General features: G+C 36.0%; 1 protein-coding gene and 1 non-coding gene across 5 annotated transcripts; one reads left to right on the top strand and one right to left on the bottom strand.

Moving 5' to 3' along the window:
- The first annotated feature begins 30,997 nt into the window (after positions 1 to 30,997).
- CNOT2 (CCR4-NOT transcription complex subunit 2) lies at positions 30,998 to 143,727 on the top strand. 4 transcript variants are annotated; one of them, XM_053582858.1, is made up of 16 exons: positions 31,000 to 31,031; positions 69,573 to 69,645; positions 94,400 to 94,522; positions 107,077 to 107,143; positions 118,251 to 118,398; positions 119,121 to 119,303; positions 121,563 to 121,642; positions 124,718 to 124,843; positions 126,987 to 127,111; positions 128,032 to 128,152; positions 128,259 to 128,415; positions 131,899 to 131,960; positions 132,050 to 132,099; positions 133,829 to 133,929; positions 135,520 to 135,664; positions 142,586 to 143,727. In XM_053582858.1, exons 1-16 carry the CDS (start codon positions 31,027 to 31,029, stop codon positions 142,670 to 142,672), a joined length of 1,653 nt encoding a protein of 550 aa, XP_053438833.1. In that variant the 5' UTR covers positions 31,000 to 31,026; the 3' UTR covers positions 142,673 to 143,727. The 4 variants fall into 4 exon arrangements, with proteins under 4 accessions (XP_053438835.1, XP_053438833.1, XP_053438834.1 ...); XM_053582859.1 differs by lacking the exon at positions 31,000 to 31,031 and adding an exon at positions 31,312 to 31,807 and having other exon boundaries at positions 69,503 to 69,645; XM_053582860.1 differs by lacking the exon at positions 69,573 to 69,645 and having other exon boundaries at positions 30,998 to 31,031.
- On the bottom strand, positions 103,728 to 103,848 carry LOC128582887 (small nucleolar RNA SNORA32). The gene has a single exon (XR_008379308.1). It is a non-coding gene; the product is annotated as a small nucleolar RNA SNORA32 (small nucleolar RNA).
- Positions 143,728 to 144,179: the final 452 nt, after the last annotated feature.

Below are 144,179 nucleotides of genomic sequence, written 5' to 3'. Positions count from 1 at the left end.
TGCATACAGTTTTCACAACATCATTGGTTAAACAGAGTGTCCTTTCCCCAGTGTGTTTCCTTGGCACCTTTGTTGAAACAGTTGACTGTAAATGCATTTCTGGGTTCTTCTGTTCCACTGGTTCATGTGTACGTTTTAATGCCAGTACCATGCTGTTTGGGTTATTATAGCTTTGTATTGTATTTTGAAATCAGGTAGTATGATGCCTCCAGGTTTATTCGTACTTAAGATTTCTTTGGTTATTCAAGATCTTTCATAGTTATGAATTTTATGGATTTTTCTGTTTTTGTGAAAACACCATTTGAATTTTCATAGGAATTGCATTGAATCTGTAGATTTTTTGAATAGTATGGATAGTTAACATTATTAATTTTTCCTCCTAAACATGTGTTATCTTTCCATTTGTGTCTTCTTTAATTTCTTTTATCAATGTTTTTTATTTTACAGTGCACAGAAATTTTGCCTCTTTTTTTAAAATTGTTACTAAGTATTTTTCAAGGCTATTACAAATGGGATTGTTTTCTTTTTTAGAAGTATCTCTTTTTCTTTTCTTTCTTTTTTTTTTTTTTTGTAGAGACAGAGTTTCACTTTATCGCCCTGGGTAGAGTGCCTTGGCGTCACACAGCTCAGAGCAACCTCCAACTCCTGGGCCTAGGGGATTCTCCTGCCTCAGCCTCCCGAGTAGCTGGGACTACAGGCGCCCACCACAACGCCCGGCTATTTTTTTGTTGCAGTTTGGCCGGGGCCGGGTTTGAACCCGCCACCCTTGGCTTGTGGGGCCGGTGCCCTGCTCACTGAGCCACAGGCGCCGCCCTCGAAGTATCTCTTTTTTAAAATTTTCCAGATGAATATGAGGGTACAAATGATTAGGTTACAATGTTTGTGTTTATTAGGTAAGGTCCCTGTTGTAGTTGTGTGCCTCTCCCAGGAGGTGTGCCATATGCTCTCACATTGTGTCCATTAGGTGGGAGCACAGGAAAACTCCTCCCTTCTCTCTCCTCTCCCCTCCCCTAACTTGAATTAAATTGAGTTTTTCTCTTGTGTGGGCATGTGTTATTTTTTCTACTAGCTTCATATTAATATTTTTTTCTTTCTTTTTTTTTTTATTATTAAATCATAGCTGTGTACATTAATGTGATCATGGGTCACCATACACTGGTTTTATAGACCGTTAGACACATTTTCATCACACTGGTTAACATAGCCTTCCTGGCATTTTCTTAATTGTTAATTGTTTTAAGTTAATTGTTTTAAGACATTTATATTCTACATTTACTAAGTTTCATATGTACCCTTGTCAGATGTTCTTTTTTTTATTAAGTCATTTGTACATGGATCATAAATACATTTATGCCATTAGCTTCATATTAATGTTAAATACATTAAATACTTACTTTTTCATTTTTGTGATACTTTACTAAAGAGAATGTTCTCTAACTCTTTCCAGGTTAATACAAAAGATATAAAGTCTCCATCTTTTTTATGGCTGATTACTAACATATACCACAGTTTATTAACTTATTCATGGGTTGGTGGGTACTTGGGTTGATTTGACATCTTGGTGATTATAAATTGAGCTGTGATAAATAATCTAGTGCAAATGTCCTTATGATAAAATTATTGTTTTTCTTCTGGGTAGATACCTAGTAATGGGATTGCATGATTAAATGGAAGGTCTACTTTGAGTTCTTTGGGCATTCTTCATACGTCTTTCCAAAGAAATATGGCTATATTAGTTTACAGTCCCACCAATAGTGTAAAAGTTTTCCCTTCTCTCCACAACCATGCCAGCATCTGCAGCCTTGGGACTTTGTGATGCAGGCTATTCTCACTGAGATAAGGTGATATCTGAGGGTAGGTTTGATGTGCATTCTCTGATGATTAGGGACAATGAGCATTTTTTCATATGTTTAGCCATGTGTCTATCTTCCTCAGAGAAGGTTCTGTTCATGTCTCTTGCCCAGTGATAGATGGGATTATTAGTTCAACTGTTTTTCATTGATTGAGTTCTTTGTACAGTCTAGTTATCAACTTTTTGTCAGATTCATAACATGCAAATGTCTTTTCCCATTCTGTATTAAATACGGATTTATTGAATAGGGATTCTTTTTCCCAGTGTATGCTTTTGTTTGGTTTATTGAGGATTAAATGGTGCCAGATGTTGTGGCTCATGCCTGTAATCCTAGCACTTGGGAGGCCGAGGCAGGTGGATTGCCTGAGCTTACGGGTTTAAGACCAGCGCGAGCCAGAGCAAGACCTTGTCTCTAAAAATAGCTGGGCATTCTGACGGGTACTTGTAGTCCCAGCTTCTTGGGAGGCTGAAGCAAGAGAATCACTTGAGCCCAAGAGTTTGAGGTTGCTGTGAGCTATGATGCCATGGTACTCTATCAAGAGTGACAAAGTGATAATCTTCCTCAAAAAAAAAAAAAAAAAGAAAAGATTAGATGGTGATAAAAGGCTGGTTTCATCTCTAAGCTTTCTATTCTGTTCCATACATCTATGTCTCTATTTTTGTGCCAATCCCATGTCGTTTTGATCACTGTGGACTTATAATATAACCTTAAGTCTGGTAAAGTGATGCCTCTAGATTTGTTTTTATTACTAAGAACTGCCTTGGCTATATGGGTTTTTGCTGGTTCCATACCAAAAAAAGGACTATTTTTTCCCAGCTCTTCAAAGTATGATGTTGCTTTTTAAATGGGGGATTGCATTAAATCTGTAGATTGCTTTGGGTAGTATAGAAATTTTTACAATGTTGATTTTTCCCAGACAAATGCATGGTATATTCTTCAATTTGTTAATGTCTTCTACTATTTCTTTTCTTAGCATTTCATAACTCTCTCTCTAGAGATCCTCACCTTCTTTGTTAGGCACACTACCAGGTATATCATTTCATTCAAAGCTACTGTGAAGGGTATTATGTCCTTGATTTGTTTCTCAACTTGACTGTTATTGGCATATACAAAGGCTACTGATTTGTAGACATCGATTTTATACCCTGAGATGTTACTGTATATCTTGATTACTTCCAGGAGTTCTGTGGCTAAGTCTCTGGGGTTTTCTGAATAGAAGATTTTACCATTGGCAAAAAGGGAGAATTTGACCTTCTTTGCCCCCATTTGGATGCCCTTAAAATCCTTCTCTTGCCTGATTGCATTGGTTAGAACTTCCAGGACTATGTTGTTGGAATAGTAGTGACAATGGTGGACATCCTTATCTGGTTCCATTTCTAAGTGGAAATGCTTTCGGTTTTACTCCATTCAGTAGGATATTGATTTGGGGTTTGTCACAGATAGATGGCTTCTATCAGTTTCAGAAATGTGCCACCTATGCCTATTTTCTTAAGCATTCTTGCGAGGAAAAGAAACTGAATTTCGTCAAATGCTTTTTCTGCATCTATTGAGAGGATCATATGGTCTTTGTTTTTGCTTTTGTTTATGTGGTGAATTATATTTATGGATTTGTGTATGTTAAAACAACCTTGCATCCCTGGAATAAAGCCTACTTGATCATGCTGTCTAATTTTTTAAATGTGTAACTGTATTCTATTTGCTAGAATTTTATTGAGTTTTTTTTTTTTTAATTGAGACAGTGTCACTTTGTCACCCTCGATAGAGTGCCATGGCATCATGTGCTCAAGTGATCTCTTGCTTCAGCCTCCCCAGTGGCTGAGACAACAGGTGCCTGCCAAAAAAACACCTGGCTGATTTTTGTTTGTTTGTTTATTTTGTTTTGTTTAGCAGGTCCTGGGCCAGGTTTGAACCCACCAGACCTAAAGCATGTGGATGGTGCCCGAAACACTGAGCTATGGGCGCCCCCTATTAAGTATTTTTGCATTGATATTCATTAGTAAAATTGGTCTATAGTTCTCCTTTTTTGTTGTGTCCTTTCCTTCCTGGTTTTGGCATCAGGGTGATGTTTACTTTATAGAATGTGTTGGGGAGAGTGGAATTGTTTTCTTAATTTTCTTCTCAGATAGGTCATTGTTAGTGTATAGAAACACAACTGTTTTTTGTATGCTTTTTATCATGCAGCTTACTTGTTTTTGTCTTCAAGAAATCCATTTTTAATATGAAGATAGATACAAATTAAAAGTAAATGACAGAACAAAATACACCTTGCTAAAAACTAGGAGAATGTAACTGCTGTCCTAGGGTTCCATTCCCAGTCAAAGAATCATTTAATTAGGAAGCTGAAATAGACATGTAGGTGGACTGCTTAAAATCCCCTTCAAGGCCAGACTTGCTACTGTGGCTGCTGGGACAGCAGTCAACTGTCATTCATCAGTCATCAGTGTCTTCAGGTACAAGCTGAGCTTCAGGAGATGTCTTGTCCAGGGTCATACATTTCTGAGATGGACCACATTCAGAAATGAGTCCAGGAGGGAATATAAAGGTCTGGCTTATTCTGGTCAAGGTGGAATAACTCTGACAGACACTTTTACCTTCAGAGATCACCTTGGTTTCAGAAGAGGGTTTTGTTGGTCCTGCAAGAAAGATGTACTTCTTTTCCTGCTGAGTATTGCCTCCCCTGCCCCTTCAGGGGAAGGGACCCTGATCAAATGTCCCACTCACTAAATTCCATTTCGGAGTCAGCTGCTGTAGAACACGTTCCCTAAATAAAGGTATTTTAATCAGAAAAAATATATATACATACATATATTTACCTTGCTAATACCAATCATAAAAAGGAAGAATATCTTTGTTACTTCCAGACAGAGCCAACATGAAATCAGAAAACGTTATCAGGCATAAAGAACGGCATTACATTCCAAATCTCGAAGAACATATAAAGATCCTTAAAGTTCAGGCACCTAACAATACAGCATCACACTTTGTAAGACAGAAATGTTGTGCAGCTTATTTGTTTATTAGAACTAACAGATTTTGGTGGAATCTTTAGGGCTTTTTATGTATAAGATCACGTCATCTGTAAACAGACCCAATTTACTATTTACTTTCAAATTTGAATGCCACTTATTTCTTTTCCTTGCCTAATTGCTCTGGCTAGGATTTCCAGTAGAACATTGAAAAAAGTGGTAAGAATGGTCATTCTTGTCTTGTCCTGATTTTAGAAGAAAGCCTTTCAGGTTTCTACCATTGAATATGACATTGGCTATGGGCTCCTGATATATGGCCTTTACATGCTGAGGCATATTCCTTCCATAACTAATTCAATGAGTTTTTACCATAAAAGAATGTTAAATTGTGCAAGTGCTTTTTCTGCCTCTATTTAACTGAACATATAATTATTGTCCTTCATTTGGCTAATGTTGACGTATTACATGTATTGATTTGAATGTTGAACATATCTTGCATCCAGAGATAAATCCTATTTGGCCATAGTGTATGATCCTTTTAATATGCAGTTGAATTCAGCTTGCTAATATTTCTTGAGGACTTTATCATCTATATTCATAAGGGATATTGGCCTATAATTTTCTTTCCTTGCAGCATACAACTGTCTGGTGTCAGTGGCGGGGTAATTTTGGCCTCATAAAAGAAGTTTATTCATTCATTTATTTGTTTTAGAGGTGGGGTCTTGCTCTGTCACACAAGCTTGAATTCAGTGGTACAATTATAGCTCACTGCAGCCTCAAATTCCTGGGTTCTTCCAATCCTCCTGCCTCAGCCTTCCTGAGTAAGCTGGCCCTACAGGCAGGTGCCACCAGACCCAGGTAATTTTTAAACTTTTTTTTTTTTTTTTTTTTTTTTTTAGAAAAAATGAGGTCTTGTTATGTTGCCCAGGCTGGTCATAAACCCCTGACCTAAAGCGATCTTCCCACCTCAGCTTCTCAAGTTGCTGAGCCAGCACTCTACCAAGGGTGATAAAGTAAGACGCTGTCTCCCCCCTCAAAAATAGTGTCATTCTGTTTCAAATTCAAGAACCCCCTTTACATTTTTTGTAGGCATGTCTAGTAGTGATAGATCTCAACACCTAACACCATTTGTTTGGGGAAGTCTTTATCTCTCCTTCATGTCTCAAAGACAGATTTGCCAGGAATAGTATTCTTAATTGTCAGGATTTGTTACTTTCAGCACTTTGACTATATCATTTCACTCTCTCAAAATCTGTAACGTTCTGCAAACAAACTCTCTTATCATCTTTTGTAAATTTCACTGTCTGTGACAAGTCTTTTTCTCTTATTGCTTTCAAAATAATCTCTTTATTTATTACTTTTAATTTTTCAAATTTGATTATCAAGTGTCTTGATGTAGATCTCTTTGTAGTTAATATATTTGGGTTCTTTGGGCTTCATAAATCTGTACATTCATTTTGCTCTCTCCAGACTGGGAAGTTTTCTGTCACTGTTTTTTTCAAATAGGCTTTCTTCCCCTTTCTTTTTCTGCTGCTTCTATAATGCAGACGTTGGTCTACTTGATGGAGTTCCATAAGTCTTATGGGTTCCTTCACTCCTTTCCTTCCTTCCTTCCTTCTTTCCTTCCTTCCTTCCTTTCTTTCTTTTCAGAATAATTTTAAATTACCTGTTGTCAGTCTCACTGATTCTTTCTTCTAATTGGTCAAGTCTACTGTTGAAGCTGTGTATGCAATTTTTTAGTTCAGGGATTGTGTTCTTCAGCTCTAGAAGTTTTTAAATGGTTTCTATCTTTTTGTTGAACTTATTGTATCATTTATGTATTGTTTTCTTGATATTTAGTTGTCTACCTGTGTTCTGAGCTTGATGAAGAGGATTATTTTGAATTCTTTCTCATACAGTTCACAGAGCTCCATTTCTATAGGGTTGGTTACTGGTACTTTATTTGGTTCATTTGGAGATGTCTTTCTTAGATTATTTAAGATCTTGTCTTGACAACAACTTCAATGCTGATGACTGTGAACTCTTTTTCAAGCCTTTTCATGAAGGGTAGCAAATGTAAGAGTTGAAAACTTCCCAAAGAACATTTCACAGTTCTGGTTTGCACTAGCTCAGCTAGAGAGAAACTAAAACCTTTGATGATTGGCTTTTTTTAAATCACCAAAGCCACATGCATTGAAGAATCTGAAGCCTAAAGGCCTTCCCATCAAACAAAGGGGAAGATCAAACAAATACACATTGATGACTGGTGCCCTAAGGGTATCAACTGAGAAATAAAGAAGAAATGGTCTAATCTGACAATGAACAACTGTTCTGTCCACCCACAAGATATTATCAAAACATTTAAAATGCACCAGTAAGCCCAGCTTCTGCAGTGGGTCATCACTAAACACAAACCTGTGGCCTATGAAAGCAGCTTCATCTGCTGTATCAGTTAACCCTCTGGATGCTGTCTTCTGGATCAGTTCTGCTTGGAATAAAGTTCAGCCAGAAATGATACAGGAGTGTTTCAAAAAAGCTGGATTTGTCACACCCCAAGAGCGTGATGTTTTGGCCCCATCAGACAGTCCATTCCCATGGCAGAATTCAAAGAAGTAGATTTTGAAGTTTTTGTTGAAATGGATAATGAGGTGGCAACCTGTAATGAACCTGACCCGGATGCGGTTTTCCAGGAATATTGAATGAAGTATAGACCAGCTGATGAAATAGAATAAGCAATTGTACCCTCAATGAATCCCCAATAATAAAAAAAAAAAAGAAAGAAATAGAATAAGCAAGTGAAGATGACACAGAAATTGCAGAGACTCCTAAAGAAGAGGCAGGCAGGCATTTGATAATGCAATTGAAGTCATTTGCTGTGGGAAAATTCCCAGGTATGCTGAATGCAGCCAGCAATGAGAATGCTTTCAGCAATAAGATTAAGAAACAGAACAAGGTCATGTCTTCTCTCAGAAAGAATGATTAAATCATGAGAAAATAGTAAATTTATTGATTTTGAATGATACTGTATGTATGATTTTACTGTTTTGATTATGATTTTATATGATGCTCTCTAATAAAAGCTTTTCAAGAAAGTACATGTATGTATCAGTACAGGAGGCCTGGTTCCTTATGTTGACCACCTCTATATGTTGACCAGTTTGTTACAGTCCCTTGGGTGGTCAACTTACAGAGGTTCTACTGTGTATCAAATATTATATTTATTGCTTTATGAAAGTGCTACATAAAATTTCATATATGAACTTTATAAAGCACATTAATATACATTAGATTATTTTATATTTCATCTTTACACCAACCCTGTTGTGCATAGCAGATGTTTTCTGCTCATAGTAAAGTTGATTTAAGATTAGGTGATTTAAGTGAGGCAATTCACTGGTAAACCACAGAGCAGGGAATAGAATCGATTACTTTTGACAACTTCAGTGGTCATTTTTCTACATTACATTAATCTTTTTCTTTATACATCTAACATTTCTTCTATAATATTTCAATTATCTAGATATAGCATTTATATTTTAGAAATAAATTTTATGTTATTTATTTATTTTTGAGACAGAGTCTCACTATGTCACCGTTAGTAGAGTGCCATGGTGTCACAGCTCATAGCAACCTCAAACTCTTAAGCTTAAGCAATTCTCTTGCCTCAGCCTCCCAAGTAGCTGGGGTTACAGGCACCTGCCACAATACCTGACTATTTTTTTTGTTGCAGTTGTCATTGTTGTTTACCTGGCCCGGGGCTAGGTTCAAACCCGCCAGCTTGGTGTGTGGCTGGTGCCCTACCCACTGAGCTACAGGTGCCGCCCTAGAAATAAACTTCAGAGGTACACCATTAGTGTACTAGTGCTACGATTTGAATATTTGTGTCCCCTTCATAATTTATGTTGAAACTCAATCCTCAATGTGGCTGTACTAAGAGGGGGGCCACTGGGAGGTGATTAAGTCATGAGTGTTCTGCCCTCATGAATGGGATTAGCACCCTTATAATAATTTGATTGGTTGCTTTTTTTCAATTTTAACTTCTATATGCCACTTTCAATCAAATTACAGATTTGTCCCTTTGTCCCAATATTTGGGTTCCAACTACTCAAACAGCAATTAAAAGATCATAGGCTTTGAGTCAGATAGAAATGGACTCAAAGTAGGCTTGGTTGTTTCCTATGGGTAATATTGGGTAAATCACTTCTCTTAGTTTCTGTATCTGCAGAGTCTATAAATGACAACTATTTCATAAGATTACTATGAGACTCACATGCATAAATCACATAAAAGCACCTTAAACATAGCAGGTACCAAATAAATGTTAGCTTCAAAATTTTTCTCAAGGATATGTTACAGCACTTTTCCCAATTTCAACTTTCTTATACTGAATCTATATTCTATTTATTACTTAGTAAGGTTTAAATTTTGCTGGTAATTTTGATTTCTATATATGCCTAGTTATAAGTTATTTCAAATCAGTAAATGGCTAAAGTTCTTTCTAAAATCTAATTCAGAGAGATTAAGTAATAAGTGATTAGTACCTTGAAGAGTATACATTGCCCCATCTTAATTTACACATGACTTTTTGAACCTGGCTGGAACCTCACGTGTGGGCATAATGCCCTAAAAGCAGATGGATGTGAAAGCTCAAGTGCCAGAAATCCACATTTCATGTAGAATGTTATACAGCAACAGTTCTTGCAATTGGTCTTTTCATAGTAATTACTAAGTTCATCAGAAATAGAAAATAAATTCTGAAATATAAGAATGTTTACTCAGTCTTCAGCAGAGATTTATAAGTATTTCATGTCAAAATATTTTTGGTACCCTATAAAATCTATCAGTATGCATCTGAAGTAGATAATCTATCCTTCCAATGGTTATAGCTAAAAAAAAAAACTAAGTTCTCAGTTTGCAGTTGCCCTCTGTTTTCTCTGTTCTAGTTCAAAGTCAGCACAGTCATTCCTAAAATTGATAGGCAGGGATTTCTAAGTTATATAGTAATTATATTTTCAAAGATACAGCAATGAGGATGTCCATTTTAGTGACATTTATAATAGATAAAAAGTGGAAGATGTGTATATGGTCAACAACAGAGGAATGATCACATAAATTGCTCTATCTATGCAATCGCTGAATTATGCTACATTCAAAGTATGCTATTTAGCCACTAATACTGTGTTGCAGGAGACTGAAGAAATGGAAAATGATCATACTATATAAGTAAAGATATGGGTAACAAAATGTTTGTATGATCACATCTAAATATATATATGTAAATATATACAAATATATATAAAATATACATACACATTTAGAAGACATGAAAGACTATCAAATGTTAAGAGGTTTAAGTGATTTTTTACTCTGATTTTTCACTTATTTATATTTTTCAAACATTTTCCCAGGAAAGTATATATTACACATAATTCTAAAAACAATATTTCAATCAATGATAAATAGATTTAGGGACTCTTTATTCTGTTTTCAGAAGCTTTGTTCTACGTCCTTATCTCCTTCCACCTAAAATATTGCTGTGCATCCTACCTGGTCTTCCAGCTTCTGCTCCCCACTTCAGTCACATCTTCTTAATAAAACAGATCATGTCACTCCACTAGTCCAAATCCTCCAATGGTTTGTTATCTTGCTTACAGTAAAAATCAAAGTTACCAAAATAGCCTGTAGCCTATATGATTGAGATCCATGCCCTTCTCCATAGGACTTCCTCCACTTCCACCTTGTTACCTCCCTGAGTGAGCTCCTGCCCGTTTACTCCTTTGCAGCCTTACTGGCCCTTCATGCAGGACCTCAAACACACCAGGGCTTTCCATCTGCAGTTCCCTTTGCCTGGAATGCTCTCACCCAGATGTTCAATGGCTTATCACGCTTTCTTTCTACAGATTTCTATTAAGCATCTTTCCAGAAAGGACTTTCCTTTCATCCTATTTAGTATTGTGATCCTCCATACCCGACCTCAGCTCAGACTTTGCAGATCCTTCCCAGTTTTGTCTTCCTTCCCAGCGCTTTACACATCTAACAGCAAAATTTTATTTATGATCTTTTTTCTTTTTTTTTTCTGTTGGCTTTACTTTCTCTAGAGTTTAAGCTCCATGTGAAAGGGATTAGAGTCTGTTTTGCTCCCTGTTCAATAATAAATTGCTAGAGAGAAGGTAGAGTAAGAAGAGGTTTCATTCTGGGATCTGGTTTCTCAAGGCAACAGCAGAGCAATTATGAGGATTGAAACTTACGTTCTGTATTTATAATTTGTTTTACAAAGAAATGTCACAGTGAGAATCATAATGTTTTATTTATCGATTTCATCCACTAATTAGGTAGCCACCCTAAAAATCCAAACCAGAGGCTTGAAAGAATTAAATTAGTTTGGCTCCTTTAACTGTTGTAAAGTTTTTAAGGAGAAAAGAGCTATAAAATCTGTTGTAAGGGATTGGGTTGAAAGGTTGTTAATCAAATTCCATTTTTCCATAACACAAGAATATGCAAACTAAATAAGCTTGTGCTTAAACATTGCAGTTTAACTGCTATACTTGGCAGGCTTTAAAGTCATAAGCTTGTCTGACAAATATAAAATGTGGTGGTTTTTCCCCTAGTTATTAGTCTAATGATTATTAGTGATTAGGCCAATGAAGCAATTATTTGCCACAACACTAGGGTTCTTTCAGTAAAACCTAATTTTTTATTAATGAAGACCAAAGAATGCTCTACTAAAATTACAATAACTTCAAATGAGACCTAAGATGCTTATTAAAATCTCATCATTTTATCAAAACTGAAAAATAACTTTTTATTCTAAGGAAGTCTAAATTTTTATCTAATATTTAGAAAAATAACAAAAATGATCATTTAACTTATCTCTGAATGTTTAACATGGCTATATGTTTTAATTTAGATTTTGAGAAAATAGCTAATAACTCTATAATTACAGCATCAAATAATTTTCCAAATAAAATCTTACTAAACATAGATACCTAAAGAAATCTTAAAGAATCCAAAACTAGAAGTTCTGTTAGTGGGAGTGACGCCTGTCAGACCCTATCACATCCTTGCTCTTCTTATTGGGACGGCCCGCATCTCAGGCCTGCATCGCCACAGCTGCGCAGGGCCTCATGCCTGGCTGTATCATCAGATTAACTACTTGGCATCCTTTTCAAAGTGGGGATCCCTGGACTTTAAAAAGATGGTGTACAGAACAAGGAAATTTCCATGGAGAATATATGTAGGTAGCGGGAAGAGTGAGAAGCTGGAAATCAGTATGGACTGCTCAGTTTCTTTACTACCTAGTGTGAACTGAAAGTCCACATGAAGCTTCAGTTCTGCTCAAGGGTAAAAGTCCATTGTCAGGAAAAAATTGGAGAGGCACAATAAAAATTGACTACAGAATTTTTCAGGCAACATAACCCCAAGCACCACAAGGAAGGAGGAATGGTGGAAGAGAAAAGGGTGTGTCTACCTGTAGGTGTGCAAGTACGTGTCATTGGGGGCTGTTGTTCTTCATATGAAAGAATGATTCAATTGTTTGCTTCCAGATCTGAAGTTGGAAAGCAATCACTTGTATTATTTTCTCACCAATGAAATAAAAGCAAAAAACAGTTCTTTATGCTTCATAGCATAGCAAGTGAGATGATTAAAAGGTTTGGCTAAATGTAGAGGGTGCCAAAAGATGTTCACACATTTCAAAAAAGGAAAAAAGTATATTAACATTGTAATACTCAATATATACCAATAACAAAAGATGACTACAAGTTACACTGAGCGTCTCTTATGATTACAGAAATCAAACAGGACTTGAGTATTACAAATTTAATAGTTTTTTCCTTTCTTTAAAGAGTATATACAGTTCCTTGGCCCCTTTTGTATATGCTAGATATTATTGCACCAAATATTAAAGAAAGTCAATATTCACCTGCAAGAATAAATCTTAGATCATATTAAATAACAATTTTAGTGTTCTTCTTTGCTTTTTTCTGAGTGAAACTGTATTAATTTTACTGAATTAGAGATAAAGACACCAATCTAAAATTCTATGAAATTGTTTCATTAAAAATCTTAAGTAAGGCCAGTGTTAAAAGCAAAGTGGTAATTCAGATTCCTTTGCTCTTTTAATTCTACTTGTCTGTTTAAAAACCGGGCTAGGTGACCATGTCTAGATTGAATAACATTGTTGCCTGTGGGTGACAATATGCTGGGAATGACATAGCTGCCAGTCTTTTAAGATTTTTAAAAATACCATTCTGTAAAGGATGTTACTTACATGGGTTTTTCTGTTACCAGACAAAGAGGGTCCAGCCGCCTGTCACTGTCAACCAATGTGCAGAGACGGGGATAGAAGGTCCACCAAACTTTATTATCAGAAGGCCAGCATTCTGGAGAGGAGCGAGAGTAGCCTCTCCAAGACTGTTCTGTTTTTCTATTCCCAAAATTACAGTTTTATATGTAATGGTTCACAGTAAAGATCACAATAACCCCTATTTTAAATAATATACAACTCAGTGACAATCTGTTACAACATTTCCAGTTCAAAAATTAATTCCTAAACTATTTTGCTGTGGGAGCTAAATTTACAAAATGGTAAGAATGAGAGACAGAAGGTGCCCGGCCCAGCTGTGTTGCGTCTGCCCCAGCCTGACAGACTCCACCTCATTTTCACTACATGTGCTTTCAGTTCGGTTTGGGCCCCATGATCTTCACCAAAATTGTCAGTTATAGATACACCTTTAAAATGCTTGCAAACATGTTTTAAATTGCAAAAAGTTCACAAAATAAATTGATGAAAAATGATCAAAAGCATATTTTGAAATGAACAGTGTAACTTAATCATGCACGTTTTAAAGCAGGTGTCCTCAAACTGCGGCCCGTGGGCCACATAAAGCAGTGTGAATTGTATTTGTTCCCGTTTTGTTTTTTACTTCAAAATAAGATACGTGCAGTGTGCATAGGAATTTGTTCAGTTTTTTTTTTAAAAACTATAGTCTGGCCCTCCAACTGTCTAAGGGACAGTGAATTGGCCCCCTGTTGAAAAAGTTTGAGGATGCCTGTTTTGAAGTATTTGTCTAGTTTACCTAAAAATCCTGCTTGTTTTTGCATTTGCCACTCATTACAAAGACAGACAGCTATGTCATTCAATCCTGATATTGTTACCCACAGGCAGCAACATTATTCAATTTCGATATTGTCACCCAGTCCAGATTTTAAATAGAAAAGTAGGAATGAAGAAAAAAGGAGTCTGTCTACCACTTTACTTTTAGTATTGACCTTGCTTTATTTTTTAAATCAAGCAGAAAAAGGGAGTGATGGCTCCTTTAATGCTATTGGAAAATCACAATCTAAGATTAAAGAATCCTTCTGTTAACTTTAAAGCCTCAATCTTCAGCTCAATTCAAAGCTCTTCTCACCCTTTTCTCCAGCCCCCCTGCATCCCAGCCTGGGAGAGAGGGAGGGACTCAGAAGCTGTGGGGAGAAACCTGGCTCTCAGATAGCTGCTTTTCTTACCTCTTTTAGGCTTACTGCTCTTGATTTGTGGCCGAAGGAAGGGAGAAAGAAAAGGGCAGTGCGTTCTTACTTTACTGGGTGAAGTAAGAAATGCAATCTTCATTAATTGGATATTAATAACCTTGGTGTGTTTGTGTCCAGATGCTAGATATCCAGTGAGGCTTCTTTGAGGGAGCCTGCAGGGGATTTTCATTACTCACTTTCTTGATGGTGGTTGTCTGGAACCAGCTTACTGAACCACTTTCATTCCTTTTTGCCATAGGTTCCCTATTGCTGTGGTCAACCTTCGTACTTATATGAACACTCCCTGGTGTTCATGCCACCCATGGAAATCTCCATTATTCCTTTTTTTTGAAATAGTCTCACTTTGTTGCCCTCCGTAGAGTGCTGTGGCATCATAGTTCACAGCAAAACTCTTGGGCTCAAGTGATTCTCTTGTCTTAGCCTCCCAAGTAGCTGGGACTACAGGCATCCGCCACAATGCCCAGCTATTTTCAGAGATGGGGTCTCCCTCTTGCCAGGTTGTTCTTGAACTGGTGGGTTCAGGCAGTCAACCCACCTGGGCCTCCCCTAGTGCTAGAATTTAGGCGTGAGTCACCGCGCCTGGCCTGATGCCTGGCCCTAGAATCTCTATTATTCTTGCCACACTAAATGATGGGCATAAAGGCCACTTTCCTGCTGTCCAGGCCTCTTTCAGTCTATCATTGCTTTCAAATTCTCTTTCCTACTAGGAAAGCTCCAGGAGTTGGCAAGTTCCCCCACCAACCAAACATCCGACAAAGAAATGTGCCTTCTCTTCTTTTAGTAATCCCAATATTGATTTCATTTTATTTTTTTTGAAATACTTTCTCTGTTTTTATTTTATTTTATTTTTTGCAGTTTTTGGTCAGGGCCGGGTTTGAACCTACCACCTCTGGTATATGGGGCTGGCGCCCTACTCCTTGAGCCACAGGTGCCACCAATTCCAATCTTTAATTCACTTCAAGCTCCCTCCTCCCCAACTCCAACTACAAACTTGGAAGAACCTTTGTCTACAAATATTGCTTCTCCAAAAGTTTCCTTCTTATCTTTCAATCTTACCATTTTTTGACCTAAGGGTGGGTAGAAGTGGTAGGGGTAGGGGTTATAGAGCTGGTTGTGACACTATTCATCTAATACCATGGAGTTATTCAAGGTTATTTTAACTATAAATCATTTAAAACATTTTATTCTCAGATTTGGGGCACAATCACAGGTTTAGGGCAATGGGAAAACTCCTTCTCCGTATCATATTATAAATGTATCTGTAAAAAGATTCAGCTACAACTATAGTATTTTTGTGATATCATTAGCCAGTCCTTGCTTAAGGTATTGGTAAAATCCTAGTCCTCAGAGAATTAGAGAAATATCTATTTGGTCCTGTGTGAAATATCTTCTGTGATATACAATTCACATCCCGTGTTAATTCCTTTAACAAAGTTGATGGTAGAGAACACCCAGTCTTTATGTACAGGAACCCAAAATTCAGCCTTCCAAGTATAGCATCTTCATCACATATAGTTAGATAGCTGGTGGTTTTGTGAGATATAATTGAAATCTTCAATGAAAAAGAACTAAAGGCTTAGGACACATATATTAACATATTAAAAATACCAACAAATGGGTGGCACCTGTGGCTCAAAGGTGTAGGGCGTTGGCCCCATATGCCGGAGGTGGCGGGTTCAAGCCTGGCCCCAGCCAAAAACTGCAAAAAAATAAAATAAAATAAAAACAGAGAAAGTATTTTGAAAAAAATAAAATGAAATAAATATTGGGATTACTAAAAAAAAAAAAAAAACCCAACAAATCATGTAACCTAAATTACATAGGCTATGGTAAAGAATAAATACAAATGAATTATGTAGTCATGCTGGGTAAAGGACAAATATTGTGATTGATTGCTTCTGGAAAGAGGTTTCAACAAAATTATAATACAGAATATTGGTGGGAAAATTGAGTTATCACATAGTAATATAAGTATCCCAAATTCAAATAAACGTTTGCTATATTAACTTCCAGTGATGATTTAGGCTCAGCAGAACAATATTGTCACATTAAAATTGTTATCAATATTAAATATTTTAGTTTCCATTTCTAATTTTTCCAGAATAGTTTACAAAGAGCTAAAAGCATTAAGTTAACACCTAGTTTTCTTTTTTTTTTTAATTATTTATTTTTATTAAACCATAGCTGTGTACATTAGTATGATCGTGGGGCACCATACACTTGGTTCATAGATTGTTTGACACATTTTCATCACATTAGTTAACATACCTTTTGTAACATTTTCTTAGTTATTTTGCTAAGACCTTTACATTCCAACACCTACTTTTCTATTTGCACTTACTAGGGTACTTTATAATAATCACACTGGGTATTCACAATTGTTATAAGGTGTTCCCATATTATTTGAGAAACAGTATAATCTCCAAGGCTGAAGGATAATAGGAACTCAACAGTTAATTGAATTGTAATTTTTATCATCTACCTAGGTTCTTCATATTTATTCATTCAATTGACTGTTAACATTTAAAATATATTTTGTGGCCAAACTATCTCAGAGTTACTTTCTTCCCCCTCTAAATGTACTAAACTTACAGTAGAGAGTTTATGTGATTCTTAGCCTTTTTTCTCTTTTCACTGGGGACCCCTTTGAGAATCTTAAGAAATCTATGGACTCTCTCACCAGAAAAATGTATATGCAAAAATATTATATACCATATAAAAGAAATTAGATACTTTTGAAAAAGAAAGAAAAGAAGGAAAAAGGTAAGAAAGGAGGAAGGGGAGAAAAGAAACTAAAGAAGGGTCTGGGCTTTAGTTAGAAGATCTGGATTCCAAAATGCAGAAATGGCCTAAATGCCCACCAACCCAGGACTGGGTTCACAAGCTGTGGTATCTGTATACCACGGAATACTATTCAGCCACTAAAAAAAGATGGTGACTAATATGAAGGCAGCAGACGACCTAATACAAGGGGTGGGGGTAGGGGAATGAGCAAGTGGGGAGAGGGCAGGAGGGAGGGGAATGGGGGGTTGCCGGGTGTGGCACACCTCTTGGGGATGGGACACAATTACAAGAGAGCGTTTATCTAAGAAAACCAATAATTGTAACATAATACTTTGTACCTTCAATGAATTCCAAATAATAGAAAAAAATCAGGATTCCAATTCTATCTCTTTAATCAATGTCATCTAAAGGCAATCTTAAAGCCTCGATTTATTTATTTATAAAATGCCAATACCACTTACTTCATAGAAATGTTATAAATTGAGTGAAATCATGGAATTATGGTGCTTGTAATTCAGTAGATGCCAAATTAAGCAGTGACTGTAATTATTTTCAGGCCAATATTGACATTTTATCTCTAATTGCTGTTGGAAGTTTTCTCGTGTTGGTTTGTCACTGCCACTTTCTAGAGTCCAGGGATTTTACATTCTTTTCACAAGTTACCTCGTTTATTTCGCTTGTGCTTTTAGGCTAACTTCATAGGTCTTCATGACCCATGAAAACGCTGAAGAGTAGTATCTTTAATGTTCAGTTCATAATATTAAGTGGCTTTAATATTACTGTGATTAGTTCTGAAGGTGTTGAGTAATAGAGAACACATGAAGGGGAAATTGTGGCTGTTAAGTTTAACCTGGGTGTAGCATATGAGGCAAGGGGGGAAAAGTCACATAGTTTTACACCTCTGTCACATAGTTTTCTTGAGAACTAATGACACTTTGTCTTTGAGGTCTTTTCTGTGGTCTGTGGCACTTTTCTACATAGGGGTGCTAGGAGAATCTTTGGTTCTATTTTGTCTTTGACACGTGGTTCCTAACACAAAGCTCCTGAAACCCTTGAAACTTCCTGCATGTTAGGAGAGTCTGTAACGTGGGCTCCTGATAGCCTCGAGATGGAGGCTGGTTGCCAGGGGAACCAAACATATGATTGGAAGGATGAACTTTCAGGCCCCCCTGTACCTCCAGCAAAGAGAGGGGGCTGGAGGTCAGTGACTGCCAGTGGCCAGTGATGTTATCAGTCATGCCTACATAATGAAATCTTTACAAAACCCCAGAGTACAGGTTTGGAGAGCTTCCAGGTAGCTGAACACGTGGAGGTTCCTGGAAGGTGGCCTGCCTGTAGAGCTGTGGTCCCTAACCCTCAGGTAACAGACTGGTACTGGTCCATGGGCTGTTAGGAACAGGGCTGCACAGGAGGTGAGCAGCAGACAAGTGAGGGAGTGAAACTTCATCTGTCTTTACAGCCACTCCCCATCACTCCCATCAGGGCCTCAGCTCTGCCTCCCTCAGATCAGCAGAGGCATGACATTCTCATAGGAGCAAGAGCCCTGCTGTAAACTACACATGGAAAAGATCTGGGCTGTGCACTCCCTACGAGAATCTAATGTCCCATGATCAGAGGTGGAACGACACTTTGGCGTCACTGTCTTCCACCACCCTCAGATGGGCCTGTCTTGCTGCAGGAAACAAGCTCAAGGATCTCACTGACTCTGCATGATGGTGAATTATATAATTATTTCTTTATATATTACAATGTGATAATGATAGAAATAAAGTGCAAAATAAATGTAATGCTCTTGAATCATCCTAAAACAATCTCCTCACCCCCAATTTGTGGAAAACTGTTTTCTATGAAACTGGTCCTTGGTGCCATAAAGGCTGGAGCCCACTGCTGTAGAGGGTGTGGCGCCTCGTGCTCTTTCCTGTACAGTGCCACACGCATGCCTTCCATCCACCTGTCCACAGGGATCCTCTGTGATAAACGGGTAAACCCAAGCAAAGCGTTTCTCTGAGTTCTGTGAGCCACTCTAGTGAACTTAACCAAACCTAGGGAAGTGTCATGGGAATCCTTATCTATGGCCCCTTGGTCAGAAGTATAGGTGACAGCCTACCACTTGATTCAGAAGTGGGGGAGCAGTCTTATGGAACTGAGCTCTCAGCCTCTGGGGTCTGATGGCATCTCCAGATAGTCTGTGTCAGAATTGAATTAGAGACACCCAGCTGATGTTCCTTAGAGAATTGATTGCTTGATGTGTGTGTCTCTGAGATGGGGGGGAAAAGAGACATATTGCATTTGAATAATGAATGACAAATGAACAGTCAGAACAAGACACAGTATTAAGGTGATGAGGCATTTATTCTGTTATCTTCAAAACTAGTTATATTAAAAACATACTTTCATGTTTATATTTGGAATACAATTCAAAAATATTGATAAAAATATAAATACAGATATAGAAAATTTAGAGTTCAGAAAGAAGGCATGAAAATAATGCAAAGCTTGGAAACTTGCAATTATAGGAAATAAACAACAAACTCTAGGGAATTGTCCAAATTCTTTTATTTTACTTTATTTTCATTGTCACTTTGGTATTTGAAGCATCAAACGTTGCTGAAATGCTTGGGCATATTCTGGTTATCTGTTTGATACAGAGTCTCACTACGTTGCCTGTGGTAGAGTATCATGGCATCACAGCTCACAGCAAACTGCAACTCTTGGGCTTAAGTTATTCTCTTGCCTCAGCCTCCCAAGTAGCTGGGATTACAGGCACCTGCCACAATGCCCGGCTATTTTTTTGGTTGTAGTTGTCATTGTTGTTTGGCAGGCCAGGGCTGGATTTGAACCCCCCAGCTCTGGTGTATGTGGCTGGCACCCTTAGCCACTGAGCTTTAGGCGCTGAGCCAGTGGATTCCATCTATATGAAAGATTTAGACCCACAAGGTGTTCTCGAAAGAATGTGTACTATGGAACATGCCCCCCTCCTTGAAATGACAGTATTAGAGATGCTGGCCATTTACTGTCATAAGGACTTTCATTTTAGAATGTCAATGCATAAGGTAATATATGTATTTTAGGTTTTTAGATTTTTTGCTTTCATGATCCTATGCAATTTCTAAAAGTATGCATAGAAGCTAAGCCTAAGCCTATGTTACAGTAAGTTTTTATTAGTTGTACTGAATTTGTTACATAGATTGGGAAGGGAAGCCCTTCATATTTAGAATGATTTCAGAGATGACACTAATGTATTTAACCTGTTGCTGCCTTTAGTGACTTAAAATATCCTGGTATTTCATGAAATATTTGCCACTCTTGTGGATACAGACTTGTGGTTATAACATTCTTTTTTAATGAAACTAGTATCATCTGTGTCCTCACAGAAAATTTCTAATGCAATTTTAGAGAACTAATCTAACTATTCATGCTTATATGAAAGCAGAAATAAGCATAAGTTATTGACAGAACAAGTCTAAGATAAGGAAAAGGGCTAGTGGGATTTATGTACACTAGGATAGCAGGATTTTAGTGCCTCAAATAGATAACCAGGTAATCCATAGCGGATTCCTTTTGGAAACAAAATGATCTACAATTACTAACCAAGTTACTTACTTTTGATTTCAAAAGTCACTACGTTTCTAGCCTACTGAACAAGTGTAATTTTCTGTGCCAGATTTTACTTTTGTTTTCAAGCACTGTTAACGTGCAATGGACGGTTAGAAACAATAAAACGTGTATATTAAGGTTTCTATTTATCTCTTTCAGGACTGAACTCTATTTCCTTTTATTAATTTTTTTCTTCACAGGTCATAATGTTTGCAAGCATTCAGAACTGTGGATGGAGGTTTTCATATGCACATTCTCAGCTTATTTCTTGCACACTGCAGCGCATTCTGCATATTTAGTCCTTAAGGGATTTCTTTTACAAACTGTGCTGTAAGGTTTATTAGCAATAGAAAACTGAGTAAACTTTGACCTCATAGTGGGCAGTGCTAAAAAAAGAAAATTGGGTAAACATATACCATAATTTTGTAGAAAAAAATTGCTCAGTTCTGTATTTCATCCATGAAAAATCTGTAATATGAACAGTTTCAACAAATAAAAACAAAGTAATGTGAAAATTTTAGGTTAAACATAACAGTTTAACAGAATTATAGAATGGAATCAGCCTGAAGTAGGGGTTTTCGGACTGCCTCTTCCAGGCCCAAGATTTTCTTAGGATCTATATACTTCATAATCATCTTATTTCATTTTACGAATATATTTTCACTGTAAGTTCTTCACTTACAAAACAAGTTAATATAAAGTATTTGAATGACTGTAACTATGGCCACTACTATTTAAGAGGCACTACTGTTGATGTATTTTCATTCTTGGTATCTTTTTAGTATTTAATCCATTTCTTTTTTAAAAAAATTTCAGTTAAATTTTGATTGTTAGCAAAAATGTATTCGCTGATTACATGTGCATTTTAAGTTGACTTACTATGATAATGAGGGCTGCCTGGAAAGTATTCAGTCATGTACTGTGAAGGAGACATACATGCCAGTCAAATGCTTTCTGGACAGCACTCATAAATTTATCTGGTAACTTTGGGTGAGAGTATTTTACTTTTTTTTTAAGTGGAAAATGCCTTTATAATTTATAATAGGATAAAATAATTTGTGCTTTACAACAACATCTTAGCCGTGTGTTTAAACATTCAACAAAGTGGATATGAGTCCGAAGGCAGAGGAAAAAGTATTTTGTTGATCCTTCCGCATGATATGGGGAAAAAATAACTTATTTTATTATTGATTTAAATGGGTAAAAACATTAATTTTGAGATGATTTGTAGACAAATAGTTTTGGCAAGAGGAGAAAAGCAATGTTAGGTTATAAAAGCAGATATAACACATGTACTACAAATCATTCTATTAATATATTTAACATGTGATCCCCCTCTAATTTTTTGGCGCTAACTAAACCTTGGGAATAGACTGATAAGCAATGATTTATCTACAGCTATGCCTGGCATTTTAGACACTCTAAAATCCTGCCATCCTAGTGTACATAAATCCCACCAGCCCCTTCTGCTTATCTTAGACTTGTTCTAGTCACTAGCTCATGCTTATTTCTGCTTTTATCTATGTTACAGGTTAAACTGTGTTCCCTCAAAATTCACATGCTGAATTTGAGAATGTGACTGTACTTGGAGATAGAGCTTTCATAGAGGTAATCAAGGTAAGATGCAGGCAGGTGTGTGAGCCCTCATCTGACGGCTGGTATCCTTAGACAAGGAGAGGACGCAGAGGGAAGACTGTGAGGACCCTAGAAGACGACCGCCGTCTGCAAGCCAAGGAGGAGCTGCAGAGAAACCCATCCTGCCAACATGGTGAGCTGTGACCCCGTCTGTGGTACTCTGTATGGCAGCCCCAGCAAACTGGCCTTTGCTCACATTACTCCCTTCATTGAAAATGTCCACTAATTAACATCTATACAAACTGTATGCTGTTCAACATGAAACTTAAATTAGCCACTTGGTGACACTATGCCTGATACACCAGGCCTCTCTCAACTTCCATCTTCTGAAGTAGCAGAGAATTTAGTCTATGACACAGACGTTAGCCTTTCCTACCACACAGAGTAAATGTAAGAAGTTCATGAGTTAATACAAGTAAAATGCTTAAAACCATGCCTGTCCTGTAATGGGTCCCTAACATAAAGTAACTGTGTTGCTGCTGTTGCTATTTCCTAATTACGTTTTCTCTAATCAAATCCTGATACTACTCTTTCTAGTAATGATGGGCATGTATGTGCTAACAACACCTGTTAACACATAAAACACTTAAGTTTAGACTTATCACACAGATACTTTTGGAGTATATTTAGCTGCTTTCTGATATTGTACTGAGAAGAATAAAATGATGTCTTAAAATACATGGTCTCTATCCTCAGGTTGCTTACAAATGACCAAAGAATTTTTCATTTTATTCTGGAAAAATATTTTGAGGACTTATCATTAGTACCATGCTAGAAAGTAAGAAAAAAAGATATATGAGACATAGTCTTTGCCTTTAAAAAGGTCACTGTGAAGTAGAGCAAAACCTAATTCTACAGGAAGGTGAAGGAAAGAGTTAAAAAAATGTTTAGGGAAGGTGAGTCCTGAAGAATGATTAGTTATCTATGCTGTAAAACAAATAAACAAAACCTTAATGGCTTTAAAAAAACAAATATTTATCATCTCAGGTCCAAGAGGGGCCAAACTGGGTTGTAAAGGTTCAGGGTCAGGGTTTCTTATAAGGTTACAGTTAAGCTGCGCGCCAGGGCTGGAGTCATCTGAGGGGTGCCGAGGGATTCGCTTCTTAGCTCACGTGTGTGACTGTTGGCAGGCTTCAGTTCCTCATTTGCTGTTGGAGTTTTCATGTCCTTGCTACACAGGCTTCTCCACAGGCTGCCTGAATGTCCTTATGGTCTGGCAACCAGCTTCCCTGAGTGAGTGATCCAAGGAAGTAAGCCCAAATGCCTTTTACGACCTAGTCTCTTGAGTCACGTATTGCCATTTCCACTATATTCTACCCATTAGAAGAGAGTCACAAAGTGCAATCCATACTTGACATTTGAAGCTTAAGCTCTAACTCTGGAAGAAGAAATAAAACCACTATACATTACACAGAACTTGTGTTAAGACATTTTGTAGTCATTCAAGACAAAGACGACTGCAAAAGATAAAAGCACAAAGTAGCATGAAGTCCTGGGATACAGCCCCAAGTAGTATCTGTGGCTGCATGTGGAGGAAGCTGCTACAGCCTGAGGGGCTTTATACCTCATGGGAGAAAGTGTGCACTTTCATCCTGCAGATAAGGAGGCATCTTATAAAGATTGTATGCAGTGGAATCTCTTAATAGGTGCACTACTGAGAGCCAAATCTGGTAATAATTTGGAAGACTGGAGAGAGGTAAAATTTAATGCAGAAAAGACTATAAAATCTTTTTCAATAGTTTAGATGAAAGATTATGTGATTATGATTAAGAGAATGACTGTAAAAATGAGGTAAGGATAGATCTTAGATGTATTTAGAAGGGAAAATACAAAGGAATTGGTGAATAATTATTGGGTACAGAGGAAGGATAAAAGGTTTCAGGTCTAGCAACTAAGTGGTACTACTCCCTAGTATTATATACCCTTGTTTCTTTAGTCTTTTAATTAATAGTATTAAAATTATATTTTAGGAAAATTTTAAAAACCATGAAATAAAAATGAAAAAACCTATACTAATTATTTCTGCAAGGCTGACTTAACACCTGGTGCATATCATCCTATTAGTTTTTGAGAGACAAATGTTTACAAAATTCGATTTATATTTTAAAAGGCTTTTTTTGCACTTTAACATATCAAATCAATAAAACTCTTGCATATCATTTTTAACAGCTGAATACTATTCATTGTATGGATGTTGCTTAATTTATTTAACCAATTTCCTAATAAACAATGCAGTCTAGAACATTCCTACAATCAAATTGTTATGTCATTTTCCCTTTATGATACATTTCTAGAAAGGGAGTTGCTGGGTCAAAGGTACATGCTCTAGGTTTTTTTGACACATATTGTCAACCTATGCTCTAGAAATGTGCTGCCAATTTATATTCTCAGTAGTGTAAGCAGCCCTGTTTATCTGAACCCTTGCCAGTATTGCCTAGAAATAATCACTTGCTAAAATAACACCTGCAGGCTGAAGTGTAACAGGTTTTGTTACTCATAAGTCAAACTATTATACTTTTATAATATTACCACTCAAAAGCTCAACGTTCTTATATGTACTTTAGATGAAGAAACTAAGGTCCAGAAGTTACAAAATAAATCAGACTCCTATTTAGTAGGAATTGCTACTGGATATAGTACAGTGATTTGGCAGTCTGCTCCACCAACTAAGTTTTTCTTTTTTTTTGTAATAACCCTGCACATTTCCCAGAAAAAGGTATATATATCTTCATTACCAAGGGCCAGAAGCGAGGGACATCCCATTAGTTTAATACTGTTTTACTTAGCTATTTTATATCTTGGATTTTACAAATTATGTGTTGAAAGAAATCATTCAAAACATTTATTCATTTACCATGGAAAAGCCTACTTAATCTTAGGTAAGAATTTTGTTCATTGAATGGCTCATTCATTCACGCATTCATTCCTTCAGTAGCACTTACCTAATCCCTGTGTGTGGAGGATAAAGCAGTGAACAAAACAGATGTAGTCAAGATTTCAGGGAATTTTCATTTAATGGGATGAAGGGAGGCAGATAATAAACAGTAAAGAAGATAATGATAAATTATAAATTCTGTTAAGAAAATAGAGGGTCCTAATACAAAGAAATGATCAATGTTTGAGATAATGGATATGTTAATTACCCTGATCTGATCACTGTACATTATGTGTATCAAAACATCACTATGTACCCCATGAATACATATAATTAATAAGTTAAAAAAGGAAATGGCATGGTAGCTCTCACCTGTAATCCTAGCACTCTGGGAGGCTAAGGTGGGTGGAACTCTTGAGCTCAGGAGTTCAAGACCAGCCTGAGCAAGAGCAAGACTCCATCTTCACTAAAAGGAGAAAAATTAGCCAGGCCTTGTGGCAGGCACCCGTAGTCCCAGCTACTCAGGCGGCTAAGACAGGAGGATTGCTTGAACCCAAGATTTTGAAGATGTTCTGGGGTAGGCTAGTCATGACATGCTAACCTGGGGCAACAGAGACTCTGTCTCAAAATAAATAACATAAAAAAAAAAAAGAAGAGAGTTACGTGACAGAGAAGAAATGGGAAGAAGCACTACTTTAGAGTAGTCAGGGAGGGCTTGTCAGAGACAGTATCTGAAGGATGAGTATGAGTCAGCTATATTAAAAAAAAAATCACTTCCCATATTAAAAAAAATTAAAAAATGGATTCAAATCCTAGCTAGGTAAAACATAAATAAATCATCTCCCAAGCAGGAAAACAGTATCAAGTACAAAGGCCCTGAGGCAGAATTCAATTTTAAGTTCAATTGAAAACAAGAGACCCAAAATAGCGGCTTTAATGAGACAGACACTTAACTTTTTTTTCACATCAAAATCTGAAGGTGCAGGGCTGGCATGGTGTGCTGATCCACAAAGTGCTCAAGGATTCTCATTTCTACCATCTTAAGGTTTTGCCACCTCTAGGATGAGAGAACTTACATATGTATGGCCCAAACTGGTAGCTACAGTTCCAAACCATCACATCTTCCTTCACGGGTACAGGATATAGACAGAGGAAAAGCAGCGAAGGACTTAAAAGTGTATACCCATTGTCTTTTAAGGAAACTTCAGAAAGGGCGCCACATGATGTATCTGTCTACATCCCATCAGCCTACGACATGGCTACAAGGAAGGCTGAAAAACACAGTCTTTATTCTGGGTAGCCAAGTGTCCACATCTATTTACCATGAAAAAATGGAGAAATTTTTTTGAGACAACTAAAGTTTCTGCTATGCACTAGAAAGAATTTGGTAAATGACAGAAACACAAAGGAGGCAATTAGAAGGGTGAGAAAAAGATGAAACTGGAGACAGGCGGGAGCCAGCTTATGAGTTGGGAAGGCCATGGTAAAGGACTTGAATTTTATTCTGTCTGCACAGGGAAGCTATTGGAAGGTTTTAAACAAGGTAGTGGCATAAACCAATGCAGTTTTAAAAAAGATCACTCTGGCTGGTATAGAGAATGGTTTGAATGGGAAAATATTCATGTATGTAGGGAAAAGTGAAAGCCAATTGTGTGGCTATTACTCTAGTCCAGCAAGGGATGATGGTGGCCCAGACAGGATAGCATTGGAAATTATGAGAAGTAGCTGAATTCAGAATATATCTGTGAGGAAAAATTGATGGTACTGGCTGATGAGCTGGATGCAGAGTGTGAGGAAGTGAATAGGGAGATCAGGAAGACTAGAAGAGAAACAGGTTAGGGAATAAACAAAGGGATTCAAATGTTGTTTCAGACAGGTTAGAGATACCCTTTCAACAGCAAAATTTTCAACATTGTCCATTTATACCTTTGTAAAAATGGAAAGTCTCCCTCTTCTGTAAGTTACACATAAATTCATTTTTCATTTTTTTCTCAATCCAAGTCTATAATTTTTCTATAGAATGTATAGGAAATTTACCTTAATACACATATTTTGAAAACACATATCTAGTATGGACTGTTTTTCCAAGTTAAAGAAAGTCTATCAAAGTGGATAGTTAAAAAAAAAAAAAACAAAACAAAAAAACCCCCAAACTACCAAATGGGCAAATCTGATCAACATTAGCAATAAAGATGAACTTTTTGATGCAACAGGACAATTTAAAAAATGTACCACTTATTGACTGCACACCACAAACCCATAAATATAAGCCCTTAACAACTGCTAGTTCATTTAATATTTAGACACTATGGTAGATACTAAATTTTACATATTTATAATATTGATTTGGCACAACAGAAAATAAAAAGCTTGTTCCTGAATAGGCTTAAAGTGAATATATTCTAAATAGTCCTTAGCAATAGTGAAAGTATTATCAAATAGTATTAGTGTATTTTTTCCTAACCTACCTACTTTACATTTATTCTGAAAATGTTATCTCTTCCACTAAACTACCCACACTAATAGAACTCTCAATTCGGACCTCTCTCCTTTGGAAGTGATTTTTCCAATTTTACCAGTGATATTTTATTTAAAACATGCTTTTTTGAGTAAATATAAGGAGAATGTAGTTAATCTTTTGGCCTTAACAAAGTCTTGTATGTAAATTATAGTACTAGATTAGAAAGGTAAAGTGATCCTTGATGTATGTATGTACACGTATATCCCATTTTTATAAATGTCTTATGGCCCCAAATTATTAATAAACTTTTAAATTATTAACAGCTTGATTAAGGTGCTCAGTAATACACATGTATGACATATACATAGAGGCATATCCAGCCTCTTAACACACCAATTTATGGCTGTTGCCATTAACATGAGAAAGCAGAAGAGGCAGAAAGGAACTGGCTAGGAAATGGGAGGAGAAAGGGAAGGAAGGACATAAAGGTATATATTTGTTGTTCTTTGGATTTTCCTGCAGTAAAAATAAACAACACAGTGAAGCAGAATGTTTAATGAAATGAATAATAAGGCCAAATATTTTCTATGAGCCACACCAACAACATTTGGGGTTTAAATAAATTCGCTGATATCTGCTGATAAATCAAAACACATTTTACATTAAAACGTGAGTTACCTTTTATTTTATACTCATTTTTCTTGCTATTTCTTGCTTTTGGCCTTCAATGATAAATTGGAGTCACAATGATAAATTGGAGTGCAGTGATTTGGGAGGGGGGAGGAAAATAAACAACCAAGGGAAGTAGAAATTTTATTTAATTCAAATTAATTTTACCTTAATTAATCAATGTTATCAGATAGAAATGAAAATTTTCATATTATGAAACAATTTTAAAACGTACATGCAGAGAGAGAGGCTCTTTAGGTTCAAGATACTGAATACAAAACAAGTGAAGAGTTTATGGATATACAAAGGAATAAAGAAGAAACAAGTTTAATTTCACTTTGAATGACTTTAGGTTATTGAATATGAAATGTCCGATTTCAAATCAAAAGTTTAGTTTATCTCCAACAAGAAGCTGTACAATTAATCAAAGTACGTGCCTAAACTATCAACTATCAACACAGGTGTACCACTGTAATGGTAGCTTGTTTATGCCGGTAGCAAAGAAGCCCAGAGGGTAACGGCAACAGTTGCAAAAGGTGTTTTCCACAGCTTGAGAAGTGAAATTTACAGGAAAAAGCGTCCAAAGCCTGAAAGAAGTGGTAGCCACTCAGGGCAAGAAATGAAGAATACAGGAGATGACAGAGAGTTTCCAAGTCCAGCTTCTATAGTTTGGGCAGCATTGTTTGTGCTACATGTCATCTAGCTTTGCCTGTAAGAAGTGTGGCCTATCTCTATCTACTGGGGCTGCTTCATTGCAAGCATCCTCACCATTTCATCCAATTGGTTGCAGGAGATCCTCCGTGTAACTGACTGACCAGGTTTCCTGAAGCTGTAGGGGATAATATCAATGCTGGATCACCAGACACCATTAGCTTTTTTTGATGAATATTGGGTTTGGTACTGTTTTGGCATTATGTCATCTTTATCCAAATGTTGTGCCCAACGCTTGTGACTGTAAAAATATAATCTATTTTTCATCACACTAACAATATGGTATAGAAATGGTTCACTTTTATGTCTCAACAGCAAAGAAAGGCAACCTTCGAGAAGATTTCTCTTCTGACACACATTTAATTTCATGTAGAACCAGCTACCCAGCTTCTTTTACCTTTATGATTTATTTGTAAATGTTCAATACATTGAAAAAGTTGAAAAAGTAACATCAAACGTTACTGCTAATTCATGAGTTTGACATGGATTCACTTCCACTACAGCTTTCAGCTAACCATGATCCCCCCTGGTCTCAGGTAGCCATAGTGGCTCATTTTCAAGATGAAAATCAACAGAATAGAACTTCTCAAATCATCTACATACTGTGTTCATCAGCCACATCCTTCCCACACATTTCCTTGGTATTTCCTGCTATCTGTGCCGCATTATTTCGCGACAAAACTCATATTAAATAATGACTCTAATTCTTAAGTTATCCAGGCTTCACAAAAAATTGCTATTAAAAAATTTAAAAGATAATTACAAGCCAAAGCGTGCACTTGAAAGAATGAGGGGATACCTTGCCAATAAAAATAAACAAGACGTGTGTACAGTGAAATATAAGAAATACTGTCAAACTTAGTACCTAAGGAAATCGGACATTTCATACTTAATAACTTAAATATTGTTCTAGAAAGCAGAGACCATCACTCCTTCGGGTTTCCACCGAAGCCATTACAATTTCAAAAGGTCTCACAGATGGCCAAGTTGGTCACTCAAGCGTACATGGTCCACTACAAAGTGGGAGCTGGAGAAAGTGCTGTAAAGCTAGGTTGGCTAGTCCAAGTTCACACAATAGTACTTTAAAAACCATTATTTACTTCCTCCCATCAGCTTAAAAAAGAGAAAAGGGGTTAGTAGAAAACACCAACGGTTTCAGCAGAGGGGAACTCACTCAGGAGGTGGAGGTGACGCGCTGACGGTCCGGGAAGCGCTCGCACGAGTGCCAGAGTTTGCAGGGGTCCGATTTGCTGGAGCCCCGGAGTTTGCAGGGTTCCGATTTGTTGGAGCCCGGGAGTTTGCAGGGGTCCGATTTGCTGGAGCCCCGGAGTTTGCAGGGGTCCGATTTGCTGGAACCCCGGAGTTTGCAGGGGTCCGATTTGCTGGAGCCCCGGAGTTTGCAGGGTTCCGATTTGCTGGAGCCCGGGAGTTTGCAGGGTTCCGATTTGCTCCAGGTGGTGGGAGCCAGGAGGGGAGGAGGGGAAGAGGGAAGGAGGGAGACCGGGAAAGGGAGGCGGCGACGTGCGAGAGCCGAGTGTCCAACACAAACACGAACACGCTCTGCGTCCCGGGTCAGGGTAGACCGACGCCACCTCACTGTTCCTCGCCCTAGGCCCCCATGGTCCCCCTCGGACCCAGGGCCCGAGCCCTGCACGAAGCAACCTGGCCCCTGGAAACGGCGTCGGCCCCAGAGGCCCCATTCGCCGTAACGGCCGCGGAGAAGGCCCGAGCTTCCCTGTAAGTCGGTAAGAGACACGTGGAGCCGTAGAGACGGAGGTGAGGAGCGAGCCTACCCACCTCTACCCTGCCTGCCAGACAATCGCCGCTCCCACCTTCCGCCGCCGCCGTCTTGAGGGAAGCCGGAGCGACGGGGGTCACGGCGGGGGTCAGAGGGTAAAGGTCTTGCTCCCAGCAGCCTCCGCGGTGGATACGTCGCCATCTTGGATCCGCGGAACGAGAAAATTCATGCGGTGAGTTTTTGGCAAATTTTCGGAAGTCTGGCAGCGGGGCGCGCGGCGAGGGCGGCGGATTCGGAGTCCCCGCAAGGCGAGGGAATGCCTTGGGGCCGGTCCGGTGGCTCCCGAGGTCCGCGGGCAGCGTCCCGGCCCGCCGCTTCCCGTTGCTTTTGTCTCGGCTCCAATCGAGAGAGCGGAGCGGGCGGGGAGGGGGGGTGGCGGCGGTGGAGGAGGGAGGGAGGGGGTGTGTATGGGGGTGGTGGTGGACGGGACGTAAAGCGTCGCTGTACTTGGGCCGCTGCAGCGGCAGCTCTAGGTGGTAGGCCGGCTCCCATCAGCGGGCGGCAGAGCTTTCCCCAGGCTCTGCTTCGCCAGGCTCCCGCCAGCGCGGAGGAGCCGCTGCCGCCGCGCTGTTTCCTGGGGAAGAAGAGCAGGCGGCGGCGGCGGCGGCGGCGGTGGCCGAAGATCCCAGGCCCGCTTTAGAGGCTCTGCCGCCTTCCCAGCTGCTGCTGCGGTCTCTTGCTTTTCACATTCTCCACTACACGCACATTGTCTTCCACTTGTGTGTTTCTGTTTGTGTGTGTAAGTGTAATATCGGGGACACTGGACTGGCTAACGGGCCTCAGGAGCCTCCAGGCCCTGGGATACCGAAGGTGGAGGGAGAAGGAGTGCAACTATGATGCTGCCTCTGCTATCGCACCTGGAGGGTGAAGCTTCCGTGTTGTCCTAGACTTGAGTCCAGATGGTCTTGGGGCGGCAGAGGAACCAGAGACGCTTCTCCCTGTGAAGTTGTAAGTCCTAGGTTTCTACTTCCGCCGAGGCCTCCACCTTTTGCTGTCTTAGGTCTCGCTTAAAAGTTTCACAGAAGAAATAAGTCGGTTAGAAGAGGCCCCCGTAGTTATTAAATTGAGGCACTGTTGTCTTTACAGGAAAAAGCCTCTAAATCTTGGTAACTGTTTAGGTCCTTAGCGAAAGCGGGTTTTTTTCCCCGTTCATTTTTATAAAATCATTTTCAAGGTTTTAGAATTAGCATTTATTCCAGGCCCATGGGTACGGTCTTGACCAAAGTCTTACATACGGGTACTACCTTCTGGAAAGGAACCCAGACATCAACTTCCTTCGAGTACTAGGAGACATCTTCACTTTTCAAAATCGAGAGACTGCTCCGTATTTTTTTTCATTTTAATAAAATTCGTGGTGAAATCATCTGGACAGTTCCTAATAATTAGGCACACTGATAGTGAAAAGTTCTCGGTTAAGAAAATCTGTTAACGGGGAGGCCATACTTGAATTTAATGTTTAAAGTTAAACACATTGTTGTCATGCTTGATATTAGGGATTTTTAGAGCTCTGGAATCGTTAAGTGTAATTCTAAATTTGGCTTTCAATGCATCGTAAGTGGAAATAATAAAATACGGGGTAGAGGGGTGGGATAGAAATTTGAAAGTGTCTATTAACTTACCAGGTTAATGTTGGGTTTGGGAATGCTTGGTATATTTGACTACAGTTCTTTCCCAAACGTCAATAAATACATCTCTTTGCAGTTTTGGAAGGTAACTTTATCCCAGATTGAAAGGATTAAAAATCAACTGGGTCTGAAATGGTTAAATGGCTACATTCAAATGGTTAGTCTTTAAACTTTAATTGAAATGTTTCTAATAGGCCAATTTCATTGATTGGTAAGCACTGTATGTTGGACTTGTGCTTAGTTTGTAGTTTTTGTAATAGTAAATCTGAAGGAAAACAAATACAAAATAAGTAAATAAAACATTGTCCACTCCATCCCATCCACTTTCTTGATATTGGAAGATCCTCATTTAATTTTAAACAGGCAATTTCTTCTCATTTTTTCTGAGGGCTTGAATTGTGATTTCTGTGAATACTTTCTGTTTTATTTAGGAAGTGAGAAAATACTTTACTTTTTTTTTTTGCATCTTAATTAGCACTTCTTCAATGCAAATAATGTAAACATAATTAGTTGGCAGAATCATTTTTTTTTTTGTAGAGACAGAGTCTCACTGTACCGCCCTCGGGTAGAGTGCCGTGGTGTCACACGGCTCACAGCAACCTCTAACTCTTGGGCTTACGCGATTCTCTTGCCTCAGCCTCCCGAGCAGCTGGGACTACAGGCGCCCGCCACAGCGCCCGGCTATTTTTTTGTTGCAGTTTTGGCCGGGGCTGGGCTTGAACCCACCACCCTCGGCATATGGGGCCGGCGCCCTACTCACTGAGCCACAGGTTCTATATGGTCTAGAGATATTTGTAACTTAATCTGATCTCTGTTAGTTTAACCAAGCAACAAAATACTGCTTTTAAAAACTTTTAGTTTCTATAATACATCAGTTTAAATTTGTATGGTGGAAGAATGAGGGCAAAATGCATGTGTGAGTGATTTATACTGCCTGCCTTTGAGAAAGTATATCATCCTGAAAAAGTAAAATTCAGGATGATATACTTCCCTAAAGGAACTAATTACCTTCATTTTTGTTTTATAACTTTGAATGTTTCGTTTTTGATTTTTTCAGATATGCTTTACGATTAGTTATAACCTGAAAATTCTTTGTTTAAAAGTAAATGAATACTTCAGTTTATGAGGTTCTGACTCAGTTCTGGTTTTTATATCTTTAGTATAATTAGTATTAAAAGTACTTGTATTTTAAAAGATCATTACAAATTTTTCCACAATCTGTAAGAAGTGAAAGTTTTACCTTTTTAGTAACAAATTTGCTGTATAAGATTTTCTTACAATACAGAGAAAAAAAATCTATACTTCACACATATAAGGAGGTGACATTAATTAGTTAAAAAATAAAGTTTTTTTTCTCTTTAAAAGCAATGTAAAATGATAATGGTATTTTTTAATTGTCTTGAACATTTTATCCGTAGAAAAAAATTCATTATGTTATGGTCATATGTTTAAAAGCAAACTCTAAGGATCCCATGTGCTTGCTTGAATGATGTTTAAGGACTACCTACGCAAATAGTGATAAAGTCTTAGGAAAGGATACTCTAAATATTTAAGATTTTATTCATTACTTGAATCTTTAGTGGATTTTAAAACACAAGGAATCAAAAGATCTTAGTTTCTAGCTAGAGTAGGGCAGTTTTAGAGGGCAGAGTTAATGTGAGTTGTACTGTAATATTTGAATGGAATTGTATACAGTATAAGCAAGGAAGCAAGTGCTATGATAGGAGCTATTCTGATTGATGATACATACAGGTGACTGATCTTATTAAGGATGATTTTGAAAAGAGCTGTACTGAAATACTATCTATTGCAGAAAGTTTGCCTTTGAAAAGAAATAGAATGAAAAGTAGGGTTTTAAGTTTTTAAAATTATAATTTTTACTCTGGTTCTGTTATTGAATCCTTCAGTTTAAATGACATTTATTTTTGTTCTTTAGTTTTTCTGTGTGGCATCCTTTGATTTCTATTTTAAAATTCAACTCATGCTGATACAGCTTGTTCATTTATTTACCTTGTCTATTAATCTATTAGGTCTGACCTGGACATAGAATTCTTACTGTGTTTTCTGACAGCTTGTTTTCTGAAATCCAGGCGCAAATGTCTTGGTATAATCACTTGGGGGTGTGCTGCATCATGAAGTAATAAGATGGTTTATAGTGTTTATTTTTTGGCAAGAACTCATGGCTTATATGACATGGAAATACAACAAAGTGAATTATCTAGAAAAAATAGAAATTTTTCCTTTTCTGGACACTTTTATATTGTATATACTTAGACTTGTGATCTAAATCCATTGAGATATAGTCAGATATCTAAGGCCAGGTGCAATGGCTCATGGCTGTAATCCTAGCACTCTGGAAGGCCCAGGCAGGTTGATCGCCTGAGCTCATGGGTTCCAGACCAGCCCAAGCCAGAGCGAGACCCCACCTCTAAAAATAGCCGGGCATTGTGGTGGGTGTCTCAAGTCCCAGCTACTTGGGAGGTTGAGGCAAGAGAATCGCTCGAGCCCAAGAGTGTGAGGTTGCTGTGAGCTGTGAGGCGAGAACTCTTTACAGAGGGCAACAAAGTGAGACTCTGTCTCAAAAAAAAAAAAAAAAAAAAGAGAGAGAGAGAGAGGTATACTTAGATATCTGGGGCATATTTGCCACTTACCCTGAAAGTTTTCCTTTTCTTCTTGTGTGTTGTGTACGTGTGGGTGTGTGTGTTTGTGTGAGGGAGGATTTATTGTAACTATCACTTTCTGTTGCTTGATATACTTCTTATTCGTCAAAACTCTTCTCTGGTGTCACTTTCTTCATGAAACATTTCCTCACTCCCCAAATCCTTCTGCTCTATGGTTTTTATTCTTTAAACTTCTGTTATTGAACATGTCCCACTGTATTGTAAATTTCAAGCCTGAGAGGTAGGGCTCTGTCTTGTTTTTATGTGCGTTTTTGGTGCCTTCTGTAGTGCATAATACTTAATAATATGTATTAAACTGTCATTTGACACTTAGTGCTGTGACAATGCTCTGCTTCCCAATCTACAGATCAGAAACAAACTGGAAAAGGTGTGAGAAGGGCATCCTGAATTCTCTCATTTCCCTAATCCTTTCTTATAGTTTTGTGTTTTAATTACTTATGGGAAAATAGGTAACTAGTTTCTTAGAGACTTGGATGTGGCATTAGTATGGAATTAAGGGAAAAATGTTAGTGTAATAGAGTGATTTATACCCTGTTCTGCTTTTGACAGAAAATGTAGGTTTATATTTCTTGCTGTATTTTGCATGCTGTGGTCATTAGTTGAAGCAGATATTTTGAATTTGTGTTTATAAGCTAATGTACCAATACTTAACCATGAGCTCCTATTAGATTTGTGCCTTTTGAAGTTAAATTCTGTGTTTGGGGTTTTTGTTTTGTTTTTTTTCTCTTTACTTCATAGTGTCTGGCCCAAAGGTTAGTGTAAAGTAGGAGTTCTCTAGTTTGGATACTGTTGTTTTTATGGAAATTAAAGGAAGTGATTTAATGTCTTTATTGGAGGTTCCAAATCCCTAACTCTGAAACTGATTTTTTTTTTTTAAGTAAGTGAGGTGGAAAATGCCAGCTCAAATTATTCCTCTTAAACTATGATTGTTATTCCTATCCCTCTTCACCTAATTTTCCAACATTTTTATATAGAAATGTTAACGAGTTTGATTACAGGTATTGCCATGGACCACTCTAGTGGGTGTTATGTCATATGTGGTATATACGTACACTATTTTGCCTTTCTGAAAAACTCTAAATTTGAGACATGTTATGGTTATTAAAGTCCCAGCTTTATCTTTAAAGGTTTGGCTAAGAGATTGTGATTCAGTTTATGACCATTTTAGAGATGTAAAAATCAAAATGCAGTAAATGACTCCCAGAATTGCATTTAATAGACATCCTAATGTTTGAATTTAGAAATCTTATGTCTTAGTTGCCTATGTATTTTCTGGAGACTTTTAATAGCTAAGAGGTACTAAAGATACAGAGACTGTGTATTTTTAAAAAGGCAATTTGATCCAATATTCAGGACACCAATCCCTTCTCTGCTTTTACTGAATGAAAATGTTTCTTATGTGAGAGTAGATTAAAAATGCACACTTAGTAAATTTTTACTATGCCAAGAAATGTTAAAATAAGTAAGAGGAAATTATGTGTCCTGGTAATTTAGGTAACAATGAGTAGATGTGCTTTTTTCTGAACATATCAGCATACCAGTTTTCCATTTATATTCAGATGTTGAAGCATAACTCCATTTTGTATCAGCATCTGGACAAAATGTAATGACTGATTATGTAATACAATGTGTTTGGGAGAAAAATGTTTGGTTTTGTGTCCTTATGTAGAAGGTACTATTGTGTTCTTTTTACATTGTGAATGATAGGGTTTACTCTGTACACAAATTTTGTATTTGGTTTTCTACTTGTAAGAGTTTTTCGTAGATGAGTGGCATAGTGATATTAAGTTTACTGTACAATTCAAAGGAATCTAAGTTTTTGGCATAGGTTTTTTAAAATACTTTACAGCTTGCAAAGAACACTTATTTATAAACATTATTTCAATTTTATATGGTTGCCATTTTGATGTTAACTTTTAAAATAAGTTTAAATTTAATATTTACATTTATAAACCAGAATAATCAAGCTGTTTTATTCAATATGAACATTAGAAGTTGGGAATCATGAAGGACATTTTCATTCTTAGAGTGGACTTGGAGTCTGATTTTTTTCTCATTAATTTTTGTGCTACTCTATAAAGAAAATCTTGATTTATCAAATTAAATGGTATATATGGAAGATTTGCTTCTGTTTTCATCTGGTCATTTTGCCCATCAGGATATTTAAATAGAGAAGTTTGAAAGACAAGCAGTGGTAGGAAATTTTTGTTTCACGCTTGACTTTCTGGTAGTATCCAGCAGCTACTCGAATTTTATGAAATTATCAATACTCATTAGAAACACTAAAAACTTACATGAGAGTAGGTCACAATATATCATAACTATATTTTACTTGCATATGCACAGCTATTCTGTGAAGATCATATACTGGGCAGGTATGCCTTTAGCTTTGCCTTGATTTAGTAGTGCACAAAGCAGTGTGTTAGGGATATGGTTTTTGTGATTTTATGTGAGTGACCGTGTTTAGCTTGAAATTAGAAAAAAAGTAATAGTTACAGCCTTTCTAATCTGTGCACATTTATGAGAAATTACAGGTATATTCATAGGTAATGTTAGGCCAAACTTTGACGTCCACAGCAAAACTAGTTAATTTGGCAGCTGAGATAGTCTCTAAAGTGTTTTTGTTTGGTATATGATGCATTGTGTGCGTGTGTGTGTGTATGTGTGTGTATCACCCATCCTAAAAAAGATGTATATATGTAAAACAAGTATAATGCACCTTTGGGGAATTTGTAAGGCATAAATTGGTGAATACTAAAGTATTTCAGAGCATAGTTTGAAAACTCTGGAAACTTGGATATTAAAGTCACTTCTAACCCTAAATTTTTTTGTATTTAAAAAGTTAAGACTTCTCTCTGTAGATGCAAAATCCATAGAATTTACTTGTTTCTGAGGGGTATTTGGATAGAAATCATTTAAATTAAATTTAAAAATTTAGGCTATATGGGTCGGATATTAGCACTCTAGATGTTTTCAACTAAATCCTTTAGTAATTTGAGTGTTTCGTCTCTGCTAGACATTGTTATAGGTACTGGGTATATATGATGGTGATCAAGACACATCTCCACCTTCATCAACCTAACTTTATGGAGGAAGAGAAAGACAGTAAACAAGAAAACAACTAAACGTACTTTCAGACAGTGGCGACAGCTATGAAGAAAATAAAGGGGGTAAGGGTTCAGGTAGTTGGTTAGGGATGGAAGAAGAGAAATTATTTTAAATAAGGCTGACAGAAGACCTTTTTCTGTAGGAATAATCATTTGTGCAGAAAGGGGAAAAGGAGGAAGCCATACAGAAATTTGGGTAAATTATTTTCTAGGCAGAGGGAATAGAAGGCTCTGAGATGGGGTCAAATTTTGCCTATTTGAAGACAATACATTTCATAAACAATTACTTAGTGCCTTCTACATAAAAATGGGTGTAAATAATAAAGAGGAAAAGAGATGATTTAAAGCATGATCCTTGTTTTTCAACTGCTGAAAATGTCTTGGTAGACCCAGTAATTCTGTAATGAGTTTTATAGAAGCACTTAGGGAGGAGAGATGATTTTTCAATAAGGGACCTTGAAAATATTTTCTAGATCTGGTAAAATTAAGAGTCTGTCTGTAGTATTGGAAAATTATATAGGAAAGCAAACTTAAACTTTCCTTAATTTGTGTGTTTATTTAGAATAATGAAAACTCTGAAGAATTTTTAGTTTTGCAAAGTTTTAGATAGATTGTTCTTAGAAATCAATTAGTAATGATTTAGATTTCCTTGTACAGTCCAATAAATGCTACTGTGTGTTATTACACTTGGACTGAACAGTTCCTAAAGGTGAGTTTTTGTGATGCTGGGGAAACATGCTACAATGGAGCAGCTGCATTTAGGGAGTTAATGAGCTGGTTGCAAGGAGCTGATACTTGAACTGGTTTCTGAAGGGTGATGGGGATACACTAGATAGGAGAGGGGAGAATCGCCAATGCATAAAGCCTGGGAGAGTATGCTGGATTTGGAGAATGGGAAAGTAATCCTCTGGAGCTTTTGGTGGAGTTCTGGGATCCTGTAGAAGTTAGTGGAAGGAATGAAGTAGCCACAATGACAGCAGAGGTCTTATCTCTAACATGATGAGAAAGTTGTTAAGCATTTTTTTAACAGTGGAAGTGATAAGCAGATTTTTGCAGAGGAAATTTTAGATTCCAGGGTTGTTGCTTAATTAGTTACAAGCTTAATAGTATAGTATATTTGTGAACTTTTTTTTATTTTTTGGAATTTTGCTTTCAATTGGCTTTCAGTTGTCTTAGTTTGAATTTTTTTAATTTTATTTTTTTCTTTTATTTATTTGTTCATTTTTTTATTGAGACAGAGCCTCACTTTGTGGCCCTTGGTAGTGCGCTGTGACATCATAGCTCACAGCAACCTCCAACTCCTGGGCTTAAGTGACTCTCTTGCCTCAGCCTCCCAAGTGTCTGGGACTACAGGTGCCCGCCACAACGCCCAGCTTTTTTTTGTAGAGATGGGGTCTCACTCTGGCTCAGGCTTGTCTCGAACCTCTGAGCTCAGGGCAGTCCACCCACCTCGGCCTCCCAGAGTGCTAGGATTACAGGCGTGAGCCACCACGCCCGGCCTATTTGTGAAATTTTATAAAAGATTATTTTTTCTCTATTTGACAAATTGAGTATTTTGTATTCATATTAGCAAGATTTTTAGTTCAGAACTGTATGACTGACTTTGAAACTCAGTAGTTTGTGTCTTCCAGAGATGTTTTTATTTTTTAGAGAGAGTCTCACTCTTTGTTGCCCTGGGTAGAGTGCCATGGCATCGTCATAACTCACAGCAATCTCAAACTCTGGGGCTTAAGCAGTTGATCCTCTTAATTCAGCCTCCCAAGTAGCTGGGACTACAGGTGCCCACCAGCACGCCTGGCTGATTTTTTCTGTTTTTAGTAGAGACAGGGTCTGACTCTTGCTCAGACTGGTCTGGAACTCCTGAGCTCAAGGGATCCACCTACCTTGGCCTCAGAGAGTGCCAGGATTACAGGCATGAGCTACTTCTCCCCACTTGTTTAGTTCATATTTGATTGAAGAAAATGGAGCCAATTATACTACCCTGTTTCCCCGAAAATAAGACAGTGTCTTATTTTAAGGTGTGCTCCCAAAGATGCGGTAGGGTCTTATTTTCAGGGGACGTCTCATCTTTCCTGTAAGTAGGTCTTATTTTCGGAGGATGTCTTATTTTCGGGGAAACAGGGTAGCTCCTGTTAAATAGAGTTAACATCGTGCTGGAATTTTGCATGATGCCTTTTAAGTCCCTGGAGCTAGCCAACCTGAACTAGAATTACCATTCTACTGCTTTTAATTAGCTCTGTGACTTATCTTCCCTAAACTTCAGTTTTCTCATTTGAAAAATGTGGATAAATAACACTACCTACCTAGTAGGGCTGAAGTAAGGAGTAAAGATTCTTAGGGAGGGAGGGTTGTTGTTGCTGTTTGTTTTTTTTTGTGTTTTTTCCGTTTTTTCTTGAAGTGACACTTGGTATGCTAAAGATGAGCTTCTTCTGATGCATATGAGAATTAGCCACAATTTATTTTAAGGAGCGTACTATGCTCTTTTTTGTATCAAATTTGCAAATATAAACAAGAGTCCAGACTAGCTCTTAGAGTCTAGACATATTTTTCCTACCAGGAATTTTGTTTAGATAACATTCTAAATTTTGAAATATGATATGCAGTATTTTGAGTAATATAAATAAATGTTAGCATTGCTCTGTCTCTAGCACTTGGCAGGGCACATAATAGGCATTTAATAATTCATTTGCTAAATGGGTTAAGTCTGATGGGTTAAGAGTCAGACAGACCTGTGGCTACCATTTACAACTTGAGTATTAAAGAGTTATCTGTAGCAATATAATATATTGCAGTGAAAGTTATGTGTTTGGTCTTTCAAATAACTTTTTCTACCATATTCACCCCCTTTTTTTTTTTTTGTGATCTGTTGATTTGATAACCTAACCTGGAAGGTTACTAAAGTAACTAGGGGGTGGATATAGCATATATAACATGAATATCATGTTCCAGGCAGGTTGGAGAAAGATGGGGAGAGATTTCATCATGTTACTCAGAATGATGCTCAATTTAAAACTTACAAATTACTTGTTTTTGTAGTTTTCTATTTCGTATTTTTAGACTGAAATTGGCAGTAGTTACTGCGGATAGTGAAACCTTAGATGGTGATGGGCTATGGTAGTTTCTTAAATCATGTGATTGGTTCATTCATTCATTTTGCCTTGTGATGCTACTGCATTCATCTTTGCCCTGTGTGCATATTTATTTAATTAAATATCTGGCATAGTGAACTTTTGGGAGAAGGGAGTTTGAAGAAGTTGTTGCAGTGAGAAATAATTCTGCTGTGTTCATTATAGGAGGTCTTGATACTTTCTATGTGTATAGAAAGGAAATTTACTTAGCATCATTCCTTCTTTAAGAGTACAAGATGATGAGTATTCTTTGGGTTACTGCATTTTTTTGTAACTGTATTTGCCTGCTTTCTCTTTATCATTGTTAGACAAGCATATTTTTGTAAACATTGTGCCCACTTATTGAAATTTATGTGTAATTTATAATTAGAGTACTGAGAATAACAGTGTAGTAGTTTGAAACTATTGTGTCTTCTTGGGCATGTTATGTGTATGAATACACTGTTCTTTTCTCCCTAAATTTGTCAGATCTCTTATGAGTACTGAGCCTTTTGAAGCATTAAAAGTAAATACCATATAAGGAGAGCAGAATAGTACTGAGAAGCTGCAGTAGCAAAATAAGGAAAGTGAATCCTGGAGTAATGAATTTGGAAAATGGTTGTGGTGCATTGAAGTTTTAAAAAGGTACTGCTTTTACTTGTCATCCGTGTAAAATATATTTACTGATATTAAGGATTTGTTAGGTCTGTTGATAATTTAATCTTAAGCTGATAATGAAAACCTGCTTTCAAGTGAAATACTGTTCTAAAAACGTACTAACATTTTAGGAACTGGAATCTGTTACCCTAAATAATGTCAGTTTGCGCTTCCATTTTTTCACATTAACTAAGGCAAATAGTTTAAAATTGAACAAAAGGAACACATGTCTAAAACTCCTATTTAGCTGGGTGTGATGGATGGTATGTGTAGTCTCAGCAGCTCAGGAGTCTGAGGCAGCAGAGTCACTTGAGGCCAGGAATTCAGGGTGACCAGGATGGTCACTTGAGACCACCCTAGGCAAAATAGGGAGATGTTGTCTCTCAAGAAACCCCGCAAAACTCGTAATATAAAGCTTATAAAATAAACTTCGAGGAGACCTACAGATCCTGGGGAAGATATACCCCTTTATGATTTGGTATTTTTGATAATGATTGCCAGACACAGCAGTATGCTCAGGCATCAGGTATTCAGTTATGTTCATTGTGTTTATTCTAAGAAGAAGATTAACTTTTTAGTGTATTTAGACAATTAAAGGCTTTATACTTTATACTTAAAGCCTTGATATCAAAGGCTTTATACTTAATTCATTGGAATTACCTAGAAGTAATTGCAAAGTTCATTATTCATAATAATCTGTATTGTAACGCATGTGATTAATATGGCTTTTATTTTGATTGTATATGCCAACCTTCGACAGATAATGTGCATGCTAAAGTGTCAACAGGTGGCAAAGGTGTATTTTTGCTTCTGTCAGGTTTTTTTTTGAGGTTTTTGGCCAGGGCCGAGTTTGAACCCGCTAGCTCTGATATATGGAGCCGGTGCCTTACTACTTGAGCCACAGGCGTCGCCTTGTTTCTGTCAGTTTTAATAGCATTTCAAAACCTATTTTTTATTTATCAATTGACTCAAAAAATCAAGTTCCTTTGATTTCTAACATTTTACTCAAATTTATGATTTGAGAAGCTTAAGTAGCTTCAACTCAAGGAATTCTGAGGTGAATGTTTTTAAAGGGAAGTTTTTTAGCAACAGAGATGATTTCCTGATAACTTATCTAATTTGCAATTTTTGATTCTTGTGTATAAGTGTATATTATTGCAGCATACCATGGAGGTGTTGGTTTTTGAATTTTTTTTTTTTTTTTGTAGAGACAGAGTCTCACTTTATGGCCCTCGGTAGAGTGCCGTGGCCTCACACAGCTCACAGCAACCTCCAACTCCTGGGCTTAAGCAATTCTCCTGCCTCAGCCTCCCGAGCAGCTGGGACTACAGGCGCCCGCCACAACGCCTGGCTATTTTTTTGTTGCAGTTCAGCCGGGGCCGGGTTTGAACCCGCCACCCTCGGTATATGGGACCGGCGCCTTACCGACTGAGCCACAGGTGCCGCCCCGGTTTTTGAATTTTTATATGAAGCAAATAAAATGTGAAGGCCTGTGCTGCAGGAGGCCTATGGTAAACATGCCTTTGTCATAGAAAAGGTAGAAAATAAAGATGAAGAAAAGAAGAAAATAAAAATCACTTCAGTCCTACAGTCTAGAGAACTATTAACCCAAGGCAAACATTAGTTATCATTTCTTTTGTGGGTGTGTTCGTAAGGTCTCCAGTCCTTGTTTTCTCTCTGATCAATGAAGTAATACAAAGTGATGTGAAAAATTTAAAAATGCACAAAAGTATAATAAAAACAGGGAAAGCCACTCACAAATTGTAACCTGCATTGGAAAAAAACAATTTTACATTGTATTTTCCAATGGTGAATAATATTTACCCAAAACAGAATTCCTAATGGCCAGAGCGTAACCAAATTAATGATGTCTTATTATTGAACATTTCAGTTTATTTTGATAATGTCCCTTTTTTGTAACATTTTTGTACCTGAATTTTTGTTTGTATGTTTGATTTTTTTTTTTTTTTTTTAGAAAATATTTCTACAAGGATAATTATTTCATAGTATATAAATTTGGGACGTAAGTAGCTCCAATGCTTAGCCAATTGCTATGTCCTTAGCCATATTACTTTTCAAGCCTTGATGTCCTCCTGAAAGAATAGGTATCATTCTGATACTTACCTCATAGACTAGAAGGAGTAAATGACAATATTAGCACTGTCTGCAGTATACATATAATATACCTCTCAGAGAAGCATGTCCCCGCTACCCTTTTTTTAAGTAGGTCCCTTCTCCCATGGCATCTGTTGTAATAGGCCATTATATTAAAAAAATTCTTTAATTCCATCACTAGATCATGAGTAGGGACCAAATCTATCTTGTTCATTAATGTGTATGTGAAAACTTGCATAGAACCTAACAAATGTTTGTTGAATGCATGAAAGGTGGTTTTCCAGAGCTTTTAATACTTATTAGTACTCTATCATTTCAGCAAGGTTCTGCCCATGTGCCTTCTCACCATCTGTGTGTGACTTGTATACTGAATAAGGTTGCATAAAAAAATTGTTACAGGTTCAGAAGGTGTAAACTGATTATTTACAATTTTTTTTTATTTTTTGGTTTTTCCGATCTTTTAAATTGATCACTTCTATTTTACATATTTTATAAAAAGAATAAAAATAAAAAGTGTTTGGTTTATGGAAGATTAGGTGGTTATAAGATGTTAGTTTCATTTCTTGGTTTTCTATTTGATTCCAAGTGTCTATGTCTCTATTTTTGTGCCAGTACCATGCTGTCTTGACCACTATGGCTTTGTAGTACAGACTAAAATCTGGTATGCTGATGCCCCCAGCTTTATTTTTGTTACTAAGAATATACGCGTTTTTTTCTGGTTCCATACAAAACGCAGAATCATTTTTTCCAAATCTTGGAAGTACGATGTTGGTATTTTGATAGGAATGGCATTGAAAAGGTAGATTGCTTTGGGAAGTACAGACATTTTAACCATGTTGATTCTGCCCATCCATGAGCATGGTGTGTTCTTCCATTTGTTAAAATCCTCTGCTATTTCCTTTCTGAGGATTTCATAATTTTCTTTATAGAGGTCCTTCACCTCCTTCGTTAGGTATATTCCTAGGTATTTCATTTTCTTTGAAACTATGGTGAAGGGAGTTGTGTCCTTAATTAGTTTCTCATCTTGACTGTTATTGGTGTATACAAAAGCTGCTGACTTGTGGACATTGATTTTATATCCTGAAACATTACTATATTTTTTGATGACTTCTAGGAGTCTTGTGGTTGAGTCTTTGGGATTCTCTAAGTATAAGAACATACCTTGGGGGAAAGACTCCCTATTCAATAAATGGTGTTGGGAGAACTGGATATCCACATGTAAAAGACTGAAACTGGACCCACACCTTTCCCCACTCACAAAAATTGATTCAAGATGGATAAAGGACTTAAATTTAAGGCATGAAACAATAAAAATCCTCAAAGAAAGCAAAGGAAAAACACTGGAAGATATTGGCCTGGGGAAAGACTTCATGAAGAAGACTGCCATGGCAATTGCAACAACAACAAAAATAAACAAATGGGACTTCATTAAACTGAAAAGCTTCTGTACAGCCAAGGAGACAACAACCAAAGCAAAGAGACAACCTACACAATGGGAAAGGATATTTGCATATTTTGAATCAGACAAAAGCTTGATAACTAGGATCTATAGAGAACTCAAATTAATCCACATGAAAAACCCAACAATCTTATATTTCAATGGGCAAGAGACATGAATAGAACCTTCTCTAAAGAAGACAGACAAATGGGCTAACAAACATATAAAAAAGTGTTCATCATCTCTATATATTAGAGAAATGCAAATCAAAACCACCCTGGGATACCATCTAACCCACACACAAAATCTCAAAACTGCAGATGCTGGCCTGGATGTGGAGAGAAGGGAACACTTTTACCCTGCTGGTGGGACTACAAACTAGTACAACCTTTCTGGAAGGAAGTATGGAGAAACCTCAAAGCACTCAAGCTAGACTTCCCATTTGATTCTGCAATCCCATTACTGGGCATCTACCCAGAAGGAAAAAAATCCTTTTATCATAAGGTCACTTGTACCAGACTGTTTATTGCAGCTCAATTTACAATCGCCAAAATGTGGAAACAGCCTAAATGCCCACCAACCCAGGAATGGATTAACAAGCTGCAGTATATGTATACCATGGAATACTATTCAGCTATTAAAAAAAATGGAGACTTTACATCCTTCTTATTAACCTGGATGGAAGTGGAAGACATTATTCTTAGTAAAGCATCACAAGAATGGAGAAGCATGAATCCTATGTACTCAATTTTGATAGGACAGTTTATGACAATTAAGGTCATGGAGGGTGGGAGGAAAAGCAGAGAGAGGGAAGAAGGGAGAGGGGTGGGGCTTTGGTGTGTGTTACACCTTCTGAGGGCAAGACATGATTGTTAAGAGGGACTTTACCTAACAAATGCAATCAGTGTAACCTGGCTTATTGTACCCTCAGTGAATCCCCAACAATTAAAAAAAAAATGGAAGAAAAAAATAAAGAGTGTTAATGGTTTAGAATGTTGTTTCTGTTCTCCTTCCAAGCATTAGTCTATACTTTTGGGGGGACAACATAAATCATATCACAGAAATATGAGATCGTCTGATATGTAGAAGTACCATGCCAAAATTGATCATGGTGGTTTAAACTGGATAAACTAACATTAAAAGAATTTCCCCCTAATTTAATTTGCTATATTAACACTAAAAATGTTGCTGAGATGTAAATGCTAAAATCAGATTGTATTTTCACTATTTTCTGAAGTTCATGCTGTTTAGAGGACTTCAAAATCACTTTGATATTTATGGATGTAGGTATTTGAAAATAATGAGTGGTTTGCTTATGGGAAGTAGGCAAAAACAAGTAACGTTTAGGAGGTACTGCATTAGTTAGTTTATGTATGTTTTTCATTTCTTCTTTGGTAAATACTTATTTAACTCCTATTATGCGCCATGCACTGCTCTATGATAAAGTAGCAGTGCACAAAATTAAAAAAAAAAAATAAGTCAACACATGATATGGCAGTTAGTGCTAAGGCTGTGGAGAAAAGGAAACCTGGGGAGTTTGGAGTATGTACAGAGTGCAGATAGAAATGGGCTGATCAGGGAAGCCCTTTCCTACTCACTGATCTCCCCTTGTGGAGTGAGCCTGTGGTGAGGGAGCCTTCCCTGCGTATCCTTCAAAGAAAGGAGTTTCAGGAAGGGACAATTCAGAGCAAATGCTCTGCAAGAGGACTATTCTTGATGTCTGTTGTATGATTTAAAAATTGCAAGGACGTTTTTGTGGGTCCAGTGTAGTGGGAACAGAGAATGGTAGACGGATACAGAAAGAAAGACTTCCTTAAACCACCGTAAGGACTTTAGTTTTTGCTTTGAGTAAAATGATCTTTTTTGCACATATACTCTTCACAATTGTTATACAAAGTTAGTTAAATGCTTCCCATTTTACAGTTGAGTAAATAAAGCTTCTTCTAGCGTTTTAAAAGTCCTGTAAGCTGGTGACTCAGTTCTGAAGCTCCGTCTTTGACTTCACAGCCCCATTTTTTCCATTACTGTCATTCTTGTTCTAGCGTACTCAGAGAAGTGTTCACTGTCAAGTCACGGGTAGACTTATTTTTCAGTGTGGATCCAGGGTGAGAGCCCAACCAGGGCCCGTTATTTTCCATTTTAGTAGCCACAGGAACTAATACCATTCTTATTTTTAAATTAATTTTGTCAAGGATTATTTATTCGTTTGTTTAAAAAGAATTAATTTGTTTTTGACTTAAATAACAATGTATTTCTCACAGGCCAGAGGACTGAAAATCAGGGATTATAATGCCAGCATGTTGGGTTCTGGTATCCTCATGTGGTAGAAAGAGGGTAAGCGAGCTCTCAGGCTTCTTCTTGTGAGGGCACTAATCCCATTCTGACCATCAGGACCCTAATTTTTGGCAAAGGCTATACCTCCAAGTGCCATCACATTGGAAATTAGGGATTCAACATATAGATTTGGGGGAATGTAACTATTTGATTCATAACAGTAGGTGAAATATCAACTTGATATTTCAGATTGCTTGAAAAGTGGTCAATTTAAATATTCTCCAGTATATACAAGAAAATCTTTTTATTTTCATAATTTTTGCCAACTATTCATAGTCAAAATAATGAGTCCAAAATTATTTACCTTTTATTTTTAGAATTTCTTTGAGGAGAGATGTTGCTCTCTCTGATTTACCAGGAAGGTGAAAGAAATATTGTTCCTCATGATTATTTGCTGTTTGGTTTTGTCTTCTGTACATTTTCTATTTATATTGTTGCCTGTTTTTCATTTTGGTTTATTTTTTCCTTTGACGTATTAGAGTTACTTATATATTGTTACAGTTAATCCTTTTTGGTTATAACTTTTGACTTGTCTTTTTTATTATTATTTTAAAATTTCAGGTTGATATAAAGGTACAATTAGGTTACACTGTTTGTATTTGTTAGGGTAGAGTTGGTGTTGTAGCTGAGCCCTTCTTCACTTAGGAGGTGTGCCGTATGCCCACTCCTACATTGTGCCCGTTAGGTGGGTTTTTTCGGTGTTTGAACAAATGAAATTATAGAGAATGCATTTTTTTGTGTCTGACTTTTGCCGAACCTAAGTTTTTTAATTTAGCTTGTATCAATCATTCATTTCTTGGATAGTATGTCATTGTCTAGTTGTTACTGTAACTGGTACCTAAAACATGTTTGTTGAACAAATGCATATCCTCTTCCCCATAGTTTTGCTGCTTATCTTTATCATTAATATGCTTTTCTAGATTTTATATGTTGCTAGACTAAAATTTGTGTATGGATTATGTAAAGGAATGATTTTAGTAAAAAAGGGGGGGGCAAGGATTAGAGCTCTGTATTTATTAAAAAACCAAATTCCTCTATTGGATTATCTTGGAACCCTTGTCTAAAATGAATTTACTGTAAATTTGAGGTTTTCTTTCTGAACTTTCTGTTTCATTGATCCATGTGACTATCCGTTATGTCAGTGTGTCTTGATTGTAGTCAGCAATTTCTTCTTTTTTTTTTTTTTTTTGGTAGAGACAGAGTCTCACCCTATGGCCCTCGGTAGAGGGCCATGGCCTCACACAGCTCACAGCAACCTCCAACTCCTGGGCTTAAGCGATTCTCTTGCCTCAGCCTCCCGAGCAGCTGGGACTACAGGCGCCTGCCACAATGCCTGGCTATTTTTTGGTTGCAGTTTGGCCGGGGCTGGGTTTGAACCCGCCACCCTCGGTATATGGGGCCGGCGCCTTACCGACTGAGCCATAGTAGTCAGCAATTTCTAAAACAAGAAATGAGAATCCAACTCTGTTCTTTTTCAGGATTGTTTTGATTAGTTTGTGTCCCTTGATTCTATATAAATTTTAGGATTACCATGTCATTTTCTGCAAAGAAGCCAGGTGGAACTTTGACAGGAATTGTATTGAACTAGATCAGTTTGGGGAGTGTTGCCCTCTTTGGTTTTCTTATATATGAACACAGGATGTCTGTCCATTTCATTCTTTTCATTTCTTTCAACAATGTTTTGTAGGGTCCCATCCCCCACTCCCTGAGTTAGGGTCTGTCTGTTTGCACTAGAGTGCAGTGGTGTTATCATAGCTCATATTCAAAACTCCTCAGCTCAAATGATCATTCTGCCTCAGCCTTCTGAGTAGCTGGATTACAGGCATACCGCCATGGCTGGCTATGTTTTGTACTTTTTGTAGAGATGGGCATCTCACAGTGTTGTTGAAACTGGTTTTGAACTCCTGGCCTCAGGTGATCTTCTGACATTGGCTCCCAACATGCTAGGGTTACAGATGTAAGCCACTGTGCCCAGCCTTGTTTTATAGTTTTAAGTGTATATGTTTTGTACATCTTTTGTTAAACTTATTCCTAAGTATTTTATTCTTTGTTGTTTCAGGAATGGAATTATTTTCTTAATTTCATTTTTGATTTGTTCATGGCTGAATAGAAATACAATTACTTTCTGCCTATTGATTTTGCACCCTGCAACCTTGAACTTGTTTATTATAAATACATTATTATCATTATTGAAATCTAATCTGTTATTAAACTGTTATCTAACGGTTTTTAGTGGCTTCATGAGGATTTGCTTAAACGAGATTATGTCATCTTCAGTTAGAGGTAGTTTCACTTCTTCCTTTCCAATGTATATGTTCTCTGTTTCATTTTCTTCCCTAATTGTTCTGGCTAGAATCTTAGTAAAAAGCTGAAGAGAAGTTGCAAGATTGAACAGGCTTGTCTTGTTTCTGATGTTAGAAAGGCATTCATATTTTCTCCATTAAGCGTGATATTAGCTATGATTGTTTTCATGGATACCTTTATCAGTTTGAAATTTTCTTCTGCTTCTAGTTTGTTGACTTCTTTTATCATGAAGGCTATTGAATCTTTTTCAAATGCTTTTTTTGCATCTTTTGAAGTTTTTGTCCTTCCCTTAATATGATGTATTACATTATCCGACTTTTGGATATTGAACAAGTCTTGCATTCCTGGGTGAAGTCCCACGTGGAGGTATTATACAATCCCTATTATATTTTGCTCTATTTGTTTTTCCAGTACAGTATTTTGTTGGGGCTTTTTTTGTTTCTGTTTTCATAAGATGTGTCAATCTGTAATTTTCATTTTTATGACATGTTTGGTGTTATTACCAGGGTAATAATGGCCTCATGAATTAGGCAGTGTCCCAAGTGCTTCTGTATTTTGGAAGATTTTAAGAAGAGTCAATGTTAATTTTTCTTTTAACTGATGGAATTCACCAGTGAAGCCCTCTGGGTTTAGAATTTTCTCTATGGGAAGGTTTAAAATTACTAATGCAATCTGTTTACTTCTTACAGGTTTATTCAGATTATCTGTTTCTTCCTAAATCAATTTTGATAGTTTGTGACTTTCCAGGAATTTGTTCATTTACTCTAGTTACTTAATTTGCTAGCATTCAGTTGTGCATATTATTCCTATGGTAAGCTTGGTAGTAATATGCTGTATTTCTTTCCTAATTTTAATATTTTCTGAGTTTACTTCCCTCCTTCCCCCCCTTTTAGCTTCAACCTTGTTGATTTATCTTTTTAGATAATAAATTTTTTAAAAACCCTTTTATAGTTCTCTCGTCTAGTTTACTTATTTTTTTTCTCATCTTTTATTATCTCCTCTGTTTTTGGTTTAGTTTGTTCATCTCTTTCTAGTTTTTAGATGCCTTTCTGATTTTTTTTTAACCCACTGATTATTTAGAAGAGTGTTGTTTAATTTCCACATGCTTGTGAGTTTCTCACATTGTATTTTGCCATTAGTTTTAATTTTTTTCTGTTATACTTAAAGGACATACTTCGTACCTTTCAGTCCTTTTAAATTTATTAAGGCTTAATTATGACCTAGCATATCATTACCCTAGAGAATATTCCATTAGCACTTGAGAAAAATGTGTATTTTGCTGTTGTTGAGCATTCTATGTCTGTCAGATCTAGTTTATATTTTTATTTTATTTTTTATGTAAAAAAGACATAAAACTTTTTTTTTTTTTTTTTTTTTTTTGGAGACAGAATCTCAAGTTGTTGCCCTTGGTAAAGTGCCATGGCATCATCATAGCTCACAGCAGCCTCCAGCTCTTGGGCTCAAGTGATACCCTTGCATCAGTTTTTCTATTTTTAGTAGACACAGTCTCAGTGTTGCTCAGGCTGGTCTCAAACTCGTGAGCTTAAGCAGTCTACCCGCCTTGGCCTTCTAGGGCGCTAGGATTACAAGCTTGAGCCACTGTGCCTGGCCTGTTTTTTATGTTTTAAAGCCTCCTGTTGATTTGATCTTGTGTCTAGTTGTTGTATCCATTATTGAAATAGGTCATTAAAGTCTTGGGTGTATTATTGTGGAATTGACTATTTCTTCAATTCTCTCAGTTTTTGTTTCATTTATTTTGGGGCTCTCTTGATAGGTTCATATATTTATAATTCAGATATTTTACTTTTTTTGAAAAACAGTTTGCTGGTATAAAATTCCTCCTTGACATTTTTTTCTTTCAGCATTTTTAATGTCATTTCAGAGCTTTTGGATTGCCATTATTTCTCAGAAATCAGTTGTGACAAGTCACTTTGCTCTTAGTGCTTTCCTGAGTTTCTTTTTGTCTTTATCTTTTAACATTTTTGCTGTGATGTTTCTGGGCATGAACACCTTTGGAGGGCATGATTCCCTACTTTGAGTTTGTCGAACTTCTTTGGATATGTAGATTGATGTTTTCCATCAAATTTGGGGAGTTTTTAGCCATTATTTCTACAAATAATATTCTGTTCCTTCCTCTCCTTTACTCATACTCCCACTACATTAATATGTTTGTTCCTTTAATAGTGTTTGTTCCACATTTTTCTGAAACCTTGTTTACATTTATTCATTTTTCTGTTTGAAATGCATAGCTCCCAGTTGTATCTTCAGATTTACCTAGTTCTAGTTCTTCTAGTTCACATATCTTTTGGATCTCTCTTGTGAATATTTTAGTTTACTTGTTAACTCTAAAATGTTCATTTGGGTATTTGGTGGGACACTGTCATCAAATGGTTTTCTTAAATTATTGAACTGATTTTTAATACATTAATTACCATGTGAGTTGTATTTAACTCACACTAGTTTTGAGCCTGGGGGTGTCATGAAGCATATAAAACTCATGTCTCTTGATCTTCCATGTTTTGTGATGGGTGGCTCCATGGGCAAAATCTTGCAGTTGGGTTGTGAAAATCTTGCTTATTGATGTTCTTCTTGTTAGAGTTAATACCGGCAATTTTGGCTTTTTTTTTTTTTTTTCTTTTTTTGAGACACAGAGTCTCACTCTGTCGACCTGGATACAAGGCCATGGCGTCATAGCTTACAGCAACCTCAAAATCTTGGGCTCAAGAAATCCTCTTGCCTCAGCCTCCTGAGTAGTTGGGACTGCAGGTACCTGCCACAACGCCCGGTGAGGCAATTTAATTTTTAAAATGTGGGTTAAATTAATAGAAGTAAATTTTGTTTTTCTATTTGTTTATGTTTAAATTATACTTAAGCCTAACAAGTCAAGAAAAATACTTTACCTTTATGAATTATTTTTCAAAATTTACAGTATTTTTTATATTACTGATTTTCAAATTTTTATATTTTTTATTGATGTATGTTTTAGGATCATTCTGTTTTTGAAGATTTTATTCTATTTTAATAATAAAACACCATGGCTCTGGGGAAAAATAATTTTTTTCTAGTGCAGCAATCAATCTTGATGACTGCACTGAAGTCTTTGTTAAGACTGACATCTTGGCCCTCATGCAGACAACTTCTGTTGCCTCATTTCTTGTCCTGTGTGTGGGTTACTTTTATTTATTGCATATCATAATTGGGAAGAGGGACTGGGTCTTGTATAATACATTGTAGCATCTCTAGACATTGATCCCTTATCTTCTGGGGTTTGTTGTTCGCTAGTTTCAGTGAAGTTTTTTTTTTTTTTTTTTTTTTAATTTGGCCGGGGCTGGGTTTGAACCCGCCACCTCCGGCATATGGGACTGGCGCCCTACCCGCTGAGCCACAGGCGCCGCCCGTGAAGTTTTGTATCTTGCAGTGTGAAGTACCTGATGTCTTACATCAGAGAGAGTGCAGCCTTGGACATGGGCACAATTACCCTAGAATGACAGGTATTATAGTGGGGCTGTCTTTTATCTTTTTTTTTTTTTTTTTTCTTTTTTTGAGATAGAGTCTCACATTGTCGCCCTCAGAAGAGTGCAATGGTGTCATAGCTCACAGCAGTGTCAAACTTTTGGGCTCAAGTAATCCTCTTGCCTCAGCCTCCTGAGGAGCTGGGACTACAGGTGCTCATCACAGCGCCTGGCTATTTTTAGAGATGACATCTTGCTGTAGCTCAAGCTGGTCTTGAACTCCTGAGCTCAGGCAGTCCACCCGCCTTGGCCTCGCAAGTGCTGGGATTATAATCCCCCTGAAAGTGGGGATTATAGGTGTGAGCCACCTCCCCAAGTGGGGCTGTCTTTAATTGTCATTTTCACTTACTTGTCTGTTGAGCTCTGTGCTTTTGTTGGTATCATATGTTATTTTCCACTAGCTGCTGGTGATTGTTCTGTTGTTTCTGACGCTTCTAAATTGCTTCACAGTCAGATAAATGATAATAAATTTTGGCTGCCTTTTCAGGGGCCATTTTTTGAGGCCATTCTTTCATGTTGATCTGAACACAGGACGGCTTTTCCTGGTGGTCTCTTTCTCCAGTCGCTTTGGTTAGACTCCCTTTGGTTTAACTTGTTGTGTTGGAGCTACCAACTTCTTTTTAGTTGCTTGCGACCAAAATCTCCATGATTTTGAGAGTGCTATTAGGTTTGAACTTCTACATTTTGTTCCAAATAAAGCCCCTTTGGGGAAACATTCAGAGCTCTCTTCTATGAGGACTTCTGCTTCTATGCAGCAGAATCTCTGAGGCACTCCACTGGGCAGGGTGATGGGCTCTGGTCTTTCTGGCTTGCTTCTTCCTGTGTGGAACTTCATTGAAGGCAAATGAAGCCTCGGTATTGTTGGCCTGTCATCTTGTGGTAGAGCCTCTGCCTATTTTTTGAGGCTGGTGGAATAAAATGGAGAGGAGTTAGATATGCGAAATTCTGTTGATCTGCCTTTCATGGCATATATTCCCAGCTTCACTGGGAGCTTGTGGAGAAGAGAGCCCTGTCTTTTTGACCACATCTGACCAGGGTAGAGCTTTCACTACTCTCAGCTGGCAGAAGACGGGAAGGGGCAGTGTGACTTAGATGCCATGGATTCTTGATGTTCTTATTGGTATTAGTAGATGTTTTGAAATAGTTTTTCATTTGCTGTGTTTCTTTAAACTGCAGTCCTCAACCTCCAGGCTGTGGACTGGTACTGGTCTGAGACCTGTTAGAACACAGCAGGAAGTGGCAACGAGTAAGCAAAGCTTCATTTGTATTAATAGCCGCTCCTCCTTGCTTGCATCACCACCTGAGCTCTGCCTTCTGTCTAACTGGGGGCAGCGTTAGATTCTCATAGGAGGACACACCCTGCTGTCATCTGCACATGCAAAGGATCTGGGTTGTGTGCTCCTTATGACAATCCAGTGCCAGCTCCCCAACCCTCCTCCCTGGTCCATGGAAAAATTGTCTTCCATGAAACTGGTTCCCTGGTGCCAAAATGATTGGGGACCACCACCTTAGAACAATCCCCGGATAATTGAATTCTTATTTCTCTTTTTAATCAGTTTTATATAAATTGAATTTAATGATTCAGCCTTACTTTTTTGGATGAAACTTGTTAATGAGAGTATTCATGTTTGGGTATTTTATTGATTTGATAATCCAGTGGAACCTCTGTAAGTTGACCAACAAGGGACTGTAACTGGTCACAATATTCAGAGATGATCAACATAAGAACTGGGCCTGCTGTACTGATACATTCATGTGCTACATGTACAATCTATGAAAATTAGGTCAACTTTAGCGGTGGTCAGTGTAGAGAGGTGATCAACTATGGAGTTTCTAATGTATTTTGTTGAGGTTTTTTGCCTATATTGTATGTTCATGTAGCATATTGGTCTTTGGTTTTGTTAGTTACTATTTTGTCTTTGGTTTTGGTATCAGGATAGTGACTTAAGAAGGTTGAGCATGATGGCTTACACCTATAATCCTACCTTACACCTCTAGCCTGAGGCCGAGAGTTCAAGACCAGCCTGAACAATATAGTGAGACCCCCATCTCTAAAAGAAATTTTTTAAAAAGAATTAGGCAGGCATGGTGACTTGTGCCCATAGTCCCAGGTACTTGGGAGGCTGTGGGAAGCTGGGCTGGAAGATGGCTTGAGTAGTCCAGGAGTTTGAGGTTGTAGTGAGCTATGATGATGTCACTCTACTCTAACCTGGGCAGCAGAGCAAAGGCCCAGGAAGTATTTCTTCCTGTTCTCTTTTCTGGGAGACATTGTATCAGTATTGATTCTTTAAATGTTCAGTAGAATTCACTGGTGAAACTACCTGGGGCTAGAGGTTTTTAAAACTATGTTCAGTTTTTTTCAGTAACTTACAAGATTATTCAGGTTTTCTGGACTTTTTTTCCCTGAATAAGTTTTGGTAAGTCTGAAGGTTTTGAGGAGTTGGTCCATTTCATCTCAGTTTTCTAATTTATTTGTATAGAGTTGTTCTAGTGTTCTTTTATTATTCTTTTAATACTTGTGGGTTGTATATTGTCTCTATATTCCTGATATTGACAGTTTCTGACTTCTCTTTGTCAGGCTGCCTTGGCAGGCCATCAATTTTAAGGCTTTTTTTTTTAAAGAATTACATTTTCTGTTTTCGTTAGTTTCTTCTTTTAGTTTCAGTGTTTTTTCCTCTCATCTTCATTATTTGCTTTTGTTTTGCCTTTTTTTCCTTAGGTTTTTAAGGTGTGGGCTTAGATGATTGATTTGCGATCTTAATATATGCACATTAAAATTATAAATTTCCCCTTGAACACTGATTTAGCTACATTGTATAAAATTGTGTCTTTTATTTTCAGTCAGTCCAAAGTACTGTAGAACCTTCATAGTTGACCACTGTCCTACATTGACCCCCACCTCCTTAAATTAACCTGATTTTCATAGATTGGACATACACTGTATGTACCTATGAGTTCACTAGGCCTAGTTCCTTGTGTTGACCACTTCTGTACATTGACTAGTTTGTTATCGTCCCTTAGGTGGTTGACTTACAGAGGTTCTACTGTGTTTCCCAGTCACTGTGACCTATGGATTATTTAGAGGGGGGTGGTTAATTTTTTTGTATATTTAGAAATTTTACACTTTCTCATGCCAGTTTCCAGTGGGATTCTTTTATAATTAGAGAACATCATTTATAAGAATTCTTTTAAGTTTGTTTTTTTTAAAATAACTTTAAATATGACTTACTTGATGAATCTTTCATTTTCCCTTTTAAAGAATTTGTAATCTGTCCATGTGGTTGATCTGTAAATGTCAGATCTAGATCTTATTGGTTTTTCTGTTCTGTTTTTCTGTATTCTTGATGACTTTTGTTTACTTGGTCTATTATTACTAACAGTATTGAAATTTCCAAATATAATGATGGAATTGTCAGTTTCTCCTTTCAGGTTTGCCAGTTATTGGTGTTTTTACTTTGAATCTTTATTGTATTAGAGGTTTATACACATTTAGGAGTATTGTTTTCTTGAAGAATTGGCCTTTTTATTAGTTTTTTTTTTTTAATCCTTGTTACTTTGTTTTCTTGCTCGAAAGTGTTCTAATTCTGATATTATTGTAGCCTCTCAGACTTTTGTTTAGTTTTTGTATTATATCTTTTTTCCATTTATTTACATATCATTATATTTAAAGTATGTTTCATGTAGAAATCATATAGGCTTTTTTAAAAAACCATTTTGACAGTCTCCCTTTTGGACCATTTACATTTAATGTAATTGATATATTTGAATTTATTTTTGTTTTATTAAATCTTAACTGTGTATGTACATTTATGGGGCGCAGTGTGCTGATTTGATATGCAATGTGGAATGCTTACATCAAACTGATTAGCATGACCATTACTTCACTTACTATTTGTTGTGGTCATTTATACTGTACCCTTAATAGATGTGAAATGTACCATTGCATTGTGCACAATAGGTGAGGGCCCACCAAATATCCTCCCTCCTCCTGCCCTCTCTTCTCCCCTTCTCTGCCCTCCTATCCCCTCCCCTCCTTTTCCCTTCTTTCTGGACTATAATTGTGTTTTATCATTCATATGAATGTGTAGGTAATTATATATTGGTTTTATATAATTAAAGTTATATTTATATTGAGTACATTGGGTACTTTTTTTCCATTCTTGAGATTCCATTCCATGTACTAAAAAGAATGTTTCAGTTCCATCCAGGTAAACATAAAAGATGTAAAGTCTGCATCCTCTTTTATGGCTACGTAGTATTCTATGGTATACATATGCCACAATTTATTAATCTATTCGTGAGTTTGATGAGCATTTGGGCTCCTTCTATGACCTGGCTATTATGAATTGGGCTGCCATTAACATTGTGGTGCAAATGTCTTTGTGGTAAAATGATTTTTGATCATCTGGGTATATACCTAGTACAGGAATTGTGGGATCGAACTGTAAGGTCTACTTTTAGTTCCTTGAGAATTCTCCAGACTTCTTTCCAAAAAGGTCATATTAATTTGCATTCCCACTAGCAGTGTAGAAGTATTCCCTTCTCTCCACATCCACACCAACATCTGTAGTTTGGGGATTTGTGATGTGGGCTAATTTTATGGGAGTTAGATGATATCTCAAAGTGGTTTTGATGTGCATTTCTCTGATGATTGAGCATTTTTTCACGTGTTTGTTGGCCAGTCACCTCTCACCTTCAGAGACGTTTCTGTTCAAGTCTCTTGCCTACAATGAAATGGGGTTATTTGTTCTTTTTTTTTTTTTTATTGATTAGTTTTAGTTCTCTGTGGATTCTAGTTATCAGACCTTTGTCAGAAACATAGCCTGCAAAAATCTCCCATTCTGAAGGCTGTTTGCTTTACTTACAGTGCTCCTGGCTGTGCAGAAGCTTTTTACTTTCATTAGATCCCAGTAATATATTTTTGATTTTACTTCAATTGCCGGGGGTGGAGGGTCCTCCTCATAAAATATTTTCCCAGGCCAATTTCTTCAAGCGTTTTCCCTGCACTCTCTTCTAGTATTTTTATAGTTTCATGTCTTAAGTTTAAATCTTGTATCCAGTGAGAATCAATTTTTGTTAGTGGTGAAAGGTGAAGGTCCAGTGATGTATTTAAATTTAGGTAAACAATTTGATTTTTTTTTTTTGTACATAATATCCCAGTGTTTAATAGTAAGAATATATCACAACATTGGTAGTATGAAGAAAAATGTTTGGATTTTTTTTTTTTTTTTTTTTGGAGACAGAGTCTCAAGCAGTCACTTTAAGTAGAGTGCCATAGTGTCACAGCTCACAGCAACCTCCAACTCTTGGGCTTAAGCGACTCTCTTGCCTCAGCCTCCCAACAATTTGATTTTTTAATTTTCTGTTTGTCCCTTTGCTTTTTCACTCTTTTGATTCTTCTTTCCTGCCTGGCTTAAAATAACAGAGATTTACTCTTTTACAGTTCTGGAGTTTAGATGCCCAAATTCAAGGTGATCAGCAGGGCAATGAACCCTTTGAAGGGTGGAGGGAAGAACCTTCCTGGCCTTTTCCAGTTCTGGGTGGTCGCAGCAATATGTGCTGTTGCATCTGCTCACTCCAGTCCGTCTTCATCCTCACACTGTCACCTTTTCTCTTTCCATGTTTGCCTCTGTTTCTGTATTCAAATCTGTCTCTTCCTTCTTTTCTGAAGATACCAGTCATTGGATTTAGGGCACTCATAAATCCAGTATGACCTCCTCTGAATTGATGACATTTGCAAAGACTCTTGCCAAATAAGGTACATTCAGAGGTCCTAGGGGTTAAATCTTGAACACATCTTTGAGGAAACAACTGTGTTTATATCATTTCAAGTGGAATGTGGAAACCTTGTCGACCTCCTTTCTGTTGTAGTTGGCTTTGTATTACAGCTGTATACTTCATATGTTCTGACACAGTGAGGTAATTTTTCCTTTAAACCAGTGGTTCTCAACCTTCCTAATGCTGCTGTCCTTTGAGAACCGCTGCTTTAAAACATTGTGCATATTTTAAAGGTCTTAAGAGGAAAAAATATACTCTATCACAGGGTTTGTAAACTATGAATGCTGGCCAGATCAAGCCTGTCACCTATTTTTGTAAATGAAATTTTATTGGAATATAGCTACACCTGCTTATATATTATCTGTGGCTGTTTTTGTACTACAGTGAAGAATTTATTAGTTACAGCAAAGACTGGCCCATAAAGCCTAAAATAATTACCATCTCACTGACCCCTAATAAAAAAATTTGTTAACTCTTTGTCTATCGCACACACCTAGATTAGTTTTTTTTCTTTCATTCATGAAATTCTAAGTTTCCTACTGGTCTTGTTTTCCTGTTTGTCAAAAGAAACTTTTTTAGATCAGATCTGCTTGGGATAAGTTATCTTACTTTTCTTTCATCTGAAAATGTCTTTATTTCACTTTCATTTGGAAGATACTTTTGGTTTACATAGAAATTCTGAGTCGTAAGCAATAGCTTGAGTATAGTAGCAATGAGTTTCTTTAGGTAGTTCATGGACTTTCTGGTCTCCCGTAGCCTCCTCGTATTTTCTATTGTCTCCTTGACATTGGTACTAACTGCTGTTTTATATTTACCATTGCACCTGTGCTGTTGGTTTTCTTATCATAGAATCATTAGGGACATAATCTTTTTACAGTCTCTTATAAAGTGGGAAAATGGAATAAGCAGTGCATGCTTCAAGAAAAGTGGGAGAGACAGTGTATTAATAGTTTTTGGAATATTTCTACATGTCCAGTATGCAGAAAGGGGCTTCCTGTTTGGTTTTAGACTAGTTTTTTTTAATTGTTTTGAGTTGGCATCTCATGGTCTAGCATTTATTTTCAAAATGCTTTTAATATCTCACCCATCATTTTCTTTTTCAAACCAATACTTTTTCCTGTATAATTTTTTTTTCCCCTAATAACTTTCTGGCATATATTCTTTTTTTTTTTTTTTGCAGTTTTTGGCCGGGGCTGGGTTTGAACCCACCACTTCCAGCATATGGGGCCGGGGCCCTACTCCTTTGAGCCACAGGCACCGACCTCTGGCTTATATTTTAAGAGTTATCTTTGCTTGTCTTGCTTTCTCACAGCCAAGTCACATCAAAGTTGGTTGAGCTCATCATTGTGAGCCAGAAATTTTGTATTCTGTTTTCTCTGGCTCTGTCACTAGTTCCCTTGTGTGTGACCTTGAACAAGGAAGTGTGTCTTACTCCATCATACATTTCAGCTATTGGAATATTGAGGTTTCTTCTAAATTATGCTCTGCTAGTACCCTAATCCATGCTCTGATATTCTAATCTAGAAGTTAACTGTTTTTTTTTTTTTTTCCAAGAACCTTTTTGGCTCTTGGTGAAACATATGGGCCCTTTCTCAAAATAATATTTTACATGTGCAAAATTAAATACATAATGCTGATGAGAGCACCAGTTGTGTTACAGTACGGTTTTAAAAATACTGTATTGAATAAAACTCAGTAACATGCATATCACCACAAGTTTAGTGGCATATAGTCATTTTTATATAAATGGTGAATGTAATTGATATTTTGAGATTTGAAGTAACTAAAGAGATAAGAAAGTATCATTGGTTTCTAGTGGAAACAAAGAATCACAGATATGGCTAATAGATTATGATGAAATAATGAGTGTAGAAAGAGGGAACCTCTTGTTTTAATGAAAAGCACGTCAGATGTTTCAGAAGGACTTTATGAAAATAAAGTTCTTTACAAATTACTAAAGAATTAGCTGCAGAAAAGCCTCGAGGTTTAGGAAGCTTTTGGTTTAACTGATAAACAATATGGAAAATTACTTTCTTATATATCTGGAGGAATGGAAATTTTTGTATTACAGTGGTTAAGTAATTGACATCAGGGTTAGATTTTTCCCATCTTTGTGTTCTGCCTTTATCAGAGTGTCAACTTGCCCTTGGGCTAACTCCTTCCTCATGGTTACAAGATGGTTACAGTAGCTCTGGATGTGTTATTCTGATGTAACGAAGCCTAATGAGAAAAGAGGGGCTGTTTTTTTCCCCTTTTCCTAAAAATCCTACCATCAGATTTTCTCTCATATCTCACTGGCCTGGATTGATTCAAATTCATTTCTGACAACAGGGGTAGGATTACTCTCCTGGTTTAGACTGATGAGCATTTAGTTTTGAATCGTAAGGGAAAGGTCATATTTGAATATCTATTGTGGTCACAAGGTAAAACGGCTTCTAGAGAGTCAAGCAGGAGTGTCTGCTGTGGTCAGATTACTGTTTAAAACTGGAAAACAGTGGTAAAAATTTAGAAAGATTTTGCTACTTAAGTGCCTGTAGAGTCTTGTTTAACTTTAAACAAAATTGAAAAGGAAATCTTAAAAGATGCATTGTATGACCAGAAGAGGCAAATCTGTAGAGGCAGTAAGTGATTACTTGGCTCTGGGAGAAACAGGAGGACAGGAAGACAATAGCTAACTTAAAAAGGTTTCTTTTCAGAGAGATAAAAATAAGTTGACCACCTCCCTACAGTGGTCACCTCTTTAAGTTGACCTAATAATTTTCATAGACCAGACCACATGCACTCAGTGGGGATTCCTTATGTTGACCACCTCCCTATGTTGACTAGTGAGTTACAGTCCCTTGGGTGGACAATTTACAGAATGTTCTACTGTATTCTAAAATTGTGGTGGTTGTACAACTCTGCATATGGTAATACTATTCAATTGTATACTTTAAATGGATGAATTATGTGGCATGCAAATTATATGTCAATAAAGCTTTTTTAAAAAAAGATGATTACAGATGGAGCTTATGCAAACCAAAGATTATGTGAAAATCCAGTTATTAATCTTAAACTCAAAAGGTCTGGTCCTGCATCAGAATATCGAGGAATAAATGTAAAGTGTGTATTTTTTGTGATTTGCAGTAATCAACTTACAAAGTTAACTTTCTGTGGGCAGATTGCTTGAGCTAAGGAGTGTGAGACCCTGTCTCTAAAAAAATAGCTGGTATATGGGGCCAGTGTGCCCTACTCCTTTGAGCCACAGGCGCTGCCCTCTCCCACTTTCTTAGAAGGCTACTTCAAGACACCTTTTCCTCCATCCTCAAACTTCTGATTTCTCCTCCTATATCCTCACTCTCAGCTGACGAACTCATTTCTTACGTTACTAAGAAAACCACACCTGGATGTGAACATTATAAGTTTCTGATACTGTCTCTACCTACCTGAGTCTATTGCCGTTACCTATCTTTCTTCTGTTTCTGTTGATAAGAGACCCTTAGAGATTCTGTCCACATCTGCTCAGAGTCATCACTCTAGTAATTTCTCCCCGCTCCATCTTGTATCATTAGCTTTTCCCTCTGTACCATAATTCTTCTGTTCTTAGAAAAGTCTTTTTTCAACTATACATTTCTTCTAGCTGGTCATCACCTCTCACTTTTTTTTTTTTTTTTTGAGACAGAGTCTCACTATGTTGCCCTCAGTAGAGTGCTGTGGGGTCACAGCTCACAGCAACCTCAAACTCTTGGGCTCAAGCGATTCTCTTGCCTCAGCCTCCCAAGAAGCTGGGACTACAGGTGCCCACCACAATGCCTGGCTACTTTTTTGTTGCCGTTGTCATTGTTGTTTAGTAGCCCTGGGCTGGGTTCGAACCTGTCAATTTCGATGTATTGTGGCTGGTGCAGTAACCACTGTGCTACGCCCGGCCACCACTTCTCCCTTTTATGGCACAACTCCTTGAAGGAGATGTTTATATTTTTCTCCACTTTCCTTCCTGTTCCTGTGAACTCATTTGAGTTAGCGCTTTATGTCCACCATTTCACCAGACCTATTGTGAAGATTGCCAGGTGACCTCTGTGCTACTAATTCCAAAATTTCTTGTTTTTTTAATTTCAAAGTTTTATGGGGTACAAATGTTTTTGGTTATGTGAATCACTTTTATAATGCCTGAGTCATGATTATAAGTGTCCCCACCACCCAGTGTTTGTTGTACTGGGTAGGTTGGTTTTCATTTTCGCCCATTCCCCTTGGCTGATTTCCATTGAGTTTTACTTCCCCCTGTGTACTTATTTATCTGTTAGTTCCTATTTAATAGTGAATACCTGTGGTTGTTTGTTCTTCCGTTCTTTAGATACTTTACTTAGGATAATAGTCTCTAGTTCATCTAAAAGTAGGCAAAAGACATGAATGTGGATGGAATTTTTTCAGAAAAAGAGAAATGGCCCTCATCTTTTTTGAATCAACAGCATATGAAATAGTTGATTATACTCTTCCTTGCGCCGCATATCCCAGTAAATTCTGGGGCTATCGATCATACTTTGTTTAGTTTTCATCTCCTCCTAAAGTAGGTCTGCTCCCACTTCAAACCATGAATCAGACCAAGCAGATACTGTCTTTATATATGACATGCAGGATTTGAATCACACAGAGATAAAGCATGTGTAAATGTATGTTTATATTTATGTAAGTTTCAGGCAGCAAGAAGACTGGAAAAATCCCTTTATTGTCTTAATTTTAGATTCCAATTTTATTTAAGCGTAAATCAACTAAGGAGCTTTTCATTTTCAAGCCTGTGGTTCAGAAATGCTTGAACTTTTGAACTCCCTTTTGTATTTCATTTTATTTGAGACCTGAATAAAAGAAAATTTCTGTGTTTTGAGATGTTAGGTCTTTAAGACAGATTGGCTGATTTTCTACTTACGGCAAATTCTATCAGATGACTAGAATCCTCCTTGGAGTATGTGCCAGGGAACTGCACAGACATGTTAGAAGTAGTATCTTAGGAGAACTGCTGCTGCAGAAAGTACCTAGAAGACACACACAGCATTAAGAGATAAACGTTAAATCAGGACAGCCAGAGAGTAAATTGATTTCAAGAGAATACTGTGGATTATGTTTTGGTTTTCTTTGTAAATAGAGGCAGCTTTTAATTTTGCATGTCAATTATAAATCTGTGTAACTTGTATTACTATAATTTTCAGAAAATTTTTTCTTGGTTAATAATGGCAATTTTCCTAGACCAACTATGGTATGAAACTGAAATTCTTAAGTTTTATTTTTGTTTCATCTATGTTTCTTGTCAACTCAGAATTTTGAAAACCTCCATCTGATCAAGCTGAAAATGAGTTCATAGGGCAAGGAAAGACTTTTGTGACTGTCGTCTGTCTGGGAACACCATGGTCTGTCTAGGTTGAGAAACCCTAAAATATCAAAGATAGTGACTAAGAACATTAACTTCAGGTTTTTTTGAGCTCCAGTCAAGTTGGTCACATCTCAAAGTTTGTTCGTTTCATAGCCAACCTGAAATATAGTCTCCTCCATTTAAAAACAAAACAAAACAAAATCCTGTCCAACTGGCTCAGCTGTCTTAACCTGAACAAATTCAGTTTTTCACTTAAAGTTGAGTATGTTAATGGCTACCAAATTACAGATTACTTTAGATAGCATTTCTTTTTTTTTTTTTGTAGAGACAGAGTCTCACCTTATCGCCCTCAGTAGAGTGCCATGGCGTCACATAGCTCACAGCAACCTCCAAATCCTTGGGCTTAAGCGATTCTCTTGACTCAGCCTCCCATGTAGCTGGGACTACAGGCACCCGCCACAACGCCTGGCTATTTTTTTGTTGCAGTTTGGCCGGGGCTGGGTTTGAACCTGCCACCCTCAGCATATGGGGCCGGCGCCCTACCCGCTGAGCCACAGGCACCGCCCTTAGATACCATTTCTTCTTTTCAGAATGTACAAACTGTTGAGCAGTGAAGTGAGGGAGGAAAGAAAACATGAGAAAAGTCAGCTGTAATTGTCCACTTTCTTGAATTGATCACCTTGGCACAGAATACTTAATACACTTTTGGAGCTGCATGCATTTAAAAAATTTATTTAAATTAGTCATGTCATTTTACAGTTTGGGAGATTAAGGCCGAGAGGAGTAATTGATCTAGTTTTAGTCTTTTTGTTTTGCCTTTTATATAATACTATATTAAGGGAATCCTTCAACATGTAGCCTTTTGAGTCTGGATCTTGTAACAAAAATGCACCACACCCACCCGGCTAATTTTTTTTTTTTTTTTTTTTTTTTTTAATTAATTTTTGTAGAGACAAAGTCTCACTATGTTGCCCAGGCTGGTCTGGAACTCCCGGGCTCAAACCATCCTCCTGCCTTGGCCTACCCGAGTGCTGGGACTCAAGCCATCCTCCTGCCTTGGCCTACCCGAGTGCTGGGATTACAGTCACGAGTCACTGTCTGCTGGTCTTTGTTTTTGACCTTCCTCCTCTTCCTGGGACACAGTTAGTTGATGTTAGGTTGCTTGGTAGGGCCTCGCCATTCACTGTCCTTCTTGGTGCTGCCTTACAATTCACAACTCATAGTGCACTGTCCTGCATTCACTTTTCAAACTCTTTTTCTCCCTGTGTTTAATTTTATGTCTTTTTTCCTGTGTCTTCAGGTTCATTGAACTTTTCTTTTGCAGCATCTAATCTGCTGTTAATCTTAACCAATGTATTTTTTCTTTAGAGATATCGAATGTTTCTTTCTAAAAGATCAATTTGAGTCTTTAAAAAGATCTTTTAATTTTTAGGTGATTATAAACTTCTGTGTTGTAAAAATACTACAGAAATGTCCCATAGACTCCTCACCTACTTTTCCCATTGGTGTCAGCGCATTGAAACCAGAAATCGATTGACACAATGTAACTAATTGGACTACAAATCTAGCTCAGATTTCACCAATTTTTGCATGCATTCACTTTTTAATGTTTTTCTCTACCATTTTATGGTATTATCATGTCACGTAACTACCGCCAAAGCAAGGTACAGAACATTTCTGCCACCCTGAAGAAACTCCTTTGTGTAGTAATTTGCATTTTTTTTTATATTTTGCATTATCATCATCATGTTCATTCTTTATCAACGTATGTGCTGTATTTACAGTGCCTATTTTAACTTCCTTGTCTGCTTACCAATTTCGTCATCTGTATCATTGCTAGGTCTGTTTCCACTTATTAAATTTCACCTTATTATGGATTATATTTCCTGCTTCTTTGCCTGGCTGCCAGTTTTTTAGTGGACACTGGAGGCATTTAATTTTACGTTATTTGGCCTGTAATCACAGCTCTTTGAAAGCCGTAGGTGGAAGGATTACTTGAGCCCAGGATTTTGAGGTTGCAGTGAGCTCTGATTGTGCCACTGCACTTTTGAGCTGGGTGCCAGAATGAGACTTGGTCTCTTCAAAATAATTTGATTTATCATGCATCCATTCATTCTCAGTGTGAGAATTAGCAACACAATTTATCACTGAACATTTTTATTTAACAAAATACAGTGAAGATAATGGTGGCAAATGTTAATTTTTTATGTTTACTTGTAAGAAAGTAAAATGCCTTCTTTGTTTCTTTTGTTTGCTAAAAGGAGTTAGTGATCCTTAGTTCATTATTGACTCTCATATTGGTTGGAACATATACTGGCTATGAATTGAAACCCTAGGCTGTGAAATATTTCCAGTTATCCCAAGAAGGGAAAACAAAACAAATAATAAACAAGTTTTCCTTTTATACTAAAATTCATAGTTCTTAAAAGTGAAGGTTTTTCTTTTCTCTGGTAAATTTATAGATTAAATATCAATTTTTATTGGTAAGGTATCATTTATCATTTAAAATTCAGTCCTAATTATCTTTCTTGTATAATCGGGTTGTGTTAAGGATATTTACGTGATTGAGGTGTTGAAAATTACCTGATTTTAGATGTCTAATATGTCATTTAATGGAACTAGTCTAATTTGAAGGTAATACATAAACTTTAACATTATTTAAGAAGAAAAACATTTTTATTCTATAAGTAATGATTGAAATTTTATGCTATTCATAGTATTCAGAGTCATCATGAGTATATTGGTAAGGTGGGCACTATTTTAAAATTTAATATTAAAGCACTAATATTAAAAGTTATTCTTGTTTAGGGGATGCATAATAAAATAATTTTGCTCTCTTTGTGACAATCACGAAGATTTAACTTGAAGGCAAATGTGTGTCACAGAGTTCATTATGTCAGTGTTGGTAGAGTGCTGTGACATCACAGCTCACAGCAATTTCAAACTCTTGGGCTTAAGCAATTCTCTTGCCTCAGCCTCCCAAGTAGCTGGGACTACAGGCGCCTGCCACCATGCCCAGCTATTTTTTGGTTGTTGTTGTGGTCATTATTGTTTAGCAGGCCCAGGCCGGGTTCAAACCCACCAGCCCTGGTGCATGTGGCTGGCACCCTAGCCACTGAGCTATGAGCTCTGAGCCTATTTGTCACTTCTTGAACATTCAATTCAGTTAGTAATTTTTCCCTATGAATAAGCTAATTCCTTGCTAAATATTAAGAATTACATTTACAGTAGTAAATTCAAAAAAACTTTCTCCTTTGTTATGGGAGATTTATACTTAATTCCAAAGGCATATGTAAGTTTGGTAAAGAGTAATTAGTTACAGTGTTCTCATAGAGCCAGGCATCTTGAAGTATTGCAGCTAAACATGTATGATACAGGATTGTCAGAATTTGGTAAAAATATAGCCCACACTACCCTATAGTTAAGTACATAAAAGAGGAACCAGAATATATATTTTTGTCACACAAAGTTTTTTTAAAACTTAAATACAGCAATATTAGTTATTAATGATTTCTTTATCTTAAAAACATTTTGCCCTTATTAATAGATTGCTTCTTATAGGTAATCAATATGTATGTGTGCATGTGTATTTCTTGGTTTTAATATTACTGATTCACTCTCATTACGGATTATAAATTAAATGTTTATTATCTCCTTGCAAAGTATATTTCATAAGATATTAAATAATTTCTCTAGATTTGAATATAATTTTTAGTGACTAGCAACATTAGTTCAGTAGGTACACATACTACTTTCTTGGGGTAGATGGTTCACTAAAACTTAGGTGGGAGATACTTATATCAAATACATATTTACAAATTATTTGTAAATGCCCCGTTTGAATATTTGAACTCTCATTTTGGGTGCACATTTTTGAGATAGCATTGCTATTTACTATCACCTCAGCTTCAGCGATTTTTGTGCCAAAGGTACACAGTGAGTAGTCCTTTGGCTTACTTATCTCTGTCTAGTGTAAGCAATGAGCTACATTATTTTTTGTCCAGTGTAAAACAATGAATTCTCTATGGGAATGCGCCGGAAATTGAGGACTGAAGGACAAGGACTTAGTGAAAGCTGACATTTGTTGCTCTTTATTGGAGTAAAGTTTAAGTATTGCATTAGGTTTGCATCTATTAATCATGTTAAAAATATATAATGTGTTCTCATTTTAGGTCATGGAAATAAACCTCATAACTAGAATGAATCAGTAGCTATGTAAATAGCTTATATTCCTATTGTGTATATAAGCATTTTGAAGGGTGGGATTTATAGCGACTGAATCTGAATTAATTGGATACTTTCGAGACTAGAGAAAATTTACATAAAAGAAAAATGTCATTTGGGGGAATGAGCGTTTTTGTCTACATCACTTCTATTCATTGTAAGTTTTTTCCATGTGTGTGAAGTCTTAATTGGAGAAAGTAGAAGTGGGTGGGAAGAATTTCTCATTTAGTAATTTCTGTTTCAAATGAAGTATGTTTGGCAATCTAGTCCTCCCTAAATGTTAAGAAGATTAGTTAGATGATGAAACAATTACTTTTTGTTTTCTTTCCTGTTTTCTGTGTATCATGTTGGATATTTTTGATACTGTTCATGTATTTGCATGTTAGTAATTTTGACGGCTTTTGGATAATTCCACTCTAGAGGGAGAACTGGTGGGCGGTCCTTCCTGTGACACGACCCTTGAGTGACAGTTCTATTTGATTGCCTCCAGTACTGTGAGGAAAGGACACGACTCTATGGTGAGGACTGATGGACATACATTATCTGAGAAAAGAAACTACCAGGTAAGATCAATTTTTTCCGTCTATCTCTATTAGTCATGTAGTTACATTGAAGTGTTTTAATGTGTTGTATTTAATTGGAACCAGCAGATTGGATACAACTCAATTTGAGAATTTTGTGTTATTTTAAATACATTTATTGGATTTGATAGTTGAACTAGCTGGGAACATTTTCAAAATAAATCATATTCATAATAATTCTTTTAGCGTCAAAGCAAATTTTCTGATATAATTGCTAAAACAGATTATCTGATACATAATTTAGGACTTCATGGCTGAATTCAGAGCTTGTAGTGTATAGAAGAAAGTGGTGTGTTTACACACGTTATTCCTGGAATACTAAACCTGAAGTTTAGGGCTGTATTTTGGGTAATAAAAGTATGTATCACAGAAATGTAGACAAAACTGGATAGAGTATAGAAGAAATAGAATGAGAAACTTGGAGTGTTCCAAGACCCAAATTCTGTTGAATGTGTCATTTGTTTGTGGTCCTTAACATTCCAGATCTTGTTTTCTCATTTAATGAGTTAGTTAATAATATCCATTCCTTACATTGTGTGTAAGGATGCTGAAAGTTTGGTTGAAATGTAACACTCTTATTTCTTTCTCAGGCTTTAAAAGAAGGTGAATTTTAACGATTGTACTATTAAACAACGATTTTAAAAAATGAATATAACATTTGAATTTAATTTTTTAAGGGAAACCTGCTTTATTCATTATATAGTGATCCAGAATACAGAATTGTTTAAAGCTCAAGTAGAAATAGACTTGTAGGCTTCCTGCACAGATATGTGTCCAACTTCTTTTCACCCACCAGTTTCATTTCCCTCTAGGCTATGAAGGCAACTAGCAGCTTTGGTCAACTAACCATTTATCTGCTAAGTCTTTATTTTATCCTAGTTAATTCTTTCCCTAAGTGGAGAAAGTAGAGAAAATTGTCTTTGTGGTGTATAATATGAAGTCTGGGTTCTGGTTTGGGCCCTGTCCCTGATAAAACTGGTGTTGTATTTAACTTTTCTAGATTTCCACCTAACTGGATGTGTGAGCTTTCTTGCTGTATCTTTATGATTTTGATAAGCCAGAGTAAGCTGGGGCTATGCTTAAATCAGTTCTGTTTGTAACCTTTTTTCTGAATTGTCCTCATAGATCTGATCAGCATAGCCTTTGTTAGTTATTTGTACTTGGCTATAGGTTCTTCTGCCTTTCAACCACTTCCGACTACCTTGACTCATAAGATTTTACTTGGTCACACTTCTTGGGTTCTTGCATCTTGTTAGGTTCTGCCTAACTCTCTTAAGGATATTTTAATTCTGGGTAATGTGGCTTTTCATTGCTTATAATTCAGTTTGTAAAGTGTGACTGTAGGACTTTTGTATGACTTTGTATTACTATGTATAAAATACACAATATATAGTTAATTTGCCTCTTGGAACCAAATTAATAGAGAATTTTGTATAACTATATGTAAAATAAACAGAATAGTTAATTTGCATCATGGAATGTATTAATAGAGAATTCTGCAATTTATACTTAAAAGAAATAAGAGAAAATAATGTTTTGTATACTAAGAGATTTGCTTATTCTTGCTCATACTATTGTAAAAATACTCCACTTTTCTAAAAATGCTTCATTTTTCCATTTACATTATTTACAAATAATCCAGGATTTTTAGTTTACCTGGAAAATACATGTTGTTTAGGGTTTTGCTGGCTGAAAATATTTTCTCTTTTTTACATTGATACATGAAATTTCTGCATCTTTATGGGGTCCATGTGGTATCTTATTGTATGCGTGGGATTTGTAATGATCAAGTCCAGGGTATTTAGGGTATTTCTCACCTCGAGTATCTTTTTTTTTTGTGCTGGGGACATGTCAAGTCCTCTCTTGTAGCTGTATTTAAATATCCAGTACCTTGTTGACTATAGTCACACCATTCTGCTATGGAGCATTATAACTTGGAACTTACTCCTTCTCCGTCCATTTTCTCTTCTGTTGGTTCATGATTCTTAATGCATATTGAAATATCCTTGGAAACAGTTGTTTAAGTCTGGATTGTAACGTTTTATTTTTCAAGCTTTCTTTGAAAACTGCATGTATAGAAATAGAATTTCCTGTTTGGCATTATGATGAATATATTAAGAACGTATGGGAAATTCAAGGAATATTAAATTACTAAGCTAAAATATTTTTGTATTGGTAATGCTGTTGAGAGGTTGTATCTTCTTGAGATGAAAATGATTTGAATTTTTAAAAATGCTACACTTGGGAGGAATGTTATTATTTTTTTCATGGATAAAGTACAATTTCTTTGTATCTGTGCTCATAATGATTTTCATTTGTCTTTGAGGGTTTTGCTTTTGGAAAGCAGTTGATATTTAATATTTATTTAGGTATCCTGATAATAAGCAAAATCCCAGAATTTAACAAGAAAATAATACTCCCCCCAAGTCCCATTTCTTTACAGACCTCATTAAAGCCTTAGGGAATTTAAGGTGCATTCTTTCAGCTGTGTGTGCTGAGATAGTGCCTTCAGATGGGCATGGTTTGAAGTATTGGTTTTTATGGTGTGTATCTCCTTGTATATTTTGTTTGTTACTGTAAATTTATTATGAGTTAGGTATTTGGAATTTGAGTATAGTAGTTGAAGTTTACTTGCAAAGGTAGACTGATATGTTGTTAGTACAGGTAAGACAATATTTAAATGGTTCATATATAGTTCATTTTCTTTGGAAAGATTGCCAAGCTTTTTCCAAGGCTCTGTAACTTCAGTTTTTTGTGAGTATTTTATCTTCCTCTAATTTACACTGATTTACTCTAACTATGAGCATGCACAAGCCTAAATCATCTTAATTACCGGTTTAACTGAGCATTGGCTTGCCCCTACGCTGGTAGTATGTTCAGGCTTCTAAACTTTATACAATCTTTCCACATTCTGGCTCCCCTGCATTCTTTCAGTGCCTCTCCTGTTACTCCCTAAGTGAGTTTTTTCCGTTTAATAGTACTATACTGCTTTTACCTATCATGCACGCACTTTGACACCTTCAAGCCTATACTTATATTTATTCTGTTCATTAATGCCTCACTTTTCTTCATATGATTCAAAAATTTAGGTATCACTTTTTCCAGAAGCTTTTCTATAATGGCCTCAGTGCTCATTTCTCTTGCTTTCTTAGCTTTTCTGTGTACTTCTAGTTCAGTACTTGCATTGTAGTTATCTGTTTATTTGTCCTTGTGTACAAGGTCAGACAATTGTGTTCACAAACTCGTACTAGAGAAACTGCTACATACCTCAATGCTGAATATCATTACCATCACCTACAAAGTACTCCCTTTGGAAAGCTATGCACCAATACCAGAGCCAAGTCCATTCAAAGCAGTTTTGGAGCTCTTTTTCTAGAATGATCATCAGAGCTGTCATCATAAGAAGGTCATAACAGTTAAGTTCACGAACTCATTCTAGAAAAAGTGCTTTGAGGTATGCTCTACTTTTTCTAGAATGAATTCACAGACTTAATTATCTGACATATACCTGTGCTATTCAATAATGTAGGCACTAGCCTCAAGTAGTTATTTTAATTTAAACTCATTTAAATAAAATAAAAATTGTAGTTTGTTGGTCACATTAACCGTAAGTGCTTAAATAGCGACATGCTGCTAATCACTGCCATATTGAATGATGCAGATACAGAACATTTCCATCATTGCTGAAAATTGTATTAGGACTGCTCTATGTGATGAGCTTCTTGGAAACTAGAACCCTATCCATTTGGGTATTGCCATGACCAGCATGCATAGTGCCTGCTACATAGATAGATGTTCAGTGCATGTTGTTCCAATAAAATAAAACACTGAGACAAGGGAAAGGAAGACACAGGGAAGTAGCTAGATAACATACTAGTGATAGTTCCAAAATTTTTAAGTGTTACTTTGTCTAGAACTTTTCAGTATGAGTCCATTGATCACATCATATACTGGCATTTCAGTCTCTATGTTCCTGAAGAATGACTCATCATGTAAAAGGTGATAGTATCTTTGTGGAATATAATATGTTAGGGAACAATAATGGTAATTGTATACTATAGGGTGTCCAAAGGTGGTCCCTGACATCATCATACATAGGGAAAATGTGAAATTGTAGCTACTGTACCTTTATTTATAAAATATTCATTACAAAATTTTATAAAATATTTGCAAAATACTCTCTATATGGGGCTCATCTCTTTATAAAATTTTATAATGTTTTTAAAATAACAATACATTTAGCTGCAGCTTCCCATTCTCCAGGGGTGACCTTTAGGATACCCCATATTTTTGTTTTCCTCCTACTTACCCCATCATGAAATATTTTATTTCCTTTTTATTAACTTTTAAAATCATAGATGTAGTAGATATGTAGTACAAACACATTAAAGGAAAATATGGAAATACAAAATACAATGTGAACGTTTATCCTCACGACTTTACTCTTTACAGTGTGGTGTGTGTCTTTTTAGATCTTTCCTAGTATCTGTGTCGTAGATGTGATTCGTTGTCTTTGTTTTTAACAAATACGTATTTTCTGCAACTTGATTATGCTCAGTGGATATATTTTCATGTTCCATCCTTTTCTCTGTCTTTTTCCTCAGTAGTAATCACTGGTTTGAATTTTATATTTCGTTCCCTTTTTACAGTTTTATTACACATATGTATTTCAGTGTAAAAGATGCGTCTTTTTTTTCTTCATGCATTTCATTGCAGCAAAGGTACATTATTCTTTTTGTGTTGTGTGGTGATTTTTGGAAGGTGGTGTCCTATATTTTATTATTTTGAATGGAAGAATTAATAATGATTTTTCAGGCCACTCAAGACCCTTGAAGTTGTTTACTGGATACAGCTAAAATATTCAGTACCGATCTGACAATTCACTAAGGATTTCTGCATAATACAAAGCATTTAAAACATGTTATCTAATTACTGAACAGAAACAAATGCGACAATAGATGTGTTTCCATTTAGTATGTTGGAGTTTTTATACAATAGTACTCTATACAAATCACATTTTTTCTTTTATACTGCAATAAAAATGCAATTATAAATAAGTAAAGAAGGACCCCCACCTCTTCTATTGTAAGTTGTACATTATTCTCTCTCTATGGTCAGGATGCATCTTAAAATTGAGGGTGTCTTAGAGTCATAGTAATGACATAGTTAGCTTATAACTTTCTGTTGATATGTTCTAGTATGATTAAAAACAGCACCAGCAGCAAAGCATCTTAGAATATATCATATGCCTAAGTAATATGTTAAAGATATATAGTGAATATAAAGAGCTCTTAATAAAATAAAATCAATAGAAATTTTATAAAATTGAATTCATAATTGAAGATTTGTCAGGGTAGATTAGGTACCTAAAGAGGAAAAATGGAGGTTTTAGTCATTGTTGCTGGTTTGGCATTAGGTGAAGGTAAATAGGAGTGAGCGGATGAAAGAATGGGTTGAAAAAAATAAATGCTTGCATCCAACAAACTGGTTTACAGGTTTGCTCTTGAAACTCTTAAACAAATGGCTGTGATCTATTGTCTCTAGTTAAAGGTAAAGCAAAGGGATAGAGAAAACTCAAATAAATGACTTTTTACTTTCCCTTTACTTGCATTTGTACATCTTGCTAAAATGAGTTTGCTCTCACTACGTTTGTGAATGTGCTTTTGTTCCTGTCATGATCACATGATCACACCAGAAGTTATGTTGATATTATGATCTAAATTTTTGTAAAACTAAAATTCGCCATTTTATTTGGCATTTGTGGCTTATCTTTTTGCTTTTCATGGGCCCACCACGAACATCAAATTAAGTGAATTTCCACTTTCCTCACTGGTTGGCTCACTGCTATGTAATGCTGAGTGTTCACCTTTCCTTGAAGGTGTTCGTTTGATACTTTTCAAAAATGTTAAATGAGGTGACATTTGTTTTTCAAAAGCAAGTTTCAGCAACACACTTGGTTTACAGCATCCTTAGTGTCTTGGTAGTTCTTTCCCAGTGCCTGTGGGCCAAAATAAATTCTGCCACAGAAGTAGTTAGGTACAGATCACTTACGGAGCAGTAGTCCCTGAGATCTGGTAGTTGCTGCTGTGTTTCCTGAGATAAAATATCCGATGGCACCTTTGTGTGTTTGCTGTGATTCCTTTTGGGAACTTATGCTGTACTCTTTGTACAAAAAATAAGTGTTCTCTTTGAAAAAATTCCTTACATTTAAGTGATTTGCCTCAGTCTTTAAATCAAAATCTTAAACATTAGTACAGATATTCCTGCAAAATTAGAAAATACAGAAGCAAGAAAAGTTCTCTTTTTAAAATATAATCTTAGGCCTACTTGGATGGTGACAGCTTAGTTTCTTTATGTTTCTGAATTCCCACGTAAAAAAAGAGCAGGTAGATTACAAAACTAAAACTCATGAAAACAAAAGTGAGTGGCAAAGTGTTCTATGAACCCCTAAATATAACCAGATGAGAACTAATAAAATGACCTTTGTCAGTTTTTGTCCCTTAAAAAGTAAAAAGCATTGGAATGTCTGACGGATCTAAGACTAGAAACACTCAGAGTCATCAGGGATTCCCTGGTGAGTCAAGTAGCCAGTTTGAAATGGGGAGAGACTTTGTCAATTTCATTAGGGGAGTGTGAGGAATTAGTGGTAAGGCTAAAGTGATTGGACCAGCACAGCTCCCTGAACTCTTGAGAGTGACCCACCATTGCACCCTTCTAGGACTCCATGGAGGAGAGCTTAGAGCATGAAAGGGGCAATGGAGACATTGGAAAGAGAAGGTTTGGATAAAAATGGAAGAGGGAGACAGTGAGGATATTTTAGAGAACCAGCCATTCCAGGAAGGAACTTTATGAAAGTAGAGAAGTTATCTAAACAAAACCGTACTCTAAAAATTTAGGAAGCTTAAATTCAGGTCTTCTAAGAATATGTTTGAGGGTGATTGTACCAATTTTGAGTCCTATCAGCAGTGTTTATATTCATCTGACATTTGATAATGTCAAAATTTAATTATTTCCCTATCTATGGAGGTTGTGTTTGAAATATTTTTTCCTAATGAAATTAAATAAATTCAGATATTCTCCTGTATAGGCCTTTAAAAGATTTTTAGTTAGGTCTTTCATGTTTGAATTTAATCTCTGTGTGGTATCAGAAGTCTGTTTCCTTTCCTCTGTAGTACCTAGATAATCAATTACATAAGGATCATGTATTGATTTTTTTTTTTTCCCCTGACCTTCCTTAAGTAATCGGCAGTGCTAGTTCTATTGTCAGTTGAGTTTATTCATGTGCACGCGTTTGTTTCTTGTATCTGTATCTGTTACTGTGATGTGTTTGTGCCTATACCAATAATTAAAACTTTGTATTAAGTCTTCATGTCTACAGTTTTATTTGGGGTAGAATTGGTAAGTTTATTATATTTCTTCCTGTCCATGAATTCATAAATTGAGGTCTTCTGTGTTTTCTCTCAGTTTTATGTTTTTTTCCATAATGCACTTATAAATCATCAGTGACGGTTCCCACCATCAAATATACTGTATTTTATATAGGATTTCTTTTGTAAATTATCAGAATAAAGAAATTGTTCATAGTGCTACCTCATTATATATATTATTTTCTCTGCATCACCTTTTTCATTTTTAAGATTGTTTACTATGTACCTTTCCCCCTCATTTGATGAGTCTTGCCAGAGAGAGATTTGTCAGTTTTACTGGGAATCACATTTTAGCTTCGTTTAGTTATTTTGAAAATTTATTTGTGTTTTATATCCATCAGTACTCTTGAATGCTTTCCTTTTACTTCCTAGGTTTTATTAAACTGTTGTTTAATCTAAATGGTTTTTAATTTTTCAGACCTACCAGCTTTGTCTAGTTACTTTCTTTCCTGATTGTCATGTAATTCCATTTTAGTTAGAGACTGTGGTCAGTGTACCAGTTATTTGTTTATGTGCTTTAACAAAATGCATATGAACTAATCGGCAGGTGTACTCCTGTTTCCCTTCATTAGTCAAGTTTGTTAATCTTTTGATCTGTATCTTACGCACCTACGTATTGAACACTTCTAGCATCATTCACCCCTTTGTTTAGACCTGGATTTCAGTGATCCTCTTTCATTTATTTTTTTTTCTTTTTCTTTCTTTTTGAGACAGAGTTTCGAGCTATTACCTTGGATAGAGTGCTGTAGTGTCATAGCTCACAGCAACTTCCAACTCTTGGGCCCAAGCAAGCCTCTTGCCTCAGTTTTTCTATTTTTAGTAGAGAACGGAGGTCTTGGTTTTGCTCAGGCTAGTCTGGAACTCGTGAGCTCAAGCAGTCCGCTTGCCTCGGCCTCCCAGGGTGCTAGGGTTATGGGAGTGAGCCACTGCACAGGGCCCTTCTTTCATTTCTTTAATCATTTTATACATTTTTGCATTTGGTGGGGGATTCTATTAATTGGAATTTGCCATGCATCATTCTAATGTTTTTTATTTTCTGCTTGTTTTCATGTATAGTGTCTTTGCTTGTGTTTTGTGTTAAGCCATCATTTTATGTTTCTTAAAACTCTGGCAATTCTTTGAGGAGTAGGTAGATTTGCATTTGGTTTTACTAGGTGCCTAAAGTGCTACTAATTAAAAACAAAAAATGTTAGCTTAAAGTTGTAGTCCACATAGCTAATGTGAATTCATGCTGATTACGGCTGTGAATTCTCAGAGAGTTCCTTTACCTTCTTTTGCTGCACCATTCACTAAGAGTTACCATATTTGTGACCCAGCCTTTCAAGGGACCTCATTTATGAAAAGATCTTTTAATAACTTTTCCATTTTGTGCACATTTCTTCTTTCAGGATGTAAGCTGTGGATTCTCTGTGAATTCTAATTCTATATTGTTTTGGAGTACTGAATTTCCCTCCCTCCTATCCAGGTTCAGCAATACATTTAAAAATAAAAATGTAATGTCTGTTAGTTTTCACTGTTTTGTTCACTGCTGTATCCTTCCCTGAATAATGACAGTTATGTAGTAGATACTCAATGAATATTTGATTGGGTGAATCAACATTTTTTGGAACTTTTTTTTTTTAATTGAGACAGAGTCTTACTTTGTCACCCTTGATAGAGGGTTGTGGTGTCATAGCTCACAGCAACCTCAAACTCTTGGGCTGAAGCAGTCGTCTTGACTCAGCCTCCCTAGTACCTGGGAGTACAGGTGCCCACCTCAATGCCCGGCTGTTTTTTTTGTTTATAACAGGCCCAGGCCTGGTTGGAATCCACCAGCCCCGGAGCATGTGGCTGGCACCCTAACCACTGAGCATAGCGTGGAACAATTTTAGTTTAGTTTTTTTTTTTTTTTAATAGTGTGTTGTACTACCAAAAACATGAACCTTAATCATCCTCTAGTTCTTGCTAAAGTTTTACGTCCTACGGTAAAATTTCCTGCTGAGACTTCTGTTACATACGCTCATTGTGCCTTGTACTTTTAGCAGGATGCTGATAATGATGCTGTTTCTCTGCTGCTGCTGCTGCTTATTCATAACTGAATAAGTTTGATGGCTCTTTTCCCCCCTTCCTTCTCCTTCCCTCTTCCGCTCCCATACTTGCCCTACCTTCTTTCTTTCTTCTTCTTTCTCTTTCTTTTTCTTTCCTTCCTTTTTTTCTTTATAGTATCATTTTCCTTCTACAGACAGGATTTTTAAAAAATTTTCTAAAAGTATTTCTGGTGGTAATGAGTTCTTTAAGGGTTTGTCTGAAAACATCTAATTTCACTTTCATTTTTATAAAGATATTTTCTCTCAGTACAGAATTCAGAGTTGACAGATATTTTTTTTTTTCCTTTAGAGCATTAAAGGTGATGCTTCACTCTCTCCTGACTTATTTCCAGTGAAAAGTCTGCTGTCATTAATGTCTTTAGTTGTCTGTGTATTATGTACCTTTTTCTCTCTGGCTGGTATTAATTTTTTAAAATTTGTCACTTGTTTTACACATTTTGATTATGGTGTATTTTGTTATAATTTTCTTCATGATGCGTGCTTATGATTTATTGAGCTTCTTGAATTTGTTTAAATACTTTTTTGTCTTTACTATTCTTCTGGGAACTCCAATTACGCGTACTTGTGTATTAGGTCTCTTGAAGTTGTCCCGCAGCTTACTGATAGTTTGTTCATTTGGTTCCTTTTATTAAACTGTCCATGCTTTAGTTAAGATAGTTTTTATTATTATGTTTTCAGGTTTACTAGTCTTTAGAATGCCAGTCTTCTACCAGCTTTTTACAAACAAATTATAACTGTTTTAATATTGTCTGCTAATTCTGTAATCCGTGTTATTTCATTTAATAGAAACTATGCCTGTTTTTGTCAATTGATGGCTTTTATTCTCTGCATTACTTATTCTATTTTATTGTTTTTTTGCATGGCTAGGGACTTTTGCTTGGATGCCAGTCCTTGAAAACTTTATCTTGATGGTTGCTATGTATTGTTTTGTATTTCTGCTGATATTCTTAAGATTTCATAGAGTTACAGTTAAGTTACTTAGATAAGCCATTTGATCCTTTTGAAACTTCCTTTTTTTTTTTTTAAAGTTTTGTTACATGAAACCAGAGTAGTCTATAGTTTAGAGCTAATTTTCCCCAACTACTGAGGCAGTTCTTTTCTGAGTACTTTGTTCCATACCTTGTGAATTATGTTTTCCTACTTTGGCTGGTGAGAATATAAATGATTCCCAGCTGTGTGTTAGCCCGGGGGGTTGTTTTCTCTTTTCCTTTCAGGTGGCTGTGTTCCTGGCTTCTGGTAGTTTCCTCACAGGCATGTGGTGATCAGTACTGAGCTGAAAACCTGAGAGAGGACTTCCCCAGAGCTCCTTTCTCTGTGTAGCTGTCTGCAGCCTAGGCTTCTAGCTGCTCACTGTAGCTGCCTGGAACTACCCAGGCTCCCTTCTCTACTCCCTCATTTCACTGGTACTACGGGGCTCCCCCTGCCTGGGCTTCTTCCTCTTCCTTTGCACCCTGAAAACTCCCTCGGTCTTATGCGCAAGGGCAGTTCTTGGCCTGTCATTGATTCTTTTAAGGCTCCCAGGGATTATTATTCTGTACTGCCTGATGTTCTATGCCTGAAAATTATTGTTTAATATCTTTTGCCTGTTTTTAAGGTTTTTTTTTTTTTTGGAGGGGGGTGATTTCTACTAGTATTCCACTTGGTTTGAAGTAAAAATCTTAAAATTACATTTTTGGTTGAGAAGATAGATGCAAGCCATTTCTTATACAGAGAAAAGATTTTATGTCAATATTCAGAAAAGACTTGGATGTGTTCTGTTATGTGGAAACAACAATGTGGAAGAATATAAAGTCTATAACATACATTCTATAAATATAGAATGTGTAATACTATAAAAAAATTCCAATTCTTAGATGGAATCATCATAGCCATGATTCTTTTTAACTTAAAGCAAAAAGAAAAAAAGTGACTATTTCCCTTGAATTCCCTACTTCAAGATTCCCTGCAATCTAACAGACCCGTGAATACAGTGGTCTTTCCTTTTCTCAGCTGAGAGGTAAGAATTTTACTAAGTAGTGTTCCTCACTCAGAACATCGGGGTTGTATGGCATCTCTTTATTGATTAATCTGACCCTTCTTATTAAGGTCAGAAATGTTAAGAGAATACTGTTTTGGGTATATGAAATTTTAAACCTAATCTTTTCTACCAGGGTAGAGGCACTGTGATAAGGTTAAATGAATGTGGTTTTTAGAGTGAAGAACCCTAAGTTTCACCCATTATTCTTCTCCTTCTACCTGTATCACTTTGGGCGGGTTATATAAAGTCTTTAACATGTTCATATGTAAGAGTGAGATCTTTAAAAAATCATTGGTTTACTTTGTAAAACATTTCAGTTAATACATACAGAAGGAATGAGGAAAATAGAAAATCACCATTAGAATGCCACAGAATAGGTGCTGTGGGCAGTATTCATGGATGAATGCTATAATTAGTAGCCCAAAATTTAAGGACAAGCAGGTATTTGCATGCTCCTAAGGTTCTTCTCCAAAACATTTATTATTTAAGAAAGAGAAAACAGTAATTTACAGTGGAGAAAACTGGCAGATACACCAGTTTTAACTGTGGTGAAGGTTAGTATGACCTGTAAGAAGACACATTAACATCACATGCACTCATATGTTGGAGTGTATGCCCATATGTGATGCATCGGAGAAGGAAGGGCAGGTTACCTCTGTGGTGTTGTGGCTTTAAAAATGCATAACGTCAGTCTAGTTATGAGAAAACACCAGACAAACCCAAATCTTAGACATTCTACAGTGTATTTGACATGACATTAATGTTGTGAAAGACTGGAGTAGTCTTGGATTGGCCAAGGAAACATAAACCTAGATTTAAAGGACTGGGGAAAGGGGTATTTTTAAGTAAGAGTAGACAGGGGAAATCCTTACTGAGATGAGTCAGTACTTGAGTAGATCAAGTAGGAAGCAATGTGGAGATGTAAGAAGAGCATTCCTGAAGAATACGAGTGCAAAGGCCTGGAGACAGGAGCGTCCCTGATGTGTCTGAGAACCGCAAGGACACCAGTAGGGAAGGGGAGAGAATGCTAAGGAGAGTAGATGAGGGTGACAAAGAATAGACAAGGTCCTTGGAGGCCTTGGTAATGGTGCCAGTTATTACAATGCGTTGTAAATGTATTTTCTCTCTACTTCCTTTGATTTATGATGTTCCTTTATTCTGAGCATCAGAGGTAAGGTGTGTCAGAGTAGAAAGTATAATATCTAACATCTAGTACTTTGTACATATAATAGATGCTTACTCAATAATTATTGAATTAATTTATGTGGCAAGGTGTTTAGAACTTTAAAATATTAAAGGCCCTGTGTTCCCTCGCTGAAGGAAACTTTTGATTTTTAATTGCTTTCTATAATATAATTCAGGATTCTGATACCCCTGTGTGTTTTTTAAACCTTCAATAGTATCTGCTATACTATGGCATAGAGGTTGTCTTGAAATGATTAAGCATCTATTTTTGTTAGTTTTAGTACTTATAATAGAATCTGGTTTTCTTCAGCTCAATCAATAATTCATTTTTATATATCAAAAATTCACATTTTTATAAAAGCATATAAGTTGCATATTTCATGTAAGTCCTATATTCAGATTGATTTTTTTTAAATCTTTAAAGTTTTTTCTTTATCATCTAGTTTGATCGAAGTGCCAAGTTATTGTAAGTTAATAAGGGGGGGGTCTTTATTTTCTCACAAAGAATATACTTACACCATTATTTCTAGTTTTTAAAAGTTCACTGATCCACTTCTAGGAGTTTAAGTACATCTGTATAGTTGGATCTTTCATTCTCCTGGTTGATGGCGTTAAATAGAGGAGCGCCTTAGGTTTCATGTTGAGTACTGAGGAGAGCAAGAGGGTATACAAGGGGCAGATAGACAAAGAATTTCAACCTGTTGTCTTACACGTTTTCATGATGCCCAGGTAAGCCCTATCCTTGCGTTTTCTGAAAAAGTGTGCAAGTTTACATAGAACACTGCCTTTTTTAAAAATTAGAACTTTTGAATCAGTCTGAAAGATGATTCTGAGTTTGGGGAATAATGAAAAAGTGAACAGGGAGTCAAACTGTTGAAACTGGACATTCAGATCTTTTTAGCATGGTTTCCTTATTTTTCAAAGAGCAGAAGAATCCCATCGTTTATCATGTTCTGGTCGGATTCCTTTCTTATCGTTTGCTGGAGTTTGAACTTCAGAGCTATGGTGTCAACCCTGCTATAATATCTCAGGGGGAGCTCCTAGTGTGGGGCTGGTTCCATGGCTCACCCTCCAACCTTTCCTTCTTCACTTCAGCCTCCAGCTCTGAGCTTTCCAATACCCAGAGTAGCAAATGTTGAAAGAAGTTGCACAGGTAAGTATGTGGTGGGAAAAGTTGGGGGAGAAATGGTCCTGTCGTTAGTATTTAAGGGTGGGTGTTGGGCTGTTTTACCAATGAGTCATTTTGTTAGGTTAGAAATATAATGTTCCTTATAAATTATTTTTCTCATAAAACTGTCTAATAAATTATTAAATGAAAAGTTTAGGGTTCTAAGAAATCTTTTTAAATCTTGTTAGATATGAAAAACCTTTAAGTGACTAAACCGTTAACATTATAATGCAAAGGAAGGTTATTTTAAAAACTTTATATTCTCTGCAGTGTATAGCAGGATCAGAAAACCCAGTTAAGGAGAAAAGTTGGAGAAGGAATAAATCCCCAGATATTTAATTTTGCTGTATGTAACTTGGTCCCAGAAGGAGGCAGGTTTTCTTTCCTTCCACTGGCTTTAGACATGTTGTTCTCTTATGTAGGTTTTACACAGGTAGAAATATTTTTAATCTCTACAGGAATAGAAACTTCCAACATATTTTTCTAAGTGTTGACTGGATTACCAATCTCTGGATTTGAGGTTAACAAAAAGAAGTATGCAGACAGTGAAGGCACAGTATCTGCTTATATGGTTCAGTACGTAATTTGTCGAGTAACTTAATAAATTCACCAAATCCTCTATTTATGTGAAAGAGAAAGAAAAATGCCAACACCTCCAGCATTCTCTGCTTGTCTTCCTTGCACTGACAATCAGGATCTACATATTATATGGTTTTCTTGTTACTCATTGAATGATTTTTTTTTTTTTTAGAAATAATTCTGTAGAAAAGTAGCTCTGGGTTTTCACTACCTTTTACTACTTTCTTGCTTCTTTTCAAAAATTATTTCTTTCATTCTCCCAGATCTGTTCTATTTATTTCATATTCATGTTAGTTATAAATTTTGGATGTAGAAAGACTTTCAGAATTAACCCCAAGAAAAACATACCCTTAATATGGCATATGATTGACTGGGCACAGTGGCTAATGCCTGTAATCTTAGCACTCTGGGAGGCAGAGGCAGGTGGATTGCTTGAGCTCATGAGTTCAAGACCAGCCTGAGCCAGAGCAAGACCTTGTCTCTTTAAAAAGAAAAAAAAAAAGCCAGGTGTTGGTGGACGCCTGTAGTTCCAGCTGCTTGGGAGGCTGAGGCAAGAGAATTGTTTAAAGCCTAAGAGTTTGGGGTTGCTGTGAGTTGTGACGCCTCTGCACTCTACCAAGGGTGACCTAGTGAGACTGTCTCCAAAAAAAAAAAAAAGCCATATATATATATGGCTTATGATTGCAAACATTTCTTCAGAGACAGTAGGCATGGCTTAGAAGAGATTGGGACACTAAGTATTTGCCATTTCATGTCTCAAAATAGGTCTTCAAAAGGCAGACACTTTAGCAGTTTATCTCCCTTTTTTCCTCTCTTTAAGTTGCAGAGGTTTTTTTTTTTTTTTTTTGAAGTACTTAGAGCCTGGTAGAAGTAACCTCTCCCCTAGCAACTTAGATCATAGGTCCGGTGTTTTCTCCATCTATATTCACATCCCTTTCCTGCCTCTGTTCGTTAGATGAGATGCATCCTTATCTACCCCCCTTTAAGGATTGGTTTAAAATATTTGCCCTCGTTACACTATTTTCTTTATGCTGAGAGGATTTGTTTTCTATCATAAACTTAGAGATTTCCTATTTCTATGTAGCTTTTTTTCTTGTATTTTATAATTTTGTGCCCTAAATTTAAAGATAAAGTACTACCTACTTAATTTTTGGCTCTAGTATATTTGTATGAGTTGTCAACTCTTAACGTCTTACTGCTCTTAAGAGGTATTAATTACGGTTGGTTCTTCAGCTGGTATAGGACTGTATACTTTTTTCCTGTAGATTAGTACTTTTTTGAATGATTTGAGTTTTGGTTTTAGGATGATAAATTATCTTTAAAGCTTCTATATTGGTGACATATTGTGTAGATTTTAAGTGTTTAGAAAACCATTAAATCTGTTTAGTCAAAGCATGTACCACATATTCTCCTTAGATCAAACTCACAGAGCCATTTATAGACATTTTGGTAATACTTTTCAGAGAATTTATAGATTTGGGGGGTATATATTAAGGGATAATGTACATGATTTTTTGAAATACCATTGGAGCAAAGCAACTTCAGATACCAGATTTTGGTAAACTATTTTTGGATTAGGAAAGAGTGATAGGTTTCTCACTAGCCCCCAGTCCCTAGCCTCCTGCCTCTCCATCTTTCTTTAAGATATAGGCCACCCCATTTTGGGGGTGAGCCCTCCAAAAATGTACAGAAATATATCTAGTATTTCTGTAACTCTTGCAGAGGACTCTGTCAGGATATTTACCCACTCTCCAAAATAATAATTGTGGGAAATATTTATATAGGTCCCTAGCTTTCTGCTAAAGCACATTTCCAACCAGTCATACGGTTTCTGTGCGTCTGTATATTAATTGTAATATTCACCAGCGCTTTTATCAGGTATCTGCATTTGCTAAAACTATGAAATAAATTGCTTTTATTTTCATGCTTTTGATTTAATTTAATGAATTAGAAATTCTGGACATTAAGATTTGTCTAAACCTTTTCTTAGATCCATCCTAAGCAGATTTCATGAAGTATTCATTATACGTTTATTTTATTAGAAATAATAAGCCATAGTATTCCAGAACTAGAAGGACCTTAAGTAGTATTTTTCTTGTATGAAGAGAAAGAGAACATTTGTTCTTTTTAAAAGAAGAGTTCCAGCTATTAAGGTCTTTTGTACTTTGAGAAGCTGATTTTTTTAATTCAATATAAGTATATATGCCTTTCTTTCCTTTATGTAAGCCCCTTTCTTTTAGTGTTTTTCAGGGATTAAATAAATTTAGAATTACTTACAAAGTTGTGAAGCAGGATAGGCAGTCCAAATTCTATTATAAAAAAATAGCTAATGAAACAAAAGTATCTTGGGTTACAGATATTTCCAGTTTGTACTGTAGCATTGTAATATTTAATATGGAAATATTTCACTTCCATAGAATTTGGGCAGTCTCGTCCTCAGATATTCTTGCTCCTCGTTATTGGTTTCTAATGTTGATTGGCTAAGGCAGAAAAGTGTTAATGGCAATTTGCTGTGATTTTCTTTCTTTCTCTTTTCTTTTCTTTTTTTATTTATTTTTTGAGACAGAGTCTCACTATGTCGCCCTTAATAGAGTGCTGTGGCATCACAGCTCACAGCAACCTCCAACTCTTGGGCTTAAGTGATTCTCTTGCTTCAGCCTCCCGAGTAGCTGGGACTACAGGTGCCCACCACAACGCCTGGCTATTTCTTGGTTGCAGTTGTCATTGTCATTTAGCTGGCCCAGGCCGGGTTCAAACCTGCCACCCTCGGTGTATGTGGCTGGTGCCATAACCACTGTCCTACGAGTGCTAAGCCTGCTGTGATTTTTAGTAGTTAGTTTCTGCCTACTTTATATAGACAAGAAAGAACTTGTGCATGTATGTGTCTGAAGTGTTTGCTGATACGGTGGATGTAATTGAGAGGGAAAGTAAGAAGTCAGATTCTTTATTCAGCAATTAAAATAAATTACATCTCCACTTGGAAAACAGTAAGAAAGAACCAGTTTCTCTCCCCTTTCAGGCACTGTGTGACCTGCAGTTAGCACTCTTTATCCTTAATAATACAAGTTGAGTGCAAACTCTGTGGCTAGGAGTGAAAATTTAGTGTCTATAAAGCAGTGAAAATTCTTTAATACAGCTGTTTTTAATGTTGTGGGAAAATTGATTTTATAATGGGACACTTGTATCAGCTTGTTACCAGTAAAGCTCCTTGCTTCATTAAAGAGATAATACACAAGAAAAGGTTGCTATTAGGGATTTCTCTTGTTTTTTAACCCAATTTCTAGATGTATTTTATATATTTAAGGCTATTAATACAATATCTGCATTAGAATTTTGTAATGAAATTTAGAGTTTGGTTATAATCATTCTAATTAACTCAAAAGCTTAAATTATGTTTGCTACTTTTAGAAAGTATTTAAAAATGCTAGTATTTTTGGAATATGGAAATAGTATGTGTAATTTTTAATATTTCTTTAATACTCATCTGAAACTTAACCTTAGTTAACAGTCAGCTTTTTCATTGGTGTAATACTATTCCATTAATCATAATTTTATTATAAAATTAATGTAGCTTTCTCTAGAATAGATAGGATCAATCTTTCAGAGGCTGGCCTTTGTCTCACATACCCTAAGTTAGTCCATCCTTGTTCTTGTCTCAAAGTCATCTTTTCGACACAAGTATTTGATTGTGGTGGCATACCCTACTTCTCACCATTTTAACCACAAAGTAAGGATCTTCTCTCCCCTCCTCCTTTTTTTGATTCCTTATTGCTTTTGCTTTTGCAGTTCAGGAAGAAAAACACATTAAATTATTTGTTGTATATTTGAGGGAGACTCTTGCAGATTACTGTCTGCGTCAAAACCCTTCCCTTTATCAAATACATAACCTTGGGCAAAGTACCTAACTGTTAGGGTCCTTAGTTTTCTCAACTACAAAATAGGGATAGTAATTATTCTTACCTCCTAGTGGTATCATGATGATTAAATAAAAAAATAAATGTTAAAGCATTAAGAGTGTAGAAAGTGGTCAGGAGTAACATCATTATTTATTATGTAATTATAGTTACAAGAAAGTATTTTCTTTTTTTTTTTTTTGGTTTTTGGCCAAGGCTGGGTTTGAACCCGCCACCTCCGGCATATGGGACTGGCGCCCTACTCCTTGAGCCACAGGCGCCGCCCACAAGAAAGTATTTTCAATGACCATGTAGAATAGGAGCCCTAAGATAGTATGGAAGTTTCAGGCACTGGTGTCAGCGTCAGGCTCACAGGCAGGAGATGACTTGCGTCTGCGTGTCTGAGGTGCCGAAAAGAGTGTGAATGCTGAAGGCAGGAAGGCTACGAAGAGAGAGAACGCAAGAAAGGCTGCCCAGTCCTCAGAAGCCTTAATGTTGATTTAGGAGTGCTGTTGAGGAACTTTGATCAGCAAGGCTATGAAGATAAGAAATTTTTACTTTCAAAAATCACTTTGAGGGTGGCACCTGTGGCTCAGGGAGTAGGGCGCCGGTCCCATATGCCGGAGGTGGCGGGTTCAAACCCAGCCCCGGCCAAAAATCACAAAAAAATAAATAAAGTAAAAATCACTTTGATGTGGGAGAGTAGAATTGAAGGGAATAAGAATAGCTTAATAAAGACCTGATACAGGGTTGGTTTGATCAGCTTGGGTTTTAATTTTTGAAAATCATGGGGATTACAGATGGCATTTTTGAGAGGTTACCGTTACACTGATGCATAGATTTGTGTTGGGTTTTAAGATCATTACTGCTGTGAAGTTATGTCAGAGACACGATCATGGGAATCTTGAGTTGTATTCTCTGTGCTGGAAAAGTTGACCAGAGATACGAGAACAGGAGAGTGAAAGAATCAGTGTAGTGTAATCAAGTATTAGTAGCAGGAAGTCTTTAGTTCATCACTTCCTTTCAGGCCTGGTTTCCCTGCCAATACTTGGTGCCTAATTAATCTGGCACTAAGGGTCCCGCCCACTTTCTTCACCTAGCACTTTTCATCCAGACCCCTCCCTGTTGGACATATGAGAGTTTTGTTGTTTCCAGGGCTTCCTCTCCCTCACTCAGAGCATTTATTTGCCCGTGCTTTCTTTTAATGCCAGAGTTTGCTGCTGCTTCCTGCTATATATACTCCTACTTTTTTTACATCAAGGCTTTGCCCAAACCTTTAGACCTTTCAGTCTGTTTCCCTTACACAGGTTAAGATTTTTTAATTTGTATTCTAAAATTTGTCTACAGATTTCTATATTGTATTTGTTTACAGGTTTGTGTCCTAGCTACATTGTAAGCCCATTCAAGACTCAAAACTGTTGCTTATTTGGCTTTTGTCTTTATTAGCACAGTTTTTGGCATAATTCATGTAGCAGACTATGAGCATGTTCATTGAAATGTGAAGGGAGACCAGTCAGGAAACCACAAAAATTAGTCCACTGTTTAAACTAAGATAAGTATAGGAAGAATGGTGAAAACAGACATGAAAATTACTGGTGAAAAAAGGATGTGCAGAACAGTCTTGATGGATGTACAGAATGAAATTAAGTAACTCAGTAGATTAGTTTTAAATATTACTTAGTTTATTAAATTGTATTTCCCAGATAGAAATGTTTAGCAGCACCTTAAAATACACTACTAGAACCTTGAGTTAAGACTGGAGATAGATTTTGAAATTAATGTATATGTGTTAACCACTCTGCCATTGGATGTATTTCTGTTCCCTGGGAATAGGATCTCGTCTGGCCTGACATTGGCCAACATTATTAACAATGAAGGTATCAGAGTTAGTTCCTTTACACAGGATTTGTGTAAAATCCTTTACACAAGGATTTTGTGTAAAATCAAATATTGTCCTTATTTGGATATCTGTTTTTCACCCTTTCCTATTTATTTGTGTGTGTTTTCATGTTACATTTGTAGTGTCTTAGTTTTGTTTCCCTGAGCATTAAAAAGTTCCAGGCTGTCTTCTTATTTCTTCTGTTCCCTACTTGCATCATGCAGCACTGTGCCAGTCTTCTCTGAAGCTGTTGGTTAGATTATCTGAAGATTGGGAGGGTTTTGCAAGTTCTACTTCTGTATTTATTCTGATTTACTTCACTTGGCTTTGAAATATTGTATTTAAATATTAGGAATTTAGAAACATTAGGAATTCGTAGCTAGTCCAAATTAAATAATGAAGAAGGAATGTATTGGGAAAATCCAGCCAACTTAGTGCTTCTTTTCTTTCTCCCAATTTAATTCTTTTCTCTCTACCACTTTGTGAGGCCAGCTCCTTTTGGTGAGTCAGGCTGGTAGAGAGGTTTAGCTAAGTTGTCTGTGTACTTTTTAGAATATGCTGCTTAGTTCACATGGAATCAAAGGAAAAATGAAATGTCTTGATTAAATATTTTCAGTCTGTGTTCAAAAAAGGCTTAATTAAGAAGTGTTTTTGCTGCATGCATATGATGTCTTATTCTTTTTTGGTAAAATCTTAATCTGTGCTGCTTCTTGTTCTTTTAATCTGGTAGGAGAGAGAAAAGGTGGTCAGTTAACAAAGTAAGTGTAAGCCCTTGAAGTGATTGCTTGAAAAAAGCAGATAAGTGTACACAGCAAAGACTCTTAAAAAATTCTGTAGCTAATATAAGATAAAGTGCTTACCATGGATGGAACTGGAGAAAAGTTGTCTTGGGTGAGTTAGCTGGAGAGTGATGAGACAGCATGAAGACCTGGGACATCCCTGCACACTGTGTAGACTTCACAGACATTGTACACTTAGTCTGTGGTAAACTGCAAAAAGGAGTTTTTCTTTTTTCAATAAATTAATATTAACTTACTATAACTTCTTAAATTTTTAAATTTTAATTTTTTCATTCTTTTGTAATAACATTTAGCTTTAGACACAAACTCGTGCAGCTGTACAAAAATATTTGCATACTTTTATTCTATAAACTTTATTCAAAAACTTTTTAAATTTTCTTTAACCTTTTAAGCTTTTTGTTTTAAACAAAGACAAATTCACTCATTAACGTAGACTTATCAAGGTATCAGTAGGTGATAGGAATTTTTCAGGTTAGTTATAATCTATGGGACTACCTCAGTCCATTATTGACAGAAACATCACTATGTGGCACATGACTATAGCTTTTAAAATTTCCATTTACCAAATTGACTTCAGTATACATGGTATAACCCATAATTTCAATGTATTTCAGTATAGTGTTGACAGTTTCTTCTTTGAAACTGATAGAAATTGATTGTTAGGTACCCTAACTTCCTTCCAGGAAAAAAAACGTTAATACCTTACTCTTTTACACCCTGCATTCATCTATCCTTTCATATCCACTGTTTGTCAAAGTATATCCTTTATCCTACCACTGCTTACTACCGCTCCTACTACCACGATAGTCCAGGCTACCATCATTTATCACCGGTTTCGTAACCCATTTTTCTGTTTCCATTTTTATCTCCTCTTTAGTCCATTCCTCAGAGTAGCTAGAATTATTTTTAAAAACATATGTCAAATTAATGTCATTCTTAAACTTCCCTTAAACCCTCTTTTGATCTTCCATTTCGCACAGAATAAAATCCAAAGTCCCTCAGGCCTGCAAGGGTACTAGATGATCTGGCCCCACCAGTCTCTCTGACTGCACTTCCTAACCTTCATCACTAAGTTCATGCTGCCTGAGACACCCACTGAGGGTCTCACTGACCTTCTGAACTGAATGCTCTTCCTACAGGTATTTGCTCGTTAGTTCCTTTATTTCTCTGATTGTTTTCTTCCTAGTTTTATCCTCTGTGGTTTTTCTAAAATACTTTTCTATCCTATTTCATCACTCTATGTGGATGGCTTCTTTAAAATTTAATAAATCTAGCTTTATGAAAAACTTTTCTCATTTTTTCTTCTGATTTTGCCATATAACAGAATTTTTTTATCTTACCTCCCATCCCCAGGCTGGGGCTTGCATTTGGGGAACAGAGTATTATACTCCTACATTTTTGCTGAAGTCATACAAGAATAATTAATATTCCCAATGATGTGTAATTTGTGTTGAAACACGAAGCAGAAGTGAAGTTTGGCATGTTTATATTTTCTCTCTCTCTCTCTCTCCCTCTTTCTTGTTCTTTCATTCTCTCATACCCACACACATACACTGAATCTTGAGATATTTTGGTATTTATATTTTTCTTTGTCTGAGGCATTTTAACCTCTTTGCATGGAATTAAGGACAAAGGTTTTTATTTTGTGCAGCTAATTTCAATGTTGGAATTCTAGGAGTCTGTAATTGGTTTTGGTGATAAATGTTATACAAACATTAGCAAAGGAAGAATTTACTTTGTATCCATTTGAATTAATTTATGTTTGTAAAATTTGATGAGAGATGTCCTGAATTCATTTCAGATTCACTTAGAATGTTATTGCATTGTATACGTTTCGTGCGTGTTTCCATGTTTGTTCTTTCTTAGAATTAGGGGTTAGTAGTAAAAGTTCTATAAGTTTCTATATGTTTTTAACTTGTACAGAGTTTTAAAATCTCAATTATATTCTCTTAAAAACACTTTTTCCACTTACTAGTGATTATCTAAGGAGTTGGTGGATAAACATGTGGGATCCTAGTCTGAAATAACATTCAGGTTATAGAATAGCTTTCATGAGATTCACTGGCGCCCTTGCCCAAAGGTACTTAATGTCCTAATATAGCAGTAGACCCTTTTACAATATCATTCTGTGTTCCACATCTAAAAATATACAGCAAGGTAATGGTTAAGCTGTCCTTAGACTGTTCAAACCTAACAAAATAGCTTTTCCTCAGACTTCATTAGAGAGGATTCCTACAAATTTCACAGGGAACTTAACATATAAAGTAATTATTAAATAGTATAGATGTTTTAAACAAAGTTAAACATAAAATTTGGCTTTCAAAGTCTTCATCATATCAGTTCGCCAGGTCTACTTATAAATAATAGTGACTACAGATGTTTTTGGATGTGAGATATAAAGGAAATTATCTTTTATTTATAATTGAAGAAAATATCCTTAGTTATTAATGAGTATACAAGACAGATGCCAAATTTTATGTTTTCACCCAAAATTGTACTTGTGAAAAGATTCAGTTGTCGTCAAGTTTTTAAATATCTCTTCTATCATTAGCATTTGATTACTTTGAAACTCAAGGTGCTATTAGGAGAAAGACATATTGATCTTAAATAACTTTAGTTAATGGTCTTGGAAATTTTATAGAGGTCATGTTTAAGAAAAATGACAAAAATAAGCACAGATTTTAGTAATTATGGTTGACCCTTCATATCTGTGGGTTCTGTATCTGTGAATTTAACCAGCTATGTATTGAAAATATGTAGAGGGAAAGTGTGGTTTTGTCTGTACTAAGCATTACAGATTATTTTTTCTTGTTGTAATTCTCTAAACAATATAGTATAACACCTATTTACAAAGCATTTATAGTGTATTAGGTATTATAAGAAATCTAGAGATGTTAAAGAGTGTTGAAAGGATATGCATAGGTTATATGCAAATATTACCCCATTTTATCTAAGGGGTTTGAGCAGCTGCGGATATTTCTGTCTGTGGTAGGAATTCCTGGAACAAATCCTCCCCAGACACTGAGGGATGACTGTGTTTATTTTCGTGTGGGCTCTAAATTACTAGTGTTGGATGTTATAAAGACTTAAAAAGCAAAAAGGTAGGCAGGTTATGTAATTGAGATGATAAATAATCATGATGGCTGAAAATTGGCCTTCTGTTCTACAAGTAGATACTTGTTGCTCGAAGTAAAGTTCTGGTACGCCACTGTATACTGATTCAAAAAATGGTGTATCTCAGTAAACTTAGATTGTTAAGTAAAGATGACATTCTTGGGAAAACAGATAATTGAAAAAAATAGATGTAGTGACGACAAAGCCACTAATTTTGAAGATGCATGTGAAGATTTTGATTAAGTAAACCTCAGTTTTTTAAAAAAATCTGTTATGTATGGCAAAATTATATTTGGGTCTGAAAATTGTATTTTTCAAGAGTAAATGAATGATGTTTAATTTTTTAAGGAAGCTGAACTTGAATAAGACAGGCTTTGCAGAGTTTGTTACAGCTTGGGGGAAAAAAACCCAAACATGGTATTGGTATAGTCAGATTTAGGACTTCATCAGGTGCCCCATTAGCCCTTAGTTGACCGATTCTGTCTCTTAGCAGTGTTCCCTTTATTTTATGTTTTCCACATAAGAGTAAGGTAAATCCGAACATTTTCCAAAATATTACTGTCAATAAAAGTAATATTTTTGTTTAGGTGACAAACAGCATGTTTGGTGCTTCAAGAAAGAAGTTTGTAGAGGGTGTCGACAGTGACTACCATGACGAAAACATGTACTACAGCCAATCTTCTATGTTTCCACACCGGTCAGAAAAAGATGTAAGTTAATCAGTTACATTTTGTTTGCCCAGCAGTGTATGTCTGTTTCTGTGTTCCTGAAAAATAGCATAGGAACTGCAGAGTGCTGTCCGTGGCTCAGTGACTATGTCTTAGGCACAGTACCAGGTAGTACTAGGTCGTGGGGATTCAGAAACAGTGAACTCACATTCTGACGGGAAGCATAAATGTCCTAGGATTCTCAAGTTAGAATATGGTAATCCAGCAGTAGAAGTGCTCAAAGACATTGAGTAAACATGTTTTTTTGTTTAATATGAGACAAAACTTGTTATTTTTATATTAAATGCAGAAATAGAATAGGAAATAGATTGCATAGATTTAAAGGTAGACTCGCAAGCTTCAGTAAAACTTTTACCATGCAATTTTCTAGCTATGAGCCTAGATATCAGATATAAAGTATTTATCCTGTTCAGCTATAGGGATGAAAAATTTTTGAAGAACTGTATTAAAAATACGGTAGATGGGGTGGCGCCTGTGGCTCAGTGAGTAGGGCACCGGCCCCATATACTGAGGGTGGTGGGTCAAACCCAGCCCCGGCTGAACTGCAACCAAAAAACAGCCGGGCGTTGTGGCGGGCGCCTGTAGTCCCAGCTGCTCGGGAGGCTGAGGCAGGAGAATCGCTGAAGCCCAAGAGCTAGAGGTTGCTGTGAGTCCTGTGACATCATGGCACTCTACTGAAGGCAATAAAGTGAGACTCTGTCTCTACAAAAAAAAAAAATTTATATATATATGGTAGATGATAAAAAGGTGTGATTAAGTGTGTTAGACGGCTAATAGTTCAATAATTTCACTTGGAATGAAAGGATTTAGAATACAACCAAGTCATAATTAGCAAATTATAAAATATTTTCAAATAAAATTATTTAAATTCTATTAAGTTCTTTTAGGTTATATACTATACATTGTAGTCAAACCAGATGTATTCTTTTACTATCTACCTGCCCAACTTTTTTCCCCCTTTCAAATCTTTATAAATTTTGCTATCTAATTTCTATACAACATTCTACTCTAGTAATTAAGCTAATGAGATTCTTACTGATGTTTAAAGAATTTATCACATATCTGAGGATTTTATAAACACCCTAGTTTTTCTTTGAAGCTGATCATGAGGAAATCTCTTGCGTGGGGCTTTCAGAATCACACAAGTCAGCTTTGCCTGTGTTTAACTTGGGACCTTAGTTGTTTTTGTTTGTTTGTTTGTTTGTTTCCCAGTTTTAGTATTTTGCCCCCTTTGAAAATTTTTGTGTTTTTAAAAACAAATTATCAGTGGCATTATTAGGATTCTTTTCAAATTATGTATGTGGTGGCTTTGTTTACAATTAATATGCAATTTAGTAGCTTGTGGAATGATTTTATCCTAATTTTCTGTTATCTTACTGCCCTTCTAGCTGTTTGCTATCTGATCTGACTTACACTTTAATTGTTACTTATACAGGTTTTTATGTTTAATTTTTGACCTTATAGATAAAGAATTTGGGGTGTTATTTTGGTAGTATTGCTGCAGAAATTATATAATTGTAACTTGTATGTGTTGCTGTGTTTGTATGGTGAAAGTTAAATTTGATAGAAAATGTTAGTGAAATATAGAGAATGAATGGCAAAGAAGTGTTTCCTTTAGAAAGCAGAAATGCTGTATGTCTAAATTTTTAAAATTAGAATTAGTGTATATACTCCCATATGCACATGTGTTGGCTGTTCTAATCCAGTTGGTTGCTCCACAAAACTTTTTTAAAAAACATCAATTAAGAAGGTAGTATGTATGGCATAGGAATTAAAAACTTGCACTGTCAAGCAATGTAGATGTGTGTTTGAATCCTGATTTTGCCTTTTTGCAAGAACTTCTCCAAGCCTCAGTTTCCTTGTCTGTAAATTAAGGGAGGAGAGAAGAGGAAAGGGGCAAAAACTTACCTAACTAAAACAGTGAATAGTATTTGGATGATGGGCACACGTGTAGCCATGACTCCACCATTACAAAAGCAAACCATGTAACCAAACCCATTTGGACCCCCTTAATATTTTGAAATTTAAAATTGAGGTAATAAGACAGTAGCCACCTCAAAAACTGCTGCTGTGATGCTACTACTTTTTTCTAATTACAAAATACTATAAGGAAATTACACAAATTATAGAAAATATAGATGAGGAGGAGAAGAAAAGAAAAATTACCCATAATCTTATCAGTCAGTAATAATTTACTGCTAACATTTTGAGTTTTTACTTTAAATATTTTTATTAAGTACATGACTATTTAAATCTTCTGAACATACTGGCATATTTTCCACCATAAAGTTTGTACCAGGTTTTATTCTAATCACATACTCCATGCTCTTGAGAATACCTAAAGTCTTTGCTAATAGGGAACAGAGCTTATTGTTTTAATGTACATATATTAAAACATGGCTAATTTTACATACACACTGATTTGTCTTTTCCCACAGTTATTGGCCATTTATATTTGTGGAGTACCTATTTTTGCGCCATTTCTTATTTCTGTTGAGAAGTCTTATCCATAGATTAAGGATAATAATCTCTTGTCATTTGTTACACATATTTTTCTAGTTGTTCATTTTCAGTTTAGCTCATAGTATTTATAGCACATACATATTTATCATGTTTATTAAATGTGATCTATTGATCTTTTTTTAATGGTATCTGGTTTTGAGAACATCCTGTGAAAGACCTTTACCAGTTACTTTCTTACAGGACTTTTATGTTATATTCTCCACATATAACTTATGTCTGTTAGAAATATATTTTGCTTTAATGTGTGAATTGTTAAGGTCCTAGGAGTTCCCCTCGCCCCTGGCCCTCACCAAGGTTATCCAGTTGTCCCAGTACCATGTATGCTGGTAATTATTTTAGGTTGTACGGACCTAGAGACAAAATCAGGGATATTATATTAAATCAATACCTATTATGTATAATAGGTCTTTATGTGACAATAAAGTGAAAGCCATTTTTAGTTCACGTACCCTATGAAAGCAGTGTGCTGCATTTGCTGAAGGCTGTTATTTGCTCATACCTGAGTTAGACAATTAACTTAACAGCTAATGGAAATATTCCCTTTAATACATAGTCATGTCTGATATATTCTAGGGCCTGTTTCTAAATTCTTGTTCTGTTTACTGTGCTGATTCTGTGTCAGAACTACATAGTTGATTTGCCATTGATTTATAGACCATTCTGACATCTTAGTTAAGGTCTTCCACAGCCTTTCTCAATGAAATCAGTGTTTTGTTTTGTTTTGTTTTTGTGGCTGGGGCAGGGTTTGAACCCACCACCTCTGGTATGTGAGGCCAGCGCCACAGGCGTCCAAATCAGTGTTTTGACTGTTGCATATTAATACCTGGCATTTTCATTTCATTTTTCAGGTTGGTTTTTACTGATCTATACAATTGTGTGTGTGTGTGTGTGTGTTAATTTATAACCAACTACCACAATAAAATTCCTTTATTAGTTTTTGATGATTGAGAAAGTGAGCTCTGAAAATCCTGCTCTGTGAGGATTCTGTCTTAGGTTCATTACTTACTAGCTACGTATTGTAAGGCAAGTTGTTCAGTCTCTGTGTGCCTCAGTTTTCTTATTGATAAAATAGGAATAGCAGTGGCTTATGGGTGGTTAAAAGGATTACAGGAATAACTGTAAAACTTTTTGAAGAACACATAGTAAATATTCAATACATGTTGAAGTTAATGTGAGTAGTAGTAACATTGTATTTGATTCTCCTGGGTTTTTCAGGTAGTTATGTATATTATCTGCAAATAATTACTCTTTTTGCCCTTTAGAGAAACTTCTAAGGGGAAAATTTTCAACATAATAAATGACTGAGATGATTTTGTGATTTTATTTACTCTCCGGGAAGAGTGAGATTTTTCATTGTCATATATGGTAAAGGAAAATTGACCAGTGGCTAAGTGAATCTTGAAGCCAGATGATCAATGAGATCTTAATAGCTTAATAGCTTTCATATATTTACTTTCTTGAGACAAAGTGATAGTTTTGAATAAATGTCTTTTTATATAGAATTTATTATCTTTTTATTTAGTGTTTAACTGAAATTTAAGATCAGTATCATAACGTTACTAAACTGTACACTTAAAAATGAATAAAATAGTAAAAAAAAAAAATCTGATTTGCCCTAATCATATAGCATAAAATGTAACCATTTCTTTATCAGACCCATGGTTGAAGAAGTATTGGGGAAACTGTTCTCTATGAGATTATGTACTAGTTACATTGCTAAGTAATTTTTTAGAGCTACTCCTTTTTTTCAAAGGCCTTGTATTTCAAGAGACATGTACATAGCTTTCTTTAGAATGCTGTATTCGCTATTTTGAAATAGAAAAGTGTTGTTGTATGTATACAGACATGTTACTTGAATGTTTTCACCAGAGTAAATAAATCATAGGCATATGGGCTTGTTTTTGTTTTATTATAATTGCTTTCTTATTGGAGACCTTACAGAAAATGAAAGCATTTACATAAGACATGCAATAGACAACCCTTTGGGAGTAATGTAGTTAACCAATGGGAGTTTTTTTTATTTTTTTTAATGTCTTTTAATTGCTAATATATTTTTCTAGTCTTACCAGTGTTTTGAGTATTTACTATTTTGATTGTTCTTAAGCATAATCATTTGAGAAGTAATGACTTACAGGAACTTCTTTTGTTAAATGCTGAAAAGACATACGAGATGTGATACATTTTCCTTTATGTAAAAACCTCTTGAAACTTACTAAGAGTGGCTACTTTCTTTTTTTTTTTTTTTTGGTAGAGACAGAGTCTCACTTTATGGCCCTTGGTAGAGTGCCGTGGCATCACACAGCTCACAGCAACCTCCAGCTCCTGGGCGCCCGCCACAGTACCCGGCTATTTTTTTGTTGCAGTTTGGCCGGGGCTGGGTTTGAACCCGCCACCCTCGGCATATGGGGCCGGCACCCTACTCACTGAGCCACAGGCGCCGCCCCAAGAGTGGCTACTTTCTTATTCTCACCAATCCATCATTTTGAACTCAAGCCTAACTTTCATACTTGTGTTAGCCCACAGCAATTATGGCAACTAAGATTTCTCTTAGGCCAACAATAATTAATATTTTGTTAAAATCTGATATAAAATAAGAATATCTTCTGTGAGGGATGCAAGGCTGGTTTAACATACGCAAGTCTATAAACGTTATCCACCATATTAACAGAGGCAAAAATAAAGATCACATGATCCTCTCAATAGATGCAGAAAAAGCATTTGATAAAATCCAGCATCCTTATCTAATTAGAACTCTGAAGAGTATAGGCATAGGTGGCACATTTCTAAAACTGATTGAAGCTATCTATGACAAACCCACAGCCAATATTTTACTGAATGGAGTAAAACTGAAAGCTTTTCCTCTTAGAACTGGAACCAGACAAGGTTGTCCTCTGTCACCTTTACTATTCAACGTAGTGCTGGAAGTTCTAGCCAATACAATTAGGCAAGACAAGGAAATAAAGGGAATCCAAATGGGAGGAGAGGAGGTCAAACTCTCCCTCTTTGCTGACGACATGATCTTATATTTAGAGAACCCCAAAGACTCAACCACAAGACTCCTAGAAGTCATCAAAAAATACAGTAATGTTTCAGGATATAAAATCAATGTCCACAAGTCAGTAGCCTTTGTATACACCAATAAGAGTCAAGATGAGAAGCTAATTAAGGACACAACTCCCTTCACCATAGTTTCAAAGAAAATGAAATACCTAGGAATATACCTAACGAAGGAGGTGAAGGACCTCTATAAAGAAAACTATGAAATCCTCAGAAAGGAAATAGCAGAGGATATTAACAAATGGAAGAACATACCATGCTCATGGATGGGAAGAATCAACATTGTTAAAATGTCTATACTTCCCAAAGCAATCTACATATTCAATGCCATTCCTATCAAAGTACCTACATCGTACTTTCAAGATTTGGAAAAAATGATTCTGCGTTTTGTATGGAACCGGAAAAAACCCCGTATAGCTAAGGCAGTTCTTAGTAACAAAAATAAAGCTGGGGGCGTCAGCATACCAGATTTTAGTCTGTACTACAAAGCCATAGTGGTCAAGACAGCATGGTACTGGCACAAAAACAGAGACATAGACACTTGGAATCGAATTGAACACCAAGAAATGAAACTAACATCTTACAACCACCTAATCTTTGATAAACCAAACAAGAACTTACCTTGGGGGAAAGACTCCCTATTCAATAAATGGTGTTGGGAGAACTGGATGTCTACATGTAAAAGACTGAAACTGGACCCACACCTTTCCCCACTCACAAAAATTGATTCAAGATGGATAAAGGACTTAAATTTAAGGCATGAAACAATAAAAATCCTCAAAGAAAGCATAGGAAAAACACTGGAAGATATTGGCCTGGGGGAAGACTTCATGAAGAAGACCACCATGGCAATTGCAACAACATCAAAAATAAACAAATGGGACTTCATTAAACTGAAAAGCTTCTGTACAGCTAAGGAGACAATAACCAAAGCAAAGAGACAACCTACACAATGGGAAAGGATATTTGCATATTTTCAATCAGACAAAAGCTTGATAACCAGGATCTATAGAGAACTCAAATTAATCCACATGAAAAAAGCCAACAATCCCTTATATCAATGGGCAAGAGACATGAATAGAACTTTCTCTAACGATGACAGACGAATGGCTAACAAACATATGAAAAAATGTTCATCATCTCTATATATTAGAGAAATGCAAATCAAAACAACCCTGAGATATCATCTAACCCCAGTGAGAATGGCCCACATCACAAAATCTCAAAACTGCAGATGCTGGCGTGGATGTGGAGAGAAGGGAACACTTTTACACTGCTGGTGGGACTGCAAACTAGTACAACCTTTCTGGAAGGAAGTATGGAGAAACCTCAAAGCACTCAAGCTAGACCTCCCATTTGATCCTGCAATCCCATTACTGGGCATCTACCCAGAAGGAAAAAAATCCTTTTATCATAAGGACACTTGTACTAGACTGTTTATGGCAGCTCAATTTACCATTGCCAAAATGTGGAAACAGCCTAAATGCCCACCAACCCAGGAATGGATTAACAAGCTGTGGTATATGTATACCATGGAATACTATTCAGCTATTAAAAAAAATGGAGACTTTACATCCTTCGTATTAACCTGGATGGAAGTGGAAGACATTATTCTTAGTAAAGCATCACAAAAATGGAGAAGCATGAATCCTATGTACTCAATTTTGATATGAGGACAATTAATGACAATTAAGTTTATGGGGGGGGAAGCAGAAAGAGGGATGGAGGGAGGAGGGTGGGGCCTTAGTGTGTGTCACACTTTATGGGGGCAAGACATGATTGCAAGAGGGACTTTACCTAACAATTGCAATCAGTGTAACTGGCTTATTGTACCCTCAATGAATCCCCAACAATAAAAAAAAAAAAAAAAAAAAGAATATCTTCTGTGATCATCGTTATTCTCCTGGTTAGTATTTCACTACTTACTGTATTCAGCCTGGCTGATTCCCAGCTCCTTAAGTTTGTTCCTCTCTAGGCACTTGATTTTGTTTTGTTTTTTTCCCCAGAGCCTCACAAGGCATTTTCCCCTTATTACATTCCTATCTCTGCTAGACTCCCTCCTCTGAGAAGCCTTTCCTCTGACCACCCTTTTCCTAGACGGCCTTCTATAGTGCTATCGGCACTATTCCCATTATCCTTTAAATTGTTTCTCTGCTTTTTGAAAATCATAGCATCAATCATTACCTGAAAGTACATGTCCATTAATTATTAATTACCCTATTTAACACCACTAGAATTTAGGCTTTAACAAAGGCAATGACTTTATCTGGTTTACAGCTGTTCTAGGTTCTTAGAACCTATAAATAATGTTAGGAAATAGCAGGCTTTCTCAGTGAATCTTTGTTAAAGTGAGGCAGAGAATGGAGTTGTTACTGAAAAATAACAATTATTTGCAGATGATATGATTACATAAAAACTCAAAAATCATCTTAAAATTTTTACAAGAAAAAATGTTTATAAATGTTTTTATATAGCAACAATATCTGACGGTTAAATGTAAATATATGAGGGCATACTCTAAAGAAATTGGAAATAAATATCAAATCATTTGAAGAGAGCTTTCTAAAACCTCTTAAAATCATTTACATTCTCTTCAACCTTGGCATGTGAAAAGGTAAAGCCTAATTGTGAAAAGACAGTAAAATGATGTATTTCAAAATATATCACATTTTAACATAGCTGCAAAATATGTAACTTCATAAGTGGTAATAATAATAATCGAAACAGTGAGAAAATACTGTTTTAACTATACAAGCAAGGCTTTTTCTTTTATGTGGGAGAATAGCCAGTGTTTGTAGGGAGCATTGCAGCAATTGCTGTGGGAGTGTAATTAATATAGTCCATAGAAAATAGGTTAGTGCTGCACAGTAAAGCCTTTAAAATTCCTCAGATCAGTCATATGTCTCTCTGTGAATCTGTACTTGAGTTTAACCACAAATTTAGATAATACACTTACAAAGGTACTTAATGCTGTGCTTTTTAATAAAAAACTTGAATTTTTAGTGTTTAATACTAAGGAATTAAATACATGGATTATTACACTTTTTAAAATTATTCTTTATGTAGGGCGGCGCCTGTGGCTCAAAGGAGTAGGGTGTCGGCCCCATATGCCAGAGGTGGCGGATTGAAACCAGCCCCAGCCAAAAACTGCAAAAAAAAAAAAATTCTTTATGTAAACTTAAGAATATTTGAATGAAAATTACTTCAAATACCTAATCAGCTTATTTTATTGTTATCTGATTCACAGACTGCTGGGTCCGGTGACTTACTATTTTATTTTTCTGCCTACTCGCTTCCCTTCTTTTCTCCTTTTGTTCTTTTAAACACATTATCTTCTTATTTTCTTTCTTTTTTTGCGCCTGTTTGCTAGATTTGGTTCTGATTTCAGTAGTTCCATATTTTTAATCATCCTGTTTTTAAATTTAAAATGCTCTTCAGGTTCTGTCTAGATCATGCTTTCTTCCTTTCCCTTTCTTTCTTTGTAGATATGATATAGTCAGAAGTTGTAATTCATTTGTTGTTCTTTCCTGGAATAATAACCTAATGTTAGGAATCATGTTATCGCCATACCTTTAAGTATATTGTGCAGTGACATATTTATTTAATAAAGTGTCCCCAATAGGCTGAGTGCTAGCAAAGTATCAGATAGAAAACCTACTGCAAGTTTTTTTTATGGTCATGTCCACAGCAGTTGAGAAACTGCATTCTAAAAGCCTTGGTAATGACCATTAGGATTTTTTTATTTAATAAAATTTTGTTACATTTCCTTGTGACAGTTTGTCGATTTCCTTGCCATTCTGTATATTAAAGGATAAAGGGGCTTTTGGTGGGTAAGGGAAATAACGAGAACCACATTGCTATTTATTCCAATTGCTTCCTGGCTTTACTGTTGATGATGCTTGACTGCAATGTATATTGTGAATCTGAAAGAGATCTGGGAGATGTAACTATTATGATTTTATATTGGGAGGTTAGGTGACGTTTAATTTTTTTCCGCCTTTTGCTCCTCTCGATACAAATTCTGTACCTTACTTTACTTGGAATTTCTGAAGAAAAATTTCTTTCTTTTGCTCCTTCAGCAAAATGTTATGTAAGTTTAGGATACTGTTTAACGTATTTCCCAAAGATGGAACACCCCCTTTTCTGCTGTTAAATGAGGATGCAGGTTTTGATCTAAAAAGGATATCAGATTGTTAGCAGCTGCTGCCCACCATTTGTTGAGCGCTTGCTCTGTGCCAGGTCTTATATCATCTGACTTTCACTTCACCCCTGTGAGGCAGGTGGCGCTATTTCGATTTTATGGGAAGGAAACTGAGGCTTGGCTATTTCATAGGTAAGTGGTAGAACCAAGATTCAAAACTCTGGGCTTGCTTTATTTATGCTACATTCCCTAATGTGTTGTGTCTCTTAATCTGAAGTTTTATATTTTCTAAGAAATTCACTTATATGTTATTAACTTTCAGCATTTAAAAATATGTAAATTGTCTGTTACCAGTAGTTACTGTTTTTCCAGAGTATATTTCTTTTGCATTTTCTTTGCAGTCATAAATAGCTTATCTGTCCCGTTTATATTCTTTTATTGTGTTAAATCCATTTTTAGCACTGATTTATTTCATAAAATAAGCTTTCAGACTTGAAAAATATAGATCCTTAGGGATAGTATTTTTGAAATAAATTAGATATTTGCATTTTGACGCATTTTGAGGCAATAATTTGAGGGTTATAAACTCTTAAACTTCACTTTTCTGTAGTGGCACACAGAGGAGATGGTATGTAATGTTACACATAGTATGGTAGGTGAATCATCTTCATGCTCTTGATTTTGAGTAACTGACCTGGGGGAGCACTTACTTCTTCCTCCCACATTGAGAGAGCGGATGTCTTGGTGTACCTGTAATCATTGAAAATAGAATAAAATGTCTATTGTTTGGAGTTAAGTATTCAAGAAATAAGAATTTCTGAAATATGTAAGGTTTTAAGTGGTCCTTTCTAAAATGTTCACACTGTGGATCCTTCTAACTCAGGCACACATACTGGCCAATGTCCTATATTTAGAGTCTTTAGAAAAACTACATTCTTTAATTTGTAGTTTACGATGACAGAATATCATAAGTTTTTGCATATAAACTTTTTACCTTCTGTCACCAACTAAAGCTTAATAATGATACATCTCCTTTGATCATGTTCTTACAATTTGGAAATGAACCTTTGATATACTTAGAAAATATTTCTAATTAATGTAGAAACAGTAATGACTATGGTACCTAAGAAAAGAACTTGGTTGGGTGTTTTTGATCTGTTGGATTATACTTGGTAAAGAACATTTAGTTTGAATATATGTTTTAATTTTCTAGATTGTCCACCTCTGGTTTTGAGAAGGAATGTTTATAAGATTTATACTTTTTAGAAATTCATTGCTATATTATAAACATTGCTGTTTTTCGAGTGGTGTGTAACTTAGCCTTACCACAGAGTGGGGTCTGTATCATTGGTTTAAAACACCTGTTGTATAAAATAATTTTTGAACTTTAGAATAATTAATTTAGATTTTTGACATGAAAATTATATGAAATGTGTTGTATAAAACCTCCGTTGCTTGAAGTTTTTTTTCTTGACTTTTTAACTTGGTCAATGTCAGCATGATTTTCCTTCCCTGAAGACCATGGAGGACTGACCGTCTGATGATTCTTTCTCTTTCGTGGTTTCTACTCACCCTTTTTTTCCTTTATCCTAGGTAGTTCATCAGGACATAAAATACTGTTACTTCTGCCATCAGAGTGCCTCTCAGTTGTCCCACTTCTGCTGTTGTAGTTTAGTATTCCCAAAGTGGTAGATTACAGGCATGAGCCACTGTGCCCGTCCTATTTGTCTCTTAATTGTTGTAGTTGGCAGCTATGTGTGTGTGATTAAAGAACACCCTTCATGCTCTGGCCCCAACATACTCTATTTCCCATTCTTCTGTACCCCAGTAGGAGCGAGCTTTATCTCCTTTACAAAATATTTCTGATACCTCAACCTCTTTCTTTATTGATGCTTTAATACTTCCTTTAAAGCATTTACCACACTGTGCCTTAGAATATAAGGAGTTGTATCATTCATTCTTTCCTCACTAGATTTTAAGTTCCTTGATGATATAGCTATGCCTTCCTTAATTAAGGTGTTTTGATGGTTGTTTAATATAAGCTAAGGAATGTACAGACACACACTTTCATTTACTTGGTTTAAGTATCTGCTTGTGTATAGCACTGCCGTACTCAATTCTGTGAGGAGATATAAAAATGAATGTATTATGTTACATGAGTATAGCATGACTTCAGAGAATTTTATATTTTACTAAGACAAAAAGACATTAATCAGTAAATTCAAAGGCATGTACGAGTGCCATGAAATTCATATTACTAATAAACTGAGTAAATTACATACCTGTGTGTGTGTGTGTATATATTTTCTTTCTTTACTTTGCTATTGTATCATCTCTCCATTCAATATATGAATATGTGTATATTTGTTAGGTTTTTCTACCCATTCAATACACATCAGTTATTTGTATTTCAAAATCAGGAAATAGTTTTATAAGCTCTAAAACTTCTGTATTTAGGCAATAAACGGAATGTAGAATTTAGCTTAATATATTAATATTATCTAAGAGTAATTTTAGTTGTAAATTTATAGAGCTAACGTTTTGAGGTTGTCTTTGTGTCTAGTTAGCCTTTTAAGTATAGCAATAGAGCTGTAATAGTTTGATTTAGTGTAACTTTAAAAAAAATTGTATTAAAAATTAATTCCATTCAATTGTGGTAATCTCTTAAATTTGGAATTTATGATGTAGTGTTTATGCTTTTCTGGAGAATGAAAAATATGTGTTAGATTTTTACATTTATGGTTGTACAGATTTGTAAAGTGTAAATATAATGTTCCATGTTCGTTATGCTCTAATATAATTAATTTGTTTCTAGATGCTGGCATCACCATCTACATCAGGTCAGCTGTCTCAGTTTGGGGCAAGTTTATACGGGCAACAAAGTAAGAATTTTGTATTTATTTGGGGATACTTTCGTTTAAGAAAAAAAAAGTACCAAATAAAGAAGCACTGATGCTGCCCTTGTGGGTTTATTATGAACTTGAAAGATATTTAATTTTCAAGTTTGCTTTTCTTTTCTATATACATAGCAAAGCCTCATTATTTCAGGCCTTACGCTAATATTAAATTTGTTACCACTTAGAGCATAGATTAAAATTTATTTCAACACCTTTTGTACCTGCATGTTTTTTTTGGAATATTTTTGGAGAAGAATTTGCTAAACAAACTAAAAATAGACATTCTCTGTTTTTTCAGTTAAAGGAAGTTAAAATAATTTTTTTGTTTTGGGGGGATTTTTTTGCAGTTTTTGGCTGGGGCTGGGCTTGAACCCACCACCTCCGGCATATGGGGCCGGCGCCCTACTCCTTTGAGCCACAGGCACCACCCCTAAAAGAATTTTTTGTTGTGTGTGATGGGTTGAATAGATTGTATATATGCGTGTATGTGTGTGTGTGTTTTGACCTGTTTGTTACTGTAAGTCCATTACTTAGCAACAGTTTGTGAATGTTCTTTGTTTAGCAAATACTTCTTTTGCTTTAGCTTAGTCTGGGTATGAAGTCTACATTTTTGACTTATAGTTCAGTGCTTTTTCCATTATTTCCAAGATTCTGTGTTTTTTTTTTTTTTTAAGTATTGTAATACTTCTAAAGCGCTTAGCACAGTGCCTAGCACATAGTAAGTGCTCAATAAATTTAGCTATTTTTATTACATAAAATTTGTATAAAACTCTACATTATAAAATATACTTACATTTTAAATTTAATTTTCCAAATTATCACATATTAATAATATTTTATTTCTTTAATGTCAGAGATCTATTATCTCTCATCTCTGTTAATATAATTTCTGTTAATGGAAAGAGGGAGTTGAAAGTGTTATAAATTCACATCAAAGATTATAAATAATTGAGTAACTGGAAGAGATATCTGATGACTTGTATCTTAACTGGCGTCAAGTAAAAATTACTTGTTTGATTTGGAACTCTTTCCCAGCATAATGAAAAACAAAGCTTTGATAGACTAGTTTGTCATACCATTTCACCCTTCCAACTGGTTCTGAAATTTAGTGGGAGGATGAACTTCCCTTTGCAGACCTGGTTTCCCATCTGCTTTCTTCTATCTTTGTGGCTTTCCTCCTTTGATACAGAACACAATTTTGTTAATAGAGAAATTAGTAAAATTTACTAATTTCTTTTATATGTATCAGCAGTTTTCCTCTAATTAAATAGAAAAACACAAAAATATTATTTGTCCACCTATGTTTATCCTAGTTGTTGAGAGAACATTATCAGCTAGTGGTTTGTTCTGGTTAGCCTGTGTTTTGGTATGACTTTTACCCTTCTGGTAATCCCTACCATGAAAATATCTAGCTACTTTAAAGCTGCCTCTTTTCTATAGAACACCTACTTTTGTCTTTTTAAAGAACTTATTTTGTCTTTTTAAAGCTCACAGTTTATCACTGCAGTGAGTAGATATGGAATGGAGAAAAACATTTGGGGCGGCGCCTGTGGCTCAAGGAGTAGGGCCCCGGTCCCATATGCCAGAGGTGGCGGGTTCAAACCCAGCCCCGGCCAAAAACCACAAAAGAAAAACATTTGAGAAATTTCAGGTTATTTTATAAAGGAGAATGGTAGTGATTATAATCAGCTATCTGGACATTTAAATATTTGATCTAATTGTTTTATCCTGCAAATGTAAAATCGTAGCTGGACTAACTATGTAATCAATTAGGTTTGATACATAGTTATATGTTTGGTATGATAGACATTTATTGATGTCTTTGTATAAATGTGTTTATTGTTAAGGATTTACAAAGATTAATATATGGACAAAAGAAAAAGTATTTTAAGGTACTTACTAGTTTTAAAAGAAGCAACATATGGTAGATATTTCCTGTTGTTCAGTATATTAAATGGCTATATTCCTATAACATTGGTGAAGTAACATTTTGAATGTAAGGGGTTACCTGTTTAAACTTCACATTTTAAGTATTAGCATACATAAAAATTGAGCCTTAGACTAACTGGACTTGAAATGTTTTAGGTGAGGGTGTAATTATTCCTTTCCAGCATATAAATCTAGAAGTTACAACTAGTGGAAAAAGCTTGGGTTGCCAGTCTTCTGTTAGGACAGATCCAAGGGGCCCTTTCATTCATTTAGCTGGTAAGTAGTCTTAATTGAATACTTGGACAGGAGAACACAAGCTACCATGAGGGGGTTGAGGGCTAAATTTGTAATAGTTTAACTAAGTCAGAATGGTAAAATTTGAGGGACTGACTTTCATAAATGGCAGAGAGGTAAGGAATTAGTAGGTGAGAGTAGATGACAACTATTATTCCTGTGGCAACTTATATAATGACACATTTGAATTGATAGAACTAAAAGTTCTTTTTCCTCCTAACTCTGTATTTGGATTGGCAAAGTTGAATAGGAATTTGGGCCAGTAAAATATGAGGTCTGGCTGGGCACAGTGGTTCACACCTGTAATCCTAGCTCTTTGGGAGACCTAAGCAGAAAGATCACTTGAGGCCAGGAATTCGAGACTAGTCTAGATTAACATAGCAAGATCCCGTGAAAAAAATTTTTTTTCAATTATCTAAATGTGGTGGTGCACCTATAGTCCCAGCAACTTGGGAGGGTGAAGTGGGAGTATCCCTTGAGTCCAGGAGTTCAAGATTACAGTGAGTTGTGATTGTGCAGTGCCACTCTAGCCTGGGTAACTGAGCAAGACTCTGTTTCTTTATAAAAGAAAAAAAAAAAAAAAAAAAAGCAGGCCCAGCATGGTGGCTCATGTCTGTAATCCTAGAACTCTGGGAGGCCGAGGTGGATGGATTGCTTGAGCTCAAGGGTTTGAGAACAGCCTGAGCAAGAAGAGACCCAGTCTCTACGAAAAATAGAAAATCTGAGGCGAGAAGATTGCTTGAGCCCAAGAGTCAAAGATTGCTGTGACCTATTATGATGCCATGGCACTTTAACCCAGGGCAACAGCTTGAGACTCTGTCTCAAAAAAAAAAAAAAAAAGTGAGTTTTATTCTGTGTTCTTGATAGTTGGAAAGGTTAAGAGGTAAAAGAAGTGGAAAGGGAGCTGGGCACATTGGCTTACACCTGTAATCCTAGCCCTCCAGGAGGATGAGGTGGGAGGATTGTTTGCTGGGGAGTTTGAGATGAGCCTCAGTAAGAGTGAGAGAAACCCCATCTCTACTAAAAATAGAGAAATTAGCTGGACATTGTGGTGGGCACCTGTAGTTGCAGTTACTCGGGAGGCTGAGGCATGAGGATTACCTGAGCCCAGGAGTTTGAGGTTGCCGTGAGCTAGACTGATGCCAGAGTCACTTTAGCAACAGTGACTCTTGTCAGGGAAAAAAAAAAAAAAAAGGAGAGGAGAGGAAAGAAGATTGCCCACTCAAACCAACAATTTGCTAGATAAGGATGGAAGTGGTTGTGCAGCACCAGAGGTACCCAGAATATGCTGGAGGAGGGGCTTATATGACCTGAGCTTCTAGTATAGTATAGTTGTATCCAAATATATAAATAACTCCATGTGAATACTGTGTGCATACTCTTGTATTCAAGTTGCATGATGTTCTCTACTTGTCTTCTGGAGTCTATAGATAAAATTTTAGGTACACTGAGTCCTCGCCTGACATCATCAATCAGTGTTTGTCAGTCTTGTTGTCAGCAAGACAACATATAACAAAACTACTTTTTTCATTGTCATCAACATTGTAATGAAATGTTGTTGAACAAAATTTTCAAGGACTTGCTGTGCATCATTTTGCTTAAAATCTCAGATTCCAAGAACCTATTGACAACGTTAAGTGAGGACATACTCTACACCTTAGAGAGCAGTGGTTCTCAACCTTCTTAATGCCACCATCCTTTTCTGCAGTTCCTCATGTTGTGGTGACCCCCAACCATAAAATTATTTTTGTTGCTACTTCATAGCTGTAATTTTGCTACTGTTATGAATTGTAATGTAAATATCTGATATGCAGGATGTATGTTCATTGTTAAAAAGAGGTTGCGACCCACAGGCTGAGAACCGCTGTTTTAGAGGGTAGAGTAAGTCCATGGGCTCCCTCAAGCAGTCTACAGGACTAGAATGAATAAAGAGCCAGGAATTAAGTTATCCTGGATAGTAAATGCATTGAAATTAAGTAGCCATACAGTTGGAGCATAATTACTAACAGGATTGAGCCTTGCAGGATTGGAGGAGAGGGAAACTGCCGTTAACTGAGTGCTTCCTATGTACTTGTTTTCTCCCAGGCACATGGGTTAACCAGCTTTCTAAACGAATCCATTATACACATTTGTTTGTACCTGAATTCTCAAAGGACTCAGGCCTCTAAAAATTGTAGGGGCATTTCACAGACACTAAACATTTAGTAATTAGTACTGAGTGCTCTGGGACTTCTTGCTTTGAAGAAATACATGTTGAGTGAGACATTTGCAGTATATAAAATAACAGCTGATGATGCTGGTGCAAAAATTGAAAGGTATGCTTCAAAATGAAAAGCACTGTAAGCTTCAGTGGTACAGGAAAGCTTCAGAAAGAAGGTGGGCATTGTGATTGACAGGTATTTATTGGGTGTCTGCCATATGTGTTGTGCTATGCTAGATACTGCAGATGTGGGATAGAAGAGGTCTCTCCAAGCCGTCTTCTCTGCAGTGTGCCGACTGCCATGGTGGATTTACTTATGGACTGTCTCCATTACCTTTGTTTCCTCACTACTCTGCACATGGCATTCAGTAAATGCTGCTAGATGCACGTTGAACAAGATATTCCTACATACAGTAAGTGGTTTTACTACAAAGTAGAGTAAGAAGTTCAGATACGTCAAAAGCAGAAATAATCACCTGTCGTGGAGAATGATTAGAAAAAGATTCACAGATGAAGTCTTGTTTCAGATTGGCATTGAAGAGACTGTGAGTAACACTGTGGGAACAACCACCACAGCATGGGGTAGATTTGGCCCACTTTATCAAAGCAAGGAGGAAACCTGTTAGGCTATTACATGGCTTTCAGCCAAGAGACAGTCTTCATGTTTCTGTGGGATATAACTCAAGATATTTGCTATTTTCCAAGTTGAAAAACACAGCTATAGCATTGTTTTCCCCATAAAACATCTGTTTTCTGGTCAAAACCATCACTTCCTAAGAGTGTATCATTTTACCTTCACCTTTAGTACCACCTGTTTGTTGACTCTGTTTCCATAGACATGTTAAACCAGAGAAACAAATTAATATTTGTTGCATATTGAGTATTTATTGTGTCAGATGGTATTTTATTAATACAGTATTTTACATGGAGCAGGCAAAGAGGTCATCTCTGAGGAAGTAATATTTGCATGGAAATCTGGATATTGAGGAGGGGAAGTCCTTGGAGCATGTAGGGGTGAGTTTTCAGATACGGGCAAGAGTAAGAACGGAAGTTCAAAGTCACGGGAATGTGAGAATGAACTCTGTGTGTCAGTGGAAGAACGAGAAGCCCAGTGCGATGAATAAAGAAGTGTTCGAGTAGCAGGAGTCAGATCATGGGCAGTCTGCCTGTAAAGATTCAGTAAAGAACTTGGATTTATTCTAAGTTTCATGGGAAAGATTTGAAGATGTAGTTTCACTTTTAGAAGAGCACTTTCTTATATAGAAAATGGACTGGATGAGGGAGGAATGAGAGGCAAGAGAATAAAAGAGAGACAGACACAGGGAGCCACTACTGCAGTAATCCAGGCCAAAAATAATAATAATGATAATAATAACAACAACAACAACAAAGACACTGGGTTCCTAGAGTTGGACTAATGGTGGAGGTTTTGAGAAGTTGTCAGATTTGGGATATTTTGGAGATAGATGTGGGATGTGAAAGAGGTACCAAGGGTGATACCTGCATTGCTTTGTGAATAAGTGCTACTAATCTATAACAGACATTTAGTTTGATAAAGAGCACAGAAACTACTTGGGAGGGCCACCCAGATAGATTCTGTGCAGCTCCTGTTAAGGTCCGGTTAGATGCTGTCTGGGAGTCTCAACTGGTTCTAACATAGTTGCAATTCCTGTAGTTGGGAGGTTGAAGCCACTTGGCTCCATTCATGTTTCTTGTCTCCAGTGTCCTCAGCACCTAGAAAGGCTGACTTCACTCCTCCTTCACGTGCATAACTGTCCTCATTTTCATATCTTTTTGTTCTTTCAGACTGAACTGTGTAACATTTGTACCCACCTGACTCCTCACCATTACCACCACCAAATACTGGCTAACTCTCCCATGCTGTTTAGTTCATATACTACCTCCCTCTCCTCCAGGAGACCTTTTCTCATCCCAGGCCAGATCTGTTCCTAAGTGGGTGGTCTCTTCTCCGTGTGTTCCAGATACATGGTATATAAAAACCTTCCTTGATCTAGCACTTGTTTATTTCTGAGTGGTCTTTTGTATCTCTGAGAACAAGAGAAGAGCAGGTATTCTTGGTGGGGAGAGTGATAGTAATGGTAAAGGTATAGGGGTATATTTGAGGGAAGGGAATAGGGAAAGAAGGAAGAAGATTATAAGTCAAACATATAGTATGTGTAAACAAAGTAAAATGTCAGTTAAGCCTAGAAAATACCTTTTGAGTCCTGACAGAGTTTTAAAGACGATTCTGTGACTCTCTACTTTAGTTGTACCCCTGAAAACACCTGGTGGGGGAGCGGGGGAGTGTTAAATCTCACTGCCTGTAAATTTCTCAAAATTACAATTTCTGGAGATTAGATCCACACTTAACGTTTCCTGGATGATGTAAAAGTCAGCAACTCCCATAAAAAGTAGAAAGTAATATGGCTGCAAAAGGTGTTCAAATAATCAAAAAATTAGATCATTATCTTTGTGCATCACTACTTGGATCTTAGACCAGTCACCTACTGTTTGGTGGGAGTTCACATGTAACCTAGTTGGATGGTCTCTGGAGTCTCTTCTATTCTTAAAATCCTTTGAATTTAATGAAGGAAATTCACAAGGCAGTAGTTTTATTGGGAAGGTTAACCATCTAAAATGCCAGAGAAGTTGGGTGTATGACATTGAGATAAAGCTCCATTAGCACGATTGCCCTTTTTATTGCATACGTGCGTGACACTGGGTTCCTAGAGGAAGTTGATTGCTTCGGAAAGGAAAAGGGGATACTTTTTAAGCCTTTTTGCATCAATTAAAGATTCCCCCCTGTCTTCAATAAAAACTTAGGGGACTTCATTTAAACACGAGTATTCAGAGATTTGGTTGATGTGATTTTATTTCATATAACTTGTATTAATATTGTTTATCTTTAGCAAAAGATTAAAGATGTCATGGCACATCTTTAATTAAGTAGTAAATACTTAATAGTTAAGTATTTAAGTGATGTGCTTTTAATCAGTTTGTGCATTGGAAGTAATTCATGGAATAATTTATTAGATCATACTCTTGGGATTCTGAAGCAATAAAGAATTTGTTTTGACTATTTAGTACCCTGCCAAATAAGAGATTAGAATCTATTCGTAATAAGTTCATATAATCCTCCTAATATCATATTATTCTTTATTATTGTTGAATTAAAAGAAAATTTTGACTCAATCATAGCCTTTTCAGATGTTTTTGTTTAGTCTTTTATTTCTTGTCTGTAAAAAGGGGATAAATACTCTCTGTAGAGGATTGCTATAGGAAGAAAATGAGATTGAAGTAGCATAGTGCTTGGCTGCTAGGTACTCAATGAATTTTAATTCTGCCATCTTAGTTGCCTGCTATTTACAAACTCATTCATACATATATTAATTTTTTACTTCTTTAATGCCCAAAAAATGCTTTGAGTTCTTTCCCTTTTTTATGTCTTATTTTTGGCACAATATTTTGGAAACGATTTTCTGTGGTGGTTTCTAATTATACTAGTAAAAGATCAAAGTTTTCCTTCCCTTAGCCCTGTTCAGTTGTAATAGTTTTTTTTTTTTTTTTTTTTTTTTTTGTAGAGACAGAGTCTCACTTTATGGCCCTCGGTAGAGTGCCGTGGCCTCACACAGCTCACAGCAACCTCCAACTCCTGGGCTTAAGCGATTCTCTTGCCTCAGCCTCCCAAGTAGCTGGGACTACAGGCGCCCGCCACAACGCCCGGCTATTTTTTGGTTGCAGTTTGGCCGGGGCCGGGTTTGAACCCGCCACCCTCGGTATATGGGGCCGGCGCCTTACCGACTGAGCCACAAGCGCCGCCCAGTTGTAATAGTTTGACTCAAGCATTTCAAATTTAGTATTTTGTTTCCTAAAAATTAATATTTGTGTGCTCTTATTCAGTGGTATTCTTCATGGTTTAAAGAAACTAAATTTTTAAATTAAAATAACTTGATTATTAAGTATTCAGGGTTAATTGATCCAATTTGAAATGATGCTCTCCTCTCACTTTTGATCTTTTCAGAGCTAGTTCAACATATGATTAGCTTTTTTGAATGTATTAGGTGTTTTTATGAAAAAGATAAATTTTGAAGGCTAAAATTAAACACTGACATTTTATTTTCATTTTTCCGTATTGTCTTCCTCCACTCTTAGCACTGTAAGTCGATTCAAGCGTGCTGATCCCTAATTGACTAAATAGCCTTTGCATTCTTGTTTCTGTCTCCAGAATTTTTTGCTGAAGTTCAGATAATCTCTAAACTCTAAAGTATTTCTGAAATTATGAATTTTTAATGTACAGCATAGAATAATATGCATTTGGAGAGTTGAAATGCTCAGATCTCATTGAATTTTTTTGAGGGCTTATTGATTATTAAAAGGGGCCAAATTGATAACTAGATTTTTAGAAAGCATATGTTTGTTTGTACTGATGAATATGTAGAGAGTGGGGAAAGGAAAACTAGAGGAGAGAAAACTGACAGCTATAAAGACGAGAAAGAAAATGCAGGGAAGAAAGCAAGAAATGGAGATTTACTAGTGGGGTGTAGTGGTGGGCACCTATAGTCCCAGCTACTAGGTAGGGGAGGCTGAGCCAAGGGGATCGCTTGAGCCCAAGAGTTGGAAGTTGCTTTGAGCTGTGATGCCAGGGCACAGAGTGAGACTCTGTTTCCCAAAAAAAAAAAAAAAAAAAAAGGGGGAGATTTGGAAAAGAAGTTTGAAGAGTAGGAAACATTCAAAAGGGAAGAAAGCAGAAGAAAAAAATGGATGAGAGGTGTTGCAATTCAGTACAGGGTGCTGATCCCTAGTGGTGCTGGGCTTACATAGTAGTGTACTAGGAGTCCAGAGATGGAGAAGTCAGTTATCTTATCTCAGGCTCAGATTCCTTATTCATAAAACTAGAGCATTGGATTAGGTGATCTTTAAGATCCCTTCTGACTCTGAAATTGTGTAGTACTTCTTAGTGGTCAGTAACTATGGGAAACCCATTCCTGTGGGAAATGTACAAGCTGACTTCATACTGGTGCCTAGTTTGGGGAGTAGGATGTCAGTTCCCCGAGGGTAGGGGCCTTTTTATCTTTTCCTCAGCTGTGTCCCTAGCAGCTAGTGAACGTTTGTTGAATGTGTGATGTGGAAAGTTATCATTTTGATGGTTCTTTATGGAAGCACCTAAAAGGCCTAGAGGAAAACTGGTGTGCTTTGAGGAAGGGAAATGACTGATTTCTTCTGAAGTCTAAACAGGCTGATTTTTAGTTTCTTTATTTTGTCCCAGATTGAGATTAAAATGTCTACAGCTAGTGGCATTCTCATGGTTGCAAAACACAATAACTAGGCATACATATAATGATTAAATGAACATGTAATATAGGCCAGTTCCCTTCAGGAGTTTTAAGAAAAAGCAAATCAAGCTTCAATCTTACTGGAATGTGTGTGAAAAGGGTACCCATAGAATATATTAGCTATTGTGAATTGGATTCATTGGTTTCATTCATTTGAGAGGCAGTTAAGAACGAGTTGAGTTCTAAGGCTGCCAAATTCCAGATATCTACATTGAAATCTTTGTGATTCACTGGTAGGCCTAGGTTAGGAAGTGAGACATTGTTATTGGAAAAAGTCAACTACTTCCTGATAAACTCTCACTCTGTCTTAATATTTTTATTTCACCTCCAGTTCAGAATAAGCTTGGTGGACCCATGTACAATTCTTTAGCAGAGTAGAAACAAAAAATACTAAAAAGTATGGATCAGGAAGGTGGAGGAAAGGAGACGCTCACAGATGTAAGGACAACATAAATGGTAGCTGTGCACCTTTGCTTTGAAGGATAAAAGGGAAAAAACAAATAGATCTTTAGCTATCCATGATAATCTGGATCGTTAAGAAAATAATTTATATTTACTATCTGAACAAAAAGTCAGGAATATGTCATATTTTTGAAATAATTTTATCCAAATTGGTTAATTTTTTAGTGTTTTATATCTGAATAAAAAATATACCTACTAGAACCTGTCCATCCCCATATCTGGCTGCAGAAGCACTATATAAATCTAAGGTCATTATATTTTGAAAAAATTTTTAAATGTTTTGAAAATTTTGTCTTGTTATAGCTCTATCAGGTTGAGTTTTTAAATAGTTGCTGCCATTTTATGTTGGGTTTTAAAAATTGTAATGTTGAGAAATATGTATAAATAGTAAAGAGACTTTCTAAAATGCATTTTAAAAGGACAATACAAAAATCAACTATTTCAGCAAAGTGGGGTTCACTGTCTTTGTACATCAGTTGTAAATCAAAGATACAGAAGATTATAAAATTTCTTAAAGGCATATTTGCATGTACATATAAATATGTTTGTATGTAACAAATATGCCTTTAAGAAATTTTGCAGCAACATCTAGTCATAATATTGTAACGTCTTATTTGTTACAGTTATTGACAGTTTATTGCAAAACAGAAATATGAAAAAAACATGAAGGCTATCCATTTATAATTTTAAATTTCGGAATAGAACATATTTTTGTTAAAATTAGAGTCCATTTGGAGTGAATTGAATATATCGTTTAAAATTTGCATCTTATGTTAGGTCATTTAAAAATGTTTTAAATTGCCAACTCCAGAAGATGGATAGCAATTTCATTCCTGATGGCAATGAATTTCCTTCTTCTGAATTTTTTTATTAGGTGCACTAGGCCTTCCAATGAGGGGGATGAGCAACAATACCCCTCAGTTAAATCGCAGCTTATCACAAGGCACTCAGTTACCGAGCCACGTCACGCCAACAACAGGGGTACCAACAGTGTCACTTCACACGCCTCCATCTCCAAGCAGGTATTTATCGGTGGACCAGAATATTTTTCAAAATGTATCTTTGCAGAGTAAAAACCTTTTAATTTTTTAATAACGTAATTATTTGAGTTTCTGGTTCAGTGCCTTTCATTGAGGAAAAAACCCTATGCTCATTTTATGTCAGTGCAAATTGATAAGTATAGTGGAAGATGTTTTTATCCTGTAGCTAGCACACTCATTGTCAATGGGCAGACATCAAGGGTTGGTTACCTCCTGGGGAACTTTCTCAAAAACCACCTCTCTTCCTCAAAGGAAGATGTGCAATTTAAAATTGCCCCTCATCCCAAGTAATTGTGATCAGAGCTCCCTCACCACACATCATTGCTCTAGTGAGCGTAAAATAAAACAGAGGACGGAGGCTATCCATGGTCACATGAAGAGTATGGGATGACGTGCATTTGGAATGCCATTCTAAATATGTGTGTGAAATACATTTGGATTTTGTCATAGCCATACCAGTAGTTCTGTCATCTTATATATCCCCTTATATTAGTTGCACTGCAATTTGCACTTTGTTCATTTAATTAATTTAGCTTTTCTTTTCAAAGAGCTAGAATGACTAGACAAAATAATTATTAATAAAAATTAGGAATGCAATTTGAAAGTCTATTTCAGATTCTAGGCTTGGACCAATGGATTATTTATAGAGAATTTTAATGAGTGATTGTAGAGAGCTTATTTAGTATAATGGACTTCTTTTTCAGGGGTATTTTGCCTATGAATCCTAGGAATATGATGAACCACTCCCAGGTTGGTCAGGGCATTGGAATTCCTAGCAGGACAAATAGCATGAGCAGTTCAGGGTTAGGGAGCCCCAGCAGAAGCTCGCCAAGCATAATATGTATGCCAAAGCAGCAGCCTTCTCGACAGCCTTTCACTGTTAACAGGTAAGACACTTGTTGGTGCTGTGTGTGATTGACTGTCTCTGGGTATCCTCATATTTGCCTTTTCATGTCCAATGCTTTGTTCTTGAGATGTGGTTTCTCTCTCATGTGTTTCATCATGTGTTTATGACCCAAGATTCTGTTAACACATCATAACTTTAACCTCCCACCACTAAAGTTACGTTGTTTTACTTTGATTTTAGGAAGCATACTAAACTCTTTTATGGTGGTGGTTGGTGGTGGTGGTAGTGGTAGAAAAGGCTTGTTCTTGGGTTGACATTAGGCAAATTTTGGTTGATAATTTCCTTCATTAAATGAGGTTTGTTGCCTGTGCAGTAAGAGTTAGAGGCTTATGAATAGGACTGGAGACATGTTTGACTATGACTGCCTTGCTTTAGTTATACCTTCTCAACTAAGATTCATTTTTGTGCTTTGGATACTTACTGACCAAAGACTTTTTAAAACTTCATCGGAGTATTTGAAAACAGTGTCATGTCTAGGGATTTAAAACATAAAGCTGAGCCGTGTGCTTTTTCAGTTCTTTTTGCACTGTCCATTTCATATACATATGCAAATAAGAATTATTCATTTTCTTAGGATTTTCAAAGTGTTTGGGTAATGTATATGAAGAGTTATGTCTAAAATATAAGGCAATCTTGGAAAATAGATTTAAGCTTGTTGCACGTATTACATATATTAAAAAATGGGGAGGTGGAAAAGGTGAAAAGGACCTTGACCTAGTTGTTAACTATACCCTTTAATTCACTGTCTTCTATCTAGTACTTATAAAATCTTAATTAAAATAGGTTATCAGCACATTTCCTGTTTCATCTTCATCCCATAGCTCCAATTCTTGCTTTTATTTTGATTTGTGATGTTTCTTCTATAATTTTACTATTTTGATAATTTTTTAAGAAGTTGTTTGTGAAAGATTATCACAGTCCTTGTCTCTTTGACAACTCCTTAACTGTGTGGTACTTTTGACTTCATCATATATTTCTGCACTCTTGCATCTTTGTCATTGAATGTATATTTACATTTTTGCCTTTCACATTTGTCCATATTTTAATTGTTTTCAAAATATACTTTGCTATAAATTGTCGATGCAATATGGATCTCTAAAACCTTGCTTATTTCTGCTATTGATTAGTTGTATATATTATAAAATGTTTTTATTTCTGGGCACTTATGCCATATTTGATGGTATAGCTTCTGCAATTCTGTAATTAACATGATATTAAACAAAAATTTCCATTGACTCGCCTGCTCTTCCATAGAGAATTTGTTTTCATCTGCTACATATTTTAGCAAAAAATAATTTTGTCATAGTTTTACAGATTTAGGTAAACCCCCCCCCCCAAAACCTGTCATCTTTTAACCCTGCCTATAACACACTAATACGCTAAAATGTCTTTTATCAGATGATTTCATGTTAAAGATATATAGTTTACTTGTAGAATTTGAATTAACAATTCTTTTAATTATTTGATTAATTATTTTTGTAAGTAACTTCAACCATATGTTTTGTTTTTTCTTCGCAGGCTTAGGCTTGTGTAAAAAAGGGAGGCATTTGTTTCTTATTACAAAATAACCAGTTGGGCGTTAATTCAGAATTGGGGACCCTATAAAGAGATTTTCTTTCTTTTAAGTAGATGAAAGGTAAACTATATTTAGATAAGAATGACGTGTTTTAGAACGCTGAATTCAATTAGAAAATAACACCATTTAATTCAGGTCAGCTAAACATTTATTGAATGCCTGTTGTGTCTTCCTCAATGCTAAAGGGCAAAAGGTGCAGACAGGAAGCTGCCGTGCACAGACACAACATACAAGAGAATGTCTATTATGAAAAATTATAGCAAACTTTACCAACAAGGGAGGAAAACCAGGATTTAGGAAGAGTAGTCTCACTACTAATCTGTGTATTTTGAGGTGAGGCAATTCCAGTATGCACTAAGTTGGCTGTCCACGTCCACCAAGTGGTGCCTTAATCTGCTTCCCTCAAGGTGCATATTTAAATTTTTGGTTTTTGTTTTTTAACTAATCTATTCAAGGTGTGTTAGTTCTCATTTTTATTCATGGAAGGACTTTAGGGAAGTTTTTAAATAAAAATAAAGATTAAACTCAGAAAAATAATATTAATACTGGTTTTGAAACATATTGTTGTTTATATGAGGAAACCAAAAGTATATACTTCTGTTTTTCTTCATCTGAAAGTTAGTTTTCTTACTGTATATCTAAAATTATTTTCTATGTACCCAGTATGTCTGGATTTGGAATGAACAGGAATCAGGCATTTGGAATGAATAACTCCTTATCAAGTAACATTTTTAATGGAACAGGTAAGCTTATTCTGGAGCTAGTATCCTATACAAAATATGGTAGATTTCTGAAATACAAAGCAATTCAGGATACTGGTCTTTAAATATTATACATTTTTTCATCATGTTAAATGGTAGAATTAAATTTAGTGAGAAATTGACAGGAATAGGATTTAATTCAGTGAACAGTTGAGATATTTAATTTTTTCTTTTCTTGGCATGGTAGCATCATAGTTGATTTGTGTTACAACATCAGGGTTATTTCTTTAACACCTACCTAGATAGAGCCTAAACATTAACTTAGCCTGTATTTATGCCTCAGAATCTTTTTTGCTTCAAAACTTGTCCTGTCCTCAGCATTGTCACTGTGAGACCAGTAGTCTAGACTAGGTTGAGTGGTATGACATTCTGACTGTGGAGATCTAGATTGAAAGGAACCTTTACAATCATGGGGAGCACTTAACCATTTTGAATGGTGTTAATAATACTGATTTTGGCCTTTAACCTTTATGAATTTTTGATCTAGTTTGTATAAAATTCAAAATTTAGTTACATGGAAAACTAATTCTGATTTTTCACAGTAAAAAAATCTTGCAGTCTTTTATTTCTTTTATTAACCACTTCAGACAAAAGAGAATAGGAAGCTCTGTTGCTATTTTGCTTTACGTTTTACCCTCTCCACCGTTGCCTCCATTCCTTTTCCTAAGAGAGGAAGTAAAGGATGTTATTATCATAGGAGCAAAAATGAATAGGATTATTGCGGGAGAAATATATGTAAAGGAAATAGACAATGAAAATGTGGTCAGTAAGGTTTGGCGCCTGTGGCTCAAGCAGCTAAGGCACCAGCCACATACACCTGAGCTGGCAGGTTCGAATCCAGCCTGGCTCCGCCAAACAACAATGACGGCTGCAACCAAAAAATAGTCCGGTGTTGTGGCGGGTGCCTGTGGTCTCAGCTACTTGGGAGCCGAAGGCAGGAGAATCGCTTGAGCCCAGGAGCTGGAGGTTGCTGTAAGCTGTGATGCCCGGCACTCTACCCAGGGCGACAGCTTGAGGCTCTGTCTCAAAAAAAAAAAAAAGAAAATGAGGTCAGTAAAATGGAGCAAAGGTAGAAGCATGAGATAGAGTTAACAAGGAAATGTCATTTATGACTGTGGGCTTTTCGTTTTCAAATGTTAATGTGTGCTAATCAAATATGATTTAAACTTTGAAAAAATTCTAAACTTTAGCATTGTAAATAGTAGTTTTGGAGTCAGAATATGAAGTACTGTATTCCATTGTTTCTAAAATGAACAGAGATTTTTAATATCTCTGAAATCAGGTTGCATATCATAGTTTAATTGGAATTTTTTTCCTGAATGGGACATTAGTTTTAAATTATATTTTAACTAAGTATATTTTATACTACAATTTTTAAAAGTCTTTTCCCTAGAAATATAAATGTGAAGGGTTGTTAATGCTTTTTTAAGTTAAAATATATTCTTAAATAATATATGGCAATTTAAAATTTTATATTCAAGGACTTAAAGATGTATATTAACCTTTTCCAATCCAATTTTTCAGCCACCAGCATACTCCCCAGCTCTTATTTTGGGTGGGAAGGAGGTTGGTGTATTACTTGAAATTATCCTATAATTTTAAAAGAGAAAAACATAAATATGAACTCACCTGATGATTTTATTATGTATTTTAGGTTACATAAAATAAAGTTTCATTTATTTTTGTTTATAAACAAACAAAATCATCATGTCAGACTAAGTCCGGCATAGGTTCAGAAAGGGGTAAAAGTTACTATGTTATATTCCATGGTATATATGTAAAATAAACAGAAAAAGAAGGGAAAAAATACATATTCAAAGCTTCTAATTGATTTATAATCAAGTAGTTCAAGAGAGTATTTTATGAATTGAAATAATAGATAAATATTTAATTTATATTGTCCTCATATTGTAGCTTTTCAGTTAAAAATTTATATTTAAGCAATGGGAATGAATGCTTTATCTTTTACCCTTGTAATTGTAAATTGTCAACTCACCTGAAATTAAATGGTCTGTTGTTTTTCTGTGAACAAAGTAATCCTCTTAAGAGAATACTATTCTGAGATTTCTTTTAATTATGAAATTTGGAGAAAAAGTTAATTGAAGAACAGGGTCAAAAAAATGAAAATAGTTATAAGAAATAGATGAAACAAGGATTAAAGAAAAACTAGCACAGGCTAAAATGAAGGTAGAAATTTAAATTCTTTAAAAATTAAGAATATAAGGTTATAACAATACTAAAAAGTTGAGAAGAAATCAACATGTTAAAATAGACAAACTAGAGAGCTTGGGTTACATTTTAATTTTTAAAGGAAGCAGGTTTATTTAATTTAAAGTGAATGAAAATAAATGTTATTTATTAAATGTATATTTATTGAGCGCCTACTGTGTAATAGGTAATATGAACTTCTGGGCTTGTATCATCTTCCCACATTTCCCTCCCACTGACCAAATAGGGGAATCCTACTCCCACCCCTCTTTATACGCCCATGCCCAAAACATACTCACGTGTGCGTGCATGTGCGCACACAGACACTTTCATACACACAACACACATTTGTGTATTAAACCAGTGAATTAATTAGAGTCCTCGGGCCTCTGCTTCCACTGTCTATGCTTCAGAAATCTTTCTAGCCATTTGCAGGATGTATTGTCATTGTCACATTTATGTATAAATGAAGCTTTTTAAGCATTTCCAGATAGAATCTCCATCTGGATATAACGATTAAACCATGACAGTCTCTCTCTTGTTAGACAGCAAGCTAAAATTTCAGGTTGCCATTTTTCATAGGGCAAATAATGTACCATCTTACTCCTTTATCTCAGGTCTTTAGGATTAGCTACTTGTGTATTGCTTTCCTTAATCATTCATGAAATTATTTGACATAAAATCAACCAGTTTATAAGTATCTTTTGAGTACCTACAGTGCTCTAGTACAGTGTCATGCATTATTTAGGAAGAAAGCACTGTCATCTCAAATTGCATTGTGGTTGATTTTTGTAATTTCTTTAAAACTGTTTGTAGAATCAATAACTAGTGTTCATCCTTATTATCTAGATGGAAGTGAAAATGTGACAGGATTGGACCTTTCAGATTTTCCAGCATTAGCAGACAGAAACAGAAGGGAAGGAAGTGGTAACCCAACTCCATTAATAAATCCATTGGCTGGACGAGCTCCTTATGGTAATTAATCTTTTTAATGATGGTCAATGGGAAGTTTCTGTTGCGTGCACAAACACGTACACATAATTATGCTGTGTGTGTATATACACATATATTTGTGTTTTCTGATCAGGTTAGTGTAATTTTGTCAGAAATGATACCTGAAAAGTGATTTTTCTTCCCAGAATATCATGGTAACAAAGTTAAACAGAAAAAAATTTGTATTTCTAGAAACTCCAAACGAAGCCCTCCTTGGTATTCAGAAGTTATTTTCTTCTGGGATCTCTGCCTCATTTCACCATAAGTGATTAATTTTGTGGTCTTCCTTTTCTCTCCTTAGCTGATCACATATTTAAAAAAAAAAAAAAATACAGTCGTGGTGATTAACAGTGATTGATTATCTGTTGAAGATGTTTCTCTGAGCCAAGATTTCTCCACTGCCACGCTATTGACATTTGGGTTGAATAATTCTTTGTAGAGAGGGGCTTTGTTGGGGGTTATCCTGTTTATATAGAATGTTAAACAACATTCCTGGCCTCAGCCTACTAAATGCCAGCACCACCCTCTATTCACATCCCCCATTGTGACAAGCACAGGTGTTTCCAGACATTGGCAAATGTCCTCTGGGAGAAAAAGTAGCACCCTGTTGAGAACCACTGTTCATGGGTCATGTATAGTTTATGTAGATTCTTGGTCTCCATTAATATTCTTCATTACTTTTTTTCACTATCGCTAATAGGTAAGAGACTTGGCTAATAGGGGCTAAATGAAAATAAAGGGAGGGGGCAGTGCCTGTGGCTCAGTGAGTAGGGCGCCTGCCCCATGTGCCGAGGGTGGCGGGTTCGGACCCAGCCCCGGCCAAACTGCAACAAAAAAATAGCCGGGCGCTGTGGCGGGCGCCTGTAGTCCCAGCTGCTCGGGAGGTTGAGGCAAGAGAATCGTGTAAGCCCAAGAATTAGAGGTTGCTGTGAGCCGTGTGACGCCACGGCACTCTACCGAGGGCGGTACAGTGAGACTCTGTCTCTACAAAAATAAAAAAATAAAAAAAAAAAGAAAAGAAAAGAAAGGGAGGTAAACATATAATAACAATTTAGACATGAGAAATCCATTGTGGCAGTGCAGCCATACTCTTTTTTTTATCATAGTTGTTTCTTTTTGGGGAAATCTGATAGAGACAAATAACAAAACAGTGAAATTGGATCAGTTATTCTAAAATAAAATTAACATTTTTCCCCGCACATTTTCAATCAAGAAGGATTTCTGTGCCATTTAGAATATGAATACAAATAACAATATGTGAAAAAGGGAAACATTTATTGTTTGTAGTCTGAAGTTTCCAAATTAATCTTAGAAAAATAACAAAAAGCGATCTGCCCTGGAAGTTCAGTACCGAGCTACTTAATTGTCAGTTCAGACTCTAATGTTTTTAACCTTTCCTTATAGGTCCATTTTTTTCAGCCCTTTAGTCATTCTCCTAGCTCTCCTTGGACCATCTCTAGTTTCTCAATATTGTTCTTGAATTGTGGAACCCCAATTTTTTCACATTTGTATATAATTCCGCCTTCTTTTTTTCACATTTGAGTATAATTCCGCCTTGCAGACTTCTAGTTTTCAATTGGATGTTGTTCTCCAATAAGGGCCCAACTAATGCCAAGTGTAGTGGGGGATTATTTCTGAGTTCTGCATGTTTTACATCTATAACATGGAGTCCAAGAAAATCTGAAATAATATGGAGTTGTTTTATAATTGATTGCAGTTTGATGACTGTGTCACTGTCAAGTAGAATACTGACATGTTCTTTTAGAATTTAATTTGTTCATTTGTATTTGACAGTTAGCTATTTGTAATATCTAGTCAAACAGTTAAACCAAAATCTTAATTATTACCAATATTAAATCATATTTTTAAACCACCTATGTATGATATTAGATTTATAGGATTATCACTGAATTCCCTTGTATTATTTTATGTGTTCAAATATTAATCAGTAAATCAAAGTTTAATTCTTTAATGCTATCCTGGATACTAATTTTTTGAAGTGCACTTTCATAGCATTAAAAAGAAATTTTTGGTATATTGTGATAAGCAAAGTTAATGTTTTATACTTGGTAGCAAAATATCATAAATATCAATTGCAATTCTCTGGATTGTTTTCATTACGTAGTCGGAATGGTAACAAAACCAGCAAATGAGCAATCCCAGGACTTCTCAATACACAATGAAGATTTTCCAGCATTACCTGGTTCCAGCTATAAAGATCCAACATCAAGTAATGATGACAGTAAATCTGTAAGTAACTGAAAATTGTGTGAGTGATGTAGTTTTGCCCTTCAGATTCTCTTACATTAACAGTTACTTACCAAATACTATTATAAACTGTTTATCTTAAATATCTGTGATAATCTAACTTCTGAAGAATGTGGAAAAACTTTATAACTTAGAAGATAGCCTATTTTTTTCCTATTTCATATAGGTTTGCAAATTTCTGTTCAACTTCTCAGAGTTAATTTAGACTTTTATTGTAGTCCCTGTCAGCTGGATCCCATGAAGTTTGATAATTAGCCTTCTAAGGAGCTGTGTTTTTCTTGAGTAAGTTTTCTCCTTGAAGAATCTTTATACACATTTTTATACCTGTGTTGATTCAGCCAACTCAGCTTCTTTCTGACTTAACAAATGTGTTTATTTCTTCCACATTTCAGAAAATGCTTTTCTGTGTGTGTAGTGGGAATTGGTATATTATTTTAAAAATTGATAAAATTGTTGGGTAAGAATTAAAATAAGTACAAATTTTTAAAGTTCATGTATTTGACGTACCTTGGAGGTTGCTTTGGTAATATTTTAGGTAATGTACTGTAGTTTCTCTTTGAAATGGAAGCATTGAATGGTGTAACTTCAAGTTTATCCTAAAGCATAAAGCCCTGAGAGAGAGGATTTTTTTTTTTTCTGTGACTGAAGAGCTTAGTTAAATAAGCATACTTTTCCCTAGATTTCTTGTTCTTTAAATACTTAAATAATGTGGATAATAAAAGATGTATTTGTATACCATGGGGCAGTTTTGGAAATAAAATTTTCATGTAGAACTTGAAAAACAGGTAATAATTTACTACTAGTTTAAATATAATAAAGAATGAATAGCAAGGTATTAATATATAAACTTGAATTTGTGCAGTTAGCACATTTTAATGTCACCTTTAATTTTTTCACGCTAGAATTTGAATACATCTGGCAAGACAGCTTCAAGTACAGATGGACCCAAATTCCCTGGAGATAAAAGCTCAACAACACAAAATAATAACCAGCAGAAAAAAGGGATCCAGGTGTTACCTGATGGTGGGACTCTATAAATATGTTGAAGATACTATAGAATGCATTTGTTTTAACTTTTCCTCAAAAATAAAAACAAAACAAAACAACAAACTTTATTTTCCTTACCCAGGTCGGGTTACTAACATTCCTCAAGGGATGGTTACGGACCAGTTTGGAATGATTGGCCTGTTAACGTTTATCAGGGCAGCGGAGACAGACCCAGGAATGGTGCATCTCGCTTTAGGAAGTGACTTGACAACATTAGGCCTCAATCTGAACTCTCCTGAGTAAGTTTGTTTCTTTTTTTGACATTTGTTTTCAATCTCATGTCATCAGATCTCATCACCTGCTGTCTCTCTTTCTTTTTTTGGTTTTTGGCCCGGGCTAGGTTCGAACCCACCACTTCCGGCATATGGGACCAGCACCCTACTCCTTGAGCCACAGGCGCTGCCCCACCTGCTGTCTCTTATTGCTACTGTTATTTGCTGACTCCTTGGATCCTCCCTTCTTACATGATTAGCTCTTGGATCACGGTCATTCTGCAGTATTTTTCCTCTTATAATTTGTCAGTTTCAATATACACATACATGATCCTGCCAAAATCCTGGAATCTCAGTTCTTTGAATTTCTTTCCTGCAGCAGTCTTGTTTGCACCACACCTCACCCGCTCTTTTAGCCATTCTTTGACCTTGCTGTCACTAGTTACCTGCTGTCTCTCCATGTCTGTCTGTGCTCCCAGGCTTTCTGGCTGCCACTTGATGTTTTCTGTCTCTGTCCCTGGAGTACTATGACTCCTGCAATCATTTGATTCCATTGGGATCTTTAGTCCATTGATTTTTCTGCCTCTTCTCTATTCCTTACTCTCTCTCTTCCCCTGTGGTGAACTCACTGCCTTCTTACTCTTTATGGTCAGTCATAATTGCACATTGACATAGACCCTTGACTACTTTCCACTTGTCTTATGTTGTGACACTTACATGGTAAAAACTGAGGTACTGTTCTATCTCTGCCTATTCCATTCCCGTCGTGAGCTCCACTAGAGAAAAGCACACAACTTTTACTGCCTGGTGTTTCTTTGAAGTTCATGATCAGGAACCTCAAAAGTGGGTCCTAAATTCTGTCAGGTTTAATAATACTTGTCATTCTTCGCCCATTCACTCTCTTGCTTTTCCTATGTAACTGTTTTACATTTCTGCAAACTCCTAAGACCTCCCCAATTCTTAGTGTCAGGTGATGAACTTGCTTTTTACTTCATCTTTACAAAGAAAGGTGGATGCAAGGAGAACATCAGCACAGTCCGCCCGCAACTCCAACTGCGCCGCCTGCTGCAGTCTTCCCGATTCCTGTCTTCCCCCCAAGTCTTAACTACGCACCACCTGCTGCAGTCTTCCCGATTTCTGCCTTCCGCCCAAGTCTAACTACGCGCCGCCTGCTGCAGTCTTCCCGATTCCTGCCTTCCCCCCAAGTCTTAACTACGCGCCGCCTGCTGCAGTCTTCCCGATTCCTGCCTTCCCCCCAAGTCTTAACTAAGCGCCGCCTGCTGCAGTCTTCCCGATTCCTGCCTTCCCCACCAAGTCTTAACTACGCGCCGCCTGCTTCAGTCTTCCCTATTCCTGCCTTACCCCCAAGTCTAACTACGCGCCGCCTGCTGCAGTCTTCCCGATTCCTGCCTTCCCCCCAAGTCTAACTACATGCCGCCTCCTGCAGTCTTCCCGATTCCTGCCTTCCCCCAAGTCTAACTGCGCACCGCCTCCTGCAGTCTTCCCAATTCCAACCTTCCCCCCAAGTCTTAACTACACGCCACCTCCTGCAGTCTTCCCGATTTCTGCCTTCCCCCCTAGTCTAACTACGAGCTGCCTTCCACTGTCTTGCTGATTCTTATCTTCCTCCTATGTCTTCCTCTCTGTTTACATTATTGATCTGTGTTTTCTACCTTAAAACCTCTTTGGAAAACTCAGTGACTCTAACAAATTTCACACTTCTCTGGATTATTTTCATCAGCATACAAATACACTGTTATTTCTTCCATCCTAAAAAACAAAAAAAAAAAACTTGTCTTGATTTAATCTTTTCTCCAGGTTGCTGTCTCATTTCTTCATTCCCTTTTAAAGGAAAACTCCTGAAAAGGTTATCTCCATTTCTCCAGTTTTTCTTTGCCCCCTTTTTTAAGCCCATGTCAGTCAGGATTTTGTCCCCACCTGCTGTCATCAGCACCAAATGACCTCCACGTTATTAAGTGGTTGCTTCAGGGAACTCTCACTCCCTGATGACATACTCTCCACTTGAACTGAGAACACCGTTCCTGCCCGATCTCACTGGCCGGTCCTCAGCTGGCACCTCTTCTTTGGCTGGTACCGCCTTCTCTTCTTGACTTCTTTATGTCAGTACTCCTCTGTGTTTACTTTTTTCATGGTATTTTCCCCAGTCTCATAGTTTTAAATGCCATATATATTGGGGAATCCCAGACTTATGTTTCCATTCCAGGCTTCTCCTCAGCTTGAGATTTCTACTTGTAATTGCCTCTTGAATATCTCTGGAATAATCTTGCCTAAACCTGGCTCTGTCTAGCTTCCCAGTCTCAATCATTGGTAATCCATGTTTCTAGAAGCTTGACATTATCCTTAACTCCTCTCCTTTGATACCCCATAATCATTCCTATTCCAAAGTAGATACAGAATTTGACCATGTCAGCCTGGCTTGAGTTATCATCTTCTCTCACCTGAATAGTCTTAGCCAGTAACTAGGTGTCCCTGAGTCACCCTCTGCCCTTCTTTACAGTCTTTTCATATAGCAGCCAGGACAGTCCTTTCTGAATAAATTATTCCTCTGCTCAATCCCCAGGAAGGGTTTGTGGTGTCCTTATGATTAAAAACCCAAAATATTTACAGGCCTGCAATGTCTTAGATGATCATAGTTTCTCTCCTGACTCCACCTCAATAGCTTTTCCCTTTTTCCTTGGGTTCAAGCCACAATTGCCTGCTTGCCGTACCTCCAACACATTAGTCATTCCCCCGCCTTAGCTGCTGTAGCAATTCTCTCTGACTAGAAGTCGCTTGCCAGATAATTAATACGATTATCTCCTTCATATCCTTCAAATCTTACCTTCTTAATGAGACCTTACCTGACCACCCTATTTAATTATGTAGCCTGTCTCCCCTCCCAGAACCTCCTTTAACAGGGACTAGTTACCTCCTTTAATAGGGACTAGTTATAATTACTTGTTTTTGTCTGTCTCCCTCCAATCCACGATCCTCAACCATAAAGCAAGTTTCATGTTGTCAGCAGTCTTCTGTTGTGGTACTGATGTAGTATCCCAAACACCTGGACAGTGGGCATAGAATAGGCAGTTGGTAAATATTTAATGAATTTGAACATTTCCTTTTAATTATTTTTTCTGGCCACATAAATGGAAATGTTATTTAATTTGAGGGCATGGTATTAATGGATTTAAAGCATCCTGACTTGAAATCAATTGAAAGTAGAAAATTTTAGGTCACAAATTTTGTATGTTGTAAGATTTGGTGTTATTTATATTGTATTGTAAGAATACTGAGGAGACAGTCTTATTGTACATCTTTCTTACACAGATAAAAACACCCGTTTCAGTTTCCCCCGTATAAGTCAGTAGTCTTAAGTAAAGGAATTAGAACTAAAGATACTCGTTTTACATTTGAAGTCTTTGGTTTTTCTTGATTTTCCTAAAATAAAATTAGAAATCTGCTTTTTCTACTTTGGACTTCAAAGTGTTTTTTTTCTTTGCCCTTATTCAGAAATCTCTACCCCAAATTTGCATCACCCTGGGCATCTTCACCTTGTCGACCTCAAGACATAGGTAGGAGAATCTATTTGTGTTTAGACCATTTAAAAAGATATTTATAACTGAGAATCAGTTAATAAGGCTTTTTTCATTTTATTATCCAGACTTCCATGTTCCATCTGAGTACTTAACGAACATTCACATTAGGGATAAGGTGAGTGTAGTTTATTATTTTGCTTAGTCAGCATGATTTATCTTTTTCAGGTGCCGCTGTTCGGTTCAGACAGCATAATATTTTTGAAGTAATTAACAGTCGTCTCAGGGGTATGCCTTTGTATGTCTATGATAAATTGTTAAATGTTAAACGTCACACAACACTGTTAACAGTATTAGGACTGTAAAATATCTCTTATAGTTAATATAGGGTATTACCATAAGCACAGTTGATGAAAATGAACTAACTTGGAAAATTTCATAAATTTTCTTCTGATATTCTCAATGATAAAGATTTTCCTTTACAAGTTATTATACAGTGTTTTTAATGGAACAATATATATATTTTAAAACTATTTATGACCTTTGGTATTCTTACTGTATTTTTTTTTTTCATTTAAGTAGCTTAGATTCTAGTATTAAATAATTATAAACAACAGATTACATCTTTAATATAAATATACGTCTGTATTTTTTTGATTCTAAGAAAGAAAATGGTGAATACTTTTTGCTTTAAGGGGAAGAAATAACAGTTCATTTTTGTTAGGAAAAAGATATATAATGGTATCTACCTTTTAGCCGTGTGAAAATATATAATTTAGTGAAAATATTTATGTGTATGTGTACAAATGTGTTATATATATATGTATATAAAAAAGTTTAACAGTTTTCTGAGTCCGTGCCATACAATTGTGTGGTCAAATGGATGTTGATGTTGACAGGCAAGTAAAGGGTATCTTTCTCAATATGTCTGTACTTGAGTAGATGGAAGCAAGAAGTATGAGGTAGAAAGACTCGCATCTTCTCTCTGTGGATTGTGTAAATTGCTGTCACCTCTATTATAGAGCTTTTTATTAGGCCAGTTTGAGAAATACTAATTTAGGAGGTATAGTGCATGGGGACTGCTGCCTGAACTGGGATCACATGAATGGAGAGAAAAATTATGTTCAGAGAATGTGTAGTAGCCAAATAAATATTTAGGTATAGGTAAAGAGATAAAAATGTCTTTGTTTTGGGAAGATGGTAAGGTTTATTTTAATGTGAGAATTTGAAACTTGAACTCACCTACATGTTGTAGTTTGGTAGGCAGTTAATGCTTCTACCTTGTGGAGAGAAATGGCAGTCATCTTTCAGCCATCCATTTAAACAAATCAGTTATCTCTTTGTGATTTTTTTATTCACCATCTGGGATCTGCTGTAAATATACAGCCAACTGATTTGTGAATTACCCTCAGCTGTCAATCCAGTTAACATTTTTAAAGGTGCTTTCATATACTTTCACTCATTTAATTTCATTTACTTTTTTAGTAATCTTTATAGGTCTCATTGTCCACATTTTACAGTTCATAAATGTTAAATCATTTGGACATTGTCATATTAGTAAGTAATAGAATTAGAACTTGAATACAAGTCCTAGATCTCTAGGCAAAATATTCTCGTATTGTTGCCACATTGGGTGTTAATAAATCCTTGGAGTGAGACAGTCAGCATTTACTCTTTCTTGGAAGTTTTTTTTTTTTGCTTTCTTCCTAATTAGTATATACATGTACGAGAAATGAGGAAATTCCCTTTCCGAAAATTATAACTATCCGTGTAATCATGTAACGACTTTTATCTGCTACAAAGTTGAGTTTCTGTTTATCTTTCCATTTTTATTTAATGGTAGCAATTATGTATTAGGATTTTCAAATTTGTTTTACATTTCAGAATAATTTATTTTTCTTTTTCAGCTGGCTGCAATAAAACTTGGCCGATATGGAGAAGACCTTCTCTTCTATCTCTATTACATGAATGGAGGAGACGTATTACAACTTTTAGCTGCAGTAGAGCTGTATGTTCAAAGTATTTTAATCACTTTTGTATGATAGTGGATCTTGACTACACTGAACAAAATTTTTTTAGTGATTGTACGTTTTTTTCAAGTCACAATATTTCTCCATCGAGAAATGTGTTTTACATATAGTAAAGTAAATTTAATTTAGATTAAAACCATGTGTTACCATGGCTTCATAAGCACTATACACATACAAAGAATACTCCTGAACTTGTAAGAAGACAGAATCAACTTGAAACATGGATTTGGTGAATCTAGTTTTTATAAATACATGAATTACAAGATAAGATTCATGACTGTGTTTCTTCCTCTTTATGGAACTGTATATGTTAATGATTAGATACTGAATTTCATCATTTCATAAACATCTATTGTGTATTATATAGGCAAGTTTGTTGTGTGTTTTGAAGTACTGATAAAGACCACATTCATTATCAGCAGCTTGTTGGCCGATTTAAATAGAAATTAGTGTAAAGAAGTTGGTTCACTGGCTTTTTTCCTTACTAATTCTGTTTTTACCTGTTGTACTAAGAATAAAAATTTTCTGTCAATTCTTATAGGTCCAATTGAGAACATGTTTTGTTGCCAACAGACTATTCTATTTACTACAGAGTGAATTGTTAGTAAATATTTATGGCCTTATGATTGGGAGACTTTTTCTTTGATTATTTTGTAGTATTCCTAATAACATTTCTATAAATGGCCTTCGAGCAGATGATTTAAAATGTAAAATTCACTATGTTGATAATGAATTGTTTGTTTTTTATTTCTCAAGTGAAAGGATTTATTTTTTGTTTTTTTCCTAATTTTCTTATTTTTGTAAGATAGAGATTATTACCTGTTCCTTAATTTATTTATAAATAAATAAATTCATTCAGTCATTCATCCACCTATCACTGGCAGTTCTGTTTCATATCTTATTTATGTCTTCAAAACTCCTCATTGTGTTGGTAGGAAAGCATTTGTTTAGTGGAGGCTTGTTTTTGTGGGCCATTTACCTCCTTTGGATGTTACTCCCCCACTTTACACGTGGTGTAACTCCTCACTGAGTCTCACGTGAATTCTAATGGGTGTTTTCCTCCTAGCTTTTGAGCATAAATGGGTCAATGAGATTTTGGGAAAAAATAAAGTAATAAATTTATTGTAATTTTCAAATAGATACTCTTCAAGATAATTATAAAATTATGTGACAGAAATAGTTAATTCAAATAGACTTTGCATAAATAGCTAAAGGGTTTGATTATTAAATATCTCAATTTCTTTTGAGTGTAAAGAGAAAGAAAGGAGTGACGTTTCTGAAATGTATCTTCATTTGGTCTAAGTTTTTAACACTGCTTATAGAACTTTTAAAATCTAATCTTGTTTGCATAAAAGGTTTCTTCAATTAAATAGAAAAGTCAATTAGTGTGCTTTCTGGACAAATTAAGATACTTTTGATATATTTATAGGATTATATGTAATAACAACAAAAGAGTAAAGCAGGGTCTTTATTTTATGCATAATTTTTTTCCAAGAAAAGTTCTACAAAGCAGAAAATGCTGTGAGCCACAGGAAAAATTAATTATCTTTTTCTTTTAAAAATTGAAGTTTTAACCGTGATTGGAGATACCACAAAGAAGAGCGAGTATGGATCACCAGGGCACCAGGCATGGAGCCCACGATGAAAACCAATACATATGAGAGGGGCACATACTACTTCTTTGACTGTCTTAACTGGAGGAAAGTAGCTAAGGTATATTTTTTCCCATGTGCAAATGTATAAGTTAGACTTTAAAAAAGAACCATCCTTTTGTATCTGTTTATATGTGCCAGATAATTTGCTGAGTATTTTGTCCCCACCTGCTAGGTGTGGCACTCTCAGGGGGATGCCTAGAAACACTGCATTTTACTACTGAACTTGATAAGAGATTTTGTAATTTTGCACAAGCCTTGATAATATTTGAAGTATTTTTATGTCTGAATTGTAAAATAAAGATAGCTTCTTGGATTCTCAGTCATGTGTTTTTAAATTTTTATTACTTTAAATTAAGCCAGTATTAGATTTTCCTAATAGCAGTATATAAACAGACATTTGACACTTGCTGTCATTGCAGGAAAGTTATCATTTTTTATTCTGGTTTTGCAATTTTTCCTCACAAAAATGCTTTTCTAACTGTCCCATATTCAAAATTCCTGTCAGTGTCGGTGCATGTTTCACATTTATGTTTACTGCCTTGGGTGCACTCCCTCTGCTGAGTAGAGGTCATAGCCTCATTGTCTGATTTCAGTGACTCTGGATTTTAAACAAAAGAGTTAGTTTTGTGGGTTGTTTTTGTTTGTTTTAAGATAAGATCTTGCTCTGTCACCCCGGCTAGAGTGAAGTGGCATAGTCATAGCTCACTCAAACTCCTGGGATCAAGCATTCCTCCTGCCTCAGCCTCTCAAGTAGCAGGGACTACTGGTGCCATGTATGGCTAATTTTTTTTATATTTTGTAGAGACAGGATCTTGCTTTGTTGCTCAGGCTGGTCTCAAATTCTGGGCCTCAACTAGAATCCTCTCACCTCAGCCTCCCAAAGTGCTGGGATTGTAGTATAGGCATGTGTCACCAGGCATAGCCTTAAATCTCTTCTTCTTCTTCTTCTTATTATTATTATCATCATCATTATTATTAGGTGTTTCTCTATGCTAAATGTCATTACTTCTCAGACTAAGTCCATATTCTGTATGTTCTATTTGAGTTACTTTTAACACTTCTAATTTATATAAATATTTTATTTTCACTAAGAATGTTCATGATTTAACTTTTTAAATAGAAATAATTACCTTAATTAAAAACAGTACATGAGACTTGTGTATGTTAACTGCTCTTTAAAAAGCATTGTGTAGTAGAAAGCCATAACTTCTGTATCAATGATTTGACTTTAACTCCTGCTTCTGTTATGCTCATCTTCTATGAGTTTTCCTTCCATGCCTGTTTTCTTTTTGGTCAAGTTCAGAAAATTTTCCCTAGGTTATCATGAAGATGAAATGAGATACCTTACACATCCGCACATGCTGAGTACAGTGTTTGGCATGTGTTGGGTCTTTAATACATAGTAGTAGTGGTGGTAGGTTTTTTGGGTTGTTTTTATTATCATTGTTATAGCTTCCTGCTAGTCTTCTAAAGATGGAAGGACTGTCACTAACTGTTGTTAAGTCATGTCATTGGTTCTCAAATTTTAGCTTGCATCAGAATTACTTGGAGAACTTGTTAAAACCCAGATTGCTGGCCTATACCTTTTCTGATTTACTAAGTCTGTGGAGAGGTGTTAGAATTTGCATTTTTTTAATCCCAAGTTATGCTAGTGATAATACTGGTCCTGGTCCAGAGCCATACTATAAGAACTTCTAAAAATGCCTTTGGAGGGCAGAAAATTCTATTAGTAAATAACTGAAATTTGTTCCATTTGGTTTGAAGCTTTTTGCTTAAATATCATGATAAATTATTCCAAAAATATATATGCAGAAAGGGATAAATGTTTCCAGTAAACAGTTACATAATTTTAGTTGAGTATGTGTATAAGGAAATTAGCTTATGGTGAGAAAATCAGTTTTTCCAAATTAAGTTCTCCTCATAAGGTTAAATATTTAGAAACAACATAAATATTAATAACATGACTATAGGACTCCTTTACTTTCCCACAAAAGAAATTTCTCACTCTTTAATTTCTCGTTTCTTTAAATGTCACTTTAAAGAAAATTATATTATCTCAAATAGATATTAAATCCATAGTTGACCACCTCCCTACACTGACCATCTCTCTAATTAATAGTCATAGACTGGACACGCACCACATGTCTGTATCAGTACCGCAGGCCTGGTTTCTTGTACTGACCACCTCCGTATATTGACCAGTTTGATACAGTCCCTTGGGTGATCAACTTACAGAGGATCTACTATAATTATATATAGTACATATGTAAAATAATTTTACCCAATTTTATCTGCTATCTTCTATACATTTGAGCATTTATCTTAACCTTTATCTTTAAATATTTTAGCTGTGAATTGAAAATGAAATTTGAGGAATAATTCCAAGTTATTCTCTTAAGGTAACAGTTTGCTGGTCCCTTGCTTTGATACGCTCCAAAATTATTTTCCTGCTAGTGCAGATACTTGCTGATCTCTTTCACATATTAATAAACAGCTCACTCTTGGTTATATTAAAGTACAAATCCATGAACTTTATATTTTAAGTTATATTAGATTTACAGATTAAATTTTTCACAATGGCTTTTTTTTAAAGGATATGTTTAGTGCTTTCCCAGAATTTTGATGAGGCATTAAGAAATTTGGGTTCTGTTCATAAGTATTTTTATCAGCAGTGTTCATGAAATTATATAAAATTGATTAATATGTCATGTCCCAAGTTAACTCTGAAGAGTCCCCATCTGTAAAGTAGATGTGGTTTACTGTTCACAGAAAAAGAACATATATTGAGTAGCTTCAGTTCATTGTTAGAAGCCTGCAATGTGAATTAGTATTTTAAGTAACAGATGATGCTGCTCCCCCAAATTAATATTTTCAGAAAATTATAATATTAAGTAAAGGATTAGATCATCTAAATCAGAAATATTTCTTACCTCCTAAAAAAATTATGTGACCCTGAATTCTGTGATTTAATCCATTATTTGTTTACAGAATTTCCTATAAGTCAATAAATTATATACATAAAAATTTTGACATTGTATTTTGCTAATGCACCCCTTTTAGATAATTTTTTAGCAGGACATGTTGTCCTGTATAATTTTGCTAGAATTACTCATATCCCATTAATAGAAACTTTGTGGCAATCAAGATCTTAATAGTTGCGATTTAAAAAATACTTTCTTCCATAATAAATTTTTAAGTGACAGAGGCTGCCTTATTAAGAGTAGCTTTTCCAAAATAAAACTTTAAAAATCTAAGAATTCTTTTAGTCTAACTTCACATTGTAGATGTAATGGATTTCTAAATGCTTAGGATTTTTTTTTATATCTTGGTCTGATACAAATGTGATTTTTTTTTGTTTGTTAGTTTCATTGGTACATATTAAGCACATCTTTAATTAGCAGTATGTGCTTTTCTTCAAAAAGTTATTTTTGATAAATGTATTAAAGTTTGTTTTCTTAAAATTTAAATTAATATGGATTTATTATACAGGTTGAGCATCCCTAAACCAAAATGCTCCAAAATCTGAAAATTCTTTGTGCCCACATGACACACATAGAAACTTTCACACCTGACACCTTTGCTTTTTGATGATTCAAATGTATACAGACTTAGTTTCATGTACTTTTTTTTTTTTTTTTTTTGAGTTTTTGGCTGGGGCTGGGTTAGAACCCACCACCTCTGTTATATGGGGCCCGCGCCCTACTCCTTGAGCCACAGGCACTGCCCCATGCACAAAATTATTAAAAATGATGTATAAAATTGCCTTTAGGATATATCTATAAGGCATATATGAGACATAAATGAATGTGATTCTTAGACTTGGATTCTTCAACAAAAATATCTCGTGCATATGCAAATATTCCAATTATGAACAGAGCTGAATTACTTCTGCTCCCAAGCATTTCGGTAAGAGATACTCAACCTGTCGTTAAGAGAAAGTATTTCTTGAAAATTTGAGGAAATATTCCTGTAGTGTATGTATCTTTATATAACTGGATCAGTGATGAGATTATTTCTTTTGTAATTTGTTTGAATCCAGTGTATAATTTCAGTTCTGCTTGAATTAATACAGAGCCTAATTCTATTCATAGAAAAACTAGGACATTAAAAAATTGTTTTAAAAGTATTTACAACTTTTTCTAGCCTTTTACATCATTACACTGCAACCTGAAAGTCCTTTCTTTCATCAAAATCAAATACATACATAATTTGAAAATATTAGAAAAATTAAGTATTCTGTTCCCAAAACAAGTGAAGAAGCTAGTGCTTTGCACGCCTGCCAAGAGCATGGCACTATTGCAAGCAAAGTAGACACACCTGCTCCTACAGAACGTACCAGAATGTGCATGTGTGGTATGTGTACACATAGAAAAACCTGTAAAGAAAGACCAGCGTGTAGGACGGCATCTGTGGTCAAGTGGGTAGGGTGCCGGCCCCATATGCCGGAGGTGGCAGGTTCAAACCCAGCCCCGGCCAAGAAAAAAAAAGAAAGACCAGTGTGTTTCATTCACGGTACAATAAGCCAGGTTACACTGATTGCATTTCCCCCAACAATAAAAAAATAAAAAAACAGCGTGTTGTCAGTTTAATGTATTTTAAGAAGACTAAAAATAAATAGAAGATGAAAAAGCAATGGAAGACAAAACTTGACCTGTATAATTTCTGAATCTCTGACATATAGTACTTCATTAAGATTTTTTTAAAACTATCACATTAAAATATTTTTGCTCCTTAAATTTAGACAAATCTTTTTCTAGTTTGTAACGGAAAAATGTGTATTTTGATAGAAGTTAATCTAGTTTAAGTTCTAATAATACAATATAATTCAATGTGAATAAAATTTTAGTTTAACATAGGCAATGGGTGCTTATTGCTTGTCAGAGTTCCAGATAGACCCTATAATAACACATTTTAGAAACAAAGATGCCAGTTTTAATTTTATAAGAATGACATAGGATGAAGGTATTTTCTTCACTAATTTGGATACTCAGCAGGAAAATTTTTCAGTTCCTACGTAGGGTTAGAGAGAGAGGACAGTGGTGACTGCACAGTGCATTGGGGGATACCATGTCTATTGTCGTCATTCTGCTGTTTGCTACCCCGTTTCCCTGAAAATAAGACATCCTCCGAAAATAAGACCTACTTACAGGAAAGATAAGACGTCCCCTGAAAATAAGACCTAGTGCATCTTTGGGAGCACACCTTAAAATAAGACACTGTCTTATTTTCGGGGAAACGGGGTAGTTTTTATTGGCAAACAGAGAACCCAGGCCTTAATTGAACTCTCACTCTTAGGAAGAGAACCTGTTCAGGCGAAAGTCAACGCGGTATACCTTCTTTATAAGGTTTTTGTAAGGAAACTAAATTTTTTCAACATTTCTGGATTGGGCTGTAATAAATAAATATTTTGGGTCTTAGACTAAATATATTAAGAACAATGTGTATACTAGGAAAGTAAAGATGGTGGCTTTGGTGTCACATGAGTCTGGATTCTAATCCTGTGTGTGCCACTCACTGTGGTATGCAAGCAGTTTACTTGTAAGCCTCATTTTCTTTAAGTAAAAAATGAAAATAGTGATATCCACTTTACACAGTTATTATAAGGATTGGAATAAAATCAGCTGTGTCTCTGGTTTTGGCACATACTAGGGTTTCAATAAATTATACCTGTTAGGTCTGTAATTGTTTAGAATCTTTAAATTTTCAATACCTGGTTCTATACCTCAAATGACCTGGGTTTTCTTATTTATTTATTTTATTTTATTTTATTGACAGTCTCAAGCTGTCACCCTGGGCAGAGTGCCATGACGTCACAGCTCTCAGCAACCTCAAACTCTTAGGCTTAAGCAATTCTCTTGCTTCAGCTTCCCAAGTAGCTGGGACTACAGGTGCTCACCACAACACCCAGCTATTTTTTGGTTGTAGTTGTCATTGCTGTTTGGCAGTCCCAGGCTGGATTCGAACCCACCAGCTCCTATGTATGTGGCTGGTGCCCTAGCCACTTGAGCTACAGGTGCTGAGCCTTCATTTTAATTTAATAATGGAAATTTTTATTAATTTAATAATGGAATCATCCATTATAGAATGAGTTTGAAACCAGACAAGATACAGTATGATATAATAGAAAAGATATAATATGTTCACCCATGGATATTAATGTTACTTGGTAGCTTAATCTTTAAGGCTCATAATTCTTTAAGATTATACAGGGATAGTTTATGCTATTTAAATTCAGATTATAGAGGAAGTTATGGAAAAAATACCTCAATATTCATAAATTATTGTAAAACTCATCGAGTCAATACAGTATTGTGAAAGTTCGATTTAATGAGCTATGTAGTTAGTGTTCAGATACTCCTACAGCAAAACCACTGTATAGTTTTAGGGAGCAGTTGATATATATTTAAATCACGTTTGGGATTTGTGAAATGGGAAGTCTGACAAAGTGAGTTTAAAGCTCATTGTTTTCCTCAGGTTAGAATAACATACGTTTGCTTTTTTAAAAAATAAGTGTGATAAAGACATTAGAAAATTCTTCATTTCTAAACTATTTTCATGGACAGAGTAAATTTTTAGGTTTTGTGTACTTCAATGAAGGTGCTTTGTTTTATGAATAACTTACACTTTTCAGTGATTTACAGATAGACTAACTGCCCCACTTTTAATTTTTTTAGTTAAAGAAAAAACACAGAAATAAGCCATAGGCCAGGGCTCAGGTGGGAGAGAGAATGCAGACTTTCATTGTGGATGCTCGTGAGTAGCGTCTTGACTTACACACAGCCAGCCTGTCTTTGTACTTATCTGTTAGAAACTACAGCACGTTAGTCTTGTTCAAGCTGTATTTTACTTGAATAAGAGTTGGTATGCTAATTAACATTCATTCTTATATATGTAGTATTTTACTTGTACAGTAAAGTATATTTTGACAGAAATTTGAAATCACAGGAAACCATCTAAATTCTCGAATTTGCTCTTGCAGGAGTTCCATCTGGAATATGACAAACTAGAAGAGCGGCCTCACCTGCCATCCACCTTCAACTACAACCCTGCTCAGCAAGCCTTCTAAAAAGACTTCCCTTTTCTTGGGGTATGGCTGTCTCAGCACAATACTCAACATAACTGCAGAACTGATGTGGCTCAGGCACCCTGGTTTTAATTCCTTGAGGATCTGGCAATTGGCTTACGCAAAGGGTCACCATTTGAGGTCCTGCCTTACTAATTATGTGCTGCCCAACAACTAAATTTGTAATTTGTTTTTCTCTAGTTTGAGCAGGGTCTGAATTTTTTCATTTGTTTTCTTTTTTGCCGGCAGACAGACTTGGGTCTGTAAAGACAAGCAAGTACACTGACAGAAGTTTACCATTTCGTTTCTAAAATGTAAAAAAAATCCCACAAGAGACTCAACAAAATTAGACCACAAAATTTGCATTGTTCATTGTAGCACTATTGGTAATAAAATAACAAATGTTTGTGCATTTTTATGTGAAGATCCTTCTCGTATTTCATTTGGAAAGATGAGCAAGGTCTGCTTCCTTCATTTTACTTCCCTTCTGTTTTTGAAAGGCAGTTTCGCCAAGCTTAACACAAGAATATCTGACTGTTTAGATGAAAGATAATTGCCACAATCTCTGGATGGTTTTCCAGGGTTGTGTTATTACTGAGCTTCATCTTTCCAGAATGAGCAAAACACTGTCCAGTCTTTGTTACGATTTTGTAATAAATGTGTACATTTTTTTTAAATTTTTGGACATCACATGAATAAAGGTATGTATGTACGAATGTGTATATATTATATATATGACATCTATTTTGGAAAATGTTTGCCCTGCTGTACCTCATTTTTAGGAGGTGTGCATGGATGCAATATATGAAAATGGGACATTCTGGAACTGCTGGTCAGGGGACTTTGTCGCCCTGTGCACTAAAGGGCCAGATTTTCAGCAGCCAAGGACATCCATACCCAAGTGAATGTGATGGGACTTAAAGAAGTGAACTGAGACAATTCACTCTGGCTGTTTGAACAGCAGCGTTTCATAGGAAGAGAAAAAAAAGATCAATCTTGTATTTTCTGACCACATAAAGGCTTCTTCTCTTTGTAATAAAGTAGAAAAGCTCTCCTCACTGCAGTGTTGACTTTGATTTGAAATTGTGAAATTATTTCCTCAACGTGAAAAGTAGAGGGAAAAAACTGAAGTTTTATAAATATCAAACTGAACAGTGTGACTAAATCTAAAATGTCTTTTTCAGCCTCTGACAAATAATTTAATGGAAATACAGTGAACCATTTCACTTGTAGGTTAAAAATGTAGAAATATTAACCAGATAAAATGATTTTTAAATGGATTATGGCAGTATTAGAAATAAAACATTCTGAACACTATTGGGACCCAATCAAAATATTTTTCTTCTATGAGAAATTTATGAAAAATTTCTTGATCTTTGAGATTTATTTTTAAGAAGTGATAAGCAAATGAAGGTAATCCAAAAGGTAGAGTAGGGTGGTACCTTCAGTTTGCTGGCGTAGGCATCTTGTATCGACAGGTTTATGGATTCTTTCCCCATCTCAGTATAAA

Source organism: Nycticebus coucang, chromosome 3 (assembly GCF_027406575.1).
Source record: "Nycticebus coucang isolate mNycCou1 chromosome 3, mNycCou1.pri, whole genome shotgun sequence".
Classification (NCBI taxonomy): domain Eukaryota; kingdom Metazoa; phylum Chordata; class Mammalia; order Primates; family Lorisidae; genus Nycticebus; species Nycticebus coucang.
Note: the sequence above shows the minus strand (reverse complement) of the source record. Positions and strands in the feature narration are given on the sequence as shown.

Excerpts from the sequence above, each read along its gene's own strand:
- CNOT2 (XM_053582858.1), top strand. Across the intron at positions 119,304-121,562 it reads CAGCCTTTCACTGTTAACAG|TATGTCTGGATTTGGAATGA; the intron begins GTAAGACACTTG and ends CTATGTACCCAG. Across the intron at positions 133,930-135,519 it reads CTTTTAGCTGCAGTAGAGCT|TTTTAACCGTGATTGGAGAT; the intron begins GTATGTTCAAAG and ends TAAAAATTGAAG.